This window comes from Corvus cornix, chromosome 1A (assembly GCF_000738735.6).
Source record: "Corvus cornix cornix isolate S_Up_H32 chromosome 1A, ASM73873v5, whole genome shotgun sequence".
Lineage (NCBI taxonomy): Eukaryota > Metazoa > Chordata > Aves > Passeriformes > Corvidae > Corvus > Corvus cornix.
Genome location: NC_047057.1, coordinates 50,373,458 through 50,483,801, shown reverse-complemented (window position 1 = coordinate 50,483,801; position 110,344 = coordinate 50,373,458). Strand labels below are relative to the sequence as shown.

The window sequence follows — 110,344 nt, the reverse complement described above, 5'->3', positions numbered from 1 at the left end:
CCTTGTTCTAGTGACCTGCCTGGCTGGCAAGGGCAGCTGTATTCATGCTGTGGATCTTGGACCTCTGGGAAGTTGTGAGCTCCTTCTTGGAGGGCATACTAGTGAATAAGGATAACCCAGCCTGGGGTTACTGGGGAAAGAGCTGCAGAGCAACTTGGTTGAGCAGAAACAGCAATCTTACCTTGTGGGGAGGGAGAACAAGCTTTGAGAGCACTGGATGAATGCCTGCAGGGCCCCAGCACCCTTGCTGCTGCTCTCCTTCTCCCAGATCTTTGCATCTGGGATTTTTTATGGGGGTTAGTCTCATTTGGGATGTTTCTAAGTGAGTTTGAATAGGAAAAAGCCCACAGTCACTGCTATGACTGGCTCAAAATCAGATCTAACAGTGGTGTTAGCAATGGTGGGACAGAGTACAACCTTATGGGGTTTACCTTCTCCCCTCCAGTCTTCTGTCTCTTCTTAAACTGACATTCTTCAACAGCTTTATTTTGCTCATCATTTACTGTCATTTTTGTTTGGGAGCATCTAGAATGAAAGCCTTTCCTTCATGTCCTCACTCCCCTGCTGTGTTTAAATGGCTTTATAGGTCCTGCAGGCTCTACCAATTACCCACTAATTTGTAGTCAGTCTGGTCTGGAACAAAACACATCTTTTGGTGGCCCCACGAGCTGCCTTCCCTGTAGCCCTCTGCTTAGTTTTTGATCCCTTGTTATAGTCACAGGTTCCCCCAGGGTCTCTGAGGTGAAGCAGTTCAGGAAACCGGAAGAAAGAGCTTTGGCCAGGGGTGTTTATAAAAGATCCAGTCCTAAAGCAGATTAGAAGTGGTTTAAGCATGCCAGGGAAGGTTGTCCTCTCTGAATCTAGAAATCCATCACTGCAGCAGGGGGTGAGGGGGTCATGCCTGCCTTACCACGTGCCCCAACACCCTTGTTAGCAGCACTCAGGGACTGGGGCTTGTCCTTTTGCCTTACCTTTGATTCCTTTATGTAAGGAGGTTTTCTCTATTTAAGAGGAAAACACAGGCACATCTGGTGCCATTCCTGCTCAGTGGATAATCACCTGGAACATGGTTATTTACCTGTCTTGAAACCCCCACCCCCACAGGGGCCAAGTTGTTCCCTTCACGCGTCAACGGGACTCACTTGAGCCTAGATAAAGCTGGCTTGGTGCTATTCCTGTCAGCGAGGCTCCGTATTGTGGCTGCACACCTAATGGCATTAGCCTTTCTTAGGTGTCTTCTTCGTGTAGCTCAGCAGCAGCTTTTAACACAGCACTTCCCTACTTGGGAAAGCAGCATCAGGTGTCACTGCCCCAGCTTTACCATCCACAAAAGATGTGCCAGGCAGAGGTGGTCAGAGCTGGTGGCCTCCTGGTCTGGCAGTGCCCCAGGGAGTTATTGCAGAGAGCCTGGTGTCTACCCCATGGTGGTGGCCCCTGGAGGTGGCCAGGTGGTAGCTGTGAGTTATACCACCTCCTAAACCTGCTGCCAGCGAGACTGAAGTGGGGTGAAGGAAACACTGACACCAGAACAGAGCGTACCAGATCTGATTACGAAGAGTCTCTAATTGTTTGTGTTCTGTATTGTGACAATGCAGAAGGAAAAGGAGAGTCCTTGGCATCCTCTTTGGAAGACTTTCTCCAAGGCTGGTTTGAAAATGAGGAAAGAAGATTATTATTTTTTTCTTTTTGGTGTTCGGGCTGATCTGAGCCTGTGTTGTACCAGCATGGGTGCAGGATGCAAGCAGACGTATCACTGGGTGGGTATGTGGACATATGTACATAAGGACCAGCTATTCTTATACCTCTCCCTCTTATTTCTTACGTCTGCCTTTGTCCCAGCTTTCTCCTCCCCGCATCCCACCTACCCTCCCATGCTGAGCTGCTTGCAAACAAGGCCGGTTTTATACATCCCTGTTCTCTGCCCTGGCTAAAAACTGTCCCTCTCCACCATCTGGTCAGCGTTGCAGCCGTCTCGTGCCAACACCTCCCCATCCCCTGTGGGACAGCCACCTCCCTCCCCACTCTGCTCATCTGCCACATGGTTGGCCTCCTCGTTGGCTGCCACCATGGCATTGTCAGTGCTGTGGGCCGGCTGGTGGTTGTTGCTGCTGTGCTCCTCAGCTTCCTGCACGTCGGACTCTGCTTCCTCGGTGTCACTCCCACCTCCAGCAGTGGGGTTGTTCTCTGGGGGAGGCTCCTTCTTCCCTCGGTTCAGGCAGCAGTAGCTGGCAACACCCAGGAAGAGAGCAGAGAGCACAACCTCTGAGCCCGCCAGGTAGAAGATCACCTCATAGTTCTTGAGAGCATCAACCAGGCGGCCTGATGGTTGGAGAAGAAATGAGATGGTTGGAGAAGAAACGCGATGGCTAAATTCAGCCTATGCACTCCTGCATGGACAGCCCAGCTCAGGTGGGCAGCACATGCTGAGGACCCATTCCTCAAGGGAAGAGCAAGAAGCCTGAATATCTAAATATCACACTGGGAAAGAGCCACACTGTATTTCCAGGCAAAGTATGGTAACAGTGCATGGTTGGTGTTTTCCCTTGTTTGGACAAGCTTAAATAATTGTGACACCCTGATGTTATCGTTTCACTCCATGCTGGGCCATCTTCTACTTGCCAAGGTGGGAAAAGCCTCTCATGAGTTGACTTGGCCAGTCTCAGAAAAGAAAATTTGAGAGGCATTGCTATTTCTTATGCTAGTATATCAGGAAAACATTCTGAAAGGAAGAACAGATTTCTCTTTGGCAGAGAAATCCCTTTGGTTGGCCCACACCTGATGATTTCTGTGCCAGAGATTTTCTCAATCTATTTTCTGAATCCACTGGGACTGGCAATGGAGGGAGAGTTGCCAGTCCTTGGTGCTGGGGAGCATGAACAGCTGCCTTGCTGCAGTCAGGATGTAGCCATGGAGCCGCACTCTTCATCTCAGTCTCGTGTGCTCCCGAACGCAGGTGACCCCCAGTCCCTGCTGTGGTACAGTACATGCCCTGAAACTGGCCCCAGGACACGCTGTGGTGCCTCCCAGAGCAGTCATGGGAGGCACGTGGTGAATTCCTGCGCAGGTGAATGTGCCCATTCAGCCAAGCCGGGTGGCGAGAGAGGAACCTGCGTGCACTAGTGCGCGTGCGTGTGCGTGTGTGTGTGTGCAGCTTATCCTGTGCCAAACCCCCTCGGCCCCACGGAGCGGGAAGCAGCTCAGGAGGATTACACCAAACAAAGCCACTTTGTTCAACCCCCTTCTCCCAGCTGAGCACTGTTCTCCCCGAGTCCGAGCCATCAGGATTGTCAGAGCGCTCAAGCTTCCTGCACCAGGGGAGTCCTAGAGAGCACTGAGGAAGGTGCCCCCAACACGACTTGGCTGCACCCAACACCATTCTTCAGTGACCCAGCACTGTCTGTGTGCCATTGTATGTGCACACAGCACCAAGGCACAGCTGAACTGAGGCAGGAGGGCTGAGGGATGTCCCTTGTTAGCACCCACTGGTGTGCCTTGCTCCTTGGGGCAAGGCGCTCTTAAATCCCTCTCTCCCTCAGTGATCTCTCTGCAGCTGCCTCCAAGACATGTATTTCTTGACCTTCCCTGGCCTGGGACTGCCGACTGCCCCACGGTTTATAAAGTGAGACATGCATTATTGTTAGCATTTAAGAGGGTCTTCTCTTGACCGCCAAATTTTACTTGAGAACTGGTTGGAGTTGCTGAGGGTGGGTTTTACTCATAACTGGTGGTTTGTGCTGGGGAAAAGACCATTCACACCGAGGTCTTCACTTTAGCCCCTGTTTTACAGCTGAAGGAAGGGGTGCAAGAAACAAGAGTGGTTCCTGCCTGGGGATTTTCCATGGTCTTGTCCCTGACTCTTCCTTGCAAATCAGGAAACTGCACTTTGTTTGGAAATAAGCCTTTGGCATGATTTGGCATTCTCAGATGTGATCAAACACTTAGTATTAATCTACGCCAACCTCCATTCAACAGCCTGTTTTTATGCACTGTTTGTGGGGTATGGACCTCACCAGGGACTGTGACCTAGACTAGACTGGCTGAAAAGCTGTGAGCATCTTAATCCTCTTAGAAAAATTAACAGCAAATGCCTCAGGGGGCTGTACAAAGTGTTTTGACTTGACTGACAGCAAAACACCTGTGCCTTGGGATTGGGATCAGCGCAAATTGAGATCGCTATTCGCAGTGCCAATCAAAAGGCCATGGACACCAAGGAGAAATTGAAAGACGCTTTGTCCTAATGAAGACTCTCAAAGGTTTGCCTGCAGCATGTGCCTGACCCTATCCTTAACACGATTCTCTGCAACATTCATAGTGAAGGCAGAGATCAGCTCTTGGCTTCTAGAGCGAATTTAAATTTGGGAAATAGGGTCTTTCTTCAAGTGCTGTGTCCATGCCCGACGCCTGCAATACTGTGGAATGGCAGCCAAACGAATCCCCTATAGCAAGACACCTACCTGCAGAGGGTGGGCCGATGAGCACGGCGAAAGCCTCGATAAGCAGGACCAGCCCGATGGCGCTGGAGAACTTCTGGGAGCCAACGATGGCCATCAGCACCTCGAACTGCAGCGCCCCCACCATGCCGTAGGAGATGCCGAAGAAGACGCAGAAGATGACCAGCCCCGTGTAGTTGCTAGCCCTGGCACTGCAGATGTCTGTCAAGCCGTTGAAGAGCATGGAGAAGCTGAACAGATATGCCACGTGAGGGCGGACCCACTTCAGCCCTGCCACCATGCCACAGGCAGGGCGGGCAAAGATGTCTATGAAACCAATGATGGAGAGCAGGAACGCGGCCTCTGTGTCTGGTACGCCTGTGTCCTTGGCATAGTTGACCAGCAATATGGGGGGCACGAAGAGACCCAAGACCAGGATGAACTTTGAAATAGTGTAAATGATAAACCCTCGGTTGGAGAAGATACTAAAATCCAGAAGCTTCTTTCCTTTCTTGGGCTTCTTCTTGGCTTTCTTGCCTTTCTTGGTTCCATCAGTGGTGCTGATTCCCTCCTCTGATTTCCCTCCTATGGGCAGCATCTCCTTGGCTTCATATTTGTCCTGAGCTTTCCCCATCTTCCGCTTCATGCCCATATCCAGGGGTCTCATGACTGCCCCACAAGTGCAGCAGTTAAGCAGAAGGCCCCCCATGATAAGGAACCCTCCTCGCCAACCAAACTTCTCCAGCAGCACTTGCCCCAGTGGAGAGAGGGAGGAAAGGAAGACAGGGCTCCCAGCAGCAGCCAGTCCATTGGCGAGAGGCCGACGCTTGTCAAAGTAGGTGCCCAGCATGATCAGTGAGGGCTGGAAGTTCAACGCCATACCCAGACCTACATGGAAGTGAGTGCAAGAACATGAGATGTGGCTTGCAACAAGTCCCCTCAGACTGTCCTAATCCTGAAGTCCCATGATGGGATGAATGTGTTCCTCACAAGCCTCTGTGCCTTCATGTTGGTGGGTTGCCCCTGCAGAGGATGGGCTAAACCAGCCTGTCCACCTGAAGCGTGTTTGAATCAGGTTATTGTGCCCATGTTTAGGCAGGACCTGAGCCTTACACAGGAATTCTGCCTCTCTCCCCTGCCACTGTGTACTGATGTCACCTACCAGAGTTGCCATGATCACTGAGCACCACTCGGTTTCTTCTGCCTCGCAACCACAGGCCCTGGCTGTTTAGATCCAGCAGATGCATCCCTCACAGGTGCAGCGTTCAGGACTAGATGCTTCCCATAGCATGTGCAAATACGTGAGGGAGACCTGATACTAGACATGGCAGTGCTAGAGGGAAATTCAACATGGTCTTGGCTCTTTCCCAGGTAAGTCTGTGTTGCCTCCCCAAATCCCAGGGCTCTCACCTGTCAGCACACCAGCTGTCAGATAAAGCTCAATGATATTGGTGGTAAAAGATGCCAGGATCATCCCAGCAGAAGCTAGCAGCCCGCCAATGAGCATCACGGGCCGGCAGCCAAACTGGTTCACCATGATGCTGCATACTGGTCCTAGGAGGAAGCAGAGGAGACAGAGTAGGAGACCAGAAGAAGACAGGACAACTGGGAAGGGGCAGGCAGCCCAGGCAGGGCACTCAGGGAAGATGCAACAGTAATGATGGAACTCACTACTTGGCTGCTTAGATATACATCTGTTGGGCCTGGCCAAGGGTGAGAGGCTGTGGTGTGGAGACTTCTGCTCTGCCCTGCCCTTGGACCCCTATTCCCTGGTGCTTGGTGTGATAGGAGCAGCACTTGAGGAGTGGGAGCAAACCCTGTATCAGCTGTCTGGGATGTGCGTGGGGTGACCCCTGAGGTCTCCTGGGGCAGAGGAAACAGGGATATGAGACGCAGCACACTTCCAGAAGAGAAGTGGTAGGACAACTGTATTCTGCATCGTGATTCATGACCAGGCCAGTGAGCATGAGAAGAGCCCATGGGGACATGGCCTGGGCCTATGGCAGAGTGGGAAAGGTGCAAGCTGGGGAGAGGGAAGTGTGTCCAAGCGTCACCTGTCCCATAGAGCATGGCCAGCATGATGGAGGAGATCCAGGCTGTGTCACTGTAGCCCACGTGGAAATCTTTCATGAGCTCCTTGAAGTAGACACTGACGGCTTTTGGGAAGGCATAGGAGAAGCCGGTGATCACAAAGCAGCCAAGGAGCACGATCCAGCCCCAGCCACCATCCGGGGGCTTCACAGGAGCTGGGAGTTGCCCTTCCTCTGGGTCAGGTCTCCCCATCTTCTAGCCTAGGAATGGAAAGGCAGGCCAGGAGGAAGTAGGGCAACAGAGAAGGAGAAAATCTGCTGGTGCTGCAAGAAGAGAAGAGAAAAGCAGAGCAGCAAACATTTACTACAAGGTTTCTCGCCATGCCCACCATCTTCAAGCTCTGAGAGGCTCATTGGGGGATCACATCTGCTCTTTGTACCGTGATCCTGCCAGGCAAGATGGGATTGCTTTTGGGTGTGAGGTCATGCCTCAGCTGGGCAGAGGTGGGACACTTCCCCTGAGCTTAGGGCAGCCCAGAGCTCCATAACCCCTGGCTGAACACAGCTGAGCAGTGTCGCGGCTCCCAGCTGAGCCTGGAGTGCGGCATCTGATGCAGCATCATGATCTGCAACATCCCCCTTGCTTCATATCCAACCCTGCCTACAGATGGTGTGAACCAAAGGCCAGCAACATGAACCCTTTTTGCTTCCTAAAATCTGCCTTTGAGCCTCTCCCATGCTGGTCTGCTCCAGCGGGGAGCCCTCCAGGACCTGCCTTGCCACAGAAACCTCCAGCAGTGAGGCAAGGAGATCCATTAAGCCCTCTGTGCTTTCCTCTGGGAGGCCCCAGTGCATGGCACTCTCCTTCTCTCTCCCCTCCCCGCCATCAGGGGCCAGATTTCCGAAATAGGTGAAGGGGGAGAGCACAAAAAACGGGTGGTTATTTGCATGCCAGAGAGATTAGGGCTCCGTACATACACAGAGGGGCCGGAACAAAGCCTAAGTGGGAAGAAGGAGGGAATTAGAGGGGATGTCTTGTGAGTTGCTCTCAGGGCTTTAAGCTGCCCAGGAATTTTGCTCCAGCTGGCTGCTATGGGTACGTTTTTCATTTCTCCCTTAGGTACCAGGTCTCTGCCCCTTCCAGCACCATTGGCCACAGTTTCTTGGTCAGCCAGGCTTATTTTCACACCCGTCTGCAAAGCCATCACTGGACCTAGACTATAGATGCCCCCAAGTAGATTAGACAGGCATTCTCCATGCCTGAGCTGGGCTTTTTTGGGTCCAGTTTGTCTCCTATCACCATCTTGCTGGCAGCACACTCCTAACATGGGTCCTCTCTCCTGCCCAGCTCCCTTGGCTGAAGGACTGCAAGATGGCAGCAGTGTCCCCATCTCTTGGCACCAGCAGTTGTGGGAAATGCCAGGAGTCACATATGGACTACAGACTGCTGAAGGGACAGGGACTGTCTTATGGATGTGATACACATAGCTAGAACCTGGGAGTTTTGGATCTGGGTGCATTTCTCAAGGAAGTCCCTGTTCTTGGTGTTCCCCAAGCAAAGGGAGAGAGTTGAGCTGACTCCCGTAGCTGCTGTTGCTCTGCATGTCAAGGAAGTGCAAATCCTTTAGACAGGAGTGTGGATGGCACAAGCTGGGGCAGACCCCAGGCAGAGGGCCTTTACTTGGCAAGAGTGGTCCTACCCCCTCCACCACCCTCTGCTGTACCCCTCCTTCCCCTCTCCAGGGGGCCTCTGCTCCTGAAAACACAGAGGGGTTACTCAGTGCAGCACTCAGATGCCAGCCACCACGATGGGTCCCTGCAGCAGAGTTCCCCAAACTTTCAGGATGCTGTGAGCCACAAAAGAAGGGAGCAGAATCTGGCTCTGAGCATGGGTTGGGGCAACTGTCCTGGATGGCCATTTCCTAGCAGCTCTTGGGCTGAACCACAGGGGCTGGCACAGGCTCCTCTAACCTCTCCCTCCCAGCCCAGGTCTCAGGGGCTGTGGCAAGGGACAGACACATGAACTGAAAACAGGGGGCTAGAAAAGAATAATTATACGCTCTCCAGCTATCCATACCTCCCCCATCTCACCCTTCCTGGTGCTTTCTGGATCACTGGCACCCTGACAGACAGACTCAACAGCCTCACTCAGCTTCTGCCATTTTGCCCACCGTTCCTCTCCCAGCTCCAGCTGACTGACAAGCCAGACCCAGTTGCACAAAAGGTGACTGGCTGCCAAAGCACAGTGATTTCTCCATCAGTGCTGGTGCTCCACCGCTGCACCATCTGCTGCACATAGCTACTTCAAGTAAGAATGGCTGCCACCAAGCAGAGCCTGAGACCTTTTATCCAAGCCCCTCTCCCAGCCTGGCTTTTCTTGAGCTCATCCTGCACCACAAATTAAATGAATTAATAAAACCATTGCGATCCATCTTTCCCTGAACCCTGCCACTCTCTGCCAGCATCCTAGCAAGAAAATATTTGTCTGTCTGTGGCATGCTCTTCAGAGATTTCTGTAGCTCTGCCTCTCAACAATGAGTCCATGGCATCTGATTTTGAAGAGCACATTAGACAAATACTCATGAATACTTATTTGAGTTTGGAGCTGGGAGGCACCTCTGCAGGAGCACTTGCTCAGTGCTGCAGAACTGTACAGCAAAGCATGAAAGCACTTTTACCTGCCTGCAGCTAGATGAAAACGATGGGCTGCACCAGAGGAGCTCACCTGTGGAGATGCCTTCAAGGCCAATATGCTATGGCACACCTCTGCTGCCTGTCTGCTCACATCACACACCCTGCACCTGCCTTTGCACACTCCACAGCTCACTAGCACTTTCTCCTCAGTTAAGGAGCTTTGTTCACAGGCAAAAACACTGTGTGTGAGTTCACATGCACCTAAAAGCTCATCAGCATGGGCACCTGCCCTTTCCTGTGCATCACAGGAAGGTGGGCCAGGGCAGGCACTGCCACAGAGCTTGCTGCAGGTGGCTGCAAGGAGAAGACTTGCACTGACACCAGGAGGCACAAGCCCAGGTTGGAAGGGTGAAGACCACAGCAGGTTCAGTTGTGGCTGCCAGTCCCTGGACACATGCAGAGCACAGTGCAACTAGTGCTGGATAACGCCCAGAAAATCCCCAAGTTGCACCCGGGAGAGTCCACATAAATGCTCTTCACACCATACAGATGAGGTGGGAGGTCTATTTTTTAAGTGCAAGGGCCATGATTCATGCCACTGGCCTCTCCAACCCACAGACAACCCCCTGGGAAAGCATTTGTTAGAGAATTAAATGAGTGCAGGCCCAGGATGGACTGTCCTATTGGCTGCTGGAGCGAGGATGCAAGCACCCCTCCACACCACTGACCTGTGCAATGAAGTGATGACCTCCCGAGCACAAACTGAGCTTCCAAGGGTTGAGCAGATCTGTCAGCAGTGCTTCCTTCTCCCACTGGCTGGCACTTCCCGGCTCTGGATGAGGGTGCCTGGTTAGATGGTCCTCCTGGATCTTCTCCCCATGGTGGGCACAGGACAATGCCTGCAGGAATCCAGTACCTGTCGAGCAGTCTCTTGTGCTCCGCTCCTTCCTTCGGAGCAGCTATGTCCTCACAAGACGGCTAATTCCCGTCTCAGCCTGCTTTCCTCCAGTTCCAGCGATGCCCAGCAAAGCTGTCCGTGGCAGATCTGGGGGAACACCCTGTGTGGGGTACCCCCTTGCCTACTGTGGGTGCAAGCAGTGCCCCACGGCACTCCCAGTGTGGATGTGGGTCAGGAGCTGCTTATGGTTTCAGGTCGGCAGAGACCAGCGGGTGCTGAGCGGGCAGAAAGCACTTCTCCACTTTTAAGAGGCTTTTCCAGCCAATGGGGACGAGGTGGCTGCCTGCCACAGCCCGAATCCCCCGGTAATCCCGCTGCCCAGGGGCTCCTCGCGTTTTCCCCAGCAGAGCAGGGCAGGCTGGCGGGGGTAGGTTCGGTCGGAGGGACCAAGACAGGAGGAAGCGGGGTGAGGGTGGGGGTGTTGGGTGCTGGGGAGGGGGCAGTGGAGGAGGAGACCGTGTGCCCGTGCTTCAGTAAGGGGCAAAATAGGTGAAGGTGCTGCTTTTGAAGCTTCCTCAACTGCCAGCCACAATGGAGAAGTGCTGGCGCGGTTGTGCAGGGCATGTGCCCAGCAGAGAAGTAAGACAAGGAGGAGCAGCCGAGGAACCACCGCCAGCCATGACTCAAACTACCAGATCCTGCCCACCCCTGGCAGCTCAATAACCCCCCCTCCAAAACAACCTCCCCAGTGGCTGACTCACAGAAGGAGGTCTGGCAGGCGCTGCGGAGGAGCCAGTCTCTGGCCACACGTGAGGGAAAATTTTATTTCCAGGGAGGGGGCTGGGGCTCAGCCCAGCTGATGTTTTGGGGAGGGAAAGGCCTGCGCTGTAAACCCCTGGAGCCCCTCAGCAGCAGGGCAGCAGGGGGGCTGCGGGGGCTTGGCAGCACTCACAGCCAGGGTTTAATGTCTATTAATAAAGCTAATCAGCTAAGCCCTGGCCACCTCTAGCGCTCCATCCCTCACTCATGCTGCCTCTCCCGTGAGGGCTCCCCCAGCACACTTAGGGTATTCCCAGACTGGTGACGCCCCCACAGGTCCTAGGGGAATGTTTTTCCCCTGCACTAAGTGGCCCTGGGGTGCCCAGGGCACAGGTTCCAGCAGTGGGTGAGGAGAAGGTGGCCACAGGACAGATGGGGGGACTCAGGGGGGGCAGCCAGCAGTGGGCAGTACAGCCCTCCTGGTGCCCTCCACATCCACCCCAGACCCTGGGCTGGTGGCTGCATCTGGACCCACAGCACTGCAGTGTCCAACACGACAACCATGGGCAGCCATCGTGGCCCCAGTGCTGGTGGGGAGCTCCTCTCCTCCTCCCCCTGCATCCTGTGACTGAGGTGATGGCCACTGAAATGGACACAGAAGATGCATTAACCATTTTATTTTAAAAAAACCCATATGTTTTCCACAGGACAGTACATGAAGGAGCAGGGCAGTGCTGCTGGACAGTGTCGCCTGCCCCTGCCTTGCCCCAGCACTGCCCAGCAAGGGCAGCACCTGGGGTGACAAGGGGCAGGTGCTGCTACAAATGGACACAGTTGTCAAAGGGGCTAAGACCAGACCCTGTCAGCTGGACCACATCACTGGAAGCCTTCTTGTAGCCTTCTCTTTTGGGATTCGTTCTTCTGGTAGCAAAGGAACTGTTTGGTGAGAGTCCTTCTCTGCCCACAGCAGAGATAGCAAAGCTTCACCTGCAACATCCCGACAGCACTGCCCTGGCTGCAGATGATCTTAGCCAGCCTTACCTCCATCCACCTCCAGCATCATCCCCTCTCCAAGACCACCAGCACCAGTAGCACCAGACTTCTCCCTCCCACTCAAGTACAGCAACACCACAAGGGAAGGGAAGGGAAGGGAAGGAGGGATCAATCCAGAAAGGGCAGCAGAGATCTGCTTCTGGCTAAAGCACACCAGACACCCAGGTGAGATGGGTCCCATTGTCCCAGAGGTATGGGAGGGGAAAAGAGAGTTCGCTCCATGAGTGGCAGCACTAGGTTGCTGCCCAGCTGGAGGTCACAGCGTGTCACTTCTCCTCCTCCTTCTGTGCTGAAATTCTTCACCGTCCCCAGCCCTGCTTCATCGGATGATGGGCGCCGAGCGGTCATTGGTGACTGTGGGGCGCAGCTTGACTGTGGCAAAGGGGTTGGTACCTCTGGAAAGGGAAACAGGCAACCATCAGAAAGCCTGCAAATGCCACGCGGGGATCCCTGTGACCAAGCAAAGGCTACTTAGTCCTGTTGCACAGTCACCTCCATGCCAAGGAGGAGAGTGTGGTAAAGCTCATTCCTGAGTATGTTCTCTCCATCCTTTACACACCCTGTTGCACGTTCCCATGTGGTTCCATTTGGGCTCTCCCAAGGGCTTCTCACCCTCCCTCTTCCACAGGATGAAGGGACACTAGCACATGGCTGTCCCTCATGATAGCACTCTACACTTGTAGAGCGTACAGCAACCCTCCAAGCAAGGAGCTGGGCAGCAGAAAAAGGCCACAGCACCACACCAGAAACATGGGGACACCAACCCAGCTGCAGGGGGAAGAAAAGCAGACACTGATGGCATGTCTCATCTCCACAGACCTGACTCATCGAAACTCAAAACCACAACTTTTATCCCTCAGCCCTTTCCAAGCAGGCAGAGATGCACAGTCATGTAGCTCCACACTCAGGCTGCGAGCTGCTATTGTGGCCCTTCCAGAATGGATGGGAAGGAGCATGCAGGTCTGGACATGTGTTCAGGGTGCTCAGCTCCTACCTCATTTTATCAGTCAGGATAGGACCTTCCTGGTCAGCAGAGGCCAGAATGGACCACCTCTGCCTCCTGTCCTGGGAGGTAGGCTGCACATTGCTTTTGCCCAGACACTTCCCTGTTCCTCCCACATTTGGTAATCCAAAAGATTAAATAATAACAGCATTGTAATAATACTCCCCACTGTCAGATGGCTCCAGAGTGGAGTTCCTTGTCTTACCGTGGGAAGAGCTCAGGGGGCTGGTCAAATACTCCTGATTTCTGCAGTGAAAAGAAAAGCAGCAGTGAGAAATTTGGAGTGGGGAATGGAGAGAGAAAAGTCGGGCACGAGACACTGCACACACGGAGGAAGATTTCACAAAACTCTTAGGAGAGTTAGGAGCCCAAGTCCTCTTAACAGGGCTCTGACTCCTTATTCACGCTTTGCAAAAGTCCACAAATTCCCCACTATAGATAATACCCTGAATTTTGTTGTGGGGGGTTGTCCCTAAACTGGGGGTTCCTTACTCCCCTAGGACATCTTCCTTTGTTTTGGGGAAGAAAGGAGATGACTCAGATCCCCAAAGTGTCATATCTGAAGAGCACAGCAAACAGTGAGAGTCTGAGCTACATTTCACCCTCCAGCGCAGCCAGAGATGCCCCCTCATGTTGCCCACGCACCCTGGCAAAAAGTCTGTCATCCGTGCCCTCACATGCTTCCTGCATCCATGGGGAATTCCAGAGGTGTACCTACCTACCCTACACCACATATTACTTAAAAGTGGACAAACCTGACGGACAAAGTTAGACCTAGGTCCTGTGGCCCTTATTCTTGGCCAGTAGATAGTGAAGGATCAGTGACAACTGACCTGCTAAAGTACTCTGGTGACAGACAAGACAGCCACACGTGGCTATTTGTGATCCAGTTGGGAAGTCACACCCATTTTCTTGTGGCTCAACTGGGGGATGTTCTGGGCATACATTTAAAGCAAGGCTGAGTCTTTCCAAATCAGTCTTTCCCTCCTTTCTAATGAGGTTCCACACTTTGTCATGCTATTCCAAATGCTGCACACAACTCATGACTCAATCCCAGGTCTATCCCTACACCCTAGCCCTGGGACCAGATGAAAACCAGTGACCCAGAGGGACAGAGAGGCTGCAGAGGCTGTTCCCCGGAATTGTGCAGCCTGAGGCTACCTGAAACCACAGAGCAGGACATAAAAGGAAAAAAAGAGTAATTAAATATTGCAGTTTCCAGTTCTTTGAGCCATCCAATTGCTTGCAGCCTTGCACTGGCCTGGAACCAGTAACCACGGACAAGGTTTTCCAGCCCTCTGTGAGACTGAGCAAGTAATGCCCCACGGGCAGCACTGTTCTTCTTTCTCCCAGGTCCTCACCTTTAACTTTGTTCTCCCCAGTCAATTCCCCACTGCTGGAAGCAATGATAAGTGGAGGACTTCCTTCTCCCATCCATAACCCATGGGTTGGACACAACTTGTTCTAAAGCTCTCAAAAATAGCTCGGCCTTTGCTCTCAGTTTTTCCCTACCCCAGCTGTGACTTTAAGCCAACCCTCATCTGAATTTCAAAGAGGAACCCTATGAAACTCCTCTCCATTCTCTGAAGGGAGAAGAAGGATGGCATCTCTGTTAGCTGGTCACCCACTCCCAGACCAGCCTGGTCACTCCACAGTCCTACTATTAGCAGGAAGAGGTGCTGCCCTGGAGCCACCAGAAATCAGGCTGGGAGGTCATGGAGGAAAGGACTGAACTGAAGGGTCCCTGGTGAGCAAAAAGAGAGAGAGGTGAGAAGGGCAGGGGCAGAAAAGCATTCCCTTGGGGGAGCAAAGCCAGGCACTGAGGATCTGCACACAACAAGCAGACTGGCAGGGGTCAACAGAACAAGGTGGCATGTGAACAGACTGGGTGAGAAAGACTGGTGCTAACAAGACCTCTTATCTCAGGAAGGCAGCAGGTCCCTTCACCAACACCAGAAACGTGATTGTCTCTACTGGCTAAAGCAGAAAAGGTGTGCCTTGGAGCATGAAAGTCAGACGTGGCCCACTTCACACACAGCCACCAGTCTCTGCTCAAGCACTCACCTTGGAGCCAGAATTGAGTGGGGCAACCACCCCACTCTGGTGACTGCTGGCACCCACTGAGAGGGGAGGTGGGTTCGGCACACTGGGCTGGGCAGCAGCAGGCCAGTAATTGCTAGAGGACTGAGTGCTGGGACGGTCCAGGATGTCATCCATACTGTGGCTGCTTCGCAGTGGGAAGGACCTGAGCAAGAGGAGAAGACAGTGAGGTGGGAGTCAAAGAGCAAGGAACAGGGAGCAGCACAGGTGCTAGCCACAATGTGGGATATCTCTGGAGGAAATACACGTGTCTTGGACCGGCCCAGTCCCAAGCACCTTTGAGATGACATTGCACACGTTACAGGAGCTGCCTAGAGAAGCCTGAGAGATCCCAGGGCACAACGAGGCCCTTGGCGGGTTCTCCAGCACGGGAGCCCTGCAGCTCTCCATGGACACACTCTAAACAATTACCCCACTGGCATTAGTGGTGTACCAGGAGGTCCTGCCCAGCCAATTGCCCTCCTGTTACCTGGTGTCTGGCTCCTCCATCTCCCTCGCATTCTCCAAAGGCTTGACATAAGCTTCAGGGAACCAGCCACACCTAGAGCACAGGAACAGAGACAAATGAGGCCCAGGCCACTGTGGTTTGTGGTTCTTCAGATCCAGTGGCCCAGCACTTCTGATCTACGCCCATCCCACACATCAACCAAGCCACATTTGCCACTACCATGTGTGACAGGGTTCCTGCACTTCTTTCACCCATGGGTGGGGCACAGGGGTTATCGTGGCGCAGACTTTGAGCTTGGACTCGCTTATCTCAGGGGCTGTGCAAAACCTGTGCTCCTGGGAGTAGTGTTGGTGCAATCCAGCAAGAGACACTCCAAACAACTGCAATCACAAGGAAGCTGGGGAAAACTCTTCCAGGGATTTTGCAGCAGCTCCACTCCAGAAACAGCCGCCCAAAGACAGGCACTGCTCTTGTTCATCTCACATCTGTGAGCGTTCCTGCAGAGCACATCCTATGTGGAACGAGGCAGGCTTTACACACAGATGTTGGCTGGCAGTGCCACAGGGAGTAATTCAGTAAGTGCTGGGTGCAGCAGTTTCCATGGCCTGCCTGTGCTGGAGGCTGTGGAAGCAGTTGCAGCATGAGCTAAGAAGTGCCAGGCCTCTCAGGTAACTCCAGCGGTTCATGGCCCTGAGCTGGATCCCATGACAGGAGTAACTCAGCCATGCAAGCCAGGAGGGGGTCACTGCATCCCTGGCTCTTCCACCCAAAGCCCCTGGAGGTTTCTCAGGCAGCCCACCCAGGCCAGCGCTGCCACACTGCATCTTCTTGGCACGGAGAGCCCTCATCACTGAGGACACAGCGTTGTCCCCCACTGAGATGGTGGGTGGGTAACAGTGCCCAGGCCACACCAGGAGGTGAGCAGGGTGATAATTTTGGGCTTAACCCTCCCAGCTCCAAACTCGACAAGCCTGCATCTGGCCAATTTGCAGCACCAGAATCACATACGCGGACGAGCCCTCCAGTTTGCCGTAGAGCCAGCCATTCTGCGCCTCTGGCATCAGCACCGCGATGACATCCCCGGGCTCAAACCGCAGCAGGGTCCGGTTGGCACCCGTCGTGTGGGGCACGATGGCCTGAACTCTCGTTGTGCCACTCCTCTTCCTGCCCTCGCTGGCGCTGCTGGCCTCGCCAAAGGAACCCGAACGGGATGTACGGCCCATAGGGAGCAAACCTGGGGGGAGGCATCCCAGGGGTCTGGCTGGAGCCTGGCGTCCTCCTGCAAGACCCATGCTGCCTCAAAGGGAGCAGTGCTTCCCCAGTCAAGTAATTACTCTAGTGGAGGAGCAGATGGCCTTTCAGGGAGAGAGCAAGGCATAGCATGGGAAAAGCAGAGTAAGCATCCTGCAGGAGACAACCAACTCAAGCCAAACCCATTTGTTTTGTGCTGCATCCTCTTTGGCCAAATGCCTAGAGCATAGGCACTGCATGCCCTGGCTGATGCCCTGCCTGACAATCCTCTTCCCAACCTGCTAGAACTACTGATTATTTGGGTAATTTCTCTCTCTCTCTGTCCTTTTTTTACTTCTTTTAAAGACTTTAAGCTGAAATTTCTCAGGAAGGAGAAGCAGGTGTGTCACGAGGTAAGTGGCTGTGTTTCACAGGGCAAGCTAACATTTAATCCAGTAGTATGAGGGAAGGTGCTTTACTAAAATGGGAACTCTAGCAAGAACCAGTGCTTGAAAATTGCTCATTTGTAGGTTCCTCACCTCACACAGCCTGGCCTTGCCCTGGACGGACTCTGCCCTGAAGGCTGAGCTCACTTTCTACTTCAGCCTTGCCCCCTACAGCTCCCATAGGCACTGTCCTCTCACCATGCCCAGGAATGTGGCTGAGGTCTGGTGGTCTGATAGAGAGGTGGGCCCTTCCCAAACCCAACCCTCTTCCCAGAGAGCTCCAGCCCCTGTGTCTCCCCACAGCACTGCTCCCAGATACAGGTCATACTTGCTGCTGATGGTGTCCTCCGCAGTGGCCGCCTGGGAGACTCTGGCTGAGGAGACATTCTCATTTCTGGAGGGTCTGGAGAGAAGATGCTGGATCTACTCCCAGTCATAGAAGAAGCAAAGTCCCCAAGGGGTCTCTGGGGCTGTTGGAAGGAAAGGGGGCTGAACACACATCCACAAAGGCTGTGTTAGGCAGGAGATGCTCTGAGAGATATGCAGTCCCTCTTAGAAAGCCAAACTCAGCACATTCCTCCATCGCAGCCCACACACATGCTGCTCTTCCTCTTGGCCAGGAAAGGCCACTGGAGCTGGACAAGGCAGCAAACACCACAGTTGGCCAAGGACTGACCTTGCCCTGCAGCCTCACCACCACAGAACTATTGAATTCTTTGGGTTGGAAGGGACTTTCAAGGTCATCTAGTCCAACCGGCTGCAATGAGCAGGGACATCTCCAACTAGATCAGATTGCTCACAGCTCAGTTCAACCTGACCATGAGCGTTTCCAGGGACAGAGCATCCACCACCACTCTGGGAAACCTGTTCCAATATTTCACCAAACAAGCTGTCTGTGGGCTCCTCACCATCTCGAGGTGGGTGGGTGTGAGCCGTCCAGATGGATACCCCTGGCTGTGGGAGGCTGAGAGCAGACTGGGTGAGTGGCTGTTTGAGGGGTTGCGGCTGGCTTCCAGCTGCTCCTTCCACCGTGGTGCCTTGGTCTGGATCATGCTGCGAGCCTGGGGAGAAGGAGAAAAGAGGGGTTGATGGACAGGGCAGACAAGCTACAGAGGAAGCCTAGGGCTTACATGGGCATTAGAGACCAGGTCCTCCCACAATTAGGCTTGTGGGAATGGCCAAACAGCTCCCTGTAGGCAGGAATTTCCAGGATGGCACCCTGCAACAGAGATCCCATGGTCCCAAAGACCCTGCTATAAACACCTACAGCACCCTTTCCTCCTCCATCACTCACACACCCAACTAACCCCATGTCAGCACCATCCTCAGCCCCAGACATCTTCTCCCAGCCTAGTACAGCCAGCCTGAACTTCACAGCAAGAAACAAAATAGCTTCCTGCCCAGTCCACATGCAGATGCATCCTTCACCTAAGGGATTGCTCAGCCCTGGCTCCCTCCTGCCTGCATGCTCCCCCTCCAGCCCTGCTGCCTGCTCCCCCAGTTCTGCTCCCCAGCATGTCAGGGCTGTACCCTGCTGTAAAACTGGAGGAGAGTGTTGTAGAGCGTCTGGTGCTTTTCAGCCAGGAAGCGGTAGCGGCGTTTCTCCTCCAGCTCAGCCTCCCTCTGGCTCTCAGAGACGAACGCCTGCATCTCTGAGCGCAGTCGGATCACATTCTCCTGTGTCACAGGGAAAAAAGGGAGGAAGGGACCAGTGAAAATCCAGCAGAGTGGGCTCAGGGCAAGGGTTGGAAGGGGTCATCATGTCTATCAGCTTCCCAGTCCACTTGCAGTGCTGAGCAGCAGAGAGGAGCTAGAGCAGCGTGCCAGGGATTAAATTCTTGCTTATTGAGGCTTCCTAAATGAGGAAAGGGCTTGGCAGGAGTGAGTACCACAGGTCAGTAGCATCCTGTAGAACAGGAGTTTCCTACTTTCCTGCCTTTTGAACATTGGGGCAACCCCTTGGCTGAGGTTGCTGAGAAATCAGCCCTGGCTTCCAAGATACTATCCAGTTCTTATCACTAACTCCCCTTCCTGCAATCACTGCTTACCTTCATCTCCCGGGCATTTTTGTCACGAGCCCTCTCCATTCTCCACAGCTCTGCCATGCACTTATCCAGGTTGGTGGCTCTTCGCTGATACTCCAGCTCATACTGCTTCTGGCTCTCCTGCCAGGGAGAAAACAGGCTCAGTAAGGAACCAGAGACCCGGCCACACCGTGAGGCAGCAAGGGTCCTGCTCTGATTGATGGTTGTGAAACATAGATTTAGAAGAAACAAAGATTTTAGTTATAGGCTAGCTGTGTTGAGATTAGTTGGAATAGGAAAGAACTTGGGCCCAGTAAGAGTTAATTAAAATAGTTAGGAGAGCTGGGCCTGAAATGGGTTTTAAAATGTTAGTAACTGATTGCCAAATAACTGATGATCTGCCATTTGTGTGTTTGCTTAGCTGTGCTTAGAATGAGAAGTAGAAATATTGATAAGTTGGTGTAGGGAACAAGACAATTACCAATTTCTTCCCTTTGTGGGAACCCATCCAAAAGTCATGCAAGAAGAAACTTACAGGTCACTAAAGTAATTAGGATTGTTAAAGCTCAGAGAAGCAAAAAGGTCAAAATGAGGAAGATGAGTTACTTCATCCTTTTTGGGACCACTGACCCAATTCAAGACCACTGACTCAATTCAGGACACACACTACGCATGCTTAATGACATTTAAGCTCATTTCCATACGCAGTGGAAAATGGGAGGTGTTAACGTTATGAATATACATTTGTATTTTGGATATTCATAATTTTTGTAAATAAAAAGCTTTGTGTTTGCTTGGATCGGGGCCCTGCCTCTTAGGGAGCTATCCCATGCAGTGCCTGGTGCCACATAAAACATACACTTTCTAACTCTAAACTGTTAGAGAGTTCTTGTCCGTCTCAGTTGGATATTGATATTGGATCGATATTCATATTTTGGTAAATCAGTTGGATATCTGAGTCCACCTGCAATCAGGCTTCACCCGGATCTCTTATAAAATGTCTTTCTTTATCTTTCTTTTCAATTTAAATGGCCCCAGAGTGCTGATGAACCTTCAGATCTCAGGAGCAAGGACTGGCACCCAACTGCCCCAGCACTGGGAGCAAGTCCCCAGGCCTCTACCTCTCCCTGTGACACTACCCACTAGCATGGCCAGCTGGGCCATGGCAGCACAGGACCCACAGACAAGCAAAGCCTGGGGTTTGGAGAAGCTGGGAACTCTGCTTTTGGGATGCTGAGTCTCTCAGCTCTGCTCAAGCATTTGGCAAGTCCCACTGCACAAAGAACAGCCACCTCTTTAGCTCTCCATAATCAGCTGAACAAGGGGGTTTGTTCCATGATGGAGAAGATAAGACCCCCTATCTCATGCTGAGAAGAATGAAGGAAACACCTCAAGCATTCAAGCAAAAACCCTTAGGTGAAGGGGAGAGGGGAACAAGAACTGAGGAGGAGAAGGGAGTGAATCACTTACACTGATGAACTGCACATCCATTTTGCTGTTCTTCTCCATGTGCTGCAGCAGGTCTACGTGGAAGGTCTGAGCCTGAAAGAGGCGAAGGAGCCATCACCCTTATCCCTTCACCCAACATCCCTTCACCATACGGGGATGTTGCATGCACTGTGATAAGGGGTGGCTCATAAAACATGCTGAGCACATGATTCACTCACAGCCAGGCTCTGAGCATGCCAGCCCTGTAACCCTCCTCTGCCACGTGCAGCAGGGAAAGCAGGGAGGCAGGCACCTGCCTGCAGGTGTGTGTGAGGGCAGCTGATGGGGTGAACACGGTAAATGGTGATAAGCTGTATTTAAGTAAATCACTTTATTCTCCACCTCCACCAGCCCTTGGGAAAACCACTCACCACAACTTCCAAATCAGAGCTCAGTAGTCTCTGCGTGTCAGACATCTGCATCAGAATTTCACCTTCAGGGGAAAAAGACAGAAGGTGAAAAAGTCCTGTGGTCTTGTCCTCGTGTGCCCAAGGAGGCAGACCAGCAGCGTGCAGCTCAGGCTGACGATACATGGCTGTGGAAGAGATATCAGAAAGCACTGCTCTCTGCACCGCACTCAGCTACAGCCCCAGGTGTCAGCAGGCAGCCTCGCCTCTGCCACGAGCTCTGGGTGCTGGGTTTCTGTTCTGCCACAGCCCCTGCAGGCCCCATTTCTAATCCCAGTGGCTCCCCAGCTGCCGTGCACAGTTCTGGCTGTCCCATGGGAAGGTAGCTCCAGCACCCACTCCGATGCTGGGCATGGTCCCGCTTCACCAGTGTCGGTGTTATGGAAGCAGGAAAGGAAGAGACTGATGACGGAGCAGAGGAGCTAGCTGGGAGGTGCAGATGACAAAAAGAGTCTGCAGAAGGGGCGCATCTGCTGGCAGCTTTTTGCTAAAAAGTTTAGCAGCGGAGCAGTTCCCTGAACATATTTTCAGCAATCGCCACCAGGCTGCAGAGTTATTTATGCTGTTGAGTGTGACTCCCTCAGCCCCAAGCTACCATTCCAGCTGTTGCAGGCTCAGGAGGACAAGACCCCATCAGTTGTCAGTGCATGATCCCTGGCTTTTCCCTCACATCTCCAAGAAGGAAAAAAATGCTTCCTCCATGATGAAAATTTCATTTCTTGGGGCAGGATGCCTCAACAGGGACTGGTTTCTGTGAGAGATCCATCCCAGGAGCTGAGCTGACTGAACTCAGAGAGATACAGCGAAGAGTGCTGGGGCTGTGAGAAATATTCAAGGACACACAATAAATTTGACTCTCACCACCTGGACAGGGCCCTGGTACAGAGAGACACCACTTAAAGGAGCTGTCTTTCTTGCCCCAGTACCTGGAGATGGACCAGCTAAAAACCATAAAGGTCAAAAAAACATAACTGTGGCTCACCACAGGACAGATGACGTGCAGGAGAGCCTTACCCAGCATGTGTGAGGTGGAACTCTGCAGTGCTTGCTCCCCAATCTTCTCAATTGCCTTAAAATACACTTCAGCAGCTTTTGATAATGCTGTGGGGAGAGGAAAGGGGTGGTAAGGGTCTGGCCTGCCTTCCCACCATCACCACCACCAGCAAGCAGCACAACAGAACAGCCACCCCCTGGTACCTCGCCTATGGGCACCCCATCTCTCCCCATCAGCAGTGGGTCCTGGAGCTGAGGAGCGCTTAAGAGCAGCTCAGGACATGTCAGAGGTGGCAGACCCTGTCCCAGGTGGTGGCACAGGGGATGCCCAGGCTGGATGCAGCACTATGGTCTGGAGCCCTGGCTGTGTGGGACCCCACTCACCGTGGAAGGCACGCAGGTAGTTGTTCCCCAGGTACACCAGGTTCTCCAGCGCAGGGTTGAACTGCTCCAGGATACTCTGTGGCCAGGCAGAAGCTCGTTAATGCCATTCTTCCTCATGCCCAGAGACCTCAGCAGGTCAAGGCTCCCCTGCTGTGGTTTGGCTGGGTGAAAGCCCCCTCTGGCGCACTGGAACCGAGGCGATGTACAGCCAGCTCCCTGCATCGGGGCTGGCTAGCAACTCCAGCTGCCCTTAGCCTTCCCAAGGCAGCCAGGAGAGGAGCCAGAGGGCCAGAGGGCAAGGTAGCTCACTGCAGAGCCAAGGGGTCGCCTGAATGAAGACGGCTTTCTCCCAAGGGCCCACACCCACTGCAGTCAGGGGAGTAACTGCAAGGGGATCTGAGCAGCCTTTTCCCTCACCCCACAGCCAGCCAGAGGGCCACTGCTTATTATCCAGGCATGAACACAACCCTTTCCCAGCCAGGATGTGGTGCACTGCCAGACTCAGCACTTAGTAACAGAAGGGATGGACAACCAGCTTCTCCACTTTTATTTGCATTTTATCAAAGGTGCCCATTGGCTACAGAGAAGACCAGAGACTGGAATAAGCAATTCCCCACTTCTGTCAGCCCTCCCTGCCTTGTTTCAGCACTGCTGTGTGTAGGGAAGCGTTTCTTTCAAGGGAGGGGCAAAATGGACGATCGAACTTCTTCCTACCAGCAACCAAGGTGTGTCACCCTTCATGCTCCATGTCCAAGCCACCCTGGCTGCCCAGTTCCTTCCTGAAGCCTTTAGGACACACACCACCCTCTCCTCCTGCCAGCTATCTGCTCCCAGACATAATCCAGAGCCCACAGGAGCTGCTGCAGCTCAGCCTGGGAATGGATTCAGCCCTCAGCTGTCCACCCAAGAGAGCCTTTGGTAGAAAACACTGATCTCCCACCCACATGTCTCCCATATGCAGACAGAAGCAGCCTTTGATGCCAACACTCACCTTATAGATGGAGATGGTGGATCTGTAGGACAGATCCATTTCTGGAGCCTATTCACTCTCCCTCAGAGAAGCAAGGAGCAAAGTAGAGTACAAGGTGCTATAGGACTAGAGGACTCTGCTTCTGCACAGGCAGCTGGATGGAAAGAGCCTGTCACCAGCAAGGAAGGACAGCAGGAAGACACAGACGTGGTACAAAGGGAGCACTGATGGAGTTTAATAATTCACCAACCGAGAGGCTGGAACTTGATCTCTGAAGTAACCAGACTCTGGGGGGAGAGAGGAATCCTGCAACAGCCAGCAAGGACATGTGACCGGCTCTTTGCATTATTGATTGCCAGCTTGGTACCCAGCTCTGCCCGTCCTGACACCTGTGGTGCCAGCCACCTGCCCAAGTCACCACCTTATGGCTCCCCGCCTCCGGCACTGCCGCCGCTCCGGCGTGGCTTGCTCGGCCTCACTGTGCTGAGCAACTGAGGCATCTTCAGGTCTCTCTCACACAGGCACCTCGAAAGTCAGGAGATCCCTATCAGCTTGTGATTGCAGGCAGCAAAGAGCAGCGGGCAGCAGGGAGCACAAGGAAAGCTCTAAACAAAATTCAACTCTGCCCTGCCCATTATTCCTCCACCCCAGGCTTCAGCCCTCGGGCTCTTAGCCTCCCTCCCACTCCCATTGTCACTGAAACTCTCTAACAGCAGGAACAGGCTTCTGTCTGAACCCTTTCCCAGGTTTCACCTCTGGTGAGCTGGGACCAGAGCGCTGTCATTGTGATTTCTTCTGGGCATGGGCCTGGGAAGAGAAGGAGCAAGCAAAACCCAGCGTTCTATTTTTTAGGCCTGGCCAGCTCCAAGAGGATCCTCATATTGCAGCTGGTCCAAAGCCTCTCTACTCTGGTTGCAACTGCTGTGGGGCAACCAGCCCCTCACACCACACACGTGCTGCCAGGGCTGGCTGCAGGGACAGCTCATTCACTTCTTCAGCCCATACAAAGGGTGTAAATCCTGTGTCTCAAGGAGCCCTTTTTCTGATTTTCTACCTGTAAGAAATTCAGAGTCAGCAAGCCTAGAACCCCTCTGGGAACTTGTAGGATGGAGAGACACAAGAGAACCACGGACTGCACAACATTGGAACCAAATGCAAATCCCTCTTTATTTTAGGACATATTAGTTTCTCACAGAAACAGGCAGCAGCAGTCCATTCACTCAAAAGAAAATTATTAAAAATTCAGTTTTCCAGGTTACTCCTCAAAACGCCTCCAAATAGATACATAAATTATTTATAAATATGCAAAAATTACTGCAGAAACACTGAGTGGTGCAGCAATCACAGTAGAATTTCCACTCATAAGAAAAAAGTAGATCCAAATTGTCACAGGGTTGGCTTCTTTGGCGGGAACCGATCTCAGAGCATTTCAGTTTCATTTTAAATAATTTTAGAATAAAGAGAAATGAGCTCTCTATGAAGCCAAGGCTCTTGTCCCTTCCACTGAGCTTGCTGTGAGTAAAGACAGGCTTTCACATCTCAGCCCCTGAGCAAGGTGTAGCACAGCAAATCAGTGGCACAATAAAGTCCTGGGTGGGGGAGTCTCTCCCTCCCCAGGCACAGTCAGTACTGTGTTGCCAGCCCATCTCAGAGGGGAAAGGAGAAGCTGCTGCAGAAGACAACTGTCTCAGGAAAGGCTTGCCCTTCTCCCAAGGCCAGTAGCAACATTCTGCATCATACCTACTGCAAAAAGTTGCAGCATTTCTGCTCCCCTTCAAACTGGGTGTTGAGGGAAAAATAATTCCTTTTTCCCATACTATACACTCTGAAATACCTTGGCCCCAGTGGGCCAAGCAATCCCTGAAGCTTTATCAGGCCTAGGCCTGTTCTGTGACATGGGAAGGTGCACGGTGCTTTGTCAGTGGAGGTACTGCACAGACAAGAGACATCCCAGCTGCTACAGCTCAAGACAAGTAGGTGAGGGCTCTGGATTCTGGGTCAGAGAGCAGTGCAGCAAAACCAAGCAGGGCAGTGGAGATGGGGTTACAGCACAAAGATAACTGTCAGCATTTTACAGCTATCATACATGTCATACATACTGTGTCTGGGAATACATGTGTATGTGCACTGCTGTCTATTAAATATTAATTCCTCTTGAGTAGTACTAATCTCTCCCCCACCTCAACACCTTGGCTCATGGGCAGATCTGAGCCATTTCAGTGTCTGCTGCTCCTTGCCTTCGGGACGCAGAACGGGCACCTCCAGGTCAGTCATCGGCAGAGATGTCGCACCAGCTGCTCCAGCTGCTCCCGCTGCTGGTAGATGTAGAGCTGGGTGTCCCAGAGAGCGTTCACCAGCACGGCGTCGTTGACCTCGTCCAGCATCACCTCCGTGTGCAGCTGAGGGCTGAGCCTAAGGGCAGCGAGACAGCATCACCAGCTGGGCACAGACACGGAGGCGACCAGGCACGAGCCTGCCAAGCAGGACACTTCCACCAAGCGGCTCCCGCTGCTGGGGTGCTCGCTGGCCCTGGATCTGCCAGGCTCGCAGAGCAGAGGCCTGCTCCCTCCTTCAAGGCCCAGCCACACTCAAGGTGGAGCCACAGTGAAGCAACCGCAGCACATGAGGGACATCTGCTAAACACAAGCACGTATGACAAGTCTAAAACAGGCTGTGAGAGGCGGAACAGGGCAGGATGCACATCCCAAAGCACCGTGCAAGACAACACCCCCAAGCCTCCCCTAACTGGCCCAGGCCAGGCGTGCTGGGTGCCTCAGCTCATGTGGAGGGCCAAGACATGCTCCGTCACGTCACTGAGGCATGTGCAGGGGGCAGGGGACAGGTCTGGGCAGGCGTGCCACTGGAGGGGATGCCATTTGGGATGACGCACGCCACAGCCAGGTCCGAAGCGAGAGGGATAAAAATAGGTCTGTGCAAGCGAGCGGAAAGGAAGCTCCTACCGGAAATACCGCACATCCGTCATCTCACACCAGGCCCTGGCACGATCCACAGCTGGGCCATCTGCGTCAGTGCACTGCAGGAGAAACAGGCCCACAGTTACAGCCTGGCTGCTCTTCCCCTGCCTACAAGAGGCTTCCCTGGCACCACGTCCAACTGCACAAGGCGCAGGGGGAGAGCAAAAAACAGGAGCAAGTGCATCCTGGATGGCACTGCTCGCCACCAAGAGTGGGATGGCTTTTCTTTTTCTTTTCTAACATAAGAACAGTGCTCCTGATGCTTGGGACACAAGAATTGCACCCTACAAACCCTTCATATGTCACAGCACCGAGTGGATTGCCTCAAGGAAACTCCCAGGATGACCTTAATGACAGTCTCCTTGGGATTTCATCTGTATCTGTTCTGTCCAAGCCCTGTACAGCAGAGCCTGTGATTACTGCAGGCTTACTGGGCTATCCTGCGACAGCTTCCCTGGGAGCCCTGAGGTAAAAGACAGGGAAAGCAGAGGGACTCTGGGCATTTTCTCACTTCAGGAATCTAAAAAGGAGATAAAGCAACAGAATTAAGATCATAGTCAGAACTCCAGTTCTGATCTTTCTAGCTTTCATCTATTTAGAGTGTTTTCATGCACAACATTTAACCATGATCTTCCTGAAGCACACAAGTGCATATGCCAACTACACACTCCTAACCACAACTTGCAACTACTGGTTTTTATTAGTGACTCTCCCACTTCTTTAGTATTTACTGATTTCCCCAGTGGGGAAAACAAAGCTTTTCTAAAAAAAAAAAAAAAAAATGAATTGCTGTTTTCTGAGGCATGTTTTTTTTTTTTTTTTCCCCCAGGTTGCTCAGATGATAAGCAATGCTTCCGGGAAAGATATGAGTTTCACAAACTCACACCTGCAAATGTTTCTAAGAGTCACTTGACCACCATCCTGTCCTTAGCTCCTTTCAGCTGCAAGAATATCCCTTGGGGATGAGTGTCCTTTGGGGCACTTGAAACCCCGAAGAATCAGACAGGTCTTCAGGCCTGCTGTGCTCCTGCAATTCTTACGTTACCCACTACATCCATGTCAGAGCAGTTCCAAGGAAATAGAATTTACTTCCAAAAGGAGGAAGCTGGAACCTGGAAACCTTTTCTCCCTCCATGCAAGCAACCCCAGGAGTCTTTCGCCATCCCCTCCTCCCAGTACTCACACAATCCACCACCATCTTGCCAAGCTCCCTGGCCCCAAAGACGGTCTTTGCCAACTCCCAAGGGTTTGAGGGGCGGAAAACATCCACAGAGCTCACTGGGACCTGAGGAGGCTTCCCTGTCCCCAGGGAGACCACCAATCCCAATTTTCTTACTTCATGCTTCTGACCCTGAGGACAAAGAAAAGATCTGTTTGCAAGGACCAACAATGAAAGTGGAGCATGTCTTTCACAGCAGCTTCCTGGGGAAGCTCTGAAAGCCAAGGCAAAAGGCTCAGCAGCCTTTCCTTCCCCCATCCTCCCCCTAAGTACAGCCTGGTGAGACAGCTGTAACCCACAGGACTTCAACAGTTGCACTGTTCTGTCCCCTCTCCCCTGACCACACCTGAGCCCATGGGATTCCCCCAGAGATGAGTCCTAGGACCAGATGAAACAGCCCAACTCTTCAGTCTTTTGGCAACACACCTCCCCTTTCAGCTACAGGGAGCAATAGCTGCCACTGGTTATTCATCTTTTTGAAGAACTTGCCACACCACAGAAGGCATTCACTCTTCAGCCTTGCAGAGTACTCTACCCCTTGTCTTCTCCATTTATTTTTGGGCAGAAAAAGGTCCTGCAGACCCATGTCAAGGGCCACATGAAACCATCAACTGAATCATCCTTGTTCAAAGTAGCAAGGAGAGGCTGATGATACTGTCTCCCCCTCTCACACCCTTGTCGGAAGAGGCATCTCACCTCCCAGCCACTATTCCCAACACCTATCCCCCTCCATACACTCCCTTTTAGGCCACTGCACCTCTAACTAGTTTATCCACTAAGATGCATCCACTCTCAAACCCTCTTCCTCTTCAAGAGGGGGCCAAAAAATTCCAGTAACCAGTCAAGACTAGGATTTGCCTCACCTTTTTGATCAGTGTCTTGTTGTACTCATGGATCTCTGCCATGGCATCAAGGGTGGGGTTGTTGGCCAGCAGCCCTCCATCCAGGAAGCGGCCGATGGGCCGGAAATAAGTGGGAGCCGCACCGCTGCAGCGGGCAGCGCGCCACACGAGCTGCTCTGCAGGGACAGAGAGCAAAAGGCCTCTTGCAGCAAGTCTGCTGTGCACAAAAAGTACCCCAGCTCCACCAACGCAAATCAGGATGGCTTGCAGTCCCAGGAAACCCTGCCCTACATGGTTGTGCGTCTTTCTCCCAACAGCAGGGCTTCTGCTTGGATGCACAGGATGACTCTGCAGGGCTTTAAAAGATGTTCTCACCACTTTTTACATATCCTGGGTCAAATTCACTCTCTATCCATTTCCTTGCTGCTATTTTGATATTGACCCAGTTGTTTATGTGTGCCAGACAAGGCAGCATGCTGGAGGGGGCTGCACGCCTCGGTTACGTGGCTTTTCTATGTTCTTCTGTGAGAGCCCAGGGAAAGGTACTGACTGTATGCAGGACTCCTCCAGCAGACCCCTTCCTCATGAACCTCACCAGCCAGCCCCTGTTCCTGGTACAAGAGAAGCCAAGGGCAAAGGAGATAGGAGAAATAGGAACCATCACTAGGACCTAGTTACAAGTCAAGACCAGGGCTGAGCCATCGCTGGGACACGCTGATTTTTAGAGCAATAGGAGGAAGAATATGAAATCTGTCTCTGAGGGATGAAACCTCCTCAAACAACCAGCTGGACTTCCATTTACCTTCTGGCCGAGTGAGTGGTTGGAAAGATGCACTTGTCATGTATTCAGTGGAGCGTTTTGTCTCTGGTACAGGGTAATTCCGGAAAAGGTGGAGCTCAGCTGGCTGTCGGTCACACAATGTCCCTGTCACCATAACCCTGGGGAAGCAGACATGAGAGAATAAGAGTAAAATGGAAAAAAACCCTTATGGTTTCAAAAGCCTGCACATCACACTCCCCCAGATCTGCTCTAAGGAGAGGCTGAGCATCCCTGCTGAGACAGGTCTAGAGCACGTGTGGGACAGCACCAACCAGCACAGCCCAAGGCGGGACTTACTTGGGTTTTCGGACATCTGTCATTTTGGTGTTTTCCCCAAATTCCTTCTTCAAGAACTCATCCAGGGGCTCCGACTCGTAGGGCCGAGACCCCCGGAACACCATGTCCTTCATGCGGAAGTACAGGCAGCGCATGTAGTCCATGGACTTTCCTGAGACGGGCAACAGTGTTGGCAGGAGCAGGGGGTGGGAGGAAAGGCACACAGAACAAACAGCACAAGAACAAATCAGTGCAAGGACTTCCCAGGACAAGTGGGAGATGGGAGGCATCACTCCCAATCCAATCCCCTTCCCAAGCTGCCTGTCATCTGCTTGGTTCTCAGCAGCATGACTGGGAAGGATTACAGAGGAAGAGCAAGCTTGGAGCAGCTTCCCGTTACCAGAATGTATCAACCACCTTGCTCTACAGCCTCTGTGGAGAGCACAGGAAGAACAGAACATTGAACTCTGCCATCATGCACTCCCCGAAACCCAGAAAGCTGCTCAAAGCCAGCTGACATGACAAGTAAGTGCAAAGCCAAGTGTAGGCTTTCCTTTACTAAGGAACATCCCTTCCCTCCTCTGGCAGGCAGAAAAATATCTCAGTTGGGACTCAGAGAAGCGGCTCCCACCACACATCTGCTCCCCCAAGAGGAACACTCGGGCCCACTGGAGCAAGAAGGGACCCATTGTGTCCTTACCATGTACAATAGCCAGTGCCAAGATCCCTCCAGTGCTGGTCCCTGCGATCCAGTCAAAAATCTCACGAATGGGACGGCCCGCGGCCTTTTCAATAGCCAGGAGAAGCTGGATGAGCACAAGGCCCCGGATGCCCCCTCCATCCAAGCACAGGAGCCGGTCCTGACTGGAGAGAGACACACACAGATGACTGGGAGCCGTGGGACAGATTACAAATCACAGAACACTCCATGGGAACATGGCCCTGGGGACAGGAAGCTATGCCAGTAAGTAGATTGCTGCAGACAGTGTAATCAGTGAATAAATAAATCCAGAAGTGCCTTCTCAGGTGCAAGTAAGACATGTCCAATAAGCCTTGTCAGAGCTGGTGCAACATCCTTTGCTCTTGCATAGCCATCTCTAACCTTTACACCAGAAAGAGAGTCCCCAGTCCCTTACTACACAGTAATGGGTGTTGTGTCATAAATAAAAAAGCAGACAGACCTAAATCCTGCCAGCAGCACCTCAGTGCCAACTCCTCCTCCACTCCACAGCAAGGTGCAGGCACTGCCAAGACAGCGCAGAGGAGCTGAGTGAATGAACATCAGGGCAGTGTGTGGAGACAGGGAAATCACAAAGCCAAAACAGTGTTGGATGCCCAGTGGCACAGGAGAAGGACAGAGCAGGGTTTCACCTTCTGATCTCAGGCTATACTGCAGCTCCAGACAGGACAGGCAGGGATCATTTATGGAAACAGAGACTTCTTAAAAGACGCTGGCAAAAACTGCAATGTTGATGGGCATGAAATAATGTCAGCTCTGAGGATGCCATCCCCATGGGTGCAGGAGGGAGAATTCACACATGGATTTCACCTTCAAGTTGCACAGGAGCCTGGACAGAAGCTGTTCCTCACTTACTTTCTTCTAGCCTCAATGGGCGTGTCCACAACATCTGGTGCCTTCAGAAACTGTCCAAGCGTTGTGGAAATATACAGAAGGTCCTTGTACCCTAGAGGGCCATGAACATGCAAAATGAAAAAAAAAAAAAAATTAGAGATCACCAGTGTGATAACCAATAAACATAATAAACACAGAGAGAATATATAACTCCCTTCCCCATCGAAAAAAGGTCCTTGCAGGAGACACAAGCCATCTTACCCACAGCCAACAGGTACCCCCCAAATTTAACTCCACACCAAGGGACAGCAACACCATCCTTTAGGGTGGGCAGCTGGAGATGCACCAGAAAAGACAGGATCTGGAGAAGCAGATGATGTGCACGGAGGGTGAGAGAAGGCAGAGCCCAGCAGCGTGCCCACTACGCAGTTTACTGCAAGCTGTTAAGATAAAACCTAAATCTACTCCTCAAAGTAGCCTAGGCAGAAAAGCTGTGAGGACAGGGTGACTTGTCATTACCCCTCAGCTGGCGTTCACCCAGGCCACCCTGGGTGCGGGGCACCAATCCAGGCTAGGTCAGAAGCCAGCCTGCGAAACCAAAAGAAGAAAGAACAGGGGGAGAGAAGTTACATACTCCTGCCAGCACCCAGGCCAGAAGGTGGCTGTGGACAACAATGAATGCAATGAGGAGTTTCTTCAAGGGCTAGAGTCCATGATAAAAAAGGGTTTTGCTCTGTCAGCGCATCAGAGCTGAAACTGGGCATGGGTTGCCTTCACCAGGGTACAGTGAAAAGAAAGTCCTGGTGTCAGCAGCCAGTGAGATTTGTGGTGACACAGACACACATTCCATGATTGTCCTGTAGCCCCACAGGAGAGCCTTTGCAAAGAATACCTCCAGCCTGAGATGGGAAGTGGTCCACAAGCAGATGTTAGCTGCTTGCATGCTTTTCTCATGACCCTCCAAGTCAACTCCCCCACTGCCTAGTCCACAACCCCTCTTGTTGCCTCTGCCTCAGCTTTGGAGCTCCCTAAAGGCAGAAAGCCCCTCACTTACAACAGATCCATGTGCTTATTCACACAGTCAGGACAGCATAGACCACAAGATTCAACACAATCATATGTCCCAAAGTAGGCTTTTCCTATGCATAACAAATCCAGTGATCAAGGTTGCTTACCCTCAGGCTTCACCCTTTCCCTCTCTCAGCTGCTGGCCTCCAGGATCTGAATAAGTGACGCTTCTAAATCTCCTTGTGCCCAACACAACACTGGGAGGTCCTCAAGGCAGACCAGCAAGTACCTTCCCTTCTATACATGACCCAGTGCATAAAGTACATGCAGGTAACTAGGTGCCCCCTCTTCCAGAGAGCTGAGGCAATCAGTCTTTCTTTTTACAGAGCTATATTGTGTCAGATCTATAAAACAAATGTTTTGAGAACAAGAGTTTAGAATACACGTAACAGGAAAAGCAGAGAAGAGAGATAAGATCCTGCAAAAGGTGAATGAGGACAGAGCCACCACAGAGTCACCAGAAGTGAGAGCTTTGACAGTTCCCAGAGCACAGCCCGTCTGAAGAAGAGGTCTGAGACAGCACTGTGAAGCAAGAAGGGAGAAGAGCGAGGGAGGGCCAGGGAAGGCATTACCTAAGCTGTTGAGGCTGCTCCGCGAGGAAGGTTGGCCTTCCAGGAAGGAGGCGGCAGATGGTGCCAGGCTTGGGGAGTCAGGGTTGGGTGGTGGGTGGCAGCGTTCGGTCCCTACAGTTTGCAGCAGGTCTAAGAGCACTTTCCGGTTCGCACCTTAGGTGACGAAGGGGGAATTACAGATCAGAAAGAGAATCAGTGCACGCGCACACCACGGGAGAACGTGCTCCACTGAGTTCACAGAGGGCTAGACCCTCACAAAGCCTCTGGGATGACCTGGGGAAGGGCAAAACACGTCCCAGGTATCTCTCCCCAAACACCAGGCAGCAGGACTTGTACATAGCAGGAGTATCCACTGCTGTGCAGCTTCGAGGGTGTGTGCCACACACTTCTTGCCCTGGAGAACTGCCTGTGTCTGCCTGCGCCTGGGTGGTTCAGCAGTGCTACATCATCTTGTTGTGAGCCTGCAGTGCCTGACATAGTGACCTGAAAAAGGGGGAGGGCGTGCCAGCTTTTCCTCTTGCATCTCTGTGTCACAGAAGAGAAATTCATCAAGGGCTATTAATACAAAGCCTATGCTGCTAGCAAAATAAGTGCCTACTATGTGAGCAACTAGAAGCTGGGAAAGCATGTTGGAGAAGCATCACCTATGCATGGCATGTTTTCACCTCTCCCCAAGACACTGTTTTGGCCCCCAAGGGGAGACAGGATGCTGGGCTCATCCTGTAAGGCTGCTGACATGCTCCCTCACCTTTGCTGCTCCTGGCTGCCAACAGCCCTGGTGTCTCCCCGAAATCATTGGGGATTTCAACATCTCCTCCAAACACGATGATTGCTTTGATCATATCCAGGTGGTCATGCTAGGGAACAAAAGAAAGCTCAGTCAAGAGCCACTTACATGATTTCTCATTCCTTCCTTCCCCTTTTCATCAGCCAAAGCATCCACAAGGGAACACCACTTGAAATAGCCAGAATTTCAAAGGACTCCGTCCCTGTCTCAACTCTTCAAGAAAATCGCCCCTCCTTCCCAGCAGCCTCTGCAGAACACTCACCTTCATGGCCAGGTGCAGCGGGGTGTTGCCATCGTGTCCCCGGGCGTTGGTGTGGGCGCCGTGTGTCAGCAGGACCATGGCACAGTCCAGGCGGCCCCTCTGCACCGCAATGTGCAGAGCCATGTCAGCCGTGCGGCTGCTCGCGTTCACCTCGGAGCCGTACTCCAGCAGCAGCCGTGTCATCTGCGCCCGAGTGAGCAGAGATCAAGAAGAGAGAAAGCAGTTGTGAGGACAAACAGCTGGGCACTCACACCATGCAGGTCTCAAGGCAAGCAAAGCGCGGGAAGAGGAGGGACACTTAGCCTGGATACAGCTGGCTGGCAGATGCCAGCTGAATTGTTCCAAGCAATGGGGCTTCTCTGTCTTTTCCCACAGAACTAGTTGGGGGCTGCACAGTCTGGCTAGAGCTTCTGGATGCTTTGGGGTTCACACAAACTATGATCTGGCTCAGATCAATGGAGAAAAAAACAGCTCCTACTCAGGCCAGGATCCTTGGAGACTGAAAGGAAAACTTCTGCCTTCTGAGCTTCTCTTTATAAGCCAAGCAAATTTAAGTCTGCTCTGAAACTCCACAGGACACTTCTGAGAGTAAGGAATACTGCAGGAAGGGAAAAGAGCCCTGCTACAGCAATGCCCTCTGCTTGCAACAAGTATCATTCAGGTGCTCCAGCATAGCATATCACCATCCTGCCCGGGTCTGGCAGGACGTGGACTTTCACCCACGTGCCACCACTCCGTGCCTACCTCATGCTTCCCCTGCAGTTTCTAAGGCATCGCTCTGTTTGCTCCCAGGAAACTGGCAAGTAATGAGAAGAGAGCTCCCTCCAGGGGCAACGGGAGGGACAGTGCTGCAATTTCCCCAACAAAAGGGAAAAGGGACAAGCTAGCAGTTTCACAGCCATGGATGAAACACTAGGGATGAGCCCACCAGTTTATTTCACTGCAAGGCTCCCCTGCTCTATTCCCTGTGGCAAACAGCACTGACTGGCACAAAGAGAATCAAACACTGGGCTGCTGGCTGGGCTCTGACACTCCCAGGGCTCTGCACGTGCACTTGGAAAGGGACAGGTCAGCCACAGGAGGAATTAACTGGGTGCTGGGGAGCAGCACAGGCCCTCCCCATGGACTGGCTCCATCTACCTCTGCCTTCTTCGCCCAGTGCAGTGGAGTGGCTTCATAGCGTGGGTCCTTGGAGCAAACCTGGCTGGCATCTGCCTCGAGGATGGCCTGGGCACACCTGGGAAAGACAGTGAGATGACAGGATGGATGGCTGCTGTCTTGGCTCAAGACCTCCACTCACATCACCACCTGCCTTCTGCCCAGAGGAAAACCAGGAAACCCTGCAGCAGCAGCAGGGTCTCTGCAACACCTGCAAGTTCCTCAGCTGCACTTTTGTTTTGCTCTTCACAGAAATCATGGGCACAACAGGAAGCATACAAGCCAAACAGTGTTGGGAGCAGGAGAACCTCTTCCCAATTACAAGTTGTGGAGCAGCATCTGAGTGCTTCTCTAATACAGGAATATGGCATTTCTGGAAACTCTCCAAACCTGAGAAGCAAAATTCTTCTCCTCTCTTTCCACGGAAACATGGGCATAGAACTATAATAGTCAAATACTTGCTGAAATTAAGAATCTATGTACTTCCCTATGAGTGAAAAACCACACCTGTGGTGAACAGACCAGTATCTGATGCCTAGAAAACAGGGTAAGCAGACTTATGAAATAAGCATGCCCTCTCCACTACCAGCAAACAAACCCTGCACAAGAGATGGAGCCCCAGCGCAACCTCAGTGACCTATGCCCATTTTGGACTTGTGAATGTGTCTCTAATGTTGGGAAGTACTTTTCAAAATGCTTAAAAATCAGCTACCAGCAGCTAGTGTTGCCTTGAAAGCCCTGTTTGTAGAGTTTGGACACTGTGAACATTAAGTATTACAAAGCATATACAAAGGGCATTGAATTTCTCCAAAGAAAGCAGGGAGTAAATATTGTGCCTCTTTTGATTCAGTTCCAGAGTGTGTTATTAAGAGTCAAGAGTATCTCTGCCCTACAGGAGATAGGGAAAACTAGGCTTTGAAATGAAAGCTTATTAGGATCAGAGCACTCAAAGACAGAGGTACAGCAATTAATACTAAGCATCAGTCAATCATCTTCCAACAGCTTGTTCTGAGAAAATGTATTTCACAAATACATCTTTTTAAATCTGTGCCTTTCTCCCGATGTCTGATACTGAATAATGTAATAATTCAAGGAAAAAAAGGTTTTATTCTGAAAGCATTTCTTTCTTTCCCATACCAGCACTTCCCTGTTCTTCTGCCAATGACTACACATGAGACCTGTCCTACTGAGCACAGCCCTGGGCAATGGCTGAGCAAGCACACGGGTCCCCAGACTGGAGGGGAGACTACACCTACCCCTTCTGAGAGAACTTCAGTGCTGTGTGGATGGGGTAGCCCAGCGTGCCCACGACGCTGCAGCTGGCACGGCACTTCAGCAGGGACCGAACCATGTCCTCCTTGCCCAGCTGGCACGCGAGGTGCAGAGCTGTCAGCCCATCATTGCTCAGGTGATCCAAGCCAGTAGTTGGGGTTTTGCCCAGGAGCTGGAAGGAGGAGAAAGTAGATAAATAAATAGACAGACAAACATGGAAGAGCATCATCTCTCTTCCTGAGCTCTGAGGACACACTCTGGAGCACTGGACCCCTCACAATGCTACAGCCTATCCTCTCCATCCCTGCTCCCTGTAAACTGTAGATCTGTTTTGTGCTGACTGGTTTGTTGCACAAAAATACCCCACTGCCACACTGGGGAAGCCCTGGTGCACACATGAGAAGTGGGAATTTAGGTTTTTTTCTTTGGCTTAGCAAGGAATCAATGGAGAAAAGAAACAAACACAAGACAGATCAGACAACAAGCCAAGTTGATGCCACCAGAGAAATAAAGAAGAGGATATCTTTTTAATACAAAGTTCCTAACTGCCCACTCCACAGCATGGCAAGCCCTGATCCTCATCCCTACCTCATCATGCATTAGGAAACTAACACAGACTGGTAGGCAGACGGAGAGGTGTCACAACAGGTATTGGGCAAATGTGGGGGTTGCAGCTGTGGGGAAGTCAGTCTCAGGCTCACACCAAGTCTTGGGGAGCTGACAGACCTCAGGAATCATGTGCAAGGTCACCCACACCCTCATAAACCCCATCACTCTGCCCAGCAGTTCTCAGCCATCAAGAACACCTACAACTTTGGACTGTCTCTGCCTTGAGGCTCTGATCACTGTCCCCCACACAAGGCCACTCAGTTCAAACAGCAGGTCCTGCAGCTCAGGACAGCCCAGGGCAGCTCTGAAACTGTCCTTCAGCTTGTGGGCATCATGTGATCCCCCATGGCAGTCTCAACACACACTTCCCTACAGGACCACTCTGCCCAAAACCGAATGCCCTGCCCACAGGAGAGAGGGAAGGAACAGCCATGGGCCTGAGGAAAGGCAGGGTGAAGGCCTGATGCAAAGAGCAGTAAAGGATGCTTTCTGAGGAAACTTGCTTAACGTCCATGTTCTAGTGCAGGGTGGAATCTGCACTCTGATTATGGGAAACAGCACCAGTAAAGATGGATAGAAGAGGCTGAAATCAGGCTCAAGCAAATAACTCAACAGAGGGAACTGACTTTCTCTTCCCCTATCTGCAGCTGTTTTCCCATCCCTCTCCTCACAGCACAGAGAAAACCTCTTCTGGTCCCACCTTCTCCCAGAGCAGAAGTCACTCCCACCTCAATGATCTGGGGGTTGCTCCCTCGCACAGCATAGTGGAAAACAGTCTCCCCGTTCCTGTCAGTGATGTCCACCCGCGCGTGGCACTCCAGCAGCTCCAGCAGGCACTCCATGTCCCCCTTGCGGCACGCCAGGTGCAGCGGGGTGCAGCCATCCGCGCTGTCCGTGCTGTTCACGCAGCTGCAAGAGAGGACTCGCCGTGAGGCCCAGGAATGGCCACGGGAGGAGGAGGGCAAGCAGCTGCTCCAGGAGCTGACACAGAGGTACCTTCCACATCTGCCCCATCTGGCGTGAACCATGAGGTTCAGGAAAGCCCGGCCTCTTGCCAGGGAAGGAGCACAGGGAAGGGCCAGCAAGCAGCCCTGCCCCGGACTCTCTCCCTGACATGCTGCTCCTTTTTCTGCCCTCCATATGGGATCAGCTCCTTCTGCTCAAAGGAAGGCAGGAGACAGGTTACAGTCAGCAACCTGGCAATGGTGCTGCCATTTGCCCCCCAGTCCCCTAACTCCTCACCAGTCTCCCCTCAGTAAACTTGTGCTGGTTTTGGCTGGGGTAGAGTTAACTTTCTTCCCAGGGGCTGGTATGGGGCTGTGTTTTGGATTTGTGCTGAACACGGAGCTGACAACACAGAGATGTTTTTGTTATTGCTGAGCAGGGCTTACCCTGAGCCAAGGCCTTTTCTGCTTTCATACTGACCCATGGGTAAGGAGACAGGGTGCAAGGGAGGTTGTGAGGAGACACTGCCAGGACAGGTGACCCCAACTGACCAAAGGGATATTCCAGACCATATGACATCATGCTTACTATATAAAACTGGGGGATGGAGGAGCGGGGGCAGACTTTTGGAGTGATGGTGTTTGTCTTCCCAAGCCACCACAAGGAGTGATGGGGCCCTGGAGGTGCCTGTACACCTGCCTGCCCATGGGAAGCAGTGATTCAATTCCTTGTTTTACTCTGCTTGTGTGCGTGGCTTTTGCTTTCCCCTTTCATGGGGTTATCTCAACCCACAAGTTTTCTATCCTTTGCCCTTTCAATCCTTTCCCTGCTTCTGCTGGTGGGGGAGTGAGGAGTGGCTGCGTGGGGCTTGGCTGCTAGCTGGGGTTAAATTACAACAGAACTTCACTATGGAAAAAGAGCAAGGGCTTGTGGCCAAAAACTGTTTCCAGACAGTCCTACTGTACCTTCCCTCTCACAGCTTACAAAGTGCGCAACCCCCTCCAAAAAACAGCTCCACAAAGGGTTGCAATAACCTAACCAGTGTCTCTAGCAGGGCACTTCAATCCTTTATCTCAAGCACCAGAGCTCTGGGCTCTGCAGCAGCAGGTTGAAACCCGCCAGGCAGCTCCCACAGCGAAGAAGGGATCCTCTAATACAGCCCAGCCTGCCCTCCCAAGCTCCTTGAGCACCGACCCCCTGGAGACCCCCCCGTTCCTTGCCTCTGGATGTGGTTGTGCCGGAAGCTCTCCCGGCGGCCAAACTCCACAGCAATATGTGCAGGGGACCAGCTGGGGTAGCTGCGGAGGCAGTCGCTGAGCTGCTGGAGCTCCTCCAGGGACAAGGGCTGGCACGAGCTCTCGTAGAAAGGGCGCAGCTGCCGGGCATATTGCTCAAAGTACACCAGGGCGTCTGCTTCGTTGTCCAGCTGGAAGAGCCTGGAGAAAAGCAAGCACAGGGTTCATCCTGCTCAAAGGAATAACTCCAACCCCGTGTATCTGAGGGAAGCAGCTCTCTTCCAAACAGCAGTGCTGGGAACTTTCATTTCTTTTTCAACTAGTGTCATCCGTGTTCCAAGGGAAGCAGAGAGACTACTTCACTGGAAGTGAGCATCCCCTTTCCTGAACAATGCACGTGCACCTGTAGATGCCCTGAACTATATCACAGCTGCCTGTTGTCACAACGTTTGGACCCTGTCCCGTTTCCACGAGCTGTTTTGACGGCAACTCCTCCACCAGCCCACGCACGGGCCTTCCACCCCTCCCAGCCCACCTGCTGCTTCAACGCAGCACTCCACACCCGCGGCCTCAAGTCAGCCCCCACACCAGCAATGTGGGGTCTTTGGTTTCCCACGCCAGCAGGGACGGCGAAAGGCCTGTCACTCACCGGAACGCGACCTGCGGGCTCTGGGGATTCACCAGCAGGCAGTCCCAGGAGCGAGCGAGGCTGTTCTTGTAAAGGGCCACCCTGCCCTCCTCCCGCAGGCAAGCATGACCGGCGTACTCGGCGGCCGGCACCTCCCTCACGCGGTACGGGTTGGAGAATATCTGCGTGACGCTGCTGAAGGTGTCCAGCAGCCGCCCAAAGAACTGCATCTTCCCAGAGCCTCAGGCGGCTTGTCGCGAGGGAAACGCGGCCACTGGCTCCGCCCGGCCCCAGCCCTTTCCCGCAGCTGTGTGGCCCGGAGCGCCGCCGGGTGACGCCGCGGCGCCGGCAATGGGGGCGAGGGCGGCTCCGGGGATGGCGCCGGGCAAAGCACCACGGGCCCCCAGCGCCCCCCGCGCGCCGCCGACAGCGCGCGCCGCCCGCCAATCGCCGGCACCGCCCCCCGGGACGGGCCAATCAGCGGCGCCGCTTCCGGGGCGGGGCCGCGGGGGGCGGGATTAACGCCGCTCCCGCCGCCTGCCAGGGGAGGCGGGCGGAAGGGCGGGAGGCGCCATCTTTGTGAGGGGCGGGGCGACGAGGATGGGGCAACCCTCCTTAAAGAGGTGGTGGCCCATTTTGGTGCGGCGTTCTGCTCCCGGCAGCGCCGTTCATCGGTCGCGCGCCATCCCTAAACTGGAGTCAGAACCAGCGCTGTTGGAGCGCGGCTGCATTCACACCGCGGTGCGCGCTGGCAGCAGGTGCGAGGGGGGCTGGCACCGTGGGGCGCTTTAAGGGCAGCGGGCGCTTTAAAGGCAGCGGCCGCCCCGCGCGGCAGCGACGCGGGGGGGCGTGGCGAGGGTGACGTCACCGCATGACTGTGTTTTTATGAATGAAAAGAATCCGCGGGTGAGTAATCGCGGGGAGCGGGGCTGGAGGCGCCGCCCGACGCCCTGACCCGGCAGCGGCCCCGCGGGACCAGCGCAGCCGCCAGGTGAGCGCCGCCCGGAGCGGCCCCTCCGCTCCCGCCTCGCCTGCGCCCCCCGCGCGGCGGCCGCGAGAGGGGGGCGGCGGGGTCCGGCACCGGCTGGAGGCCTCTCTGCCGCCGCCGAGGGCGGGGATCGGGACCGGGACTAGGGCTGGGGCGGGGGGGCCGCCGGCCGGCCGCGCTCGGGGCCGGCCGCTCTTCCCTCCCAATTCCCGGCCACCGCCCTGGAGGGATCCGTCGCCGCTCCTCCGGCTCCGGCGGCGGCGGATCCCCGGCCCGGATTGCATCAGCTTCCAGCCGCCCCGGCTCCACCTTTGCCGCCGCCCCTCTCCAGCCCCTCATTCTTCTCGGGGCGCTCTCGGCCCCGTCCCGGCCCCCCTCGTCCCTCCGAGGGCTCTCCTAACGAGAACGGGGCTCCCCGAGGTGGGGAGAGCTGCTGGGCTGCAGTGTGGGGTGCCGGACCCCTCCTCACTCTCCGAACCCAGGGACGGGGGGGGGAGCGGCCACCGACGAGGGGCAGGCACCGCTTCCGTGACTCTCTCCCCTGGGCTGCTGAATCACGGGGCGCCGCGACCCTTCGCCCCCGGAGCCTGGGGGCACCCAACCCTTGCGCGGCACCCGTGGTGCTCTCCCGGGCGGTGGGGCGGCACCTCCGCACGGGTCCCGGCCGGGTGACTTCGCCACGCTGTCACTCCGTGGGGCTACTGCTTTTACTTTCCCTTCAGCCTCGGGCGGATCTCGCCTGCGTTTCCTCCCCGCGGGGAAGGCTTGGCTTCCCAGCAGGCGGCTGGGGCATTTCGGGTCCCGTGGGCAGAGCAGCATCCCAACCGTCTCGTGATGGGATGAAGGAGGGCGGGAGGTCCATCCTTGCCCCATTACTATTATTCCTTGCACTCATCATTGCTATTAATATTATTACTATGTACTTTTTTAAAAGGAGTGGGATGAGTCATGCGGCCCGGGGTGGGGGGGATGTGGGCAGCAGGCAGGGGACCAGCAGGGTCGGTGTCCTCTGTTCTGAGGTGAGGGACACGGGGCTGGCAGTAACCGGCTTTTCTCCTGGCTGCTCAGCAGGGCCAGAGTGAGGAAAGGATGGCTGCGGACGGGCTCTCCAGCAAGGCATTGAAGGTGAGCACCAGTGGGAACAGGGACGTGGGAGGCAGGGGGCTGGTTTTGGGGGTCTCAGGCAAGCACGCCTCTCTCCGGCAGGTGAAGCGGGAGCTGGGGGAGAACACTCCACTGCTGTCGGATGAGGAGCTGATGGGGCTGTCAGTGCGGGAACTCAACCACCACCTGCGGGGCCTCTCCAAGGAGGAGGTGGCGAGGCTGAAGCAGCGTCGTCGGACGCTGAAGAACCGGGGTTATGCTGCCAGCTGCCGGGTGAAGCGCGTCTGCCAGAAGGAAGAGCTGCAAAAGCAGAAGATGGAGCTGGAGTGGGAGGTGGACAAGCTGGCCCGGGAGAACGCTGCCATGCGCCTGGAGCTCGACACCCTCCGTGGCAAGTACGAGGCCCTGCAGGGCTTCGCCCGCACTGTGGCCACTCATGGGCACCCTGCCAAGGTGGCTACCGCCAGTGTCATCACCATCGTCAAGTCCGGCACCAACCAGGCCGCCTACTCCTAGTGCTGGCCTCCGTCCTCCGGCAGGACACAGTCCTCCCCGGGGCACCTTCCCCATGAATTGCCTCCCAGCCCTTCCCCAACCTCCTCCCTGTCAGGACCTGTGCCCAAAATCCCCCTTCTCCCATCCCTTGAACTCCAGCTCCCCCAGGCAGGGAGGGCTGCTGCTATGTGGGTGCTGGGGTGGAGGACAGGACCTCACTGGTGGCCCCCACAGCCCCTCCCCTCTTGGGTGTGCAGACAGGAGAGAGCGAACCCATGCAGGCAGCAGTGGGGAAGCATCCCACAGCTCCAAGCTGGTAGGAAAATGCCAGGTGCCTCTCTTCTGTGAGAGGGCATGGGAGAGCTGAATGTGGGCCAGGCAGTCCCAGGAGCATGTACCAGAGGGAAAAGAGGAGAGAGAGGTTTTGCAGCGTAGTGGAAGAAGGCATGATAGAAGGGTATCAGCGTTGGGCACACAGCCTGGACCACAGCTGTAGCAGGGGGGCAGATGGCAGCATGTCTGAAATCTCTGAGGATGCAGATGGCAAGGGAAGGTTGGCAGGTCAGAGGGGGAGATAAAGTGGCTGCAGGTTGATGCCTGGTAAGGGTGAATGGAATGGGAAAGCACTGTGGCAGCTTGTGGTGCTGGGGGACCCCAGAGGTGACAGTGACTGGGCAGGGGAGAGCTGGGGGACGTGAGTGGGTCAGCCCAGGCTGTTGTCCACAAAGGGGAGAAGCAGTGGTGCTGTTTTATCTTTTTCTATCACGCACATCCTTCACGCCTCTTCCTGCTGACGGGACACTCAGCTTGGCCGGGTGTCTGAAATCCAGCAGCACCGGCAGGAAGGAAGCGGAGGCAGCTGGAGCAGAGATAAACACTGTTTTGCTCAGCACAGGCCAGCTTGTATGGCCCCACCACCTACAAAGCCCATGGAAAGGTGCTCCTGGCTCTCGAGAGTCAGAGATGCGGAGGCAGAGAGAGGGGTGGAGGTGCAGGAGGTGGGAAGTAGGGGTGGAGAACATCCCTGCTCCTGGGAGCTGCCTGGCAGGCAGGTAGGCTCCTCCCTTTGGTTTTCCTCCAGCTTGGACACTGGTGTGGGACAACCGGCTCTCGAGCAGGCTGAAAGACTGGAGAAGAGCTGGGTTCGCTAAATACAGGCAGCACAGGGGAGGTAGCAGGAGGCAGACCCAGCTCGGGAGCTGCTGCTGCAGATGATTCCCCTGCCCCTCTGTTCTGCCCCTGCCTGGGTATTGCCACGCCAGCCGCCCTCAGCTGCAGCCTCCATTCTTCCCTGTAGAGGTGCCTGCCACTCCTGGATGGGGCACTGTGGTTGGTATCCCCCACCCCAACTCCTCTTGGGTTTATTTATTGCACGAACATAAGTTATTTTCACGTCCTCTTTGCCATTCCGCCTCTCGGCACAGCCAGGATGTTGGTACAGAGCCGTACTTTATATTTTATATATGCAAATCACATTTTATCTTATACTTATATAGAGCAAAAAAAAAACTTATTTATTTTCTGACTTACAGTATGTGTCCTACCCGACTCCTCTGTATTTTGTAGACTTTACAAATAAAGCAAGTTTTTTTTTTTTTTCCACAAACATAGAGAGTGTGTTTGGTCATTCTTGAACTTGGGACAGAGCTGTGTCTGAGTGAGACCAGATTTGCAGGCTCTCTCTAGCTTTGCTGCAAGACACGCTCAAGAATGCACCCAAAAAAGATGGGATGGGGGATAGCTCATGGCTTTTTAAGACAAAAACAGATTTATAGTCTCTGAGAGAAAAGGCCTAAAAAAGCATGCTTAATGCTGAATACCACCCCCCAAAGCACTTGCTTTCAGGAGCAGTTCAGCTGTGCTGAATCAGCTTTTCCTGGGAAAGATAATGCTTTTCACTACAAAAATTGGACCAGGTGCAGAACAGGCAGGTGCAGTCAGGGCATCTGTGCCAAAAAACTTCCCTGCTGAGTGACCTTACTGCCTTACCTGGAAACAGCAAGGAGGAAAGCAAGGAGCTTCTGCCCATGGATGGCAGGAGAAGGGGAAGAAGTGTGGCAGGGACCTTACTGGGAGATGAAGCCAGACCTCCTCCCTCTGTGGAAAAGCCACCCTTCCTCAGAGCTGAGGTAGAAGCAGTGAGCATGTTCCAAATGTCCTGGTGGGCCAGGTCCCCAGCAGTTTGCAGCACTCCGGATGGTTTGGGGGTTTGACATTCCCATTCCCTCTGCAAATGCCCCCAGCCCCAAACACTGCTCATGGAAGAAAATCCCAAAGCCACTGTTTGCTGGGGCCCCCTCTCTTCCACTGGTGTTTCACAGTGAACACCTAAGGAAGGATTGATCTCTGCTCCAGGTTTTTGACACATGGGTTTCACTCCTGCCTTGGGCCAGCAGTGGTGTCTCAGCCGAGGGTGCTGCAGTGATGCTTTTCCATCAGCTCCTACATAGATACACAGAGTTTTCCTTCTGGGAAGAGGACAAGACATCCTGACCCACCAAGCCTCAGTCCCTGCAAGGAAGAAGAACTCAGAGAAGTCATCCAGACAGCACCACACAGAGCCAGCTTAAGTACAATCTATATTATCTCTATATCTTTTATTTGTCATCATATTTGCTCATTTCTGCAGAGTATAACGTCACAAAGACCAAAATAGAGAGCGGCTTGTCGCTGAGCTCACATCAGTTAAACACGATAGGTACAAAACTAGGTGACTCTGTCTTATTTATCATACTTTTTTTTCAGTCATTTATATACAAAGAACTACTCTATATGGAAAAATAATAAATCCCATGGGTATGTTACATGGTAAACAAAAAAGGAAGGAAGGAAGGAGAGCAGAAGCAGGTGAGGGAGAGCAGCTCCAAGGGTCTACTCCTGGAACCGGCACATTTCTTGGGCCCTGGGCTACCATGAGCAGATCTACAACGCCATGGATGCCTTGGCCTTCTCAGTTTCAAGCTCTGGATCTCATATTTGTTCCTCCAACACAAAGTGGCTTCAGAGCCAGTGCTTGCTCTGGCACTTGCCAGTCACGAGGGAGAGCAGGAAGCTCAGTGATGGATGATTTTGTGTGGTGTTAAAAAACATATATGTATATAAAATTATAAAGTAGGGCAGCTGGCTTGTTGGGCACTAGCTCACCAAGCTCCTCCAAAGGCAGCTGGTGCAAAAGAGTTATATTGAAACCATTACACACACGATGCTTTGAGAATATCCAGATCCTCTGTACAGCATATATATATATATACACATATACATATATATATATATGCAGGAGACATTTCAAAATAAGCTCTAAGAAACGCTTCTCTAAGCCTGGACCACCTTCATGCTCAATGGGGCAATCACACAGATTTCAGCCACCCAAATGCAACAAGGATTGGGGGATTGGGGGCTGTCACCAAGTGATACTGGGACATCATCAAGGCCTGCAAATGCAAAGAAAGGGGAGGATGGGACCATGTCCCATGCCCCACTTTCCTAAAAGGGAGAGTAACATAAGTATTTCACATTAAAGGACTGTTAATCAAAGCCATAGAAGACAGAAGGAAAGTCCATTCAACCTTCAGTCCTGCTTTCCAGGTGGCTTATGCATGAGGAAATTTTACACCAAGGCCACACAAAGCCTGGCAGAGTGTGTTTGCATGTCTAAATAAGCAGTCACAGACTTAGGAAAATTAGTAACTAACAGCATGGCATTGCAGGATGTGTGTAAATGGGGAAATCCAGCAGCAGAGAAGCTGCCCAGCTTGGGCAGAGGTGCTGAATAAATAAGGTGCTCTTCACTCACTGTCACTTCTGAGACACTCAATGAACAAGCAGATGGATTAGGAAACAAACGGTAACATAAACTCCAGGCAGCAAACCAGACTCCAGTTCTCCTAGCAGAGCAGCAAGGAGCAATCCAGAATCACACAGGTCTGCCCTTGGCAGGGGAGGCATCAAGTGGGAGAGGAAGGGAGAAACTACAGCTGAACACAGCAGCTTGCTCCAATCTCTCATTTTTGCTTCTCGCTTGCAAGTAGGAACACCTGAGCTGTAGCACTTGAGTGTGCTGCCCACTCTTCCCCTAGATAATTTTAAGCAAGCAAGAGGCATTTCCTGGTCCCTGGATAGATCTACAGAAGGATCACTTTTCTTTTGGCTCCACTAAGTACCCATGGGTTCATCCAAAACCTAACAGAAGGGGAAGCTTCTCCCACTTCCATGGATGCTGCTTCCACCCTTGATAGCACTGCAGGTGCAGCAGAGCCTGTGAAATGTGCAGCAGCAGCAGCAGCAATTGCTGCCTGAGAAAATAAAAGGGACAAATTGACCAGCCAAGTCATGTCAGGTTTCAAGTCTGCTCCACCTTGGCCCAGAACAGCTACAAAAATAAAAAACAAAGGAGTGTGCAAGATTCCTTCCTGAATATTCCAGCCTAAGGGGAAAACTTGTGTAGCTCAGGAAAAGTCATTGATGATGAGCATGGGGAGAGCTACCTGTGAGAGACCAGGACCTGCTCTGGCAGCTACCTCTAAGAGGGACAGATGTGATGCTGAGGGATAGGAAACAAGAAGAAAAACTGGTTTTGTGTTTACATATCTTCCCTTCCCAAAGAGGGGTGAAGGGGCCAGAGCTCTTCAAACTTCCACCATCTACCATAGCCAGTCCTCAGTCTTGTTAGCAGGAGACAGATGCTCCAGGGAGGCTTCCTGCCACAGGAAGCCAGGGAGATGGGAAGCTTGGACACCTGGTGATTAAAAAACTCCACCCTTTTGAAAAAGTAAGTCCATCCCCAGTGAGCTTCGACAAGGTTTTATAGCAATTGGAAATGCAGGGAGCCAAGGAACACGAAGAAAGCCCTGTCCTTTTCCCCCTCGCTCACTCAAGGACTCATAACCAGGTGCTCAGGAGGGTGGGGACAGATGTTCCTTACTTAGCACTCAAGGCAATGGCTATATAGAAAGACCAGTCTCCGGTCTGGTCCCCAGGAACGTTTATGGCTGCATCCCCATTCTATTTCCCAAGGATCACAGAGACAGATGTTAGTACCAGGGAGCTGGGGGGAAAACTGTGCCTACATCAACCATTCAGGAAAAGAAATAGAAAGCAGTCAGGTTGTCCTGTTGGAAAAAAACCAAAATATTTTTGGCTACAACTCCAGGCTCCGGCCAGTCACCCTCCACACCAAGCTGGGCAGGTGTGGGAAGCCAGTGCCCCAAACCCTGGAGCTTTGCTTGAATCAGTTCTGATTGCTGCTGTAAGGAATGGGCTCGAGCATGGAGTCCTGGCCATTCCGCCACCTCCGCATTGCTCATCGTGTCCGTACCCACAAAAGCTAATGGGAAGTGCCCACTTCTGCAATCTTTACTCTCTAGGAAGTGATATGACTTGCGTGTTTCTGCATTAATAAATTATTTAAAAAAAAAAAAAAAAAGGAAAATGACAGCCTGTGCTGGCAGTTTCCCCTCCTAGAATTCATCATCGGAGCTCAGCAAGAGGGTCTTCTCGTTGTCGCGGGCACCGGAGCAGCTGTGGGAGCGCGAGATCACGTGGCTGCCATTGCGCCAGGGGGGACCGTGCTCCAGTGTCGACTGTTGGGTGTACTGCTGGTAGGCTGGAGAGAAGTTGTGGATCGCATCTTGGACAATGTCATGGGGATTCATGGTCTCCTTGAGGCTGCTGGAGATGCTCTTCATGGGAGCACAGCGACCTGTTTGGGTAAGACAGGAAGGGACAAGTAAAGAAGACTGCTGCCTTCCCCACATCTCTTAACACGAAGGTAAGGAGAACAGGGAACATGCGATCCTAGATCCCACAGAAGGTGTGTTACAGACTTCCTTAAGCAGCTGCTGAGGAAAAACCACACAAATAGTATCGAGTTTTACCAGTGGTGCTCCTAAACCCAGACACCGTGAACCAAGTGAATCCACCACAGCACCAAATGGAGGACACACCATGAGAACGGGACACACCCACAGTGACAACCTCCACTACACACTACCAGTGCTGGCCTGGCTGTGCAACAAATACAGTCAGGTATAGAGGTGCTCCTCTAAATGCTTTCAGAAGACAAAAATTAAGTAAATTCTAAAAATGCAGGAGAAATGGCATTTGCCATTCCACCCACTGAAAATTAAGACTGCTAGGTGGTATCAAAGTGCCCATGGGAAAGAAATCATATGAGTGGAAAGCAGCACAAAGTAAGGAAAGGAGGGAAACAGGCAGTACTAGAGGCAGAACAACCCCATGTGTTATAATGATACCATGAAGGAAGCAACAGCTGGAGAATGTACCACCCAAGTGCTGAGCACAGAGGGAAGCTGTGTCTCCTTCTAGGAGCTGCCATGTCTCATGGCTTCGGTTCCATTTCCAGTATGGGCTTCTGGCTCTGGTCAGTTCTGGGGATGAGCTCCCCAGAGAACCAAAGCATGCTGATCATCTGTGGCAGTCATAAAAGTGAAGGGAGGCTGGGGTGAGAGCAGCTCCTTTGAGAGCCTGTGCAACTCTTTGGAGAGAGATCCCCAGAGCTCCAACGCAAATGCTCTAAAGCTACGCGTTAATGCCCACGTGGCTGTTTTACTACTTATAATCCAGACAACCCTAAAGCAGCTGTGTGAGGCAGTCGAGTTACAGACTTGCAAGGAAAGGGGAACAAGGGACAGGGCAGGCTGTAGGCAGGCTGGGAATCAGGAGAGAATAGCATCCCAGCTAAAAACCAACTGAGACAAACACACAAAGCATGCTGTACCTACCGTATGGCCCATATGATGGAACAGCTGCATCAGGGACCAGTGGCCAAAGCAAGGGAGAGATAAAAGGAAGAGGAGAGAGAGACAGAGACAGAGAAAGAGGAAATAACAAGAACTGAACAAGGCCCGCTGAAACATTCCCCACTGTACTGACCAGCAGTTTACCCTTTCATCACCCATAGATCTCATCTGTCCCCACTGCAACCACCGTTCTTCCAAAACCTCTGGGGCTGGCTGGGATGGAGGGGTCATCTACATCAACACCTGTCCAAGGGCTGCTGTCTTCCTGCACCTTGGCACAGATCTCCCTCAGCAGGAAGGAATCCCTTTATTCGGAAAACACTGCATAGACTAGGCACAAAACCTCCTTTTCCCAGAGATAACATCCATCTTCCTCTTCCCCAAAATAAGAATCTTCCTTATAGCAACCCAGCCCTCACAAAGTCGTTACAGGAAGATCCTCCTCCATGACAAACATATTGCCAAAGCACAGACTCATCTTCCCAAGCCAGATTCAAAACAGAGCCTGTTTTAGGCCCTGTCCCTCCTGCCCTCAAGTCTGTTGCATAATCTGGAGCAATGGAGTTCCCCTCTGGGGAGACAGGAAGAAGGACAAACCCATTCTACCGAAACAATGCAACATCTTACAGCCCTCAGGTCTGCAACAAGTTGTCGTGGGTGGCATACTGGGGAACTGAAAAGGGAACAGTGCAATTCACAGAAGGTTTCTGCCCCAGAGAGCTGTTGCACAATAAATCTGTTCAGACACCACACAGGAGGGGACGTGGCATTTTCCAAGCTATCGGGTTGGGAGTCATTTCAGTGTGTTGGCTGCCTGAGGGACCAGTCTCCACCCAGTCTCAGTACCAAAGAGACAAGCCCTGGCATACTTCCTACCTTGGGCATCAATTCTCTTGTCCACATACACCTTGTATGTGAAGGCGTGGCGCAGGGCAATGGCTGCAAAGAACATCTCCACACAGATGATGAAGTCTTGATAGCCAGCAGCTACTGTGCCTTCACCCACAGACACATTAGCAGAGTGGATTTTGGGGATGGCACCACACTTTTCCAAGATGGCCAACAGCATCCCTAAACAAAGGAACAAGTTCATGTAAATGTGCAGAAAACATGGTGTCACAGTAACTGCAAAGAATGGAAATAGCTGTTTGTGCTGTACGTCCTAGACACAACCCCACTCACCACATGAGCTACAAACACCCACCTATGGTCACTTGTACAACAGAGAAAGGAGAAGTAAAATGAGACAAATAGATTAAGGCAAAGAATGTTCAAACACTGATCCCCTTCTATTCTCAACTGACACAAACTGTGAAACTAACTGCTGCAGGAATTAATCAAGTCCAAAAGGGTAAGTGGAGTCAGGTATTTTTGTAAGCACTCCGGTGATCTCAGTGTTGTCCCAAAATAGGCTCTTTAACACAGTGTACAAGATGCCAATCCACACAAAGAGTCCAGGTATTTGGCTTATTTACAGTTCTGCATAGAAAGGGGTGCTGGCTGGGAAATCCACAAAGCCAGCATGATGGCTACCAAAGCTTTTTGCTATTTATACATTTTAGCAAACAAAGCTACTAATGTTCCTTGGCTAAAAATTACCTAATTCTCTTTTTAATTAGTATTCTGTCTTCTATTGGTTAATGATCCTCTCACTGCTCGTGCTAATTAGTCTGCACGCTCAGTCTTTCTCTCCTTTCGAGTCGGTGCTTTCTTGGGTCAGTGGCCGTGATCTCCCCCTGCCAGAATTACCTTTTACTCAGCTGCAGCTGATTCAGCACAGTTGCTGAGCAGTCTTTATTAGTTTCTTCCTTATCTTGGGGGTTCTGCCAAATGTCCCTGTGGCTTGTAAATTCTGCATTTTTTGTGCCCACAATCTGTGTTACATCCTTCTTCCCAAGTTTTGTTAACTTCCCCTGAGGTCACTGAAACATGTTAAGCCCTAAACCTTAACAAGGCAATTCTACTGTCAAGTAATTCGTCCTTCTAACACCTGGGTATCACTTGGAGCTTGTTTGTTGGCTGCCGTTTCACGGATTAAACCTCTTTTCTTGTTGATTAGACTTGAAAGTATACAAAGATCAAACATCAAAGAATGTCCTTTCTTAAGAAAATTCTGACATATTCCACATTTTACAACATCAGCACTTCCACTAGCTAGAGCAAAAACTGAAGTAACAGAACTTTGCATTTAAGCATATTAGTGTTTTTGACACACCACTATAAGAAACAGGTTTCTCCCTGTCAATAGCTTAGTGGCTGAAAAATTTCAGAGAAGACAAAGTGTGTGACCAGATGCCTCAAGATGATAAACTAGACGGCTTATTAGTTTGTAAATAGGGAGGATGGGCCATACTCCAACAGCCTAAATTCCACCTAAGTTCCTACTCAATTAGCCTTTGAAGTGCAGCTCAGTAAACCTAAGTAGGGCACTGAACAGGGAAATGCTTAGAGCCAATTAGTCAGAAGCACTAAGCTTAGGTGGAATTTCAACTTTCCGACTGTGCCTCTGCATCATGTGTATGAATTCTGAATGTCCTTCTCCTGGCAGTGGTTCTGTGGCAGAACACACTGCACCCAGCCAGCTTGCTGCTTCACATACATCACAGACATACCATTAAAATTTTATTTATAGAGCACTAAAAAAAGCACTAAAATTTTTTAGATGTGCCACTTTAATCGATAAAATGGCAGTAGGCGGATAAAATGTTGGCAGCTTGTGTTTTATGATTGTTTCAGCAATGCAGAGGACTCTTCACCCTATCAGCTGATTTTGCCAGGTAGATGTTCTTGTGCACATGCACACACAGGGATAATAAGGATTCAGAAGCATATAAACAAAAATTAAAATGAGCAAAACAGGTTTCCCAGAAAAAAGCAATGAATGACTACAAACCAAATGGAATATAGAAAGACAGAATGTCTATTAATCAACATCTGCTCTATCAACTCCTATGTTTGAGCCCCTGCAGAGAGCTCTTTGTGCCTAGCAAGAGAAGGGAAAAGCAGCTCACCTTGCCAGAAGGACAGGAAGATGACAGACTTCACCATGAAGAACTTGAGGACTGGGCTATAGGGACTGAGCAGCTCACGTGTGGCAAAGTAGAAAAGGAAGAGGGCATACAGTGCCAGGCTGACAGAGATGTTGTAGATGATAGTCACATAGAGGTAGCCACTGGTTACACTGAAAAGAGAAGATATATATGAATGCCTGAAACTTCAGCATGATCTTTTCCCCTTGCCACTGTCAACGGAGAGTTCCAAGAGTCCATTTCCTTCCTGCCTCCCTGTCCCATTCCCCCCTGTAACTAAGGCAGAAAAAGCATGAAACTAAAAGAGGGCTACCTCTGCCTTCTTTTCTCATGCACATCAGTCCATGTAGTCTCATCTTTTCCCACGGCTCAGCACACACAAGGACAATAAGCAAAGCCAGGCAGAGAAGGGGCAGCCAAGTCTTGCATGCTAAATCAATAAACTTACTCAAAGTCACCATCCTGGTACTTGCCGAAGGCCTGAAGGATGACTGTGCTGATCGCCATGAGGGGCTTCACCACACAGAACTGCAGGGTAGCCTACACAAACGAGAGAGGAGGAATGAGAAGGCAGGAGGTACAAGAGGACAAGTTGCCAAACCAGCATCATGATGGAGTGTCCACTGGGACCACTCTGCAAGGCAACACAATCCAGCCCCAACAAGAAGTCTGAGCCTGCCACTTGCTCATCAATTGTGCTTGAGGACTGTAGCACCCAAAAGGAGATGAAGGAGATTCAGAAGATGTACGTGTGCTATCTACTTGTCCAGAATGGGAAGAAAAACCTCTCTGTAGGGTTGTTCCTAGAAGCTGCTCAGCCCTACTCTTCCAGAGGTGCTTTTCACAGGCTGTGGTGCAGCACATTTATGCACTATAACAGTATGAAAAACAAAAAATCCCACACTATGCTATGGCACAGACACAGCAAGTTTAACAGAGACACACTGGGAAAGGAAAGCAAACTCCAGTCCATAGTTGTCACAAAGTTAGGCAAGAAGGTCCCCCGGATTGGAGGGGAACCCCGCTGTCAGAAGAGGAACTTTTGACAGCTGCCACAATATGAAGGCGTTTTGTAAACACAGCGATGTGTGTTGCCACACACAAGTTACGAGCTATTCTGTTGCCATCCACATGACCTTTACTGAATCTCCCCAAAGATTCCATGGCACTTGGGATCAGCTCTATCCATTCTGCCTGTATAAACTACTGCTCCTATTGGGACTGAGTGTTCTCTCAAAGCCACCACATTCTTCAACTTTCTCCAGATGTTGAACTTCAAAGTCCTAAAAAAGGGAAGACTTATGGCCCTAAAAATGTCTCCCTGAAGAGATGTGACCTGTGTCTCCCTGAAGGAGGTTGGAAGAGCCTGGATAGGTGCTGACCTGTGTACATGTTGGGGAGGGCTGTGTAAGGAAAGAAGGTAAAACCAAACAGTAATAATTGCTTTGGACACGATGCAATTTGTTAGTGGTCATAAGACTTCAAGGAGATTAAAAACCTCAGCACATGCCAGTTAGTGAGTCACTTTAAATATGTGAACTGGAAAAGGTCAGGCTAATTGGTAAACAACTCTGTCCTCCGAGCTTCCCCTCCTTCCGATCTGGGGACATTTTAACCATTTCCCTGCAATCCAAACCACCACGTACTATTTTTAGTTGCTTCCCCAGAAGATGCTGTAGCATATGGGAAGCACATGGATGGTGTGTGACCCATGTGTGAGGGTCACCAGACAGAGGCCCAGCAAAGAACCTTGATCAAGACATCTTTAAGGAAACAAGCTGCTTGGATTTTACACCACAGACACCAGCAAAACACCACACTGCTGGAGGTCTACAGGCAACACAGGCAGACTGACCCACAACAAGCACCTGCCTGAGAAAAGTTTGGGGGGCAGGGCGTGAAGGTGGAAAGAAGAAATGTTTATAACACACAGGTTCCTTCAGGATGAAAGGGACTGGAAAGAGCAGAAAATGGGCAGGTGTTGATGGGAGGCAACAGAAGTGCCAGAGATGGTGAGAACACGGCAAAAAAGGGCAAGGTGTTCCTTTCAGCACATTCCTCTTCCTGATCATCATGACGGCAGATACCGCACAGATCAGCACTGGCATTTGCTCTGTTGCCCTTTTGCACCAGCCTTCCCAGGAATTTGCCTTGAAAGGGTCTTCCCCAAAAATCCTGGAAGTCTAGAAGTACCAGAAAGTGAACCTTGGCATCAACAATTTCTCACCAAGGCAATATTTAAGGTGAAGCCAAGAAGGATGGAAGTATTTAAGCATCTCTTTGCAATACAGCCTCCCCAGCAGACTTAGCAGTTAGCGAAGGGCAGGCATGAGTAGCAAAATTGCTGCCAGATACCAGCAAAAGAAAAGCAAAGTATCTACTGAAATCAGAGTTACCAAATGAGCTGGGATTTATGGAAACCAGCAGAAAAAGCACACCTTCCCCATTCCCCAAAGTGTGCTTCTAGTCTTCACTGTTGTGAACAAACTTTCCAAACACAGACACATGCAACCCAGGTGGTGATATCTGCCAGAGGTTGTGGGATGTGAGAAGCAAGAAGTCTAAGGGAAATTATTTCTCCACCATTCATTCACCTTCACGGGTGTTACATCTGCTTATGATATATTTAAAAGGTAAAAGCTAACATTAGGAGCAAAAAGAATAGGTAATGCAGTGAATCAACCAAAGGGTGTCCAAATGAAACCCAAGAGAAACAGCTGAAGCAGCATATTGAGTGCAGACTAGAAAATAAAAGTATCAGGCAAGAAAACAGGAAACCCACATAAGGACAAAATATGGGGCAGGGACAAACAGAACAGGTATGCGAAAGAAGTGGTCCTTTGAAAACGGCCACTTATGCAGCACAGGTTAACACAATATTACCATGAGGCTGCACTGTACTTTTGATGTTCCTGCATATTGCTAAAACACAGAAGATGGGCCATGATGTTCAGGAGAAGCCAGGGCAGATATCTAGACCCAGTGACTGAAATTACAACGATCTCAGCCCTTTCAAAGAACCAGACATGCTTCACACTGCCTCCACAGGGTTCTGCCTCCTGTGTTCATTTCAGGAAGTGAGCAAAGCTCTGAAATTCACCTGCTGTTTCATGACAGCCAGAGGTGACTGACCTGCAATGAGCAGACAAGGGCTGCACAGAGGTTTAGATCTTCCCCATTCACCCGCCCTCGACATACCCAGCTCAGCACAGACAGACACACATGGTGAGCAATACTCGGTTGCTCCTACAAACCAATGTGTCATGCTTAACCTCCATCCCCTCCTCAGCTCCAAACCACAACAGCACTGGGTATTCAGGAGGCTGTTACACAACTGTGGGGTGTCTGCGACACAACACAGACATCAGTTTCTTAGAGTTGGGACCTCTGTAATCCAGAAAGGGAAAGAGTTTCTTCCTAGGATGAACATCAGTTTCAGGAGATAACTTGTGTCTTTAATTAAGGCCTTCCTGATGTGGGGTTGAGTAGAAAATGTTAAAATCATTCTAAACAAACCAACCCTGAAACACCTCCTCTTCTCAGCAGTCCACAGGCCTCTCAAAATGCTGTTAGAGCCCCCCTCAAAGATTCCAGAAATTCAGCAGCAAAAGGCACCACTGCCACCACCACACACTTAATTTCTGCAAGATGGCCCAGTCCCTCCAGCCTATACCTGTTTGCAGAATCTCAGGAATCCAATCGAATATGTCTTTCCCCACAGGCAGCAAGTTCCATACACACAGCTGGACCTGCAAGAGCCAACAAAAGAGTTCACAAGCAAGATTTGGGCAAGAGTGTGAGATTCCCACCCTCTTTATCTACCCTCTCTGTAACAAAGTTGTAGGACTGGTGCTTTCTCCAACAATGACTGCAGTTATGGCCATACCCTCTTTTAGAGATATGTCTGAAACAACATCCTGACCATACACTGCAATTTTTTTTTCCCCTGTAACTGAGTAGCATGGGGAGAAACATAGTTCCTAGAGGAGGCACACACAATCAACTGAAGGCAGAAAGGATTTAAAGGAGGAGAAGGGAGTAAGAAAACAAACAAAGGAATAGGTAGGTGTCCAGAAAAGCTGTGAATCAGTCCAGCTTGCCTAAGAGGACGTGATCAGCCTGATCTGTCTAAGAGCAAGGTACTGGTAAATCATCATCATCTACACTGCCCAGTTCCAGCAGACATTTGCCACCTGACACAGTTTCTCAGGACAGGGATAGAGAAATAGTAGAAGGGCACATAAGGAGGACAGCGTCATGCTGTAAGAACAATAAATACTCACTCAATTGGTTTCCCTCTGATCTCAGACATGATGGAGCTCTCCCCTCCCAAGTACTCATAGCAGAGGCTGAGAAAGTTGTATATTACAAAGGCTGCAAAGACATCAATCACAGTAAAATGACAACCAACTTCAAAACAGGTGCAAGGACCAAGAGTACAGGCAACAGACCAAACATTAGCACGGATTGCTTGTGCAGCACCTTTCCCTTCAAAGCACTCCAGATCATTTTCACTGCATTTATCATGCTACCTCAGCACTCACAAGACTATCTGAACGGGAGTTTGGCCAAAGTCCCAGGCGAGTTCCATGACTCATGCCAAAAGGGTCACAGAACCATTTAAAACTATGGTCAGTCCCTGTTTTATTTGGCATCTTACAGATGCCATTCTTTACAGGGTTCCTGTGCATTATTCCAGGACATTACACTGATAGTAAATAATCTGGAAAAGATATCTCTGATCCATCAGCCGTATGTTATCTCCTGTATTTAATCTTTTGGCTGATGAACAGAGTTTGTCTCTGCCAGGTAACCAGACTATAGACATAAGAGTTGGAGAAACAGAGGGTTTATAACAATCAGTGAAACTCTGTTTTCATATCTGGTGGAGATTTTTGTAAAACAAAAAGGCTCTGTGCTTCATTTTCTCAAAAAGATGAAATTTCTTGTGTGCTAAATAACCGTTTCCTTAGGCCACTTCTTCTCTGCCTTCCCCAGCAACTTGGTACAGATGACAAACAGACTGACCACTAATACTCTGCCCCATTCCAGTTCCCCATAACAGATGTATCTCCTTTTCATGGGATCCAAACTCACTTAAACGTGCATGCAGTGAGCCTGTATACACCCTGTCTGCCACTCTCTTGACTTGTTATAACTGCTGTCGGACCATCAAAGTTGTGCGATTTTTTAGGGCAAGGACTGCATTTCTGCATTTATCACAGACAGCCCTGGGGCAAAATGACAGACCAGATGACCCTTCTTGCAACATTATAATGGTCACCTGTGTCTGGACATCCCCTAGAATGACAACACCCAAATCCTGCTTTTTGCCCCAAATAATCTGGGATAGAAACAGCAGTCTCAAGGAACTTATAAAATAAGAACAGAAACCTAATAATGTACAACACTGAGAAGCTGATCTCCCCAAGCAGCCAGTTATTAGACCTGAGGTCAATTTTTCCACGTGAATGATCTTCCCAAGTCAGTCAAATTCTTCTATAAGTATCCAAACTATGCCCTGGCAAAGAGGTACTCCACGCTCCCCAAAATACTTATAGTCTCAAAACATTGTACTTATGGCTTGTAGACGTGTCTAGCTGGCAAGACTGCTATGGCACATAAAAGCCAGTGCTACACATGCTTCTGTGTATGTAATTGGAATATTGTTATTCCATCTGTAATCCTTATTATTGAACAAAGTCACACAGTAATGATTTTGCCAAAGCTTTAATTAGGGCAGAAAACACCAACCATGGAAAACTTATTTAAATAACTGTGGTAACCCCTTTTGCCTTCAATTTTCCTGCAACTTAGCTGACAGCTCCCAGCACCCAGAGGAAGAAAAGCTGAGCTTTTCCTATTGTCCTCCAGTGACCCCTGCCCTCTGATGTGGTCATTACAATACCAGCTGCCCATTCCACAAGCACCAGGGAAGAGATGACATCAGAGGAAGAAAACCAAACCAAACCAAACAAAACAAAAAAAAAAAAGAAAAAGAAAAAAAGGGAGAAATATCTGCCCATTCATCCCCAAAAGAAGTGCTAACTAGCAAAGCTCATCACAACAGCAAAGAGCTCTTCTCCCATTCCTGGTCCACATTCATCAGATGGTATTCATGATATCAATATAACAAGAAAAAAAACCCCGAACAAACCCTATCTGTGTCAGTGTTTGTACAGAAGCAGAGTCACATGAAAGCGTAACACCAAAACAGGCTCCTCCTAACACACTACAAAATACAGTCCATAAATGGCTTAAGACAGCTTTCAAAATTTATTAATAGGGTCTTCTTCCACCATTCCCTAACAGCCCACTTTGCAATGTAAAACCTTCCCAAAAAGTAAAGAAGGTGGATGGCAAGAGAGGGAAAAGAACAAGAAGGCTGTTTTGAAGCAATGCCCAGAAAAAGTGAGGGAAGAGAACCTGCTTTCCAAAGGTGTTTTCACCTCCAACCTGTAGTTTTCTCATACAGGCCAACAGAGGTGAACTCTGGAGCATGGGCAGCCTCCTGAGCAGATGCTCAAATGTTTGCAAACTCCCAGAGCAGGAGAGGCAGAGGGATGCTGGCTGTTGCTAGGAGAGCAGCAGGCTTCCTACTGGACCTATACACACGTACAGGGCAGGGAAAGAAAAAAACTAGGCCCAAACAAAGATGCCTTCTTGCATCACGTGTGCGTGTTTGCCATCTGCTGCTGCATCCAGAGCATTGTTAGGAACGTGAAGGAGGGCCTGCTGGTCCCTTCAGCTGATTAACTTGTTCACATGGCCAGGGGCAACTCTCTGCAATGCAGATCTCACCAAAATAACTGCACCAATGAGTTAGGGTTTAATGAGGGTACGGTGATAAATTGTCCTCAAAAATACACTGCTAGAGTACAGGGTGCGTAGAGGCTTCTCTCAGGATGAGACCAGGAGAGAAGTTACAATAGCGTTTACAGGAAAGTAACCATTTCCCTCACAGACAGTGCTAGTGGTATTACATCACTGCAGCAGATAACCAACACCAAGGAAGTGCTCATCCTGAACATGACACCCTCTCTTCTACAGGACTCCAAAGCACTTTACACTTCACCAGCCACAGCACATGGCCACTGTGCTACCCTGTGCAAGCACACAAGCGGCCACAGGATGGGACCACAAGAATACATTGCTAACAAACTGCACCAGGAACACAGGACAAAGCAAGTGTCTGGCCGCTAAGTGCTGTTAGAAGAGACAGGAGCTAAGCAATACCTCACTTTCTGACACCCAGATACCATCAGAGTTTTTTGCTTTACCAAAAGCTTTTACCTTCCTGAAGCAAAGGACCCCAGAAAACCAAAAATTTTGTCTCTACAGCACACTGGAGGGAAGGCTCATGCTCAGAGGCCAGCGAGGGAGACGGTCAAGTTGAAGAGGGTTTTGAGCAACCTGATCTAGTGAAAGATGTCCCAAACCATGGCAGGGGTGCTGTACTAGATGATCTTTAAAGGTCCATCCTGACACAAACCATGCTATGATTCTGTGATTTTCAGTCACTAAGCAAGCCATGGTCATCCATTTAGGCACACCATTCAGTACGTGACAGTGACGCTTTCTCCCTGTTCTCAACCAGAAATAGAGTTCTCTCCGGGCAGAGACTTACCACCCCTCCCCCCATTTTCTGTCGGACCCCCCTTACCTTCATAGCAGTCCCGCACTGTGCCAAAGTAAACATAGTACTGGTCATTGGTGAAGAACAGGAGACTGAGCCATGAGTCAAAGGCATAAATGGGCACAATGAAGAGGATCCGAACGATGTAGCGCTGTTCATTTGGGCAGCTATAGCAGCGGAGATGCATGTAGATCTGAGAGACGGAGAGGGGAGACCGGGATCAGCGGTGTATGGAGCAGAGAGGAGAAAGTAGAACTGGAGAGTCAATTGGGCCAGGAAAAACAAACTCAGTAAATCACCTCTTGATTGCCTCCAGCAGCCTCAAGGTGATGAACATAAAAGATAAATCACTGTTATCATATGGCATTGATATAGCAACCCTTAGCTTGCAGAGAGGAGGAATGAGAGGGAAGAGAAAATGGAGGCATTTCTAATCTAGTTTCTTATAGGGAATTGATTTATTTTTACATCACCCTGCCCACGTTCTTTTGTTCATACCTTTTTTCCCAGCTATCAGTCCTATATTCCTGCTATCCTCTTTTAAATACCTAAGATTCATAACAGTGCAGGCTGCTCTTCTCTGAAAAGGGAAGGTGCACGCAATTAAGTGCACGCTTATTGTGAACACTCACTCTTTTGGCTGTTTTGGATGCTTTTGAGACTTTCACCTGAAACAACCTCAGAGCCCTTTACAGCACATCCCAAAGCTGATAAGCCACAGCCCATCTGCTCAAAAGGTGTCATTCTGCACATGGGTCACAGCACAGCCACAAAAGGTCAGCCATCAGGGGAGCACTGTGCTCAAAGGAACCACACAGTTTGTTCTGTCCGACTGCACACATGCCAACGTCTCTAAGTCACTGGCTGGGGGGAGCACAGCATCCCCACCCTACCCTCTCCCACCACTCACAATTCCTTAGCCATCATTAAATCCCACCCCTAAGATGCTTTTTCACGGAATACCCACCTCCTGGAAAAGGTATTGACCACAAGCACACCCTGAAGATGAGCACAACCCCTGTCATGCCCTAATAACACGGGCAGAGCTTCAGCATGAGTTGTGGGTATACTCGGTTGACCACGGAGTCAGCAGAGGGAAGGCCTCTGTACAGTAATTCTCACTGAGCTGCTGTCCCAGCTGCTGGAATTAGTAACAGCCAGCTGATTACATACGTGCCTCACCACTGACTGATTCTGCTGCCTGAAGAGGCACAAGCATTTGTCTGAAGCTTCACCCTGCATTTTGGGGCGCTGCGAGGATTCTCCAGAGACTAACAAAACATACACAGACAATCTCATCCTTCCATTGTAAGGGAGAGGGGCTTCCGTCTCCATGACAGCTGTCTGTTGCTTATCCCTTCCTGGTCAATATTGACTGAAGGGCGCAAAAATACTTCTGTTTCCTCTCCCTGTGAAGGGCTCACAAATATTTCCGACTCCTCTTCTTAACCCATGAGGAGCTCACAAAAACCTCATTTCCTGAGGAGAACGGGTTGAAAATAAACTAACAAACCTTAGAGATATTTTTGCCTTGCGACAATCCCAGTGACACATCTCATCCAGCACAGAGACAGCTGACACTTGAGTTCAGATGACTCCAAGCTTTGCCCTTGGGATGTCAAAAGAGCCCTGTGATCCATGTGCCTGGGAGAGCACAGGAACTGCTGCCATGTAAGAGGACAACAGCGCGTTTCAATCAAAAGTGTCTCTCTGGCACTGACCTCCATCAGTTTCTTCAGAGAAGGGCATTCATGCCTAACTGTGCAATGTTATACTGCAGAGGAAAATTTCTTCCTACCCTCAGCAGGTGATCAATTTGACAGGAGGATCCATGGCACTTGTAATTGTTACCCAAGCTGGTGAAACTGCAGGTGTTACTCTTATTCCTCTGTGACTAATCCATTTTTTACCTTCACTGTACTCCATCAATAGGCTGTACTTTTCTAGATTCTAGTCATCACTCTGGAATCTATGATCCAACAGGTACAAAACACAGGTTGATAAATAACAGGGCTTGTGTTTCCCCACTGTATTTTTCAGTTCACATGACAACTTCATGAAAGAGAGGGACAGAACAGGATGCAGGGTTTGACTTATTCTGGCTCCCAGGACACCTGCCCCAGAGAGAGGGGAGGGGAAAAAATTCAAATGAAACATTTCCTGCTACTCCTTTCCGCAGCAGAGTTCAGCCTGTGGAATCCACTGGCACAGGAGATCAAAGGAGGAATGTCAAATAACAGGTGACTAGGATCTTTTAGCTAACAGCTGACACCAAAAAAAAAGGCAAGATTCATCTAAAGACCTGTGAAAGGATGGCCTGAGATAACAAACCTTTCTGCACACCTTCCAGAGATGGCCAAATGTTTTATACCTGCTAGTTTTAAAGAGTGTGCTTCCCCTCCATTCACACTGTGGAAATGGTCTGTTCCTTCATGTGGGGAAAAGGAAAGGATGAAAGTACAAGTGACAGAGTTTTACCTGATGGCAGGTGATGAGCAAAGCTGTCCATACAAAGAAACCTGAGATAGCCTGAGCAGCAGTGGTCATGAGGAATATTGGCTGCTCCACAGCTGTGGGGCTGCCATCCTCTGGCATCCAGGAGAAGTTAGGAGCCACAGCTGGAGTGGTGGCAGCTGACCCCAATCTGGGGGCTGCAGTGACATCAGTCATCATTATCATGGTGCCTTTCGGTGTGACGTTCCAGTTGGGATTGCTCAAGAGCTGCCCACGAGCCAAGACCTGTCAGGGAAGAGAACCACAAAGCAATTGAACTCACCTGAAAAGAGCTGGGAATGTAACAGAACTTTACACCTCTCACATGCCTTTCACCAGGCTGCTCACATGTTTTATGAACAGGACCTGGGTAAGCCTGCCACTGCCACCCCTCGTGATATAACAGATCACATGGTACTCAGGAACCTCTGACAGCCTCCCAGAGACCATGAAATCCGGCCACTGCCATCATCACCACCCTTCTGCAACAAAAATACGTAAGATGAATATAGCATTCACTGGAGATCATAGAATCACAGGATGGTTTGGGTTGGAAAGGACCTTAAAGATCATCTAGCTCCGAGCTCTGTGCTGCGGGCAGGGACACCTTCCACTAGACCAGGTTGCTCAGAGCTCCAACAAACCTGTTTCTGAACACTTCCAGGGATGGAGCATCCCTAACTCCTCTGGGCAACCTGTGCCAATGTCTCACCTCTCTCACAGTAAAGAATTTCTTCCTAATATCTAATTAACCTACTCTCAGTTTAAAGCCATTTCCCTTAGTCCTATCACTACACACTCTTGTAAAAAGATCAGAAGGAAGTGTCTAAATAATCCGTACTGGAACGTGACAGGCACACCTAAGTTAACAGCTCTATTTTCCATGAGTACAGGCTATTCTGCTGTGTCCTAGTGTCATGGTTAGCCTGCCAAGCATCAACAAGAACATGTGCCACAGTGTCCCTGTGCAGGAAGGGGGCAGGGGGAAGAATATCCTAATTCCTCCAGCGAGCAGTCCCCACCTCTCCTACTGCCACATTGAAAACCACACTCAGCCCAAAGCACCCTCATTGAAGGCCATGCAGTGAAAGCTCTTCTCACTTTGACAGCATGAATAGCGTGAAAGCCATGCTTTTACCAAAATTTGTATGGCATGGTACATTTAGCCAGCCTGTTACTAATTTTACTAACTTTGCATTGTTTTCTACATGATGTGAATTTAACTTGATTGGCTTTTAAAAGCCAGCTGACACATAAAAACACATGCAGAACACAAGAATATGCAAGATTTCAAAGCAGCATGATCCTTGGCCATTTCCTGGATAAAAAGCTATCTTCTTTCAATGGAACAAATTCTTGAAGGTCTAAGATCTAAAGTAGCTATTATTTTCAATTTGGTCATAAGCAGGCTCTAGTGTGACCTCTGGATTGGAGGAAGATAATCCACTTAAACCAAGATCACAAGCAGGCAGCCATTGGTTGTATCCATTAGAAGAGCTGCTTCTGATGTGACTATCAAAGGGAACAGCATAATACTGCCTCCTTCTGATAACCTCCTAATATTTTTCGGAATAGCTCTTCTATAAAAGCCCAAGACATAGCTCTTACCCAGGCCTTTATGATCAGTGGATGGAAAGGGCTTTAGAAAGGCCAATGATCCATTGCCACAGTTTACAGCTGCAGCAGGGAAGGACACATCTGTCATCTACTGACAGGTTGTTACAGAACACGAAAGAGAACATGTATTCACAGAGGAACTGCCCCAGCCTTGCTTCACCTGAAGACACACCACAAACTAGGGAACAGGTACCCAGTAAAAGCAGAGTGCCAGTAGCAAGTCCTTTCCACATGCACACTAAGATGTGCAAATGGCCCCTTTAGCACAGGCTTTTCCAGAACACACTCCTGTATCAGTGATGTGCAGCAGTCTGATGTTACCTTATGTCACACTCCACCTCCTTTTTGCTTTCTTCCATGGGGGAAAGAGGAAAATCCTGGGAAATACCCAGATTTGTTTAAGCATGTATTATCTTACTACAGGCGGAGTTGCACAACTGCTGTGCTTTATTTTATAAATTAATCATCAAACTTGGCTTTTCTTTGTTCTTTCCAGTTGTTGTTTTTCCAAAATATCCCTGCTCCAAGTTACAGCTTTCCATAACTGCATGTACAGTAGGATAATTCCTTTCCAGGCCTGATCAGTACAGGAAGTATCACTTAAGTTTTGAGCTTCTAAGCATACACATACACACACTCTTCATTATCTGTTCTGTATCTAAAAATTTGGAGAGATGGAGGCTGGGTGGAGATGTCACAAGTCAGCAAGGTTTTCACTGCTTTGAGAAGAAAGGGATTTCTACCCAAGTAACTTCTGAAGCAACTGAACATGCACAGTGCTGAGAGTGCTTCCACAAAGCTCAAAAAGGGCACATCTAAAATGAAATCAGAGCAGATGCACCTGTGGTTAACCTAGCTCTAAATAAAGTCCAGCCAGCTGCAGTCCTGCACATCCCAGTGCACTTTGGGAGCTATGCAAGACAGGAAGCTGCTAAGCCCTTCCTAAAGTTCATGGGGGGAGAGGATCTGTACAGCAGACCACAGGTGCCAGGAGGAACAGGACCTGGACCTCCGCACTCCAGACAATCAAACCACATCAATGGCACAGACCCAAATGCAGCATCCCTAACATCAGCAGAACCAAGGATCCAAAAGGGAATTCTTCTGTGTCTCTGCACTCATTCTAAAATAAATGGAAACAGCAAAATGTGATCAACAAGCATTTTGTCATGACAGGGGTTATGTATTCAGAAGCGAGGTCACTTATAAATTGAAGTTGTGTATGTAACCTGAACATTGCCCCGTTGTGATTACAAATCAACAGCCATTAATTGCATGATTGTGCATCATTCTTCACCTAATCCCCTTCAATTCACAGTCACTGAAATTAATACCTTTTTCCACCACTGTGTTCTGAAAGAAAATACACAAACTCTCTTACAAAACAGGGTTCTACATCGCCTACCCAAACCCCAAACCACCTCACCCCTGAGCACTCCCCTGATCTTTGGGGTTACCCCTGAAGACAGCTTTTTATCTCCTTGATGCCTTTTATTGGTTCTATGCATTAGTTTGCAGTTCATTCTCCTTGCTAGTGAAACATGAAGGAATGCTGTACTCCAAAATCTGCAAAATTAACATAAACCTTCCAAATTGTCCCTTCTAATCTCCTCAAGTCCCACACATCATAGCTACAGCGACAGGTATAAGCAGTGCACAAAGCTGTTACGAAATACTACTGTATGCAAGAAGCTGAATCTGTAAGAGCAATTCTGGTCTATACTTAAGAAGCAGGTAACAGCACAGATGACTGGAGCCTTAACCAGGAGAGTGGATTTCAGCTCATCCACTACCACCAGCTCAGTCCGCTAGCTCCTCTTCTACCTTGTTAAAAACAGCACCATGAGGGTGGGCTGCGGCAAGCCTCTCAACAGGCCTTGCTTCTGAGATGCCTCTTCCCCACTGTGCAACAGGACACAAGCCCGGCAAAGGTGGTGCCAGAGAACATGTCACAACAAAAATACTGCCTTGAGAAGCTACGGATCCAGTACCTTGGTATCAGCAGCTTCCCTCTTACCTGACACTGTGAATGTGTTTTGACACTTATTTCTTGGACATCTACCTTCATCACAGCCCAAGTCAGTGCCACAACTCATCTTCCTGCTTCCTCTCATGCTTGGGTAAAAAGGTACTTTCCAACAGCCACAAAGCTATTCCCTATTCACCTCCATCTTCCCCACTACTTTGCTACTTCAGTTGTGCAACGACCTGACACCAGTCAGGCTCCTGGCTGGGATCTCTTTCCTGGTGCTCCTCCCAGCTGGCTGTATTTCTCTGTTGTTTCTTGCGCATTTTAAGCTCCCTGGGACAACCATCTTTTTGTTCTCTGTCCATACAGTTCCCAGCACTGCAAGGTACCAAACCATGAGGAAAGCGCTTGACGTTACCGTATGTCAAATTAGGGACATTTAGAAACCTGAATTACCAATGTGATACAAATCAATCTAATGCATAATAAATTTTGAAGCGTTTCTTAATCTTCCGCCATATCCTGTGTTCTCTGCCCACCTCTTTCATCTCCACCTCATTGCTTCCAGTTCAAGGGAGAGTAAAGTTCCTTGCACACTTATTCTCCCTCTCTGGAGAGCTCTCCTAAATATATCAAAGGAAAATATTTCAACACTTCTAAACTTCACTCTTGGAGCTTTCCCCATCTCCAAGTGACTACCTTGCTCCCCCCGGAGGTAGCCTGCAATATAACAGGACCAGTACAGAAAGCCAGGAAAAGCACTAAACTTTGGGAATTGGAAACAAAGCACACATAAAAGTACATCCAGGTAAACACACAGGGCTTTCAGACATAGGTTAGGTGTATTCCAGGATACCCACAGGAAACCTGGTTTAGAGCTCGTATGATTCTTCTACATGGGCTACAGGAGTTTCTGGCAGTGCTGAGGTCTGTGTGAGGTCTGTACACAACCACTTCCCAAGATGGGCAGCAGAGCCCCCATCCCCTACCAGCTGTCACCTGTTCCTGCCCAGATGACATTACAAGTTATGCACGTTAGAGCAAGACAAGGCCTTGTGCTACCAGGGCATTAGCTTAAACACCAACCTAGTGCTTCTTACACTTATCTACACATCTTCTGGAAACACTTCACGAGTATTAGAGGGTGCTCTCAATGCAAGGTGGCGAAAACAAAACAAAGCCTGTACTATTACTACCAAGATAGCTATCCTGATAAAAACCTGGAGATGCAAAACACTGTTCCTAAGATCCTTGGAAGCTCCAAACGGCATGGGGACCAGTTCTCTTAGAGACACCACACAGATGTGAAGTAGCAGCAATGCATCCACATGGCCTGCATCCACAGAAAAAACAGCAGCACACTAATTCTCCATTAGAAGCAGATTGCCAGTCCTGTATCTTTTGGAAACAGAGATCTTCTGTCTCCAACATTAACATGGCAGTTTCTTCTGCTGAAAATAAACTCAGAACAGAAAACAGACAGGATGTGGCAAAAGTGAAAACAAAAAACTTCATTTTTGGCTTGCATAAAGGCATGGAAAATGTTACCGCTAAGGAGGAGCTATTTCTACATAAACAAACATAAATATGAAAACCTCATTTCTGATGCAACAAAAGTGGTGTAAGAGGAGGGAAGAAACCATGGGGTTTATCTGAACACATATTCAACCACAATCTAATGAAGGAGGAGGTGTCTGCCTGCTCTGAGCGAGACCTACCCCAGTGCCAATAGGAAAAGAGCCCCACACGACAGGACTCAGAAGCTGTTCTCTCCCATCTGCAAATACAATCTGTGTTTTTAAAATAGATCATCTCATCCGAGGCTGAAAGTATTTAATTTCTAAACTGCTGAGCGAGCAAAGAACGATACACAAAGCTATCCCATGAAAGAGTCTTAACAGCTAAGCCTCCTTCTGCTGTTCAAGACACAAACCAAAAAAACACACACAACCTGGCTGCAAGGTTCTCCTGGAGAGCTACGAGACAAGAAAGTGTTCTTCCTTAAAACTTAATCCACACTTACATTGCTTTAAATATCCACCGTACTGAACTTTGTTAAAATACCACAAAACCATCTTCCATTCCCCTCAAATTATTATGCCTCCAAGAGTTTCTCCACTAAATTATCTTTATTCTGGATCCAAAAAGGCCAATACAGAAGTGCCATGCAGTAGATAAATCAAAGCCTGAGCTTTCTGCATCTATTAGGACACAAGCAAGAGCTTTATATTAGTGAAAGCAGCAGCTTAATGTTTTTTGACAATGTGCCCTAGACTTACAAGGAATACAAAAACACAGGACAAAATGGTTCAAGGTTTATTTTAGACTATTTTAATTATAACAATGCCCAGAATTGCCAACTGGGACCAGCTCTCTCTATCATGCTAGGTATATATGATAAATAATTAATTTAAGGTCTTTTCAACACCCAAAGGGATGGCATCACCAGCTGAAATGGTAAAAGAGAGGAAAAGGAGCAGGTAGATAGGACAAAATAGCACTACACAGTAAGAGAGTCACTGGCACAGCTGAAATCAGTGATAGCAATCCAAGAAAAATTAAACACTTTTACATTTATTACTTCTTAAACTGCTTTTGCTCTCTGGGGTGGCATCTAGTTTACTGAGCTATGAGACATGAAAAGGTCCCAACAGTGCATTTTTAAGCTCTCCAGCAGCACTCCCAAAACAATCGGAGTTAAACATGTGACCTGGCATGCAATTTTAACCAGTACAGCTCATTTACATTTTACTGCTCATGCTGGGCAAAGCTTTCTTAACTCCAAGTTGGTGAAAGTCCCCCCACAACACACACTTGACACACAGGCACACATAGGTAACTCTGAACACACATGAGCAACGCTGCGCTCAGTCACAAGACAAGCACTCACCAGACTTACAAGCACACACACTGCTTGCATCTACAGTTACTGCACTCCATGTCAGCTTAATGCACTTGTCTGCCTGCACAACAAATGCAGATCCAAATGCAGTTCTCCTCAATGTTATTTCTTTAGAGGAGTGAGCGGTCTGAGGAGATGGCCCAGTCACAATTTCACAGCTGTTGGTACAGTCAGTGAAACAAGAGAAAAGTGTCACTGGGATAGAAGACCAGTAGCATCAGCAAGAGTGGAGCAGGGAGCCATTAGCTCAGAAGCAGAAGGCAGAGAAATCAGGCACCTAAAGAAGACCAAACCACAGGGCAAGGTACACACCCACTAAGTCACATTCAAGAGATGATCCAATGCTTACATACACACAAGACCGCAATGTACACACAAACAATTTCACCTTCAGCAAGGTCACATCCCCACTTTTCTCATTTTAGGGAAGTTAAAATCAGAAAATACCACAAAAATCTTCTCCACTTCCAGCTCACATGGCCCCCACCCATTTTGCTAGCCCATAGTCATCCCAAGAGAAGCTTCCCCTCCCCATGCATCCATTAAAAAACTCAGAATCAACAACAAAACCCTTTTACCCTGAGCCATGCACTCTTCTTTCCAGAGTTTTTTTCTGCTCTATTAATTTCTGTTGTCTCACTGTATTCGCACAGCCCTCCTCCCCCCACTCCCCCCATCCTCCTCCTCCACCTCTTTTTTTTTTTTTTTTGTGGACTGACCCACATTGTGATAGGTCAACATCCAGTCCCTTTTTTGGAAGGGGACAGGAAAAAGAGAGAAAGGGGGAGGGAGAGGAGGAGAAGGGATGTTCCCCAACCTTCCAACCGCTCCTTTGAGAACAGGATCAAACACACTTGGGCCAAGCACTGTGTCCCTTTCCCATACTCCCAACAGCCCCACTCCACACAAACCAGGCAAGCCCTCTGCTCCCAGGGGAGAAACACAGAAAGACTATAGATATTCTGCAGAGGGGAAAGAGGCAAGAAGAAAAAAGGATGTGTTGTAAACAGTTGTGTCCCACATGACAGAGGATGTTTGCACTGCATTTTCCAAACTCTCAAGAACAAAGTCAAATCAGAACTTATTCCACTACCACTTGCATTCATTGTTTCCCACCTCCAAGTGCCAAGACAGGGTAGACAACAGTTTTAAAGTTGCCACAGTGTATACAGTTTCTTTAAGAAGAATCAGAACTCAAACTCTACAGCAGCATGGAAAAGTATTGAACTTGTGGCAGTCACGCACAAAGCAAGTTTTTCTAATACACTAGAGTATACTTTTCCACGCAGAACATGACATATAGAATCTACCAGATCAGATCCATACTTCGACTTAGCAAGTAAATGAGCTGAAAGAACCCAGACATCTTATCACAGGTCTAGGCAACTGTGCAGTGGTGCCTATGAGGGCAGTGGCACATCTGACTTCCCTAGCAATCATTCTCTGATGCAGACATGCAGCAGTGATAAGCACTGCAGAAGTAAAATCAGTGATTCTCCACAAAGCACCCAAGGCCACACTCACTATAAAGCCATTCTGTTATTGCTACAATAACAAGTGATTGGTTTGGTTTTGTTTGTGCCTTGTTGTTCTTCTTTTCTTTCTTTTTTTTTTTTTTAACCTCTGGACATAAGACACAAACATCCTTCTTAATTCCCCAAAACCACGAACTTCTAATTTCATTGCTCCTATCTAACACTAGCCCCTCCACACTCATCTCCTGCCCTGCTACTTCATCAAGAAAAATTTAAATCCTACAGAGGCAAAAGCTTTGGAAAGCAGAATTAGGACCTTTCTATTTCTCTGTATTCCTGGACTCATGGGAGTCACTATCCCAAAAGCCATTAGCAGCAATGCATTTTCTCTATACAGAAAAAAAAACCACACCAAGCATCAGCCTGAGAGGGTGCAGCCCTAAAAATAGGAAAAAACTTAAACCCAGTATTTCCAGACATCGTGACACTAAATTACCTGTTTGCATGAAGTTGCCTGAAAGGGAATTTATATGAATGACTTTTGGCTTAAGACTCTTGTAAAATCAGTGCCATCACAAAGTCATTCGGGGGGGGAGGAAGTCTGTAAGTCAGGAGAGTTTGGAGGAGGAGAGAATGCACTCCCAGCTGGTGGGACAATTAGCTGCAAATAGCTTCACCCACCACTAACCAGTCTTTCCTAGCAAAACTGGCAAGGACGAGACAGGATGTGGTGAGCCATGAATATAAATTCACTCACTTCTAACCCGCCTTCTAAGGTGACTGACTTGTCCGTGTTCATTTCAAGTAACCTGGACAGACGCACAGCTACATTACTGCTGCCTAGGCTGTATCTGTGTTGGAGACAACCAGGCAGCTGCAGGCTCCCAAGCAATCAGCTCAGCAGCCTCCAATAGCATCCATGTCATGTTCTGCAGCCTGAGGAGGGAACACTGGATCGGCAAGGTCAGCTTTTAAGGCATTATTTCATCTCATCTCCTTCTTGAAGCCTCACTGCTGCACTACATAACATGTTGCAGTCATTTTCTTTGCTGAATCAGAGGGACCATTTCTTATTAGCAAATTGATCGGGGGCCACACGTACAAAAAACCCAAGCAGAGATGGACATTTTGGGGCTAGACACAAAAAATGTGAGGCTGTGAAACCAACTCTCTATGCTCTTGGTCACTCTTCATTATACAGCATCCTCAAATAGCTGATACTTTCAGTATCATCAGATTCCCAGGCACTGTGACTGTAAGATAGTAACAGCAACATTCCCATCCTTTCAACACAGAGACAGACTTGTGGGTGGGGAGACAAATATCCAGCTACTGTATGGGTTAATACTGCAGGTAGAACGTCAGTTATTTCCCTTTTCAGGTTTCCTGTGAATTATGCCCCTCAGGGGCTATAAAAGACCTCGTCAAACCCAGATACAGCACAGTTCCTGAGCAGCTTGCCTATACACTGCATTTTCCCTGGACACAGCTTGCTCTGTTGCCTTCCCAGACATGTTATACTTACACCATCAGGAACAAAAACCCCATGGAGGCTGACCTGATTTTTAAAGAGAGAAAACCTGGCTATGAGCGAGTACTCCAGCCCCTGCCTCTTCTTAGAAGAGGGAGACTCTGAGGTGAGACTCCTGGAGGATGCCTGCAACTCACTGCTTTAGCTGGCAGAATTTCACTTCCAAAACTGTCCTGGGGAATTGCTGCTCTGAAAACAAGCCCAGTTGTTCTCCCCAAAAGTAGTCCATAAAAGGGGAAAAAAAAAACCAACAAACCAAAAAAGAAAAATAGACAAAAATGGGGGAGAAAAAAGAAAGGAAAAAAAAAAAGAAAATAAACACCCCCAAACCCCTTACTATAAGTGTGTTTTCAGTTCAAGGACTGTAATATTTTACAGTTGTTTCAGCTAAGTGTTTCAATCCATCTTATCACAGTGTCAAACTGCTTTCAGAGTCCCAAGTATTCTGGTAGGGTGTGAGGTCCTGACAGGAAACCGCTCTTCCACCACAAGAAAGCAAACCCCAATGAGTCTGGGAAGAAGTGAGAAGAGCACACAACAGACACAGCGCTCCAAGCGAACGGCTGGGCAAGTCAGCACACAAAACTGCAACCCAGTGCTATTCTCTACAGCACCTCAAATTTCCAGGGCCTCAGCAAGCACAATCAATCACAAACTCTAAAGCAGAGAAGAGCTTCTGCCCCCAGCCAGGGCCGTTCAATAACACACAGCTGCTTTGTTACACGGGCAGCCAGCAGCAGGCGTGTACTAGAAAAGCTCTACTGTACAAAGGTTAAATGCAATTTCTCTCTGAGGCTGTGCTATCTTCTTCATATCGTAGACAGACCAACCCGTACATTCACTGCTGCTTTCCCTGGTTTCCTCAAGTTTAGGCTGCAAACACTGAGAAAACAAGTAATAGCAGTGGCTCTTCAGAATCAACAAGTCTGATTTGAAACTTCGTGTTTTACTTCAACCTTCATTCAATACAACACTGGGCTCTTGAAGCAGCTAGGACCAAACAACAAACATCTCCTGAGGAATTCACTGTTTCCACCAGACATTGCTGCAAGAGCTCAAAGATACCCTTTGAGCTGCTGGAAAATGAAACAGGCCCTTCTGCTAGAAGGAGCAGGTAACAGTTTATCTCCCTCAATGTAAACATAAGCCAATTAAAAATGAAACCACAACAGGAAGGGAGAAGGAATGAAGCGTAAGCTCCTCACGTGGAAATTAAAAGGTTGTCATCTTATGTCAAAACATGATTATTAGATGTTTCAGTTAATTCAGCAGTAGAACTGGGTAGAAAAAGGAGCTACCTTTTTTGAGGGGGGAGGAGGTGTTTTAAAAGTTATTTAGTGCTAGAAAAAAACCCCACCCACCCTTCCTTTATCCATGAGAAGAAAAGAACCCTAATCCCACAATTAGCAAAAGCTCACCTCCCAGCCTGCTACCAGCAAACAGGCAAAGAAGCTGACAGAGAACAAGGCAGATTTCTAGCCGGATTCTGTCAAATGCTTAGAGACCAGACAGCTCAGAATGCTTTCATTATGCCAAATCAGCCAGTCACACTGAACTCATTTTCTGACCAGTTTATCTAAGAACCTTCCCCTTTTGACTGCCACGTGTCCCAAGGAGACAGACAAACTAAAGTCCAAAAGATGCCCAGTGGTTGGGAGGTGCTCATGCCTTTGCCCCACATCTCCAAAACACAACTCATTCAAGTGCTCTGAGACCTGAGCAGAATACAAAGAAAAACATCTGCCCACACCACCGAGCTGGTCAGAAACGCTGACTTCAATAGTAAAGCTTCCCAATCATTTTACAGCAAGACCAAATCACTCCTGCTCCACATGCAGAGGCACCCACCTGCTGCTTAAGGTTTACAGCACAACCATAATAATGATGGTATTAAGGACCTAAAAACCTGCTCCCCTAAGCCAGAGCAGCTTTGAAGCCCATTTTCTTGGGGACAATGGTGCAGAAAAAGTCAGAAGAAGGCCTTTCTGGCGTACCTTCACTATAAGAAAAGCTCTCTCTAAAACCTTATTGTTTAGTATTTAGTCAACATCCTAAAAGCATGAGAGCTTATTTTTTTCCCCAACAGTATCACACAAATACAAACCTTTAGTATTAGAAACCTGAATAACACGAACATTTCTAGAGAAATCTGTGTTCCCTTTTAGGGAGGCTGCTAAGCTCTTAGACCAAAGGGTAACATCCAGCAATACAAGTTCCAAGGCACAGTTAACTGCTGTATTAAATGAGCCAAGTCTTCGTTAGTGGGAGGTATGCTCTATTACATTTTCATCGATTGTTTTCTTTTCCTTGCAGGATAGGAAAGCCATTTCTATTCATCCTATTAGCCTTTGCTCTATTATTGATCAGTGTCTTCTAATTTTATCTTTAACATAGGTAAACAGTGTTCTCTCCCAGGAAACCTGTCTTTATGCCTTCAATAATTACTCCTGTTCAAGCTCCTTACAGGGCAAGAACAATTTCAAACTTTCTGTAAGCAGGAACCATCTTCACTATTTCCTCTAGATTTCCCACTCCTCCTCCTCCACCCACTCTTGACAGCTTCAGTGTTCCAGGCAGTTTTCATAAAGCTGTCCCTGAAATCACTCTAGTCCCTTTCCACAATTCATCAGAACTCAGTCACGCACACGTTCTACCAAAGCCTTCCTTCCATTATACGCTGCAGCTGCCAAGGCTGAATTTAGCCCTCACAGAGCAATTGAGATTTCGAGACACCATGAACATCCAAACAAGACCCACCACAACTCAACTACAAAGCAAGAGAACACAGACACAGTAACAGCCTCCTCACAAACCTACCACACCAGCACATGCACGAGGTGTCCGTCAGTCCACCTCGTCTGAGCCACAGGAAGCCCAGCAAACACAAACCTGCTGCCCACCACGTTATTGCAGTCTACTGAGCTCCCAGCCCACCCAGGGCCAGACACACCCGTGCAGACAGTGACACCCACCCAGCGCCACCAAGGAGCGCGACAGCGCCGGGGAACGCGGGGGCTGTGCTGGTGCGTGTGTGTGCACAGGGAGAGCGGGACAGCTGCAGCAAGGACGGGCTGCGGGGTGGGAGGGAGAGGAAGGAATTGGGTGGGCTGCACCAAAGGTGGGGGCGAGGCTGTGGGCAGACGCGGGGCTGGGGGCGGTGTGTGTGTGTGTAGGTATGGAGGCCATGCGGGAGGAATGTGCGCGGAGGGGGAATGGTGGGGTCAGCCCTGAGAAGAAGGGAGCGCACACCGGGAGGGAACGGGGCGGAGGGCTGAGGGCGGACGGGCGTAGTAGCGCGGGCCACGCCGGGGAACGGGAGGAGGAACTGGGGGGGAGCGGGAATCGCGACCACATCGGGCCGGCGCGGGGCGCAAGGTGAGTTCGTGGGCGCCTCAACGAGCCACCCCCGCGCCAGCGCGGCCCCTCCGGCCCGGCCCGGCCCGGCCCACGCGCCCGCAGCCGCCCCCGCCACGTCTTACCATGCAGCGGGTGGGCGGGCGCGGCCCAGCCCGGTGGGGCGAGGAGGGGTCGGGTCGAGCCCTGCCCCGCTGCCCCGCGGGCGGCGCCGGCACCGGCGCGGGGACGCGGAGGCCTCAGGAGCCCATGGCGACGCCGGGCCCGGCCCGGCCCTCCCTCCGCGCCTGCGCACGGCACCGCGCGCCCCGCCCACTGCCCGCGCGGGAGGGGGAACAGGGTGACGTCACCGCTCCTCTCTTAAAGGGGCAGCGCCGCCGGGGCGGGGGAGCGGAGTTGTTCCGCAGCGCCGGACGGAGGGATGAGCTTCCCGGAGCCGGGCACCCGGGCGGTCCAGCGATCCTGCAACTCTGTTCGCCCGCCAGGCCGCCTAAGGGCAGTACTGGCCACAGGAAGATCCTGCCCCAGGCAGATTTCCACCTCGACCTCAGCGCCGTTTTCCCACAAACTCCGAGTGAAACAAACATACGCAGAGGTGTCGGAAACCAAAACCGTGCCTCTACTCAAGCCCGAGCAAGGCACTTTGAGTCTTAAAAAAAAAAAAAAAAAGGCAAACAAAGAAGCCAGACGCACCACGCCCTAGAACGTGAACGTTTAATACGACTGTGTTAGCAAAAGGAGGTGACATGCTACCCGAGATAAGGTTGACGATTTTCTCCTTTTCTCCTGCTGCTTTAGAAGTCCGCTTGCCCTCTTGAAACACAGATGCACCCCTGGAGCTGCTACCCCCACATGTCCCAAAATGGCAGTGCATTCCCCCTCTGTCCCAAGCCAGAACACCTACCCCAAAGGCACTCACTGCTCCTGGACCCTGCCAGATGACGGCTCTGCTGCCTCCACCTCGCTGCAGGGATGGCAGTGCTGTCTTACACACAGGAAACGTCCTCCTTTCTCGCAGAAAACAGGATTGACAATGGACGAAGTCCAGTTTCATTCTGATCCAGCAAAATCACACTCAAAATCGAGGCAGGGCCAATGCGGGATAGAGGCAACCATAGAATACCCCATAGCCCTGGAACCACCTTCCTCTTCCCTTCCCTTCTACTCGCTCATCCCTGGAGCTGGAAGACCCACGCATCAGGGAAACAAAGGAACAGCTCTTCCGGCTCGGTTGGCAGAGAACAGGCTTGGAAAGAATTTGCAAAGTCACCAAGATTCATCATTTATTCCCAGCAGGTGTTTCTGAAAATAAGTTTCAAGGGTTTTACAGAGCCTGGAAGAAACAGGCCTCATATCAGGATAATGCAGGGATGCGTAACTATAGGAGCAGCAATTTAGAAATAAATCAGTATTAAAATGAAGTATTTTACTGCCAGACAGGTCAGACAACCAAAGGAGGAGAAACCCAAACAAACCACACCACCGCAGACACCAAAGCAGCAGGTGCCACTTCAGAGGGAGTTGAGCCTGTTTGCATCAGGCACTGACTGTGCTGTTGTCAGGTGCTCCGTGCCCCTCTCCTTCAGGACTTAGGTTTGAAGATAGAAGAAAGCAAGAAAACACAAAATCCAGGGTCCAGCTCTGTCGAAGTCAGCGCGCACCCAAAACCAACGGCGTGGAAAGGCCCATCCCTCTCCTCCTCAAAGCCAGACACACGGGATGCCAGAGGCTCAGATCCAGGAACCAAGAGATCCTGAATCAGATTTCACATAACTCTTGCCTGTTCCAAGGCTGCAGCTGCAGAGATCAGCTCAGGTTTATTTTTAGGTGCTTCAGTCCTGTGCCTTTTTTTCCAGTAATTCTGATCAAACTTGTTCCTGGAATTCAGAAACAGGTTCAGCTGCAAGACCATAGTTCCTGTGTGTAAGATGTGAGCCCCAGCAAAGATGCCAGGGCCATTAAAGGAAGAAATGACAGATGCTGGCATCACTTTATCATTTTCTACTTTATTACTTCAAATTAACAACCACGATAAAGCTCAAAAAAGTCCAATATTTACACAGGAAAAAAGTACAAAATCCCCCCCAAAGTTCTTCAGGTTTTTTTTTGTTTTTTTAAATTACAAAGTAATAAAAAGTTTTGCTCTTTAATTAAAAAAAAGAGAGAGACAGTAAGAGGGGTAAATAAATTAGGAAAAAAATAGGGAGGAAAAATAAAGTGTTAAATAGAAAGGGTAAAAACAAACAAAACAAAGACTAACCCCACCCTCCCCGCCCTGCCAACAACCCATCGGCTCCACACTACAGTGACAGTGTGTCTGCTACAGGCCATAGGTCGCAGTGGTGATCATTGTGTTTCAAAGCCCCAAGTGCCACAAAGCAGCTTGAGTATTCCTAAATTATATTTAAAAACAACTAAAGTGGGGGGGGAAGGGGGGGGAGACGGGTGGGAGAGGGCAGGAAGGGATTGTGCATGTATTGGTGGATCTTACTTGGGGTTGCATGAGGAAAGGAGAGAGCAAGAGCCATCGCTCTGAAAGAACTCCAAACTCCAGTTTCTGTGCGCCCCTCTCTTCTCCTCAAGTCCCACACTCTCTCCGCAGGAATTAAAACAAGTTTTAATTAAAAAATAAAAATAGAAAAACACGCACAGCCAGACGAAAAAAAGACCCCGCTGCAGGGATGAGAAGTATATTTGTCCCTGTATGTCAGCTCCAACAATCCCATCCTCCATGGGACCAGGTGCCTCTCCAAAGAGATCCCTCGGCGTGTGAGGACCGCTTGGATCAGGGAAGGCTGGTACTTCTCCCAACAGCCAAAAAAGAAACGGCAGAGAAGCCACCCAAGGAAAGGAAGCCCGAGTCAATGATTAGGCTGTTGCCACAATTCCCCTCACAGCTTAAAATTTGTTTAATGCTTGAGAAAATAAATTCTGTTATAATAATAAAAATCAGACTTCTACCATCAAGTGTGGCTGGAATCTGATTCCCTCCCGGCCCACAAGGCTCCTGAAAAGAACAAAACAAAAAAAAGACCAAACAAAAACCTCACTCACCCACCACCAACCCCTGCCCTCAGAAAAAAAGGAGAGCAAAGTTTAAACTTATATGGCTAGAAACCATATGATTTGAAAATAATATTAAAAAAAAAACCAACATAATGCAGGAGAAGATATCCAAGAAGAAGAAAAAAAAAAAAAAAGAGAGCAAGAAATGAAAACCAGGAGCAGAGAGCCAGGAGAGGGAACTGAGGGTAGCCAGTGGGGGCAGCGGTAGGGGCTGGGGGGCAGCGAGGTGTTCCCGCACGGCTCCCGCGTCGACAGCTCCTCGGAGGCGCTCACGCCGGGGACAGGTGGCCCTCTGGAAACGGCTCACACCAGCGCGGGGGCACAGCTCGACTCCTCATCGTTGGCAAAAAGAAATTCTGTTGGGTTTTTTTTGTTTGGTTTTTTTTTTTGTCTTTTATTTTTTTTTTAGGTTTTTGTTTGTTTTTTGGGTTTTTTGTTTTTTAAAAGAAAAATACAGTGAAGACACTAGAAAGAGAATTCAAAAGAAAGAAAAAGGCAAGAGATGTTAGGAGTAAAGGCTCTTCCCAGCACTTCCAATGCCAGCTGGAGTGTAACAAATCAAATCAGCCCTTTCTTCTACACTCCTGCCTCCCCTCAGAGTTACCTTGCCCAGCTACTGTCGTTTCCTCTACAAGAGGCACTCAGTAGCTGTACAAAGTCTTGCACACTTGATTACCTGCTCAGTACCCTCCTCCCCAACACTGTCACGCTGCCAGAAATGCATTCATGAGGAACTAATGAAACGGCTCCCCAGCCCAGCACCTTCTCCACCCTTCCTATCCTCCCAGAGAAATGGAAGGTAGCTTTACACCTAAGACAATCTGTCCCCTCAAGGTTTTGGCAGCCAACCTTACTCTTCCCTCTGAAGCCAAAAAAACATCTCAAAGTAAGGTGAAAGGAAAGGAAATATACCAATCCCCCACAACAACATAAAGTCTTAACCTAAGGCTTTTTTTCCCCAGCAATTCCCTCCTCAGGAGTTCCCAGGCATGAGTACGGGCTCACCTAAGCAAACACTGGTCCAGTGGCAATTGCTCCTCACTTCCCAAGGTGATCAAATGGCACACTTGTCTACAAAAGAAAAGGAAGAGTTGCTAAAGACTGGAGAGGAAGAAAAAAGCAAAAAATACACCAGAACAGAGAGGCTGCACATTTCTCTCAGGACACCCTCCCTCTCAAGAGTCTACTGCTTCACTTCTCCAACCCTCTGTGGTCTGGAAGACAGCCAGATGAAGGCTTACTCCAAGCAAGCAGAGAGCTAAAATGGCAGTACTGAGCATGGCCTCCAGAAAATACACAACTGAAGAGCACAGGTGTAACGTGGTACCTCTGCCCTCACCACACCAGAAGCTTCCAGCTCATGTCAGCTCCAGCAGATCAGGCAAAAACCACTCTGGGGCCTGCAGACCTTCTGGGACACCCAGGCCAAGGCCAGGAGCATCACAGCAGGAGCTCACCTGTGATGCTGAAATCCGTGACACTTCTTGCCGCCCTGTGAGGTCAGATGAGGAGACGTTGGCAGGAGCTCCTCGGTGTAACCTCATGCTGACCTTCCGCTCCCTGTCCACTCTTGAGATTGCTCTGGGGGACGTGTTGCCTATTGGGGCAGAGAAGTGTTGAGACAAGAGTATCAGTCAATAGTTTTGGTTCCCAGCCAACAACAGGGGTGGCACCCTGCCCCAGCTCTCCCACCCCCCTCACCGGACTGCTGGATTCGGGAGGTGGGGGTGGAGGCCATGGGCTCAGTGACATTACGAAGACGGTTGGCAGTGGCTCCAGCAGGCGGGCCAGGGGGCAGCGCTCGCGTGGCCGACCCTCGGAGTTGCCCCATCCTCTCCTCTCGCTCGTGCTCTCGCCGCTCCCGATCCATATCCTCAGGGTTCCGGGCTGCTCCCTGAGGAGAGAAACCCCCACGCCACACACGGCTGTCAGGCAGGAGAGGCAGCAGCAGCCCCGGACAGAAAACACACAGTGCATCACTCCAAACAAGTAGAGCTCCATCCCCAAAACTCCCCCCACCAGCTTCCACTGCACCAAGAAAGGACCTCATTCTATTCCATAAAGAAACAAATGGAACTACAGCTGTTACTGCAATCCATGTCTGTGTCCCAGATCCAAATACAGTCCTCTCCCGAAAAATTATCTCTACCTACCTCTAGCTATAGATCTACTGACACACGTGCTCCATCAGACACACTCACTAATACAACAGTAGCTATACCCCCAGTTAGATAAACACCAAGCAGCTCTGCCTCTTTCTCACTCTACCTAGTCCCTTTGCTCAAGGTGTTCACCAGAACTAAGCACAAAAAGCAGGCAGTTTCCGACTTTCCTCCCCCATCTCCATGATACAAACCAACCCTGCTCCAGCCCTTTTGCCAAACACACTCACAAATTTAAGCATGTTCCAGTCAAAGACGTAGTCGTAGGAGAAGCCTTGGCGGTGGAAGAGGTTGCGGAAGAGTTGCCGCAGGTACGAGTAGTCAGGTTTATCATCAAACCTCAGTGAACGGCAGAAGTTGAGGTATGTCGAGAACTCAGCTGGAGAGAGCAGAGAACAGCTGATGGCTGTTGTTGGCCCTCTAACCTCCCTGGTCCCACCATGGAGCCGCTGCAGCCTTTCAACAGTGGCTTGCTGGACCAGGACAGCACAAACACAGAGCTGTGTAACACAAACTGAGCCTGCTGGTTGCAGCGCTTTGACCACCAAAAGGACCCCATCTCTCTTTTTGCCAGAGGAAATGTTATGCATCTCCTTCTGTTGGCTTCTCCAAGCACAACCTAGCAAGTCACAGTGCCTGCTGAAGGACAGTAGGAATGCAGGCCTAAAGATGAGCTGGAGATGAGCTTTGGGAAGCTCAACTCCGAACAGAAGTCCTCCTAGCTCAGTAGGCTGCTGTAAGCAGTGGCCAGAAGTAGACAAGAGGAGAAAGAGTGGGGCAGGCACATCTGACGTTTCCACCAACAGTAGCCTAGCACCTAATTTCAGCTCCAGGAACTTCCTGATCTGGATGCAGTTTCTAACTATTCAGTAATCCTCACAGGATCTCTCTTCCACGTCCCTGTCCTGTCTCCTTGAACTCCTGTAAGCTTTAAGTATCCACAACATCTTTTGGGAAGGAGTTCCACAAGTCTACTACTGGCTGCGTGAAGAACCACATCCTTTTGTTTTGAAGCTGGCAAAAACCAGCTTTGTTTCTCTTCCAATACAAGAACTGGGGCCACCAAATAATCGGCTCCCATCCAAACTTCTGTAGGCATAGCCAGAGCGGAGACTTCTATCATCTCTCTACCCACCTCTTTTTCATGTTCCAGCAAACTCGTTACTTGTGCAGAAATCAACTCACCTCTGGTAACCCTTTCAGCCCTTTCCTGAGCCTTTTCTCAGTTATACCATGTCCTTTGTGAAACAGTGGGATGGACCAGAGCTACACAGTCCATGCAAGGTGCAAGTGGGCCATGGGTTTATGCACACTGAGCTGCTTTCCTAGTAATTCCTAATGTTCCCTTTCCTCAGCAGCCACCAAGCACAAAGTTGATGTTTTCACAGAACCACCTATTGTAATTGCAACAGCTCATTGGTGAGTGGCACTGGTAAGCCAGAGCCTACTATTGTGCATATGACACAGGGACCAAGACTTCTCTCTGTTCTCACATACATACTCCATGTTTACCTACAAAGAACTGCATCTGCCACTTTATTGCCTGGTTATTTCTGGGACTCCTCATTAACCAGTAAAAATTCAGCATCATCAGCATCCCTTCTCAGCTCAGTGCCCACTCCCTTTCCAAACTGCTCACAAGGTCCTAAAGATCCCCCCTCTCAGCACTCTCACGCCCTTACTAACATAAATTTTGACTGTCCACAAAAACACATTTCCCACTTCTGAACCCAAACTGTACCATGACCACTCTGTTATCCTTCTCCGGTGTCAGCAGCACATCCTGGTCTGCGGTACTGCACACTGCCCTTTAGGATTCAAGATTCCAGGGGGTTTCAGCAGGTGTACAAGCCAAGCAGCAGACAAGACAGCCATCAAGATGAGAGCACTTACAAGGGTACCCTTTGCAGAGCACCTCGATGGGCGTTGACATCTTTTTCTCGCTGATCCTCTCGTACTTTTGGCGCTTGGTGGCAGCCTTGAGGCCCTGCCAGGGCAGCGAGCCCAGGTTGAAATACATGAGCACATAACCCAGGCTCTCCAGGTCATCACGGCGACTTTGCTCTGTGAGAGGTTACAAAGGGGCAAAGAGTGAGCAGCAACCGAAACTGCTTTGGCAATCCCAGAGCTTTGGAGGTGAACACAGAACCGAACAACCACCCCTCTCTCTTCTCTGGTAGACTTCTGTAGATAGACAAACTTGTAGAAGACATTCCAGAGCAAATTCCTGTGATGATGGTCATACTACAAGAGTTAAGGTGCTCCTCTCCCCATACAGCCCAACCCACTTCATAACTAATGACGATGACTACCTCCTACTTGGAGAAGCCTTAATTCACACAAGAATTTCACATCTCAAGAACTGCTGCAGCAACCCTGCCTACTTTGCTCTTCCCAGTCCCAGAGGAAGGGCACCTACACTTCTCCACCCAGAATGATTCTTCAACCCAGGCATTAGTCATGACAGAGGTAGTCACAGAGAGACAAAGCTAACAGAGGTAAGTCCAACACAGCCCTTCCAAACACATCTTCTAATTAAACTGCTGATAGTCTTTAAGCAGGGCAGAAACAAGGAACTGGGGACCCCTTCTTGTAGTAAACAACTTTGTTGATAGTTTAGAGAAGCCTTACACGTAACGTGTAAAGATGTCTTTCCAGCTTGGTGACATTTTTCAAGCTGTGGAGGAAAGGGGCATACTTTGAAGAAAAAATTCCCCTCCAAATGGGGAATGACTGTGTAATTGGCATCACTACAACTCTACTCAGAGCAAGGGTTGCCCTTAAGATGCCATTGCTAGGACCCATCTTTAGATGCTTACTTATGAAACAAAAGAAATTGGCTCACAAAAAACCCCCAACATTTCACACTGACCTTGTTCTCTGGAATAGCCATGCCATTTTAAGTTTCAAGACAGCTCAAGAAGGATTTGATGCAGAATCTCAACAACTGCAAATGTTGCCTGGTTAACTCCTCCCAACTCCTCCAACATGCTTGCACATTCATCTATGAATCTTGCCAAGATTTTCTTGTTCTTGTTTCCCTCCCAAATAAAATAAACACTTCGGAGAAAGTACTTTACATCTCGAGAAGAACAACAACTGACATAGCTAACAGGCAGGCAAAATATGGCTAAAGGGAGAGCACAGTGATAGAGGAAAGACTAAAGAGCTTCATCTATTAGATTAATTTACTGCAGCACATTTTGCTGGATCCAGTGCCTGGAAGATGGATCCTGGAAGATGCTGCAGATTATGTACTAATCTGTGGGCTGTCAGAACCAGATACATGCTACCACCTGCCGCATTCAAAGGCCAGTAGATCACTACAGCTCTCCCTTTTTCTGTTAGCTGAGCTGAATCATGACAAAAGAGTAGCTGTAGCAGGTCACAGATACACAAGCCCACATGTAACAACACAAGCTGTGGGTCACAAGGCTGTTCCTTCCCCGTGCCTCTCTCTCATAACCACCTAGCTGTTTTGAGAACTGAGGGCTTGGCAAGTTAAAACTGTTGACGGGAAAAAAAAAGTACTGTGGTTGCAGAAGAAAAGGAGGGTCTCATCACTCCATAACTGATAGGAGGGATCATTTGGGTCAAAGCATACGAAACACCATAAAAATGCCACGTTCCAAGATGGTAGAGGAGAAAGGAGCCCTGCAGATTCCCAGTGTCTTACTTTGGGCATACAGAAATAACAGCATTTTTTGACCTCACTAACTTACTGTCTCAGGTTGCCCACTTTAAAGGGGCTAATACTTCCTAATCTTATCAGGCTGCTGCCAAAGATAATTACATGGCTGTCTGGAAGATACTTAGATGCTGTGACGGGAGCAGAGAAAAGAAACCCAGTTTTGCATTTGGCCTAAGGTTGGGATACGTGTACTCTCAGAAGGCTGCGATTACTCACCATGCATATCAAATAAACAAAACTAAACAATATTGGTTAATGACCTACATCCTACAGACAGGAGGGATGTGGAAATGGAGTCAGAACACACACCCAGGGCTTGAAAGCACACGAGACAAGGATAACCTCAGTCCTGCAGTCTTGCCAGCCCTTAACTTATCCATGCTATAGCTTTAACACCTCTAACTGTGGCTTCTTGTCTAGAGCGTGGTGGTTCTCCTCGGAGGAGTAGGGAAAGGCAGGGCAGGAACCAGAGAAACCTACTGAACAAGCAAATCAGCCTTTCAGGAATAAATCAGGATCTCACCTCCAAAATCCTGCTTGAACTCCAGACCTGCTTAGGGCAGGCTGAACAACACACCTCCACTTGTGTGAAGCACAGCACTTTTGAGCACAGCCACCAATCCCATCCAGAATGAGATACATTCTGTGAACATATGCCTGGGCACAGCCCTAGCACTTCAAGGAAGGCCAGAATTAGAGATTAGGGAGCCTGAAGTCAGTAGGGGATGCTACGAGCCCTTATTGAAGGCAATGAGAGGGGTTAAAAACCGAACTGGGAAGCTAACTAGTACCCATTACGTGCATGCAAACACACCTTAACTGTGTCTTAGCACAGCAATATGATCAAGGAAAAACAACTGGAAGCACAACACCTAATTATCAAAATGCCGAATGGTGAATGTTTGCGCTGCATTCCCGATGTTCAGCACCTCACGTACGTACGTGTGGTCATCGCAGCCCACTTAAACAGCTTCAGCGAGATTCAAACCCGTGATGAGCCTGAAGTACCAACATGATGGACCACAGTTGTGCAGCTACCTCAAAACATTGTAGCAGTCTGTCATCTGTAACCCTACCTACAAAATCCTGAATTAAACCTTGGAGGAGGATAAAGAACAACAGTTCCTACATCCCGTTTCTTTGTTTCATCTTCAGTTACTATTACACATCTCCCAATACTTAATTACTTTTTTGCAGGGCCTCATATACCAACATCCTCAGGATACTAGATAACATTAAACGGCGAAGAGTTAGAAATAAAAGTTTACCTCTACACACCGAGGAAACATTATTTAATGTTACTGCTTTCCACTTTTAGACACCTTACTATCAGTGACTAACTCCCACAACCTCTCCGGGCTGCAGGGAAAAAAAAAATCTCAGCTTGGAGTTTGAAAAGAGGAAGAGAAATACAAGTGATGTGAATGCATGCACTGAGCAAGTCAGTCCAGAAGCACAGTTATAGTCGTGACCTGTGATGCCACACCACACTTCCTCTCTCCATTTTGTCTCAGCTCTCCTACAATGGGGGGTTTTTTGAAAGCCAATTTTATGAAAACTGTCTTCTTCATAAGACACTCATCCTTTCCTCCCTCCTTCCCAAAACCCCCTCCAAACAGAAAACATAAGGTTGCCTTCCCACACAACCCAGCCTGACCTCTCAAACCCAACCCACTCCGCAAGCAATCTCCTGCCAGTTCCCTCCCACCCCCAGCAAGGTTCCCAGTCAGCCCACACCTTCACTCCCTGCCCAAAGCAGGGTCCTCAGAAGCCAAGTCAGGGGTGAGTGGCAGGCAGGAAAAGACATGTTTGGGCAAAGACTGAAGACTGAGGACTGGTTGCCTTGGACACAAAGTTCATGACAAAACGTGTGTCTTTGCAGCCTAAACTGTCTCCTGGTCCCCCTGTCCCAAGAGTGTTTTCCTCCACTCTGATCCTACCCAAGTGATGCTGCTCCCATGCAGAACTCCCTAGAAATCAGCTGTCTTCCCTGGAGCCAGCCCAGCCACAAGCAGGCTTAACCGAGCAATGTTTTCCTGATTACATACTCAGATCTGATCTTGCACATGCTGGACTAGAGTTCCCCTTTCTCTCCCCACTGCTTGGCAACAGCCTTTAAAAACACACAAGAATCTGGAATGGGTGACAGAGGGCAGGATGAGCAGGAGGACTTATGATCTGCACAGCCTACACCAATGCCATCTAGGACATTCATTTGGGAAGGCACTGCCCTCCCACCCCCAGCCTCCTGTTACCCAGACAGACCCCATCAGGCTTCTTTTCTTCCAAGACTGTCTCCTGGGCACCCCGGGCATCTATTTCAGACATTACAGGCTACAGTGGGTGCAGGGGACTCTCATCCCTAGAGCATGTGAAAATTGACTGGAATGCGTGAACCAAAGCCTGCACAGTCCAATGACTCCCCCAACAGCAAGTCTCCAGCTGTGGAAACCCTCCCCAATCTCGCCTCCTACTTTTTTCCCCAGTCACTGGGAAAAGAATGTGTTTCCTCCAGACATCGGAATGCCCAACCCTTAGCTTGCAAATTCAAATAAAGGCATTTATTCATTTGCTATTCCTGTCACACAAATACGCCAGCACCTGGTTCCTTCCCTCTCCCTAGACCACTTCAATGGAACATTAAGACAGAGAATTTAGTCTCCGAAAAGTCAAAAAAATCAGAGTGATGGTTCCCATGGCAATGCTGCTAACTCACAAATATCTCTGTCATATACCCTGTGGCAAGGTCTTGAAAAACAGGAACTCCAGCTGAAACCCAAACACCCCCACCCCCTTTCTTCCAGGCAAGCCATGTAACCTTTACGCCGTTCAGGGCAACTATCTGCAACGTGGAGATAATACACCCGAGACCTGTTGCACAGAGTAACTCACACCCAGACTTTCCCAAAGCAAAGGGCATGGAGAGAGCGGCGGCTGCACTCAGACTGATGGCATATGCAATTTGCCCTTGGATTACTGTTTAGACATTGTTTGTTCATCCTGACACACAAGCCAAGCACCAGTAGTAAAGGGCTAAGTTGGGGTGGAATGAATAATGAAGTCGTTCAAAAGCCACAACCAGACGTTTAGCCTCTCGTGATCAGTTCAGGCAGAGCAGGCACACACAAAAGAATCGACAGACATAGCAGTGAGAATTATTTTGTGCATGTCTCCTTGTGGCAGTTACCATGGCTGTGGAAATCTTGACTGAGAATTCAATGGAGAGTCAGTTATATATATGCAGGTCAAGCCAAAATACAGAGGGCCAACTCGGAAAGCTCTACCAGAACTATTTTTATAACATAGAAGAGGTCAGGAGATTACAGCCCACTCTCAACACACAACACGCCCCATTTTGATATAAATAAAGCATTCTCCATCTAAAGTTATATAGTATTAATCAAGGAAGACAGTGGGAAACTGCTTTATTTTCTGCAGGCCAAGTATTGACTTCAGATATCTGAGAAATATCTGCAAGAGGGGAGAATGCAGGAAGAGTGAGGATGTGAAATCCTGTGAAAGCTGTTAGTTTAGAAGGTTTGAGTGCCTTGCTCTGATTTTCAAATTCCCAGGTTACCCACTTCAGAAGAAGGGCCTCCCAGAGATATAAACAATCTACAAGCACAGCAGATACTTCCCTGGCTCCAACAGGCAAGACAGCTTCAGTGTTTCTGCTCTTTAGAGTTGCCAGTCAATAGCAGAACCAAGTCAGCCTGCTCAGAATGGACCCTACAGTAACTAAGGAAGCCTCACACTGTGAACAAAGTTTAGCTACAATTTATCAGAGAAAGGAGGTCAAATGCTGCAAAGAAGTTTTCGGGCAGAGAAGAGAAGAGAAAACTGGAAGAGGTTTTCACCTATGTTCCTCACAGGCACCAGGGGCTGACTCCCAGGACAAGAATTTGGGTGACTTCACGAGGTTTAAGCGCAGTGGGTACTAACCCGCACAAGGTTTTTACCGAACCTGGGATGATGGTCATCACCAGCGTAAGACCTGGTTGGACACTCAGCACTCTTTTCCAGCCTACTTTCATCCCTTCAGTACTAACCACACACATTAAGGGCAGAGCCCTACCTCCCTGAAGCTGCCTCAGTGGGTTGTGCAGTTCACAGACACATATGTATTTTGAAGGCCTGTGACAGCCAATCCTCAATCACAAAACAAGGGTGTCCAGGCAGCTGGAAGCCTCCCCTCATTCCAGCTTCTTGTACATTTCCAGCACATCCCTGTCCTCAGTGGTGGGTAACACCATATTGCAGGAGGCCTCTATCTTCCAGCTCTGACAGCTACAGAAGAATCACTAATGACAGCACTCAGGAGTCAGAAAGACAGGTTTCAACCACACATATTCCTAAAGGTTCAGTGTCTGTCATTGTCTCCTTTACACACCTAATCAGCCTGCAAAAATTGTGCAAAGGCAGATTTAGTAGGAGCAGAGTCAGGGAGGTCACAGCCTTGACACTCAACAAGGCCCCCTGCACTAAGCAGTGCACAAACACAGAGCAGGAGACGATTTCTGTCTTCAGGAGCTCAGAGTGCCACCACAGCAGCAGAAGTAACACAGGCGTAACATTTGAGTTATTTGCCCACCATCTCAAGGCAGGTCAGCAGCAGAGTCAGGCAGAGAACCCAAACCCCTCCTCCTGGGGCCATACAACCTCCCCTGGAAAGCCCCCCAAGGGGCACCAGCAAGCAGGCTCACCAATTCCCAGGTGGGTGTTGATAGAGGCGTAACGGGCTGTGCCAGTCAGATTCTTGTTTTCCCGGTAAGGGATGTGCTGGTGGGTCCGGGCGTCTCGGTACTTCTTGGCCAAACCAAAATCAATGATGTATACTAGGTTGCCCTTTTTGCCAAGGCCCATAAGGAAGTTGTCTGGCTTTACATCCCGATGGATGAAGTTCTTGGAATGAATGTACTCAATACGGCTGATCTGGAGGAGGGATAGATAAATAAATACATAAGTAGTGAGCCAAGCAAGAAACAAACTTATTTTAACTGCATCTGTTAAAAATAGTACCCTGTCCAAGACACTGACCTGTCAGAGCAAGAAAAGGACACTTTGCAGAGAATATCAGAGATGACAGACAAGGAAAAGACACTCTCTGGACGCTGCAGGATCTGGAGATGGAATTTAACCCTGCACACCAGCCCAGTCCTCACTCTGGGAAGGCCACCATTAACATCACAAGGAAGGATGGGAAGTTAGTCTATATGGACTAAAACTTTGAGCTTCAGCATTGACAGCTGTCAGCTTTTGAACTTAGCCAGACCAGGAAAGGACCAGGTCTGTGCCAAAGAGCTAGGGGTCTTAAAACCAGGGCATGAGCAGTGGAATTAAGACTGGTGCCAGTAATTCATCATGCAGGCAAAAGTATCTATGTGTGCAACACTAACACAAGGCGAGCAGCAGGCAAAGGAAAGAGGGATGGAGATAAGGAAAAGCCACTCAGTGTCTAGGCTCCAGGCCCCCAACTTCATCAAGAAATAGAAAGCTGGCAGCCACTTGTGCTAAAAGAAGGCAGCCTGGGATACAGCAGTTCTCAAGCAGAGGGGATGGGAGGGGAGTGTATGGGTGGGGAAAAGGCATGGAAAAGGAGAGGAGGCACAAATGCTTCAGAGGAAATTTACCATCTGGTCTGCCAGGAGCAGAACTGTCTTGAGACTAAATTTGCGGGAACAGAAGTTGAAGAGATCTTCCAGGCTGGGCCCCAAGAGTTCCATCACCATCACATTGTAGTCCCCCTCTGCTCCACACCACTTAATGGAGGGGATACCCACTGGGGAAAGAAAAAGATTAAGCCCATGAACAGAGAGAATAGATGTTGTATCCCCCGCTGAGAAGATCATGTGTAACACCAAATAATCTCTTTTCTAAAGCCCTCCAGAATAATTTTCTTTTCCAACCACTCCCCCGGCCCCATCCTTTCCTCCCCATCTCACCTCCTCCCTGCATCATCTTGTAGAACTTGCTTTCAATGTGGAGCTGGGGATGCTTGGTTTTGACACATTCCAGTTTGATGGCCACCTCTTCACCAGTTGCAATATTGGCTCCTGCATAGGAATGAGAGTGAAATGAAGATTGCACAAGCTTCCACTGAAGTTGAACACTTTTAACAAGGCCTGTAAAGACGCCAAAACCTTAAGATTTGCCCTGAAATTTATTCTGTATGACAGAAATGAGATTCAGCCACTTCACTTTCGTACGGAGTTCCCAGCACTGCCATTTGCAAACGCAAGCCCAGAGAAAGGCACGTGAATAGGAAACCAGGTCTGACCCTGAGGTCAGGCTAGAACAACAATCCTACACGTGAACAGCCTTGTTATCTCAAAAAGTGCCAGGCTTTGGAAGGTCAATCCGTACGTATCAACAGCACCTAAACCGAGTGGAAGTTTTAGCTTCCTCTGATCATAAACCTCGCCCCTGAACCCAAGCAGCTCCTCAGGCAGTGATACAGAGTATCTCTTCCCCAGCAAAATTACTGGTTACTTCAGTTACATCATTTCGAAAAAGACAATTAGTTCAGGAGGAGACATTACTAACATCTCCGCTCTCTCTGTTTTCTCCACAGTGCTGACCTGCTCAATACAGACAATTTCTAAATCCCCAGCTTCTTCCTCTCCTGAGGGTTTTAATAATACCTTTACCTTTTGCCAACACAGAAACATTTGCTATATCCCAAATTAGAAGCATGAAGAAATAAGCAGAATCCGGTCCTGAATTAAGCTGTTCGGACACCTTTGTTGAAGGTATTGCCAGATACTTTGCAATGACACTAAACCACCACCCCACACACTTCTCTCTGAAAACAACTGAGCTGCCAGCTGCAAAAGCCAGCACTCTGGTCCCAAAGTGCACTGTCAAAGAAGGAACAGGCTGCTCTTTTTCTTGTACTAGCTGAAAGGATTCCAGATGTTTCACATCATCCTAAAATGGAAAGAAGGAATATCTGTACACGGGTCACAGGAATGACACTCAAGGCTTGCTTCTCTCCTCCCCCGCCATGCCTGCTTCACACACACTGACAAGCCCTCCCTCGTATCTGGAACTATTAGAAATTGCACTTAAACACAAATCAGAGAGCAGCTGATCACGAGCAGCTTATGAACACCGTCATAAAATAAACTGCTCCAGAACCTGCATGCCAAACATGAGCTGGAGTCAAAGGTGATGTTTTGCAGATATCCCATAGCTCGTTTTGGTAGGTCTGGCTAATTTGTGCCTTCTGAATTCTGTGATAAGACTTTAAGAGTCCTCAAGGACAAGCTGCAGATAAATCTCTTCATATATCCTCTTTTCACACACCGCCTCCAGAGCCAGGGACCAAAGAGAAGAAGGAAACGCTCACACAACTGGATTGCTTTCTCCCCATGGATCCTAAAGAGATCCATCTCCAGCTGAAGAGTTCTGGCTTGTACACAAAGTTAGCCAAGAGCTGCCTGCTAGCAAAAACACATCGTCTAGATGCTGCAGTGCCGGGTTGAGACAGACAAGCTGCTAGGAATTTCTAAGAGAGCAACAAAAACGATCGGGGCCTAGAGGGATTGATTTACTAAGAAAGATTAAAAGAGCTAAATATGTAACATAGACAAGAGATACAACTAAGAAGGGTGGGGAGGAAGAATGGGACATGACAACAGTCTGCAAATATTTGAAGGCTGTAAACACTAAGGAGGGAGAGGAATTATTTAGGGTGCTCTGAGGGAGGGGAAGGAGAAGGAACGGGATTAATTTAATACAGATTTTAACACAGGATCCAGGAGAAGGGAAAGGGATAAAGCCATCCTGAGAGGTGGAGACATTTGTCCAATGCTTACTTTTGAAAAGATGCTGGCATTTTCCACTTAAAAACTGGTGGCCAGAAAAACAAGTCTGTACCTTCCCTTCGCTCCACCACAGGACCCTTCTTAAAAGCATCAGGAGTCAAGGAGGAAAAGAACAAGAAAAGGGACAACTAGTATCCATGCTAGTGTTCAACCACTGGCCCTCATTCAGCATGGAAACACCCAGGACATCCAAAAAAGATGAGAGCACTTCCTTCCCTTGTCTCTTTCCCCTGCCTTTGTGAAGACTTTCCTCCAAATCCTCTGAAGCAGCTCCCTTGTCTGTTCCCCAGGGAGAATTTTTCCCTCTCCTAATACATTTTCTGACACACGAGCAATGATGAGTCTCTCTGACTTTTTGCAGCATTAGCATTTCGAATGAACCCTATTCCCAGAACATGAACAGTGGAAACATGAATGAGTTCTCATCTCCACACTCCCCTGGCTGTTTAGAAACATGAAGATGCATCCATCTACTAGGCTGTCTGCAGGTAGGGAGTGTTATCTGTGGGCACATAAAGCTGGAAAAGGGAAAGCAGGGGTAGGCATCAAGAAGACTCAGATTCTGCAAAATGTGAATGTGCAACCCAGATGCTCACATGACCTTCAGCCCCACACTCTCCATAGCCCAAATGCAGGTGTTAGTTAGAGAAAGAAGAAACAACCCCGTGGCCTAGAAGAGCACAAGTAGACTCAGAGGATGGTTTGGGTTGGAAGGGACCTTAAAGATCACCTAGTTCCAACACCCCTGCCATGAGGACACCTTTCACCAGACCAGGTTGCTCAGAGCCCCATCCAACCTGGCCTTGAACACTTGCAGGGATGGGGCATCCACAGCTACTCTGGGGCACCTGTTCCAGTGTCTCACCACCCTCACAGTAAAGAATTTCTTCTTAATATCTAATCTAAACCTTTTTCAGTCTAAATCCATTCCCCTTGTCCTGTCACTATGTGCCCTTGCAAAAAGTCTCTCCCAGTCTTTCTTGTAGGCTCCCTTCAGGGAGGGAAGGCTGTAACTAGGTCACCCCAAAGCCTTCTCTTCTCCAAGGCTGAACAATCTCAATTCTCTCAGCCCTTCCTCATAAGAGAGGTGCTCCATCCCTCTAACCACTTTTGTGGTCCTTCTCTGGACCAATCTGACCATCCTTTGCTGAGGGGGTCACTGGCTGAACACCTTGGGCTTGCTACCTCTCCAAACCTCACCATGTCCACAAGTTGCTCCCTGTACCATTTCCTGGCTAGAGATCCACCCAGATCGAGCCCACCACTAGTGAGGAGGGAATTTATGGGCAGGAGTCTTTCTGATCCTTTGTTCCATGCTTCAACCACCATCTTTTTTAAAGCTACAAGTACAAAAGCAACAGTTCTGTGCTCTCTTTACAGACTGGAAAGCACCGTGTTTCAGACAAATACAGCAGAGTCTGCTAGCTTCAGCCACTTGAGAGACTGAATGTAGGATCGGGGAAAATTCCTAACATCCTCCCCCAGTCTCGCTCCGCTGTGGGGGCTGCACAAATTCAACTCATTCATCACAAGCTCTTTGAAACGGGGCCCCGGGGACAGAGGATGTCACCGGCTGAACAGGATCTTTTCAGAGTGGAATCCTGACTGCATGTCTGATACAATAAACACCACCCTCCCTGAGCATCGGGGGCAACAGGCAGAGGCCCCGCACTCCCCACCGCCTGCGCCCCTCTCCACAGCCTGCCGAGGGAAGAATGGAGGGCTGGGAACAGATGGATGAAGGCAGATAGGGCGAGAGAGAGTTAACAAGCCAGGAAACAAAGGGAAGGCACTCCCCTCCCAGCAAGGGAGGAGCCTGCCACCAGGAACTGTCCCCAGCCAGCTCAGGTCCCAGCATGCTTTGTCTGCCCAGCTCCTCTCCACCACCAGCGTGCATCCCGGCCAAACGATTCCTACACGTCCAGCAACCCTGCCCTGCCTCTTGGCCAGCACTTCTGACAAAGCACCTCCCCCTCCAGCAGCCCAAAGGTCTCGGCAATTCCTCTGCAAACTGGGTTTTGCTCTTCTGAATGAGCATTTTTAGAGGTAAATGGGCTAGCCAAGGCCCACCGGCAGCCTGATCTCATTTCCTATCCTCTCAAACCAATGGGGGGAGAATATTCCACTTAGCACATCTATCCCTCAAAGTAGGGCACGGAAGGAAGGCATTGTACTTCAAGCCCCAGCAAAGGATTAACACAGTCCATCCTTTGTGTCTGCCCATGTAGAAACCCAAGTTTCCTTCTGACAGACAAAAAACCTAAAACAAATCCCAAAGAGGACAGCACGCAGCTGGTTACAGAGCAGGTGAAGGTAGTAACATCCTGAGAGAGAGATGAGGATAAACCATACAGCCCCTGCTAAGCCTCAGAGATAGACAAGTCCTGCTCTGTGTCCACACCATTATCAAAGGAGAGAACTGTGAGGTAAACCTGGTGCAGGAGAGAAGTCCTCGTGAGTGAGTCCTTCTGTCTGCAGAGCAGGCTGTGAGAGTACAGCATGAGCACAAGCGTCCTCCAGACGCACCACCACAGACTACATGCCCAATCCCTCCAGGCTGGGGAGTCACCCAGGCTCCAAGAAGTCTCGCTATCACTGCTTCAAAACATGCTGGCTCACACCTCAGTGAACATCACAAGGGCTTTGATACTGCATTCAAGTAACTTGGTTGAATCCCACTCTGCTCATCACACCGGGGTACTGAGCTTCCTCTGCTTGGTGACAGGCAAGGCAGGCATGACCCCTCACCAGAAGCTATTTTCCATACCTGCTTTGCACAGGTGGATGACCTGTTACGTGGTACAGAGGAATACAGGATCAGGCCTTTCTGTTCAGCACCTCCTTTCTCTCCCCACATGTATCCCAGATGTTTTGCAAGATCCTGACAGTTTTTACTGTCCTAGAGAGGGTCTGGAAGGCTTCAAGCCCTAGCATAGGTGGAAAATGCTGTGTCTGAGCTACCACCCCTCAATCCGTAGCGCCTGGGAATTAAAAGCACTGTCACCCAAGACACTAACTGGTTAGAGGGTCACAGAGGAGCGGCATACAGGAACAGGTTGTAGTAAAGGGAGCACACGGTGGAACTGGGATCCCAGATCCATTATTTATCATCTTCGTTCATGTTCTGGATAAAGGTGGCAACAAAGTCTGTTACTGATGGTTCCCACAGGACACTTAATCAAGAGAGGCTGCCAGCACCAATCAAGAGAGGAAAATAAAGCAAGAGGGAACTGGAGATAAAAACCAGAGGTTGAAAACAGATGGTGATTTACCATCACAGGAGAAAGTAATCTGAACTAGAGGTATTCAACAAAAAGGATTTGGGGAGGGATGGGAAGATGTTGGAGATCCTAGAAGAGCTCTCCTACAATACAGCTGACAGTGCGCTAAGGCCAATTCTGCAACCTGATAGTGTTGGTGATGGGGGAAGCCAAGGAGACCCAAAGCAGCCTATGCAGAGGCAGCACATTACAGATCACTCGAGGGTAGCCCTCCACTGCCAGGCACTGGAAATGCCACACCTCAAGTGCAGTGTTGCCTCCAAGCTGCTCAGCAGATGAACAAATGAGGCAAAATTGAAGGACCAGCAAAAGCGAGGAGTGGTGGATGTACTGGGAAGCAAAATACAACTCAATTGAACAAATTAACAGTCAAGGAGCATGTGACAACCATCTGCAAGTACCCAAAGGGTGCAGACACCAAAGCAGAGTGCAGCCCTCCTGCCGGCCTGCAGAGCCACAGCTGAACAGCGAGTGGTGAGAACCAGAGACAGGTAACACCAGCCCTCGTGGAGGGATCGAGCAGGCTGCTGGGTAGTCTCGCCACTCTGGCCCCACATGGTTTGAGCCAATAAAAACATGAGCAGGCAAAGCATCAGGGAACATATCTACACATCAGCACGCTGGCTTGGAAGAACTACCCAGGCGACCTGCTGTGGTAACAGGAAACCCAGCACCCCATGGGCTTTGTCCACTGAGCTTCCAGCTCAGGTCATTCCAGACATTAAGTCTAAATCCCATTACAGATCTAACAGATCTGAGTTCCAGGACTTCAATCAGGCCAGGTTCTCTGACCTGTTTTACACCTCCTAGTCTCTTACAGGTCCTGGACTACCTCTTCCAGTCTTCCCAAAATTGTATTCCTTCTATCCTCAGAGGAATAGCTATGTCCTCCCTTTCCACCACCCATTCTGTGAACAGAGTTTATACCCACACACACCCAAGCTCAAGAAAAGGAAGTGAGAATGCTGGATTAGGGCGTATGACAAATATGCCCCAAACAGTCCAAATCTAAATCGGTCTGATCAACCATCACTGTGTCTCCAATATGTGGTAAGGCAAAGCTGAGCTAATCCCACTTTCTTTGCCATAAGGCCAGCAGCAACTAGCAGTATTCCTTAAGTTTTTTCTCTTCTCCACCCCTTCCAACCTTACATGGTGCCCACAAATACCAACAGGCAAGAAAAACAACCCCAAAACAATGATGCAATTGAGAAACCCAACCTTGAGACAGACTCTCACACTCACCTAGGTAAATGTCTCCAAACGAACCACTGCCAATCTTTCTGCCCAGCCGGTATTTGTTTCCCACTCGAAGCTCCATGGTTCAGTCGTGCTGAGAAAAGAAGCACAGAAAGAGCAGCGTCAGAGCAGAAACAGGAAGTGAATCATGTAAGAGACAGAAGAGTCCTCCCCACTTCACCCAGAGGCTGAGTAGTTTTAAATCTTGAAATACTTCACTTTCTACATGGCTTCTATCACCTCTCCTTATCTCCTGAACTTCCAGGGACAGCATGAGCAAGAAACACTGCAGGAAGAGAACACTCTCAAGCATGTTTTTTCCATGTTCCCATTATTAGAAGGAAGCATGATTGGACCTCTTCTCCATCATTTTGCTCAGAGACTGGGGAGAGGTTCAGGAATCCCCTCCTAAGAAGGTTTCAGGGCATGATCACGCCACACTACTGTAAAGAGACACTGCTCCTTGTACCCTAGTACCTGGCACCAGGACAGAAGCTGCCACGTGAGACACCAGAAGGGTCAGGCATAATAAACCCTGTCAGGAGTTTCTCTCTGGCCCAGCCCTACTGCAACACCTCGGTGGTGGTGAAGCACAGCACCCAAGGGCTGCGAGAGACAGACAGACTGCCAGGAGCAAGCGGCTCCATCACTCCTAGGCAGGGGCCAGCACAGGGGACAGGCAGGAGACATCTCGCTGAACTGAACCCTACGAGGCACACACTGACTGGGAACACCACTTGCTTATCTCCACATGCTTCTGCTGATGGGATCTCCACCTCCTTTGGTCTACCTGAGCCTCTCCATCTCTCTTGCCTACCTAGGTGTGCCAGCTGTTTGTTTTTAGCAGCTCAGGCCTTTCCTCATCCCTTCACTTGAAATGATTAGCTAACCCTTTGACCTGATACACCCCACCAACATGCCCAGGCTCAGCTTACTCACCTTCCACAGAAAACCAACTAGGTAGAAGGACCACGGCCACAGAGTTTGTTCTCTCTGCCCACCTCAACTTCTGCTGCAAACACAGCTCCAGCAGTTCCCCTCTTAACAGTCTCCTTTTTCCCTAGCCTCTTCTACGGCCACCAACTTATTCTAGGAACCACATCTCTTCCTGAGAGAGTCAATGTGTCTCCTTTTAGAAGGATTTGCCACAGTCCTAATTTATGCAATGCCACATTATTAGCGTACAAAATGCAGACACAGAGCCTGTTGGGGACAGGAAAGGTGAGGAATGATTCATGTTTTCACAAGTGGGTGCGAGGAACTTTCCCTCGCTGGAGCTTGGTGGGAAGGAAGCATCACTGAAGGAAAGAAGGGAGGAACGGCCTTGTGAGACAGAAGTACAAAAAAATAATCCCAGCTACAGGATTCTGGGCATACTATAAACCCAGAGCTGCTTCTCCTGCCCCAGGAGATGGGATTACAGAAAGAAGAAAGGACGGGCTGCGGAGATGTACAGGGAAATAATCCTATCAAGGCATTCAGGGGACATTGTGAACCCTGAAAGCAGAGCTGCAGTTACCAGAAACCACACACAAAACACTCAGAGGTGGAGTCCCCTCACCCAGTATTTGCTTATGCATGTGGGTTTCTGTGCATCTAAAGCCTACAAAACCCTGTGGCTATTTCTGACTTTCTTACTACAAGGAATGTAGGCAGAGCCTTGGGAACTGCACCAGGAGGCAGGCCTACCTGGGTGAGGGCGCACCAAACAGACGTGATTTTTATCCGCTGCCTGCTGTTCTATATAACCACATTAACATACATCTGACTTGCTTACACTCCTACTCCAATAAATGATCAAAGGTCTGTGTCCCCGGGAACCCGTCACACAGCTGTCAAGAAGACAGCTCTCGATCATCCTTCCTTCATGGAGTGTTTACCCAGGCCTGTGAAGCCCAAACACTTCCACTTGAGTCCAACTCCCAGCTGGGGCAAGCACAGCCCAGCACATGGCAGAGACTGGGCAACAGGTCCTGGCAGGGTCTCCTCTGCACAGGGACACAGCAGGTACTGCTCTGCAACACCACAGTCCCAAACCTAAATTTGGTCCCACCCTTCTGGGACAGGCAGGAGCCAGGTTAAGAAGGGTTTCTCACACAACAAGGCAGCAGCCCTTGTAGCTGATTAAGCAACAGGCTCCAAAGGGGAATCTAAAAAATGCTCCGGGGCGCGGGGGTGGAAGCAGGATAATGGAGTAAAAAAAATCATGGTCTCGCACAGCTGTCATTTTGCCTTATCTCCCCCCCAACACACACACACACACACAAGTGTGCATAGAAAACCTGGGCAGAGGACAGCCAGAGAGCAACAGCCTGGATTCCTGGTAAGAGGGCAGGACACACACATCTCACCCCCTCAACAACTGCTCCATGAGTTCAAACACCTATCCCATTTGCTTCTACTTCACACACGTACCCCCACCACCATCTATAGCTTCCACCCTTATCATCTGATCTTCAGGTCTACTGTTACAAGAAGAAAGAAAATTATACACATAAAATATATATTCTTATATGTGAAATTTATATCGTCCCTCTATGTATTATTTATACATGTAAAATTTAAAAAGGCCATCCCTCCTTCCCACCCCGCCCCCCACCACAGGCTTAACCCCCCCAGCCCTGCCACCCTTCCTGCACTCTACAGCCAAGGCAGCATTCCCAGGGGCTGCAGGGCAATCATTTAGTTAAACCATTTAGTTTTCCATAAGGGATTAACACACATACAACCTCAGAGTGAGAGGGTGCTCTGCATGAGCGTTTGCGTACGTGAATATCCAATACTACACAGCCTCAAAAAAAAATAATACTACTATCCAGCCGCCAGCTCTGCTTCCCCACACACACCATTTTGCATCAGCCCCTTTTATATAATATAAAATACTCACGTAAAGGCACAAAGGCCATTATATAAACACACGATAAGAGTTGATATCACACTGCTGTGCCAGCAACGATGGCGACCAAAGATGCGGGGACCATCCTGGGGGGGGGGGGGGGGGGGGGGGGGGGAGCAAGAGGGGGCTGGGGGAAAAGGAGGGCCACCTCTGTCCCACCCGAGGGGGTCGGGAATAGGAAGATGCCCTGTCTAGCAAAAGCCATACAAAACCAAACCCACGGCTCCATAATGGAGGCTGCCGATCCCAGCACCGCTCCGGCTTTCAGTGGAAGTGTGGGGAGTGGGGGCTGCCTTACCCATAGACCATTAAGGCTTTACACGGCTTGCTTTCTTTTTTGTTGGTGGTTTGTTTTTTTTTTGCGGGGGGGGGGGGGGGACGTTTGAAGGGAAAAAAGGAAGAGGCTGGGAAAACAGTAATTTGAACTGGCTTAAAAATGTGAAGAAAAAAAAAAATTCCATTTTGATTGAAATGCAAAACACCAAACCCCTCCAGACCCTTAGACACTTACAGAAAGGAGACCAGCAAATAAGATGGGGGTAGAAAAGAAACCCCAAGCAGAGAGTATTTGAACTGCATTTGAGGAAGAAATAGCCGCAACAGGAAAACAGGGAAGGGGGGGACACAAAAAAATATAATAATAAATATGTCCCTTACACCCCCACCCCCTACAGGCAAACACTACACGAAGACAGCCGTACCCGGGCTGTTATTTTTCCGGGTAGGTAACAAAAAGCTGCCACCCCCGGGAACGGCGCTGAACTTCTCCTCGTCCCCCCACTCGCTGCCGGCCGCGGCCATCGACCCCCGCCCCTACCGCCCCCCACAACAGGAAACACCGACCCCCACAGCCCCCCCAAACGCAGACACCCCTTCTCCCCCGAAACAGGCGATAAGGGGGGCCGGGGAGGGAGACCAAGAGCATCAGTGAACGGAAGGGGTGGGGGGGCCAAATCCTCCGGGGGGCGGCCCCCCGCCGGGACCCCGCAGACCCCCGCCGAGAGCACACGGCACCCCCCTTCCCGCTCGGCCCCGCCGGCAGCCAGGCAAGGCCCAGGCAGGCGGAGAAAGGGGAGAAGGGGGGAGCCGCCCGCCCCCCCCCAAAATCTGCCGGTGGCGGAGGGGGCGACCCCCTCCCCGCGCCCCCACAAAGGGGCTTTTGTCCCCCGCGCCCCCCCGGCCCGGCGCATCGCGCCCTGCCCTCCCCTCCCCCGCCCCCTCCCCCTCCCTCCGCGCACACAAAGAGCCGGAGGGGCCGCCTTTCCCCCGGGGTTTGCGCCCCAAGATGCGGGCGGGCGCCCCCCATACCCACCCTGACGGGAAGGGGGACCGTGTGGGGATGCTGCTCCGCCGGCTGTCAGGGGGCCAGGCGGCCGCGGCGGAGAGGATGACGGAGGATTGGGGAGGGCTGGTGGCGGCCGTGCCCGGCGCGTCCCTCCTTCGCTCGGCTCGGCGCGGCGCGGCGCTGCCTGCCGCCTCCCGCCCGCTCGCCGTCCCCTCCAGCCGGCGTGTGCTCGGCACAGCCCGGCGCTCACCCAGTTTCCATTGAGCCCCGGAGCCAAACCCACTGATGTCACCCAGCGCAGCCCCGGCCCTCCTCCTCCTCCGCCTCCTCCTCCGCCCGCCGTTAAAGGCGCAACCGCCGCCGCTCCCGACGCCTTCCCAGCCGCCGTCGTCCAACTCCGGCGAGCGGGGCACGCACACACGGGCTCGGTTTGGGGGGCCGCGACCCCGCTGAAGGCTTCTCCTCAGAGTGGGGCAACAGCCCACCCATGGCAGTCCACAGTCCCCACAGCAGGGTGGCCCCGCATGGGGATGATCAAACGAGGGTGCTGGGTCCCATCGCGTTGGCGGCGGATGTCAAGCGGGAACCCATCAGGAAGGCCCACGAGGCATCAGAGCTGCCCCAACCCCACAGTGTCACGGCTCCTCCTCAGCCCACGCCCCTCAGGAGTGGGGAGGCCCCTTGGGTGAAGCCCCTGCAAATCCACACGAATAACGAAGCACACACACAAACCCTAATGTGGACAGACAGAGGTCCACGAGGCACCCACCAAAAGATGGGTGCAAAGCTGGGGCTACCCCCAGACCCGGGAGTGTTCGGGGGGCAGGTGGGCAGAGCAAGCCCCAGAGCATCTCCAAAAGCCAGCTGAGTCAGGGGAAGCAGCCAGGATGTATCAGACCTATATGGGGGTGTAGGAGCAGAGCCCAGGCGGGGGAACAATTTTGAGGCTTCTGGGAGATTGGGGGTGGATGTGCAAAGGAGGATGGAGGTGCTTTTGAGAGCTCCGGGAGCAGAACTGCAGGAAAGGCTGGAGGCCAGTGTAGTGTGAGCTGGAAGGGACAGAGGGTCCTGTGGAGCAAAAGCCAGATGCTGCCCGGCTTTGGAGGCACCAGGATGCTTTGCCAGGGTCCAGGAGCTGCTCTGGCACAGCCATCCCAAAGTCAAGAACCCCAGTTCCTGCAGTTGGAGATAAGTGTGATGGGGAAGAGCTCAGGAGCCCCCATACCAGAACAGCCCTTAGGTGCTCCTAAGCCAGGACCCTGATACCAGCTTCCAAACACACAATGTAAGCCCAGCTGTTGGCACCAAGAGGCACAGCCTGTAGCCGTGTTGGAACCGTGCGCTGCAGAGAGCAGTCGTTGCTCCAAGTTGTACCAAGATGGGGGGCTGCAACCTTCTGAATCCCACTGCCAGCCAGTGCCCCTGCTGACTTAACAGGCCATTGAGACCTGGGAATAGTTCCTCATTTATGCAAACCCTTGGGAACCAGTGCTGCTTCCCTCTCTCATTGCTGGGCCTGTTTTATTACCGAACTTTGCCTCCACTTGGAGAATTTAAAATTTAATTGAGTTTTTTGTAGTAATGACATTTCCTTTCACATGCTCCATTGAACCTCTGTTTTTTCACAGCTTATGTAACAGTGAGCAGATGGGAAGGCAGGTAATAGTATGCAGCCACTGCTGGATCCAGCCGAGGGTTGCTCTCCTTCCCTGGGTGGGTGCACATCAGTGGAGAAGGGATTTGCCAAAGCCCAGCACCGCTCCTGACTTTGCTGCAAGTGGCAGGCTCATACAGGCATTGAGCGAGGTGGGCTCTGATACAGAGCTGGGAAGGATGGATCTGAGTCAGCACCCAGGAGAAGCAGCTCTCAGCACACCTTGTGGGAGCAGAGCTTGGGGTGACACTGCTTGGCAGGCAGGTGCAAGGTCTGGGAGGACAGTGGCCATACCAACTCTCCCCCTGTTGCTGACTGAGGCAGCGGGAGGGAATTTGAAGAAATCCCCAATGTAGATGCAGCCCTCAGGGATGAAATCAGAGTGTGTACGGACACTTCAGCTACCTTTATTTTAATCATTGACAGCTTAAAATAAGAACTCCTTAATTAGAAACATTCCCTTAATTGAATTGTAATCAAGCTTTTAGTGCTGGCTAGCCATGTGATCTATTAACACCCACCTCTTTCCAAGCATTGCCTAGTTACACCTCTTCTTATGGAGTAATTTTTATTAGGGAGCCTGGGCCAGGGGCTGCTGATTTTGGCTATGTATGTAGCAGCCAGGACTGCTGGGACCCTGTCTCCATCAGAGATGTCAGTGCTCCAGTGGTGCAACAGGTAACTTCTGCCCCGGTGTCTGAGAAAGGAAGTTGTTATATGTAACACAAGCAGCAGGATCCCAACTAGAGAGAGGCCGGGATTGGGTTGGAGAGGGAATAAATTTGAGGGACAAGCAGAATCCATGCTCACAAACTCCGCTGGGCCATCTCCATTCCTCTCCAGTGATCCAAGTGGTGGGCAGTTGCACCACGTTTTTTCCTCTGTGCACCTCTCCAAAGATGAACACCCCCTCAGGTTAGCACTGTAATAGACGCCACAACACAGCAACCGAGGTACACTAAGACTCTGTTCAGACAGCAGCACCTGGAAGGCTGTCTAAGCTCCCAGACCCAGCGGTGAGACGCAGCTCACACATTCAAAACAACATTCCCAGATGAGGCTCCAAGAGGCCTCACCTCGTCCTGTCTCCCTAGTTTGCCTGGAAGGGATCTTTGTGTAAGAGCATGGAAGGGAGTCCAAGCCCCTCAGCTCAGCAACCGGGAGCCCTGCACCTGGGACACCTCATGTCTACTTTTCACAGGGTTCAGACATGGTCAAAGCACCCCTAGATGATACAGGGAGTGCTGCTGCTGAAGCCAGGCAAGAAGAAGATGGGCTACGTTTGGCTGCTGTCCTATTCACATGCGGAGGTCCTTGGGCTGTCCCCAGCGCTCTCGCTGCAGCACTGTAGAGGAAACCCATGGCAATGTGTCTTGAGGCGAATCCTGTGGGCTGGTGTATCCAAGGGGGCTATACCTCACTGGGCACCCAGCCAGCCTCTCTACTTCCCATCATGTCATTCCTCGGGTAGGAAAGGAAAAGAAGGGCTAGAGTTGTGCTGTTTATTCCCAGGGTCACGGCTGGGTGGCCTTCCAGAGTCACGGTATATGATATTCATAGCACCTAGTAAAACTCATGGGAAAGCTGAGCTCCAGTGACCTAGCAGACCTCAGAGAACTGCCAGGTCACATTTGGCAGTTCTGCCTGATCAGAATCCCATTTCACTCACTCTCTGGAGAAGGACACACTGCTTTGAAGACTAAGGTCACTTGGCCACAGAGACACTTGCGTGTGCTACGGAAGTGTGAGCAATCGGGGAAAGAGCAGACAAAACTTTTACACTGTGCTGAAGTTCTACTTGTCCAAGGGCAGTGAAAGTAAGAAAATAAGAGAAATGAGAACAAATATATTGCCACGTGCAATTCAAGAGCAAAGGTACCTGAGGAGGAAGGTACCTGTGGCTTGACACATGCAGCAGGGCTGACAGAGTTCCTCAAAGCATTGACTCACAGCTCATTCAGAACATGCAGCCCCCACTCCAAAAACAACATTTGATGTTCATAGGGTCTCTTTTACACAACATATACTCTAGTTTCTCAGTACTTCCCAAATAATAATAGATTTACAGTACTCATACAGAGCAAGACAGAAGCATTTTGGAGAAGATCCAGCATTCCTGGAGGGAAGGTCAAATGCATCCTGAAAGGTGGGGATGCTGATCTGAGCACTTTACCAGAGTGCTCTGCAGTTCAAAGCATTTTCTAGAGTCAGGTGCAAGTCCCCCTTCACATGCAACAGGGAGCAATAAATACTCCTGCAAATGAGACATCAGGATCCCAGGATAGCACAAGGCTAAAAACAGAGCAAAATGCCAAAATAAATAGAAGATAGCTAATACCTACCTCTGAAAAGATTGCTGTGAGTGACTCGCTCAGCATCAGGTAGGAAATCCGCAGCAGGGGCAAGGATCCAGGGCAGCACACAACTGCCTCAGCAATGAGTCACTCCTCTCTCTTCACGCTTTTGTGAAAAAAAAAACCCGAAACGAAACAACACAACAACAAAAAGAAGAGATGATGATGAGTCCCTGCAAAGAGCCTTCTTCGTGACACAGCCCAGACTCATCCAGAACACCATCTAACCTGTGTGCTGCAGGTGTCTTGTGGAAGATAAATCTGTGGCCACATAATTAGAGACTCAACTGTAATTCATATGCACGAGGACATTGAAGGGCAGTTGTACAGACAGCCTTGGTGCTGACATTTCTCAGCGATGAGAAATGTGTATTCTGATATAACAGCGAGCAGCAACTGCCTGTTGTCCTCAGCAAGGTGCAGGACTAGCAAGAGGTGACATGTGCTGTCAGGTAGCATTTGGGGTAACGGCACAGGAACAGTAAGAGCTGTGAGGAAGACTTGGGAAAAGACCCTTGTTTGGATACTGGAGAAGTCTCCAGTCCCAGAAACACAAGCTGATATGGCTGTCCTCCCTTGTTCCCTTGTCCCCTCCATGCTTTCCCACTTTCAGTTTCCCTTCTTGTAAGGAAGCCCTGGGCTCTGGGCTCAGCCACTGCCCCCTTCCAGGTCCTCCTCACCTGCCCTTCACTGTTCCTTCTCCCGCTGTATTCCCAGGCCCAGTATGCTGCCCAGACAGTACCAGGCTGGCTCAGCTGCATGTCGTTGGCCACTCAGCCCCAGCCTTCCCACCACATGCTGTCCCGCTCCACACAAGCTGCTCCCTATTGCCTAAGCCTTCCTTTGCAGTTGGATGGATGATAGGAGCACTGCTCCATCATCTGTCACTAGAAACTCCCACCACCCAGGCAGATGGGCTGAGCTCCTCCCATCCCCTCTCCCCATCCCACTGACAATCACCCCTCCTTTGCTCTTCCCATTCCCCATCTCACTGCCCCAGCCAGCCCTGCTTTCTGCTTCCAGTCATCCTGGTCAGCCGTCCCAAGTCACTCCACCAGCTATCAGGCAATAGCCCCTTTCCCAAACAGACCCAGCATTTCCCTGCAGCTTGTGGTCTCATCTGCCTCCCAGTCTCATTTGCTTTCCCCCAGATGTTTGGTTCTCTCCCTTGAGTTTCATCCCTTCTGTATTCAAATCAGGGAGTTTTCTCCACCAGGCTTCCCATAAGGCAAAAGAGAGGTGGCTGGGAACATGGGCCAGAGGAAAGCACTGAGAGATTCAAACAGAGCATGACACATAACAGCAGGTTGCAGGTCTAGAAGGGAGAGCCCTCCCAGTTTCCTCCTGCGGTGCTCCACCCTGGGAAAGTCCATATGCTGTCATGACAGCCTCAGCAACCAAAAAGGTTGGGCAGGTTAGTAGAGGTTGAAAAGTTTGTAGCTGTGAAGCTGTGACGAGTCTTCTTTCCAGGTTTAACAAAACCATGTAATTTGTCCATGCTGGTGGGGGAGAGTAGTAGTGTTTCATGGAGCTGGCAAAACACAGCCTCCATGACACAAAACCTGACATCCTGCCCAAGGCCAAGCCCTTGCTTGAAAGCCCGTAAGTTCCACAGCTTTTGTCCCCTGGGCCATATATATATATCCTCTAGCCCAGGAAAACTAGTGGTGGGTCCCCATTTTAAAAAATAACTAAATAAATATGCCCTATTCCAGCCGAGACAATCGCTTTCTATGGAAAATTTCTGCTCCAGTGGTGAAACTTTGACAAAGTTATAAGCAAGTGAAAACAGGGTCTTGAAAAGGGAAGTGTTGACAACCTTAATAATAGGAGCTGTTTCTGGCCACACCTGTAATTAAGTGCATTTATTGCTTTTTTCCATATATGCCTTGCCTTTTTTATCCTCGTGGTATTCCCAGCCTCTGTCAGTTTGCAACTGGCTCTCTTTATTACACCCCTGCTGGCTTGCTTTGGTAAAAGGAAAAAAAAAAAAAGGCGGATCTAATGGGGAAAAGAAACAAATAAACAGGAATATTTAGGTGCATTCTCAGAGCTGTGTCAGGTCAGGGCAGATGTATCAGAGAACCACAAGACAGGGCCAAGGTTCTTTGGGAGGAGCTGGACTCAGGGCTGAATCAGCAGGATCTTACTTGAAGATGTGTAACCTCGTTCCTGCTCTCCTGTACGTTGAGTACTCCCTGGGCACCAAGGCACCCAAGTGCCTGCAGGGTCTGGGAAGATGAAGGGTCACAGGGGAGGCACCATGCCTGCCTTGCCAAGTCTTACGGATTCCTCCTCACCCTGAAAGCAGCGCATCTCCCTTTAAAATACTCAATGCTTGGTTTTGGGTTTGGGGTTTTTTTTGAGATAAAGAGATGAACTGGCCCCTCTCTCTGTTTGGCTTTTGCCCCATGGCCTCATCCTGTGGCAGAGCATCAGCTGAGGCAGCCATGTCCTATCTTCCTGAAGGGGTGGAAGCAGGCTGCTCTGCACCCTTCTCCCTTCCTGCAAGGCACTGGGGGCAGCCTTTGGCAGCAGTGTAAACTCAAAGCCTTTAGTGAGAGGTTGTGATGCCCAAGGAGAAGATCACAGCCTTGGGGCTCAGAGACACAGCCCTCTCTCTGTCTCTGTTAGGAACAGTAAGAGTAAAGTAATGGAGAACTAAGAAGCTACATTCATCCCTTTAGGGAGCTCTGCAGGTCAGGCCAAATGAAATATAGGACTGCTCAGGTGGGAGGCAATGCAGCTGTGAAGTGATTTGTGTTTGGGAGGCTGCTTGGAGGAGAGGCTGGGTACAGAAGTATGGATCAGACAAGGTCCCCCATTCTTCTCAAAGGCCTAAATACTGATCCTGAGAGCTACAAGCTGGTCAGACTCATTTGAGCCTTGGAGTGGGTCCTCTTGAAACATATTTCTGAGCACATGAAGAATAAGAAGGTGACTTGCAACTGCCAGTGTGAATTTACCAATTTACTGAACAACCCAATCACCTTCTTTGATAAAAAGACTGGATTTATGGGTGAGGGGAGAATAGTGGAAATCATTTATCTCCAGTTCAGCCAGGCTTTCAACACTGTCTCCCAATGTTCTGATATCCAAGTAAAGGTGGTATTGTCTCAATAGGTGGACAAGCAGATGGACACAAAAAATATTTAGCTGGTCAGGCACAGGGAGTAGTTAATTGTTAATGGGTTATCCTCTCCCAAGAGGCTGGTACCAAGTGGGATGCCTCAGGGGGCTGTACTGGGACCTCTCCTGTTTAACATGGTTACTGATGACCTGGAAAACGCAATGGGGTGCACTTCCACCAAACTTTCAGGTTGTTGAGTTGGAGGGAGGGGAAACAAATCACCATGACTGAGGGAAGGACTGCCCTCAGAGGGCCGTAAGCATGCTGGAGGGATGGGCCTGCAGGAACACTGGGAGTTCAGCAAGGGCAAATGCACAGCCTTGAACCTGGCAAGGAAGAGGCTCTGGCAACGATTTGGGCTGGGGAGCTGATAGATGCAGAACAGCTGTGTGGGAAAGGACCTGTGAGTCTTGGTAAAATACAGAGCCAAGATCTTCACAGTGGTACTTGGTGGGAGGATGAGAGACAAGGAACATAAGTTGAAAGAAGAGAGGTCCAGCATGAATACAAAGAAGATTTTTCTGTCCTCAAAGGCAGTCAAGTGTGGGAAAAAGTTGCCCAGAAAGGCTGTACAGTCTCCATCCTAGTAGTTTATAAGATCAAATAAAGCTCCCAGCAACCTCATTTGACCTCTTTGCTGACCCTGCTTTGAGCAGGAAACCAGACTAGAGCTGTCCCGGGGTCTCTTTCAAACTGAATTATCCTTCAATGCTGTGATGCCCAGGGCCCCATTTGTGTGTAGCGTGTGTGTCTGGCAAGAGCCAGGTGTGTAGGTGCTACACACACGTGTGTCCGTGGCAGGGGTGAGCTGCGAGCCTGATTCCCGTGCGAAGGGAGCGGCTCCAGGGAGACAAGGCATCCCGCAGATATGATGGGCGATGGGTGAGGAGCACAGCGTGGCAGGGGAGCTGCAGCTCCAAATACCTGTGACAACTGTGCCAGTTTTGTGCACGCCGGGGAGCTCGCTGAGCATCACAGCAGCAAAGTGAGCTGGCAAGGAGCCTGTGGTGTCAGCGTGCGCGGGGACTGTGCGTGTGTGTGCCAGGGGAGGGAACGTGTGGCCGTAGTGGTGAAATGTGCGTGCAGCACACGCAGCAGGCACTGCGGGCAGCGGGCAGCAGTGTCTGTGGGGGCTCGTTGTTCACAGCAGCACAAACCGGCCATAGTTAAAAAGCCTCCCATGTACGAGCATCTCCCAGGCGGGCTCTGGGGCTGAGGGGACGGGACAGAACGCAGGCGGTTATGAAAGCAGCTGGCCCAGTCAGAATAATTCTCGTACTGCTGTGGGAGGGACAGGAGAGATAAACAATGCACTGGAAGGCGGGAGGGCAGGGAGAATGGCTTAAAATGCATCTTCCCGACATGCCCTGGTGGATTAGTTCAGCATCTCAGCGCAGCTCCTCTTTAATTCTTATGCAAGGGGTTTCTCTGGAAGGGACAGTGTGTCCTCGCCAGCTGAACACAAGGCACAGGGCACCGATTAACAAAAGGCCATCTCACCACCCGTCCCACACAGCGAAGGGCGAGAGGCAGCTGGGACTCATTCCCTGTGAGGACTGAGGTTGTGTATTTTTGTTTCTGCCCTGCATCATGCTGTTGCTCATCAGGGACTGCAAGACTTGCTCATCTGAGCCTCCCATGGCCTCCTATTCACTTCTAGAAGGTGATGATTTGTGTCAGTAAGGCCTGCCTCGAGTAGGCTATTTTTGGGGAAGATCTGAGGCCCAGTGGCTCCCAGTTCCTGCATCTGGATGTCTAGAGGCCAGGGGTATCTGAGCTGGGAATAAGCACAGCATCTGGTCTGGGAATAAGCACAGCATCTGGAATTGTAGGCAGCGGTACAAAGGTGATGGGTGTTGTGTGTGTACCCAGGGAAGTGTGATGTCCTGGCAACAGCTTTGCTGCAGCTGCAGACATAGGATAGGCAGAGACAGTCTAGGAACTGCTCCTGGTTCATTTATCACTTGCAATGTCCTTCTTCAGCTGTACAGGGAGGTGACAGGTTAAACCCACAGTGGAAGGTTCAATCTGTCCTTTGGCCACTGATTGCTTCATGATCTTGGGAAAGTCACTTTGCCTTTCTGTCAGCTGCTTCTGTCTCCCTTCGCTTGCTTTCTCTCTGAGAACAGAACCTGTCCATTCTCCTGTGACTGCAGCAACAAGCAAAATGGAGCCACTGAAGACATGAGGACTCTGGAGGCTTCTCCGTGGGACAAATCATCAAATTATTACAAGGATTCAGAAAATCCCACGCTTTTCACAAATGGCCCTTGCATTTTAACAGTTGACAATGCATTTTGAGCTCGTGAGACCATCTGACCACTGCAGGAGAGCTGTCTCAAACAGAGCAGCAGGGAACATGCAGCTTCATCTGGCCAGGACAGCTCTACCAAGACACCTTGTACCTCCTCTGCAGCAACCACTGCCAGCTGCTCTCACCCTGACTTGCCTCCTCCACTGACCTCAGACTGCTCTGTCCCTTTGGCACCCACTGGCTTGCTGAGCACTGCTGGCTCCTTGGACACTCTAGGGCACCCCGGGTGCAGCCAGTCAGCCCATGTGTGCAGCTCTGTGCTCCGGAGCTGGCTTACATCACAGCTCTTCCCTGCTTTTCCTACAGCCTCACACGACACTGGAGAGGTCACATAAGTTTCTCTATTCAAGGCAGCCTCCTTGCTAGTGAGCACAACACTGTATCTCAGAAAACAAAAGGCACATGGTGTAACCCAGCAGCCTGGAGCTAAATGATGGCTCCACTCTGCTTACATTGAGTCAGATCATTCTGTGTGGTACCAAGTGTTCTGCTATAGGTATGCACTGCCTGTCATGTGCTCACACCCACTCTCCTACTGATTCATTACCTTATTCCTG

The 110,344-nt window shown here is 50.2% G+C and overlaps 6 protein-coding genes across 17 annotated transcripts; 1 reads left to right on the top strand and 5 right to left on the bottom strand.

Moving 5' to 3' along the window:
* Positions 1 to 773: 773 nt before the first annotated feature.
* SLC16A8 (solute carrier family 16 member 8) lies at positions 774 to 10,393 on the bottom strand. 2 transcript variants are annotated; one of them, XM_019292688.2, is made up of 5 exons: positions 9,823 to 10,393; positions 6,485 to 6,721; positions 5,841 to 5,984; positions 4,455 to 5,318; positions 774 to 2,319 (listed from the first exon to the last, which is right to left on the bottom strand). In XM_019292688.2, exons 2-5 carry the CDS (start codon positions 6,711 to 6,713, stop codon positions 1,928 to 1,930), a joined length of 1,629 nt encoding a protein of 542 aa, XP_019148233.1. In that variant the 5' UTR covers positions 6,714 to 6,721; positions 9,823 to 10,393; the 3' UTR covers positions 774 to 1,927. The 2 variants fall into 2 exon arrangements, with proteins under 2 accessions (XP_019148233.1, XP_010408876.1); XM_010410574.3 differs by having other exon boundaries at positions 6,485 to 6,784; positions 9,823 to 10,389.
* A 1,026-nt stretch (positions 10,394 to 11,419) lies between these two features.
* BAIAP2L2 (BAR/IMD domain containing adaptor protein 2 like 2) lies at positions 11,420 to 24,345 on the bottom strand. Of its 2 annotated transcripts, none has more exons than XM_010410575.3 (14): positions 23,319 to 24,345; positions 22,328 to 22,403; positions 21,965 to 22,051; positions 20,915 to 20,976; positions 20,526 to 20,597; positions 19,080 to 19,196; positions 18,562 to 18,708; positions 17,940 to 18,092; positions 17,360 to 17,501; positions 16,364 to 16,589; positions 15,377 to 15,448; positions 14,872 to 15,052; positions 13,013 to 13,053; positions 11,420 to 12,199 (listed from the first exon to the last, which is right to left on the bottom strand). In XM_010410575.3, exons 1-14 carry the CDS (start codon positions 23,355 to 23,357, stop codon positions 12,124 to 12,126), a joined length of 1,491 nt encoding a protein of 496 aa, XP_010408877.1. In that variant the 5' UTR covers positions 23,358 to 24,345; the 3' UTR covers positions 11,420 to 12,123. The 2 variants fall into 2 exon arrangements, 1 of the variants encoding a protein (XP_010408877.1); XR_002047988.2 differs by having other exon boundaries at positions 12,142 to 12,199; positions 13,013 to 14,784.
* Positions 24,346 to 24,439: 94 nt separating this feature from the next.
* PLA2G6 (phospholipase A2 group VI) lies at positions 24,440 to 39,944 on the bottom strand. Of its 3 annotated transcripts, XM_010410902.3 has the most exons (16): positions 39,560 to 39,944; positions 38,896 to 39,111; positions 37,459 to 37,639; positions 36,106 to 36,293; positions 34,832 to 34,928; positions 33,692 to 33,874; positions 33,391 to 33,499; positions 32,643 to 32,795; positions 31,024 to 31,114; positions 30,130 to 30,293; positions 29,451 to 29,601; positions 29,136 to 29,272; positions 28,355 to 28,509; positions 27,456 to 27,623; positions 26,258 to 26,331; positions 24,440 to 25,709 (listed from the first exon to the last, which is right to left on the bottom strand). In XM_010410902.3, the coding sequence occupies exons 1-16, from the start codon at positions 39,766 to 39,768 to the stop codon at positions 25,568 to 25,570; spliced, it is 2,418 nt and encodes an 805-aa protein (XP_010409204.3). In that variant the 5' UTR covers positions 39,769 to 39,944; the 3' UTR covers positions 24,440 to 25,567. The 3 variants fall into 3 exon arrangements, with proteins under 3 accessions (XP_010409204.3, XP_039427121.1, XP_039427122.1); XM_039571187.1 differs by lacking the exon at positions 32,643 to 32,795; XM_039571188.1 differs by lacking the exons at positions 38,896 to 39,111; positions 39,560 to 39,944 and adding an exon at positions 37,727 to 37,858.
* A 205-nt stretch (positions 39,945 to 40,149) lies between these two features.
* Positions 40,150 to 43,731, top strand: MAFF (MAF bZIP transcription factor F). 5 transcript variants are annotated; one of them, XM_039571542.1, is made up of 3 exons: positions 40,150 to 40,296; positions 41,598 to 41,651; positions 41,733 to 43,731. In XM_039571542.1, the coding sequence occupies exons 2-3, from the start codon at positions 41,616 to 41,618 to the stop codon at positions 42,144 to 42,146; spliced, it is 450 nt and encodes a 149-aa protein (XP_039427476.1). In that variant the 5' UTR covers positions 40,150 to 40,296; positions 41,598 to 41,615; the 3' UTR covers positions 42,147 to 43,731. The 5 variants fall into 5 exon arrangements, with proteins under 5 accessions (XP_039427476.1, XP_039427474.1, XP_039427473.1 ...); XM_039571540.1 differs by having other exon boundaries at positions 41,595 to 41,651; XM_039571539.1 differs by lacking the exon at positions 40,150 to 40,296 and adding an exon at positions 40,413 to 40,529.
* Positions 43,732 to 44,691: 960 nt separating this feature from the next.
* TMEM184B (transmembrane protein 184B) lies at positions 44,692 to 75,120 on the bottom strand. 2 transcript variants are annotated; one of them, XM_039571537.1, is made up of 10 exons: positions 75,015 to 75,120; positions 62,027 to 62,287; positions 59,576 to 59,741; positions 56,196 to 56,286; positions 55,586 to 55,661; positions 52,361 to 52,452; positions 51,895 to 52,064; positions 49,760 to 49,954; positions 48,866 to 48,889; positions 44,692 to 47,823 (listed from the first exon to the last, which is right to left on the bottom strand). In XM_039571537.1, the coding sequence occupies exons 1-10, from the start codon at positions 75,015 to 75,017 to the stop codon at positions 47,582 to 47,584; spliced, it is 1,320 nt and encodes a 439-aa protein (XP_039427471.1). In that variant the 5' UTR covers positions 75,018 to 75,120; the 3' UTR covers positions 44,692 to 47,581. The 2 variants fall into 2 exon arrangements, with proteins under 2 accessions (XP_039427471.1, XP_010408881.1); XM_010410579.3 differs by lacking the exons at positions 48,866 to 48,889; positions 75,015 to 75,120.
* Positions 75,121 to 77,380: 2,260 nt separating this feature from the next.
* Positions 77,381 to 100,566, bottom strand: CSNK1E (casein kinase 1 epsilon). Of its 3 annotated transcripts, none has more exons than XM_039571535.1 (11): positions 100,363 to 100,566; positions 96,161 to 96,248; positions 89,751 to 89,861; positions 89,439 to 89,587; positions 88,512 to 88,740; positions 82,011 to 82,181; positions 80,348 to 80,496; positions 79,657 to 79,849; positions 79,413 to 79,552; positions 78,961 to 79,026; positions 77,381 to 78,311 (listed from the first exon to the last, which is right to left on the bottom strand). In XM_039571535.1, exons 2-10 carry the CDS (start codon positions 96,234 to 96,236, stop codon positions 78,994 to 78,996), a joined length of 1,251 nt encoding a protein of 416 aa, XP_039427469.1. In that variant the 5' UTR covers positions 96,237 to 96,248; positions 100,363 to 100,566; the 3' UTR covers positions 77,381 to 78,311; positions 78,961 to 78,993. The 3 variants fall into 3 exon arrangements, with proteins under 3 accessions (XP_039427469.1, XP_039427470.1, XP_039427468.1); XM_039571536.1 differs by having other exon boundaries at positions 77,381 to 78,288; XM_039571534.1 differs by having other exon boundaries at positions 77,493 to 78,420.
* Positions 100,567 to 110,344: the final 9,778 nt, after the last annotated feature.

What these genes read in the sequence shown, in the direction of transcription:
- MAFF (XM_039571542.1), top strand. Translation starts at nt 41,616, where the DNA reads ATGGCTGCGGACGGGCTCTCCAGCAAGGCATTGAAG. An exon ending in TCTCCAGCAAGGCATTGAAG is followed by an intron (nt 41,652 to 41,732) that starts GTGAGCACCAGT and finishes TCTCTCCGGCAG; the next exon opens with GTGAAGCGGGAGCTGGGGGA.
- CSNK1E (XM_039571535.1), bottom strand. Translation starts at nt 96,236, where the DNA reads ATGGAGCTTCGAGTGGGAAACAAATACCGGCTGGGCAGAAAGATTGGC. An exon ending in TGCTCCTGGCAGACCAGATG is followed by an intron (nt 88,741 to 89,438) that starts GTAAATTTCCTC and finishes TCCCTCCTCCAG; the next exon opens with ATCAGCCGTATTGAGTACAT. An exon ending in GCTCTGCAAAGGGTACCCTT is followed by an intron (nt 80,497 to 82,010) that starts GTAAGTGCTCTC and finishes TGCTCTCTCCAG; the next exon opens with CTGAGTTCTCGACATACCTC.
- PLA2G6 (XM_010410902.3), bottom strand. Translation starts at nt 39,768, where the DNA reads ATGCAGTTCTTTGGGCGGCTGCTGGACACCTTCAGCAGCGTCACGCAG. An exon ending in GAGCAGCCTCAACAGCTTAG is followed by an intron (nt 31,115 to 32,642) that starts GTAATGCCTTCC and finishes ATGGCCCTCTAG; the next exon opens with GGTACAAGGACCTTCTGTAT. An exon ending in ACGGATGTGCGGTATTTCCG is followed by an intron (nt 25,710 to 26,257) that starts GTAGGAGCTTCC and finishes CGCTGCCCTTAG; the next exon opens with GCTCAGCCCTCAGCTGCACA.
- SLC16A8 (XM_019292688.2), bottom strand. Translation starts at nt 6,713, where the DNA reads ATGGGGAGACCTGACCCAGAGGAAGGGCAACTCCCAGCTCCTGTGAAG. An exon ending in GACAGCTGGTGTGCTGACAG is followed by an intron (nt 5,319 to 5,840) that starts GTGAGAGCCCTG and finishes ACTTCCATGTAG; the next exon opens with GTCTGGGTATGGCGTTGAAC. An exon ending in CATCGGCCCACCCTCTGCAG is followed by an intron (nt 2,320 to 4,454) that starts GTAGGTGTCTTG and finishes TCCAACCATCAG; the next exon opens with GCCGCCTGGTTGATGCTCTC.
- TMEM184B (XM_039571537.1), bottom strand. An exon ending in TACCAGGATGGTGACTTTGA is followed by an intron (nt 52,065 to 52,360) that starts GTAAGTTTATTG and finishes TTCTCTTTTCAG; the next exon opens with TGTAACCAGTGGCTACCTCT. An exon ending in CAAGAGAATTGATGCCCAAG is followed by an intron (nt 48,890 to 49,759) that starts GTAGGAAGTATG and finishes TCCCTGATGCAG; the next exon opens with CTGTTCCATCATATGGGCCA.
- BAIAP2L2 (XM_010410575.3), bottom strand. Translation starts at nt 23,357, where the DNA reads ATGGATCTGTCCTACAGATCCACCATCTCCATCTATAAG. An exon ending in GCTCTGATTTGGAAGTTGTG is followed by an intron (nt 20,598 to 20,914) that starts GTGAGTGGTTTT and finishes CGCCTCTTTCAG; the next exon opens with GCTCAGACCTTCCACGTAGA. An exon ending in TCCTCCAGTTTTACAGCAGG is followed by an intron (nt 18,093 to 18,561) that starts GTACAGCCCTGA and finishes CCTTCTCCCCAG; the next exon opens with GCTCGCAGCATGATCCAGAC.